The following is a 143,417-nucleotide window of genomic DNA, read 5'->3' as shown; positions in this document are numbered from 1 at the left end:
GAGCTGACGTGATGCTTGTGCCTCGTACAAAAACACAGTGATATTCAGAGCAATGTGATTTAGGTTCCAATAGTCTGTGCCCATCAGAGCTAGGAATATTTTGTTGGATCAATCCAGAATTAGATCATGAAGTGCTCAAAAACACCCCCAAAACTCTTCTAGCCCTTCCAAGGAATTGTGCTCCAAAGGTATACTTTTGGGGATTCTTTTATCAAAATTAATTATTTAGATTTTATAAAATTTGTTGATTTTTAGGTATAACTATGGAAACCTAGGCTTCTGGTTTCTCTGGTCTGTTGTTCTTCTGATTGTGGCTGCAATCCTGTTCATGTACATCACGCTCTTATTGGTAAGTAACACTCCTTGTAAACAATTCCTTATGAGCTGACAGTGACTTAYGGGCCTAAGAAGTGAATATAGGGATGATTTAATGTGTTAGACCAAAGTTCAAACTAGTCCAGTCTCCTGTCACTGACAGTGGATGTCTGGGGAAGGCTGGGAACGCAACAAGCATTTACGATACTTTCTCCTAGTGTACACCTGGGGTTTCTGAGCTAGGYGTAGATTCTGTGATTTCTCCCAGTGATTTCTCTTCGATGAATTTGTCTGGTCTCTCCTTGAACCTGAGTCAAGCCATGCTAGCAGTAGCCAGATTTAGATATAGTGGAAGCTGAAGTTTCTTGTTTTAACAGCAGGAAAATATGGAGCTCTGAGTCATRTAGCAGCAGTGATATGTCATGAAAGCTGAGTTTTTCCTCTAATCCTGAATAATAATGCTCATTAGAAGAAAGGAAACATTATCACTGAAGCAGCCTTGATTCTCTTTACTTTACTGCAGAGTTTCTCTCCAGTTAGAGGCTGCAAACAYGCTCACAAAACACTCTCCTGAAGTTTATGCCCAAAGTGGCAATGTTCACGAAATGTTCACTTCTCCAAATCACATGAAATTTTCTGTGGATTTCTGATCTGCTGTGTGCTTTGATTACTGGAAATATAAAAAAAAGCATATGTTTCCTAAAATTTCTACTCCTTCATCCTTTCTTCCATTTCCTTTCCCTCATAGGCTCTAACCACCAAATAAACACAGATGCAGAAGTTTTCACCCTCTGCATACAGAGCTGTAGACTAAGAAATCACTTTAATTCCAGGGACTGGAGTCTGCATTCAGGCTCATGCATGCTCCAGTTTTCATTTTGAAATGCCAAGGGCTGAGGCTGAGGTTATGGCTTTGACTTACCTCTGTGACCAAGACAACCAGCTTTTATCATAATTTCCTGCTGGTTTTATCCATTCCCTGCTGTGTCATCTTATAATCACTCTGTAAATTGCTCATGGCAGGRAGCCTCTTTTTGCTTTGTCCGAGCAGTGCCTAACACAATAGGGTTCTGGGTTTTTTTGTCCCTGCTGAAGTACAAATAAAAAGTAATTTTGTCCTAGTGCTAGAAATAAAAAACAAAGTGATAAATAGGACGTCTGCTTGGCCGTGCTTTCAGCACCAATAGCACCATAGATGCTGTGGACTAACTTAGCTCTGAGTAGGACAAATAACAATATTTGATTACAAGAATTTTGCTGAGCGCTGGTGGATCTACGGCTTGAGGTCTGTTACTTACTCAGCAAAGTCCACCTGGCTTTCCCAGGTGCCGTGGAGCAGTGCTGGCAGTTCAGTGGTTACAATGCTACTTTGGGCAACCCTGACTTGTCTTAGCTTTACCAAGGATGCCTGTGTGACATGGATACCTCTGAGACTGTACCTTGGCAAAGTGCGAGTCTGGACCCAGCCTCAGGATCACACTGACCCATCACAGTGTGGATAGAAATGGGATTTACATGATTTCCTGGGCATGAAGACTCCTGGATCTGGTGTGTCAGCTCCAAGTTTGTTCATGCTCTCTCTGTATCCAAAGAAAGGCCTGGTCCGTCAGCAGGTGTCCCAGAAAGTCCAGTGGCCTTTCTTAGAGGAGTTACACATCCTTAGCCACAAGGGATTGTGTGACAGATTAGGACTAAATTCAAATCGTTCTAACCAGCACTGATGTGGTAGCTGGAAGCTACAGGCAGGTAAGGGCCCACTAAAGGCAGAAAGAAAATATGAAGGGAAGCTGGTGTCCTACATGTTTCAGTCCAGTCTTGGTTCCTGTCTTCATCACGTAGACATGTCCTTCCCATCCCAGTACCTCGGTTCTCTCAAACAAAGCAAGCAGGATTTGCCTTCCTCAGAAGGATAAAGCCAAAAGACTATGAGGAGGTTGGATACTATCGGACAAGGCTGGTGACAGGAACACTTCAGAGGTGCCTCTGCTCTGGGAACAGCCCCTGCAGTGAGGGACCATTTGCTCCTTGCTCTAATGTGGCTGTTTAGCCGCTGAACCAAAGCCACAGGGTATTTCTAAGGGCACTTGCCCCTCTTGTTTGCACCATCATGTCATCATGCTTAATTTGACAAGATTGCTGCATGTATCTATTTTGAGGAGCAGTGGGCATTGCAAGGCACAAAGTCCCACGCTGTCAGAGCTATTACCTAAATCCTGTGGTTAGACTAAGAAAGAAAGAGGAGTGAGGAAAGTATTCAGCAGCAACACTACCATCCATACTCCTACTATCTCGAAGAGTTCTTCATGTGTTTTTTTCATGGAAGTGAAAGAAGAAGTACATGACTATAGCAAGTCTGGCACCTGCCACCTTAGACTGTATCAGTCTAGCACTATTTCAGCAAAAAACCATTAATCTCCACAGGTTCAGCTCTAGCTTGAGAAACCTCAGACAGGATCCACACTTCCCTGAACTCTTCGGTCTCCTTTCCAAGTGGTGTTCAGAGGGTGTAATGAAGCAGAAATACTGGCTGTGTTGATTTGCTGGCACATCTTAGGATGTGTGACATTTCTATTAGGTGAGGGATTATTGGTATCAACTAGATCAGAAGTACGAAGGGCTTGGCCATGATCTGTTCCACACCAGATCTTTGGCACACACTGAACATCCTTTCTGAAGCCTGGTCAGCAGTGACCACATTGGCTCAGTGTTGAAGATTGTTTTAGCCTTGTTTCCCAAGATTCTGGTTGTGCTGGAGATTATATGAACGAGACAYGTATCTGTAGGCAGGTTCCTGGGATGGGAGCATCCTTCCTTGTTGGGGTGGAGGGGACCCGGCAAGGGGAACACACATGCAGGGGTGGTCATCTAATTGGCGTGCACCTATACGTGCAGGGTCATGCGATGGGAACATGCCTGCCTGCAGGTTCTTGTGGTGACAATTCTGCCATATGGGAGTCATGTGAAGGAGGCATGTCTGCATGCAGGTCCACGTGCTGCCCATCTGCTGGCCTGCAGGGACACGTGATAGGGGGAGAAGGGAGAAGGATGCCTGCTGTAACTGGGAAGTGCTTGTCCCAGATGGGCTCTTTTCAGTGAATAATGCTGCGAGGAGACATTCCTTCATCGCTGAGTGCAGAGCTTCCCTGTCACAGCATCTTCTCAGCCTGGACCCCACATGGCAGGCAGGCATTTCTGCATTATAAATGCTTAAAGAGGCCTCAAACGGCAGAATCATCCAGTGTTTCTGTGCAGAATAGCTCCACGTGTATAACTGCATCTGTACCACAGGGTTCAAATTAGAGAGCTGTTATTGACAGGGAATAATATTTTAGTGTGCCAAGACCACTGAGAGAGAGCAGAGGCAGCTCCTGGCCTTTCACTGTAGCGTGCGATGAATTCCCCTCCAAAACACTGGTAGCCTCACAAGCTAATAAAGGCAATTCAGCCCTTCCATGTCTGGATGAACTTCTCAGTGTGGACACTGGCCAGCAGCTGCCTTGCTCCTATACATTTCAGACGATGGATGGCCAGAGGACTTGCCCCCATGATGAGTTATAGGATATGTTCAAGTTGAACAGTGCAGTCACGAGAGGGACTGGAGATCTTTACCCAGGTGTAATTTCCACAGCGGTTCTGAATACAGTTTCCAAACTGCATATTTGCTGTCTGTCAAGAGGAGAGGCAAAGTTTGTTTGTGATGTTTTGCATCAGTAGCCTGTCACATCAGAAAACTAAGCACACTGATGCCCTTGCTGGAGCAGGGAGATTTTATAGCAACCGGTGGCTGGCCTGGTTTTGTTTGTGAGTGCCTTCCCCTCTTCCTTAATGATAACATCCAACCAGAGCCCTGCAGGCCTGCTTCCATGTCATTATTGTGAACCAGTGAAGCAAACACTCTTCTGCCACCAACCAYCACTGGCTGAACAAAACGCTGCACAACAAAGCACTTGCTGTCTGCGCAAAGATGCTCTCCATCTGCATGCATCAGTGTAATTTTTTCAGACAATCAGTTACAATTAATTCAACTGTCATTGCTCCCCAAGACAATTTTCCCATCCCCATTATAGCTAAAAGGTTAAACTGAGGGGTCTAATTGCAGGACACTTCAGGCTCAGTGGAGAAGAAAAAAGTTTCCTTATTCAGTATTTCAAATACCAGCAGATAATATTTTCCTCTCTGCAGTTCAACCATGTTTTTTCCAAGGGTTTTGGGGACCTGATTTGTGACTGTATAAAGAGGTTCAGATGCATTGTGGCCTTTGCTAAGAGAGGACTCAGAATAGTACATTGTCACTGAAGGCCAAAGAGTGATCTCAAACCACCATGCCTAAGAGGTTGGGACACCAAAGAAGCTCTGAGTACCTGCATTTTTGCCAGAAAATGAATGTAGATACCTAATTCTGCTATTGTGAGTGTCTAAGTGAGCAGATGTTTTAGGTGAGTTGAGTGGCTAACTGCCTGCTTCTATGTCCATGCGGCAGCAAGCTCAGAGCCTGCCTAAACCTTACCAGCAGTATTGAATTCAACAAGTGGCCATTTCCATGCTGAAAGAGAATGGGGAAAGAGTCCGTTATCCATCTTTTTGCAGCATAAACTTGTGGTCAGTGCAYCCACTCAGAAAGAGGGAGACAGAGRTGCAATCTCCTCTGCAGTGAATCCTCTCTCTCGCCACTGGGAAGTGTCCCTTAATTACTACTCAGCAGGTGGATAGTGGAGGGAGAGACTTCCATACCTCTTACTGTGACTGAAGAAGAGAAGAGTGCAAGTGTTGGAGGCTGTAAGAGTCAGGGGGATGGCAGGGCTGGAAAGAGGGACCCTGGCTCTAGCCTCAGCAGGAATAGGCTGACCTGTTCTATCCGTCACCAAAGTCCACGTGTCTCTGTGCTTGTGTTAGACAATCCCTGGATATGGGTGGAGGACCCAGACCTGTTGGTGCTGATTGTCCCTGTCCCTGAAGTGCTCTCTGGGTGCAAGCATGTGAGACATTGCTAAAGCCAGTAGCTCTCAATGGAAGAGCATGTTGGACAGGTCTTGAGGAGGTTTTTGAGGAGTGGAGTGAAGCTATCTGACTGTGGCGTGAGATGTTGTTCTGAGTTTCAGGGGTGCATGGAAAGCAAAATAAACTCAAGTTGACTGTGCCAGAACCCATACAGGATAGGCCTTATCCACATTGCACCAGCTCACTGGTCCATCAAGATGTGTTCCCCTACAGTGACCAACTGTGCAACWGGAAGAGTTCCTTCTTCACCCTCTGAGGATAAAACCTGATGCTCATTCTTCTTGTACACAGATAGTGAGCTGTTGTTATCAGCCATAGAAATGAGCTTTCCCTCAGACAGCATTCCCAGATGTGCTACATGGTTCACATAGAAGTTATCCCGCAAGTCAGAGATAAGGTGGGAAAGTCTGGCTGAGCATGTCCTGTGAAATAACTGTTTGGATGTACCTTAGGCAAGGACCAGGTGCTTGTAATATTGCTTGCAGAAAAGAGGAGATTTTGAAGGTGTTTCCTTCCTTCCTTCCTTCCTTCCTCTTTCTTTCCTTCTTTCCTTCCTTCTTTCTTTCTTTCTCCTTCCTTCCTTCTTAACAGTTTATTTTAATGGGGCTGGATTAAGTTCTTTCTTTCTTTCTTTCTTTCTTTCTTTCTTTCTAACAGCTTATTTTAATGTGGCTGGATTAAGATCTTCAGCAGTAATTCAATTCTCTGTGAACTGCTCCCATGGTTAGTCATTATATACTGAGTGTAGGATTCAATTGAAGGAGGCTAACATGTCGAGAAGCACTTTAAAAGCTGATCTGTATTCTCTGCTGAGCTTATCTCTCTTCAAATCAGCACCATCCTGGAAAGAGAGTGTRTTTGTAGCTGCGTCAGAAACAGCTTACGTTCCTTTGTAGCTGGATTTTGGGAGAGCAGAGCCCCTTCCCATTATATTATTGCTCTAAATCTATATATCCTGCTTTCGTATAAACCCACTGTRTGACAGTCTGGAGGGACCTGGATCATAAATTGTCCTTGTCAGTGGAGCACTGATGTCTGCTAAGAGATGTTTTTCTCTACCCCTGTGCTTGTGAAAGTCGTCACCAGGTTCATTGATTGCTTAGGTCTGTGACAACTTGGAGAGTCTCCAGCGGAGCCCTGGATCGCTTTTCCTTATGCTTTACTTGTGGGAGTGTCACTCCGGTGTTCGAGGCCTCTTGGTTGTCCCCTGCCGTGGGATGAGGGTTTGTGCTCTGCCTCACAGGATCACTCCCCGCAGACTGCAACTTGACATAAGGAGAAGGGAACAGGCCTGCCACAGGGCCACAGCTGAGGACTAAAAAAAACCCCAACAAAACTAGGGTTTTTGAATCTCCAGCACCATTTGCCATGYTCCGAGAYGTGCCTGTCTCTTGCATTTCTTGCAGTTACTGTGGAAGCRACGTTTCCTTTGCTCTCTGCTTTGTATTTCYGTGGTTCTTTGGAGACATTTTTTAWTCTCTGAGCTCTCTCCCRTGACTGATATGCCTCTAATCACAATGARTGAACAGAAAATAGACAAAGTTAGTGCTATATTGGTTTGCATTATGGCAGTTGGCCCTGGCCAGCCTCTCTCTTTCAGAGTTCATCTTCTCAGAGAAAGAAGAGCCATCAGAAGTGACCAAGGKGCCCAATTATCTGTTAGTTGTGGGAGGCTGTGGTCCTGCAGAGTGATCTTGATATGTGCTTGACCRTTTCAGGAGCATATTTTTGATAACAAAACATCCATCAGTTCTCTCCATACACCGGTCTTACTAACAGCGATGCCATTGTGCAGAAAGGCCTGGTGTAACATGATTTTCCAATGTAAAAATAATTCCAGACATATACCTCACTGAATGCATTTCATCATTCTATACCAGGMTACAAACCATGTCTTCTTGGTTTCCCAGGTCCTAGCGATGTGTTTGCTTGCAGAAGGGCAGCAACTGTACCTGCACTGGAGTCACAAGGTAGGGAGAGTCAGAACTTCGTGGTAACCCTAATCTATACTTTAAACCAATTGAGTCTGTGGTGTTTCTCTACATGAAAAAGCAGCTTAGGTCATGGGAGGGAGGGAATAGAGGGAATGGGTTAGTCTTAGGGGACTTTAGATACCCATGAGAATGATGTCTCCACCTGAGTTAATCACCCCAGCCTCCCTGTACAGTTGGTGGAGGGAAATAGAGCCTCTGAGGATGCAGTTCATCCAGCTGGTTGTAGACATCTAAATTAAGAGGAGATGAATCACATCTGAAGTACCCTTTCTCCCCACTGATTCTAAAAGGAGCCTGCGGTGGTGACTCATTCAGATGAGGATAGCTATATTTGACATGTCTAGTTGTGGTAACACGTAGGTAACTTGTGCTAACATATAGGTAACACGTTGTAAAAGAAAAGTTTCCTTGAGAGGCACAGTATAAGTCTCTGCTCTGTAGCAGGCTCCARCAGCTGTAAACAAAGTGTCTGATATCTCTGCAGAACAGAAATCTGGCTTTTCCAAGGCATCCTGGTGTCATATGCCTTTTGGCTGGTGTGGGAAATGCCACCTGGGGTTTTGAAGGTTGAGAAGCAAATCYTCAGGGAGCCATTGCTGCAAAGTAATGCCTTAGAATCACCTTCTGTAAGAAATTCTTCGAAGTTATGCGAGGTATTTAAAAAATCAGCCTCTAGCYATGCAGTTTAGGTGAGAACGTAGTGTGACTGCAAATCTTACGGTGGTAAGAGAATAGCTGAATGTGCAGATACTTGATCATCTATTTCTTCATTTAAATAATGGCAACAGTCATCTTTACTACTTCAAACTGGCTCCTGGAAGAGCCAGAAAGGTGAGTTTTATGTAGAGCTATTTGTGGAAAAAATTGAGACTGCATCCTTAGGTGGAAGAGATTAGAGACTGATTTTTAAGGTGTTGATCTGTAGGATCCCCCTGAAAAATGGTTAGGATATCATTGCAATTTCTACTTGAATTTGGTTCTCAGAAGATAGATGATGCATGAAGATGAGCCTGCCACCATAACCTGCACTGTTCTCAAAGTAGGCAAGAAGCCAAAGACCAGACTGAGCTACCTCCTCACTTTTGCGGTTAAAAAGTGAGCTCTCATCCCTGAATTATWGGAGTGTTTGCAGCTGAAGAAGTCTGTTGCATAGCAGAGACATATATGAACTTACAGCATAAGGAAGTTGTGTTGTTGTCTCTTGGGTGGAATTTGTCACTTCTGAATTTAGCCATCTACGAGTTAGGGATCTGATGTAAGCTGATCATCTAGGCTTCATCTACATTAACATGGGGGGGAGGTTGGGGAGAGAGGCATCTCTCATCAAAAAGCAGGCTGGAATGAATCACCCCTGGAAATTCCTCTCTGTCTCCACTGATTGTGGAGGGAGCCTTGAAGGGTGATTTAACCTAGGCACCCAACTCTTAAAATCCATCTTACCACAGAGAAAATCAGATCAATAGCACTGCTGGTTTGTTTTTACTCCCTGTAGCTCTGTCTCTGAGCTGGCATAGCTCATGCATCCCAATCCTATCTGCCAGGCAAATGCATTGCATTCCCTGTGCAGAAATGCTGAAGCTGATTTATTTCCTGTTTGCCTCCCCAGATTGGGACTTTTCTTGTCCTGGGTTTCTCTATCACAGCCCTCTTTATATTATCTGTGCTGTGGGGAGATCAATGGAAAACTGTCCTCCTGTCATTCCAGGTAAGAAGGGCTGGGACATATGTTTGAAAAAAAGCAGTTTGTTTATAGAATTATTTTGTGGAAATAGATAGAAAACTTTCAATGAGATGATGTTTTTCATGTGTTTTTTACTGGCAGACTGTGCAGTTCTGCGTAAACTTTTCTTATCATTTTACATTTACTATTGGGAGAACGAAAGCCAAGACCTGAGGTTTGGTTTCAAGCTCCCTGTTTGATGTAACAGGTCTCATTTTGGGAAGTCATATCCTTTGTTTTTGGCAGAAACATCGTATGTGTGCTGTTTGTCTGCAGGTGCCCAGGATAGGTAAATCAGACCCCTTGGGCTGGCAGGGTTGCTGGAACAAGGACTTGCTCCCTACTCAGTTCCTGACAGTTCAGCGGCCTTAACATTAGCAAAATTTCAGTCTTTCTTTTCTCCACCTGTGATGCGGAGAGCTTACCTTCCTGAGGACAGGACAGCATTGACCTGTTCCTAGGCAGCAGGTGAGGAACATCAGCGTGAGATGGGAGAACCTGTGAGGTGCAGGACATCCAAGTGTGTGATCTGCTAGCCTCCTCGACTTTAAGCAAATCTGAAGTGGAGGGGAGAGCTACCCAGTGCTGTTCAGTGCCTGAGCATCTGGGTCCGCATGTGTACTGGGAAGGAAGTATGCAGCCTGTGAGCACAGAGCTGCCTTGCAGATGTTATGTGGGCACATCGTCTCTCCCCACCTTCACTTACCGCTCGTGAATATCGGGAGAACAATGTGTATGGACTCGAAGAGGAATCAATGGTAACCCAAGAGTCACTGCAGCCTCTTTGGGATGTGGTGTTTGTAGGRTACAGTTAATCACACACTTCTTCCTGTTCTACAAAGTTCAGTAACCTTGGGGCGTRCGCTGGCAAAGATACACAGAAGATATAAGCTTCTCCTCCTGTTTAAGGACTCCAGGGAGGAGGTTTGGGAGAAGGCAATACAAAAGCCATTGGTTCTCTTTAGTGCAGGTGTTCGTGTCCTTTGAGATGCTTCACCTGGCCACCTGCTGCTGTTCCCAAAGGGCATGAGTCTGTTGTAGATCTTGTGTCATGTCCATTAGTCTTGTGCAGTTATCTCAGATATCCTGGACATCTCGAATGGCACCTTTGTTTACATAACTGAATCCTCTTTCTGGTTGGAAGATGTTGGTATCAAGTATCTGGGRTTGACGGTATCATGCACAATAATATCTCTCAACAACTGCTGTAAGCCAGCTGGCTGCTCAGGCACTGTGCAAAATGTTTGGTATCTGCCTTTTCTTGTTCCAGTTTGGAAGGGAAAATAACTGGGAAATATTGGTGTATCCCATGAGATGAACATTGCATTTTCCAGCCTCCTCTTGAAATGAACTTCTGTCAAATGTTCTAGATTTCAAGCAACAGGCTGGACAAACAGATTTAGAAAAAAATAATAGCCAGCATCATTGTTCAATCATCTGGGTTAAAATTAAACTAAAACTTTAAAAACAAATCTGGAAATGGTTGTGCACTGACACCTTCCATAGACTGCCTTGGAGAGCAGCCGCATATTATAACAGGGACTTCTGACATACCTCCTGTCTCTGCCAGCTTTCTTCAGCAGTCAGCTGTTATTTTGAATATGGACTAAAAAATAGAAAAGACATCTGGATAGCTCTTTTCCCTAGCATGTATTTAATAACTTCAAGTTTTAGCTATAGCTGGATCCACAGGTCTCTGAAGAGCACAGGAAAAATAGTGGATTGGTTTCTTTGTAAGATTTCCGAAGTTTTATGAAGTTTGTCATACCAACATTACTTGAATGAAGATCTAAGCTCTCAATAATGGCAAACTATCTGTTAGGTTTCCTATTCTGGTTATGCATTTATGAAAATTGCAGAAGTGGTTCTCAATTGATCTTGTTTAATCTTTAGGACCAAAGAAATCAAGTGCAACTACTGTATCTGTCCAGCAATAGCTATTATGTAATGTATTGAAAGCATTAAGAAATCATTGTTTTCTGTTAGTAAAACAAGAAAAGTATCTACAATGCCACCAACTTGAAGTTGGAAGTTAAAAAAAAAAAGAGAGAGAGAGAAAGAACACAATTAGCTCTAATGCAAGTGAACTAAATATTTTGGTCTAAGACSAAGTGTTTCACTGAAATAAATTAGAATGAATTATTTGTCTGGAATACATTGTTCATTTGTAAGGTTAGGTGCTGCAGGATGTATATGAGGCTAATAAAGTCCATGATTAGACATGTGCCAGGTTAACTGGATCTTTTATCTTACGTGAGTTGGTTCCATACTGGTGTAAAATACCAAATTTTATCACTCAGGTTTGTTGACATCAGTTTAAAGATCTAGTTGCAGTGTAGTGTTGAGATTACTATTACCTGGACTGGATTGGATTGGATTGGATTGGTTTGGATTGGTTTGGACTGGGTTAGGTTAGATTAAATTGACATTTTCTGGAAGATGCTCACATATTATGACGTAGCGGTAATGGAGAGAAAGAGTCTCACTCTGAGACTGTGTGCTGAGCCTTTGTGGAAGAGGACAGCCTTGCCCACTTTGGCTGACTTCAGAGAAAGGAGAGTTGCATGCTGAAATGTGGGCTACTCCTTAGCCTGGGCTCGGGAGAAAGGTGAGCTGCTKGTATCTGCAGTAGCTACCCTTCTCTGTGGAAAGTTGTAGCCRTGTTGGGGTTTATTTCTACCTGTCTCCACACTTCATCCTTTGACTGAAATCCTTTTCTCTCCCTGCCAGATCACAGCTCCCTATCTCCACATAGGGGCAATAACCATCATGGTCCTCCTGTCCTGGCCCGTGGCTCTGCATGCCATCAGAACAGATAAGAAAGGTACAGTAGCTCTGCTCCCTGCTCCCGATATAACATAAGACTCATGTCAGTGTGAGAAACCAAGTATGCAGAAGCCCTTTCACCTTATATCTGCACTCCAGCTGCAGGTGGCTTTTATCCTGTGGGAAATTAGCAGGGATAGGACTTGGGACCATGCACTGTCGGTGGCTTTCTAGACCCATTACTGGTTTACATGCTCCCTTGCACARTTTTGGTCTGTATCAAGGCATGGTTTGGGACTGTCACAGGCTAGATATCATTCTCAGGAAGGAGTTTGAACTCAGYGATCCTGCTTTGAGGGGAAAAACAATCTAGCTTCATGGCTGTGAACTGTGCTCTACACATTTACATCTGGGCTGGAGAATGGACCCTGACATTTTATATACTATATAGACCCTGCTTTAGACACTGAGAGGTGATGGTTCTGTAACCAGACTCAACATATTTTGCCATTTGGTTTGGCAGAAATGGAGGGCTTACAGCAAATACTACCCTAGCTATTGAAGCAAAACTGGCAGTTCCCACTTCTGATGCCCAGAGTAGGTGTTGTGACTGCTTGTCCCCACTGACTGCACAGGCAGCCCAGCAAGCAGGCTTAATCAAAGCAGAGAGACAGGGGCTTCCAGAAGGCAGCTCATCCTAGTCTATGGGAGACATAAAGGCTGTTGCCTTCTGACAGTGCCTGTCTCTCTCCTGTGCTACAGAAAACCTAGGCAATGAGCTTAGATCTAAGCTGGACTTTATGCAACTTTCCATCCATGCACACCTTATTGCAAAGAGGACTAAGTGGATTTCTRCAAACTGGGTCCCTTTTGCTCTTCAGTACTGTCCTCAGTGTGTCAGACAAATAGAATTTAGATCTTAACTGGGAGACAAAGTACAATTTTCCATGCCTGAGGAGATCAGCAGAAGTCCCTGTGTTCTGAGACCTGCATAGAAATCCTGCAGGAGAAAGCAATCAGTGGCAGCTCTTTCGGCTGACCCTTTCTTGCAATACTCAACTTCACTCTCTCACAAGGGTTCTCCAGTCCAGTCACTCCACTTCAGACATAGGGATCTCAGGAGAAGCCAGCTGAGACAGGGGAAAGTGCTTTTTGATCAGTTGGTAAGGACATTAGTTTTCCTTTTCTAGTGTAATCCACTGGCGAGCTCCTTTCTAGCTCTGAGAAATGTGATACAGTAGAGTAAGTGCAAGGCCAGGTGCCAGGAACACTTGCTGAAGAGCCTGACTCCAGCACTGCCTCTTTTCTCTGACTCAGTTTTTCCATATATTCAAAATTATACCCTCATACAGAATGGGCTGGTGTGAGCACTTTGTTTCCTGTCTAGGATTTCCCTGCATTGTACTGCAGCTGGGGGTGGAGGTGGTGGTGTCATGCTGGGATCCTAGACATTACCCACAGTGCCTAATGGACACTCAGATCAATACATCAGCTTGATGTAAACCCCAGTTCCTGCAGAGCTGCTGGTGTAGTGCACAGTGGGTGGTGGTACYCATCCAAGAAAGAAATGTTGGTCAAAGGTACTCACTTCTCAGAGGAACTATTTTGTCCTCTGAGGTGAAGGTTGCTCACTGGGGCTCTTGGGTAATGTGTCGAGAGGCTCCCGAGAATGCCCTAGATAATAGGYTGGTAGGTTTCTGAGATGCAATACCCATGCGATCAGGGTCTGTAGCAGGAGAACCCACTTACATCACATACAGAAGGTCACTGAGCAATTTGAATGAACTGAGGAAACTTCACCCTGAGGGAACAGAGGACTGCTGAAGGAGAAAGGGTCTTCCCCTTCTTCACTGTGATTGAAACTCCAAAATGTTGCTTGTCCTTATCCGAGTAAGAATAAATTAGCATCTCTTTGTTGAGGATTGTTCCTCCACATGGGAAATTTCACAGTACCTCCTCTAAAGAAAAAGAACTTAAATCTCTGTCTTGCTCTAAGTCACACTGAGATGTAACTGCAGCACCAAACCTACAATCCTAGCCTAGGCATCCCAGGTCCTTGCTCTGACCAGTATATTTTCCTGGATTGCGTTGTTGGAGTGAATGTGAAGGTTAGGGGAAGGAAGGATGGACAAGGGATGGGACAAAGCCCAACAGCTATTTAATTGGAGGGCTGTATTAAAAGTCAAGCTGCAAGGCAAACCCATTTACTACCACAAGGATTAACTCTAGCCTTCCTCCTTCAAATTCTTGCAGTTGTTCAGGTGATAATTGTTGGTCCATACCTGGCTATCCTTCTCTTTCTTTTCTTGATACCTCTGGGGATGTACTCCCCTTGCATCAGAGAGGTGGGGACACTTGGACCAAAGCCAGCCCTCATTGGACACCGCGGAGCACCAATGGTAGGTTTGGAGAAGATATTTTACACCATTCCTTCATCTTGTATATTTTTACCTTCATCACCATCTTCTTTTTTTCAAACGCTGTGGAAGAAATCTGTGGGGGTGAAGGGGATGCATTTCACTTTGGAATTGCTTGCCAAAGGCATCACTGCATGGGTTTGCTAGCAAAGATGCCACTGCTCTGGAGGGACAAGATAGGTATAGTGGCTAAGGTGGAAAAAAACAAAGACTTTCCACTGCAGAACACAGTACACTTTAACAAGATAATGGTCCCTTAATGGAAACCAGAGGTRGTAAAAAGAGATAGAAAGTATTTACAGAGTTCTTCAGTGTGTATGGAAACAACCTTCTTATGGGCCATTTTCTTCCCAGCTGGCCCCAGAAAACACTGAGATGTCRTTTCAGAAGACCATTGAACATGGTGGAGATGGTCTTGAAACAGATGTCACCATTAGGTAAGAAGAAAACATTGTGTCTCACAGAGTATAAGCTGCTTCTTCTAAGACTTCCTTTTGGAGTTGTGCAATTCTGGGCAGCTGGGTTTTATTAACGGCTGGGACAAGATCCCTCAGTTGGCGCCTGGTGATACAGGCTGTGGGGCATGATTGTTCTCAGGAAAATCAATAAGTTTGGAGCTATGAACTTAACAATCATTATTTCTACAGTGCATTTTAAACACTTTGCAGAGTATAAAGACAAGCCCCAACCCCAGTCTTCTTCCAGACCTCAGAGAGGGTTGAATCAGGCCTAGAAGATGCCAGGAAATTGTGTATAGACCTGTGACAGCTTTGCCCTAATTATTAGACTTCTAATTGCCCTTGTGAATGGGACCCATTGCCATGAACTGTTAACATACTGGGTAGGGTGAACAGTTTTTTAATTGGTATTTCAGTAGCAGTGTGATAGTGTGAAGTTAGGCCTTAAGTGAGGGAAATACTTATGTTTAGATGCTCTACTGACATAGAGTTAATAGCCATCTTTTTTGGGGGTGGCAGGCATAAATGYCTCCATCTCCATTTTGCCCATGAGGAAACTGAGGCATAGAGAAGCTTGACTTCTCCAAGGTCACTCAGTAGTATATAAGCTAGAAATAACTTAGTGTCTTGAGTCTCAGCCACCTTCCTTAACCCATCCTCTGCTCTGAGGGAGCGTGTAGTGCTACACTCACAGCAGTTCACAGGTTGTTCTAACCTGGCTTGAATCTGCTCATGCTGTGAACAGAGCCGTGCCCCAGGTGACCTGGCCTCTTGCTCTCCAACAGCTATGATGGGGTCCCCTTCCTCATGCATGACAGCACCTTGAGGAGAACAACCAACATTGAGGAGGTCTACCCCAATGAGACTGCTCAAAACGCAGCGTTGTTCTCCTGGGACACCCTGAAGGAGCTGAATGCTGGAACGTGGTTTCTTAAGGTGAGTGCCATCAAGGACTATCAACTGGCTATTGAAGAGATACCACCTGGCTACTGCTTATTAGAGTTAATATTAAGACAGGAATTACCAGTTGAGCCAAAACTCGAAGAAGTCAATAGAAATACTTCAGCTGAGGTCTCTTTGCTTTGTTCAGTTGGCCTTTAGGTCTAGGAGACCTATCATATTTGGTTGTTGGATGTCCTTGTGGCTCCTTATCATAGCAGCAGAAGAACTGATGGGCTGGAGAAAGAAGGCAACAGCTACTTGTGCAAGTTGCTGTGTATAATAGCCACAGCCAAGACAGTGGGAGAGTGAGGCACAGTAGAGCTAGCTGTGAACTACACAGTTTAGGTCCCAAAAGCAGTGTCAGGTTGATGCCAGACTTTTTCCTTCTTACAGATATGAGTTGTTTGCATGCAGCTGACTCCCCTGGACATGACTGACTGATATCCTTTTGTATTTATGTATTTCTAGGACAAACCATTTTCATGCATGGGCTCACTGTCAAGGGCAGATCAAAACCAGGCAATGAATCAGTCAATTTACAAGCTAAGTAATTTCTTGCGCCTCGCAGACAGTCAAAATAAACTTGTGATATTTGATCTCTACCGCCCTCCAGAGAAACATCCTTATAGGGATTCGTGGATCAACAGAACCCTGGAAGTCATCCTCAACGAATCGAGAATTAAACCCCATCTGGTAGGATGTTCTCGCTCCTCCATGTCCCTTTTTGTTTTCTGAACTGAGACTTTGGGGTCATACCCTGTGTGACTTCACCAGCACAGAATACAGCCCATTGCATTTCACTTGTTCATCGGGAAGGCTTATCTACAGGCACAGTCCATTTTAAAGATAGTTTCTTTACAGGGCCAAATTCAAATATCTTTCTTCTTGTTTTGTGGTTCCTCTTTGAACAGCCTCTTTTAAAAGGCGTCATTTGGAATATACTCCTAGTATCAGTTCCTTAGCAGGTGCAAAATGGTATAGCCCTACAGCAGTCCAGGGAAATCGGCCAGTGCATACTAGCTGATGCCTTAGCCCCCAAACTGCATCCTTTCATCACTGTAGTATGCGGCAGCCTACTCTCTGATACCCATCCTTATTTTATGTATTACAGTGGAAGCCCCTGTCTTAAATCAGAATACCTGAAGCTGGAGGCCTCCCATTACCTTCCTCCTTCCCCAGGCAACTCTCTGCTTGCGATGGATGCTAAATTGATGTGGATGAGTGTATATACCCACTGATGTCAGGGGAATTATACTGATCTGTGTCCACTAAGGATCTCTTCTCCCATCCTGGGAACCACAGTCTTTAACTATTCTCTGCTGCCTTTCCCATTAACCAAAGATGCCTTTTCTCACAGAAATCCGTCCTCTTCTGTGTGGCTGTGTAAAACACGTGCTCACTGATTTCAAGCTGATAAGCAAGGAACAGTGAATACTTATTTCTTGATGAAAGTGACTTGCAAGTTTTAACCCTGGGTCCAAATATATTTTGATCATCATAAGACACATGACATTTGACAGACTGCGCTAAGCCCTGCAAGACCTTATCCTTATTGGAGTTGTAAAGGGCAGGGTGTATTAGTAACTCTGTTGTGAATTCACTGGGTGTTCTTGTTGCCTGCAGGTCCTATGGCTGGAGAATGATATGAGGCCCTTTGTTCAGTCCGTTGCTCCTGGGTTTCAGCAGACAATGGGCAATAAGGCCCCAGTTGAAGACCTACTGATGGACAATATTGTCAAACTGAATCTGGCCTACACTGAAATGTCCAGTGAAGATATCCGGTAGGTTGCAATTTCGGCCTCAGTGTCGATGGACTGTATCTGGGGAATACTTGTTGTATGTGTGTGGCAATGTCTCCCTCCAGTGCCCGGCTCCAGGATCTGTAACATTTTGGGAAGAATATTCCTATAGCTTTTTGGAGGTGAAGGACTCTAGTTCACTCCTACTATTGAGCCTGTGTGTGGCCAAGAGGTGACAGATGTAATTGCAGCCCTCCCCTTGTGCCTCCCCCCCCAAGGGCACATTGTGTTAATTACTCTGCCAGGATATAAGGATCTTCTGGGTTAAAGAATCCAAGTGTTCCAATTCCTTGTATTGCACTGAAGCCAAGGATGGCCAAATCATCCCCAGTACCAGCAAGTGCTTAACCATGGAGAACAAAGAACTCTCTAACCTCCTGTGGCTCCTCCACAAACATCAGTGTGAGTGTTTAATGCTTTGGTGAGAGACCATCACCTTCTTGTAGCTACTGTTTTGGAGTTCTTGTCTCTGTTGCTACAACTGCTCTGTTGCTTGTGACACACTGAAAATGTCAGCTCTCCAATGGATTGATTCACAATTATTAGAGTAATTTCCAAAATGTTTCTCTTTCATGAAAAAAATATCTTGCCTGACTAGCTCTCCTTTTGAAAATTGTGTTTTTTTCTCTTTCCCATGCGCAAGAGCATTTAAGTCTAATAAAAAAAAGAAAGAAAGAATGCAAAAGTTTATAACTTTGGATGAGTATAAAGTTGATGTTTTCTTAATGATAATTYTTCCAGAATGTAACATTCTAGGTAGATCCATCTAGGGTAGATCCTAGGTAGCTTTACAAAAGCTAATACTGATGACATTTCTTTAGCAATAGGCAGAGAATGGTCTCACTTCATATTAAGGTTCAATAGCGTATAAGGGTTTGACAAATGATCAGTTCATGTTGCAAATGTAATATTGGTGAGTAGTCAGCTTTGAGGTGAGTTTAAACACACTGTTAGGAAATTACAAACACATCATTACAGTGGTTTACATGGCAGAGGGATAAGCAACTTTTTGACCTTTTAGCTGTATTAATTGCAGTTGTGTCCAGATGAYTAGGTATTCTGTATTGGCTAGTCATTAATGATTAGTTATTTGGTTTGCCTTCTTGTCTCTTTCTTATCTGATTCCTAAGACAAGTCTTCCCTACAGAGAGTTGTCATTTCCCTTGATTCAACCCAAAGGGAGTACTTACCTCCTTTCTTTTCTTAACAAAGGTAAATGCCTCTTGTTCTTTTAAAGGAAATATGCTGAGGCGAATATCACCACCAACCTCTATGTGGTCAACGAGCCATGGCTGTTCTCCCTGGCATGGTGCTCTGGGGCTCACTCTGTGACCACCAATGCTGTCCATATGCTAAAGAACCTCAGCCAGCCACTCTTCCTCATGGTAAGCAAAAGTTCTCCCTTTTTCCCAGGGGTACGAAGTAGGCGTGGGGTGTTCATAGTTACATTTGGAGACTATGGGTCAGGTGCATGCATGGATAAAGGAGATGCCCCTCTGGATGGAGAAGGATTTAAGCTGAACCCTAGCTTACCTGGCTCCTGTGAGCCACTCCAGGTATTACCACCCCATCTCCTTTTTCATCTTGGCCCAGGGAGAAGCATTCTGTTTGGTAGGACTTAGAGACTTAGGCCTTGAGATGAGGGCAAAAGAGTCATATTGAGACTTTTGTGGGGAGAGGGAAGGGGCCTCTGAGGCCACATGTGGCTACTGTGCAAGGATTTCCATTTCCAGTCTTTTGAAGCTTGTTGATCTCAGAAGTTCCTCAGTTTCTGGGGCCTCCTGTGCCCCTTCTCGAGCTTGGTCTGGTGCCTCAAGCCCAAGGAAAACAACCATAGAAATAACCCTGCCTTGGTGGAATAATTTTTTCACCCTATTTGTCTGTTCCCTACTCTTCCCTGGACAACTTGAAGGGCTAAGGGGTGCCTGGGGCATTGGTCGCATCAGGGTCCCTGCAAGGGTAACTGCTTTGTGTAACTGGTTTCACACTCATGAAGAGGATTTTACAATGCTTCCTTCTTCCCATCTGAGAGAGTGAAAAACTACAGATCTTAAGTTCATTCTGAGAATGGATGGACGTCCAGTCTCAGGTTGAATCTTCAGATGCTTTTAGGCTTTATGTAGGAGCTACCCCAGCTTTCTGTGGTGTTCAGTGAAGTACAGTTTTGCAAGGAGAAGCCAAGCGCCACTAGTTGATTTTAACCTTGGAAGGAAGAAGAGATAGCTATAGGGTCTGCCTATACAAACAAGAGGTCCCTGTTTTATTCATTATGATGTGGTTCAATCATCTTCTTTGCCACCTGCCACCCAGCAGCCCTATTCTGCCCTATTCCAGCACATGCAGGCTGGTGGCCACTTTGAAATGCTACCAAATGCTGTTTAAAGACCCGAGGGATGTTGCTGGACATACACGCCAGGCAGCTGAATTGCTGTAGTCAAGCAGCAAGAGGGAGCTTTGGCAGCTTTTTTGAGTCTCAGACTCCATGATAGGTCCTTGGTATTGGACACCTCCTCTGTTGTTCTCTTGCAGACTCCACAGCAGTACAACATCATGTGGATCCTGACAGACGTGACCTCCGTGCTCCTCATCTCACTCATCTTTGCTCTGCACTGGTAAATGCTGAGTTGCTAATGGCTGTTCTAGCCTGCTCTGTTGCCCCAAGCAGAGGGATGGAGGGATGCTTTCAGGTGGTCTGAGGGGTTAAAAGTGCTGTTGAGGACATCTCCTTTCCTTTCAGGAATTAGAAGAAAGCCCTGAAAGGCTCCAAAGATCCCTCCACTTCTTCTGTTTGTTCTTATTTTTCCTTTTCCTTTGGCAACTCAGGCATCATCCACCCCAAAGATTCAGTGGAGACTTGGTGGGTTCAGGGTAGCAGCCAAAACCAGTTATCAAAGCTGATGGACTGAGGGAAGAACTGATTTTTCTATTCTTACTATATAGACACTGTTGCACTGGATTTACTTTGGAGGAAAGCTCTCATTGTTAACGTTTGAGCACCACATGTCTCTATGTCTGCCTATGTCAGAGCTGCTGAGGAAATCCATCCTCCCAGATGCAAATCAAAAGTCTGAGCATCTCACAGACACTGCAATTTTATTTTCTCCCATTGTGTCAAAGACATTGCCTCCATTTTATACGTTGGAAAACAGGTTCCCAAGACAAGCTCTGTGTCAAGACAGACTGTGCTTTGCTTTGGCATGGAAAAGGGCAGCAGCTCTATTTTTGCTCTGGGAGGATGGAGAGATGAACAGGTTACAGTACAAGCAGGTGATGAACTGGTAGCTGTACAGGCAAGTTTGCTGGGCACCTAGGCTTTTCCCTTCACAAGGCTGAGTCGCTCTTTCCCTCCCTTGCTCTCTCACCGTGCTCTGAGCAGTCCTTCCCCAGGTTCTGCTTCAGCAGCTTTGATCTTGCTTTCAAGGCAAGTTGCAGTGTGGTTGTAGCCACCTTCCCTCCCCGCTATGAATCACCACCACTGCTAGACCTTCCCATGCCCGTCTTCTCCTGACTCCTGTTCATGTGCTGCCCTGTCCTGCTCACCATGTTGTGCTGCGCTGTCATGAGAAGCTCTTTGGGGAAAGCAGAGCAGTGTGCACATTTCCCAGGACTCTGCAGATGTTTTTGATCCAGCCACATAACCTTTTCTTGTCTGATGCTGCAACAAGGGCACTCCTAGCCTGTATAAGGAGTGAGGTGCCATCAGCAATGCCTAAGACCCATGGGTGGTCTTGTTTTTCAGATTTACAAATGCTCCAAAATCACAGTTCTAAAATTTCCCTGGCTGCTTAGGAACCAGTGGCTGTGAACAAGTCTGGGGCTTCTGAACACCTAAATCTCTCATAAAAAACAGGGCTTAGTCACAAAGTTGCCTTCAGAATGCTGTCATACATGTGTGGTGTGGACACCTAGACATCACAGTCATGGACCAGAGTCCTTTCACAGTAGGGATTTGAACAAATCCCAAAAATATGAAAGCAGTTCCTGCTCTGACAAAGTAGAAGATGAATGACCAGGGTGCCAAGGAGCTGTGAGGGGAACCCACATCAAGCAATGGCCTGACACAGATGTTTTGCCCTGCGCAGGTGGCGAGAGCGGAGTTTCTCCTGCTGCACCCACGACGGCAGCACGATGCTGGAGAGTGGCACCTACAACAAGTTCAGGACAGGTGAGTTGGGCAAGGGGAGCTGGAAGTCTCATCCTCTGTGGGGCTGTCTYTGTGGGGGAGCAGCTCTGCAGGAAAGGATGACAAGGTCCTGGAGGATGAGATGGCCATGAGTCAGCAGCATGCCCTTGCAGTGGTGAAGGCCAGCCACGTCCTGGGCTGTCTAAGTAAAAAGTGCAGCCGTCAGAGCCAGGAAAGCAATTCCTCCCCTTTGTTCAGCACTGGTGAGGCCACATCTGGGCACTGCATCCAGTTTGGGCTTCCCAATACCAGGCAGATGGTGACAGATGAGAGTGAACCCAGCAGAGCCACCAAGTTGGTTTCATCCTGAGCAGGGGATGTATGAGAGAGGCTGAGAGCTGGGGTTGTGCAGCAGGAGAGGCCAAGGCCAAGGGGGATCTTATTGCTATCTGCAAACACCTAATGGGAGGGGATGGAGGGGATGGAGCTAGACTCTTCTTGGAGATGCAAAAATGAACAGATAAGAGGCAATGGCACAAGTTGTAACATGGGAAATTCTGACTAGATATAAAGGGAGAAAAAAGAAATCTTACCAATCAGGGTGGTCAAGCACTGGAACAGGGACCCAGACAGGTAGGGAATATCCATCCCTGGAGATATTCAAAGCTCTTCTGGACAAAGCCCTGAGCAGTCTGATCTAATTGGCCATGCTTCAAAGAAAACTTGGACCAGAGACTTCCAGATGTCTCCTCCAACCTGCATTGCTTTGCAATTCTGTGAAAATGGAGCCCAGAGGCACCAAGCGCTCTCAGGTCTGTAAGGCAGGGTGGACCTGTCTTGGACACCTTCATGCTCCAGCTTTCCAGGCTAATGGCTCAGATTGCAGACCCCCCAAGGCAGGAGAGCTATCATCCAAAGTGACCTGGCCTGAGCTGTGTGCATTTTTGGCCTGAATCTGTTTGTTCATGACTGCTGACAGAACAGCTGCAAGTGTTTCTGTAGCTCACTGTGTGTGTGTCCCCTTTTCCAGAGCTCAGCGACATGCCTGCAGTTGTGGCCTGACGGGAGTAGGAAGGAGACAGAGACCTGCTATTTCACCGACAGCTGGAGAGCAGAGCCCCTCCCTGCAGTGGAAATGCCAACCCGCCATCAGCCACCGCACGGGGGTGGGAGCCACAGGACAGCAAAACGCAGGCAAAGGCATCAGGGGGAGAGCAGTTGGCCAGGGGATGGGTTCAGAAATGCCTGGTGAAGAGGAGCTGTTTGCCTCTGTGATCCTAGTGGAGATGAGCACTGCCCTTGCTGGTTCTATCCTGCTTGCCTACAGCTTTCCTTGTAATCCCATGCCTGACAAGGATCGACCAGGGTGTAGGGGAGCACAGATGAGGTTGTAGCTGTGAAGGAGCTGGGTACCATGACAAGGTGCTTAAATCCCCTTGGCAGCAGCCTTTTCGCTCTCAGAGTGTTGGTGTCCCACAGGGCAACAATCTTGATATCCCTCCTGTTATACGCTAAACCTCTGTTTGTGCATCTTTGTTTTGCACACACTGAAAACATCTGAGCATCCTGCTTGTCCTCGGCTGCCGGTGTTTCTCCAGCCAGACTGACTTCCTCTGCTCCACACACTCCCTCCCTACTGGCAGGTCTCCTCCAGCCCCAAGTGTGCACCAACCCCACCATGATGGTCCAGAGCTGCTGGCTGGTTTATCAGGGTCTGCACCTCTCCATAACACAGGCAGGGGAAGCCTACCATTAGCCCTGCTGGGACAGTCCCTTCCCCTTCTTGGCTGTGGGCAAGGGTTTTTCTTTCCAAAGGTGCTGAAGGATGTTTTGGTGCCTTGGCGATGTAACCACTGGGACTATAATCAGGAGCACACACATCAGGAGGTTTGTGCTACATGTGACCTGGTCCCACCAAGTGTCCTGTTTGCTTTTCCCTTGGGAAGATCTTTATACTTGCTCTGCATCCTGGCATTTATTCTGATTTTTATTACTCCTAGTGGCTGTTGGCACACATGAGGAAGGGGGTCTACGCACAGCTCTGCCCTATTCTGCAAGGGAGATGTGAGCATCATCTCTCAGGTTTAAGCCATAAACTTCTACTTGAACAGATAATAAGAAGACATTTTTGTAACCTGCAATACTATTTTAAATACATTTTAGCTCTCCTACTCTGTTTTGCTCTCATTCCATCACATGGGGAAAGGGGAAGAAGATAATAGTCTTTACTTGAATCGGGCCACAGCCATTTGCTCATACATAAGCCTCATGCAGCTGTGTGTTTCTGCCAAATAAACCTACCACAAGTGAATTTTGATAGGGAAGCATTAGGCTTCTGAGTTAACTGTGCTGAGAGGACCTGTAGAGACCTCAAGCCTTTCTGAGTTGGCAGTTTTGGAGTATTTATCACTGAGATAACACTCACATGAACATAAAGCTCTTTTTACCATCAAGGGCTAGAAATGAAAAAAAGACAGCAGTCTCCTTTGAAAAAGTGCAAAAGGGCTGGCAGATTGGTGTAGAGCAGCTCTGAGTTTATGAAGCATAGGAAGATGATGGTGTTAACCCTCTCCCCATGCCCTGTCTGCCCTGCAGGTTTGTAGATTTTATTGGTGCCACCCATGTGAAGGCACTTACTTAAGCAGCAAAAAATAGGAAATGAAGAGTGTGTGGGCTGAGCTGTAGAGTGTGCCATGGCGTCCCCAGCCCAGGGGAGGGACCTGAATGAGACAAGCTGTGCTCCTGTGACCACTGCTTTTAACACCTATTAGGAAAAGTCCACCACCATGCGCCTTCGTCCGTGTGTCTAGCTGCTACTTGGCAGTGATGTCTCTCACCATGCTCGCCTCCCCCATCCTCCGCTGCCTTCTCTGGCAAAGCTACTATTTTTGTTGCTTCTTAGGTGGCAAGATCTAGCAACTCCAAGTCTGACTCCCACACACAAATTTTTCATCCAATACTTCCTACATCCAGTGACTGAGCTCAAAACTGGTCATCACAGAGTAACCAGCCCTTACCTCACAGCATGAGCAATGGTGACTCCCCCATCTCCAGTGGTTTTTACCCAGCAAAATAAGACATCATTTCTAGTCCAAGTGCTCCAATAATTTGCTCCCCGTCACTGGCTACTCTTACCAGGAGTTCCACTCCGCAAGGAGAAATCCTCTCTACATCGAGGACCTCAGACTCCCGAGCCCGCCTCTCCTCGTGGAGTCACTAACACAAATGAGCATTGCAGAACAGCCTCCCACAAGCCACTTTATGCTTTTTAATTAGAGTATTTCACTTGGACATATGCTTTCATGTTACATCATTTGGTATGAATATAAACAGGCCAGCAGACGCTAATACACAGACGGTATGACACACAGGCACACACACAGGCAGAGTCCCAGCACCCTCTGAAACCCCGATGGTTTGGAGTGTGGTGGGGTGCATGAGAGGCCAACAGAGCTGTGAGTGGAGGGAGGAGGGCGGTGGGGAAAGCTGGCCCGAGATGATAGCGCTTGAAAACATTGCTGTGCTGCATCATCTACTGAGTATGCTGTGGGAGGCAGGAATGGCGGGAGACTAAAGGAGGCTGCGGTGGTGGTGGGTGATGTGAGCGTACGCAGTGGGGGGGAGAGCCCTGGGACAGCTGGACCACTGCAGCTGAGGGAGGGGAGAGTAGCGTCAGAGATGCGTGTTGAGGAGGCAGCTCGTCGCTCTCGTGGGGCTTGGCCAACGTAACCACACTCCCTTCATCACAGCAACTTGGGCAGGGGGAAGGTAGAGAAAGGGGACCTCCTAGGAGCCCTGCTGGCTTGGGGATGTCTCCGTGAAGCATCTCATTTCCTTTGGTGGAACGGCCAAGGTCCAGAGTTGCTGCTGTGTCCCAGCCGGATGCTGCGATCCTCGCACTCTGGCAGGCAGACACTAATGCTATCTATCTGGCATGCCACTGTGTTTGGGAACCAAGCCCCTCTGATGGCTCTCCATCAATGACAAGGTCACATAAACAGCCTGTTTGTGGCTGAGCAAACCAGGAGACCAGCAGGAAACAGGTCAGTGCCAGGGTGAGGATCACTGGAGTTCAACAGGTCAACACACAACACCTGGCAATACTGACTTTTATGAAAGTGGCTGAGCTCAGCTCAGTTCATGGGACCAAGAGAGCTCTCCCACACCTGCTGAGAGCTGCTCAGCATTAGTGAAGCCAGCACCAAACCTCGGTGGACACTTCTCATCTCTGCTGAAGCCGTGTTCCTAGGCATGTGCTCCTTTGGGGCTCTGGGTTTCAGAGAGGCACCCTGTGCTCCTTCCCCTGCTTCTCTCCAGTCACAGCATGGCTTTAGCCTCCTCTCTGCTGGTGGGCCCCATCTCTGGTCTGATGGTGGCTTGTCTGCACTGCATGGTGCCAGGTAGAGGACTAGACAACCAGCCAGCAGATTAGCACGGCCAACCAAAGATGGAGAAAAGCCCACTGAAATCAAGGGCCTGACCTCACTGTGAGTGGTTTAGGCTCCGGCTCGGACCAGTAAAGAGCTGTTTCAAAGAGCAACACACACAAAAGCACAATAAATTCATTAGCTGTTTCCAACTCCGATGACCAAGTGCCTGTTTGGATCAGAGCACTTTCCACACAACATGAGCTGGCCACAGTCTTCCAAGCGTGGGGACTTCAAAACTCCAATATCCATATTGAAGGTTGTGGTACAGATCATCCCAGGGCTAATTGGTCTGGAAAGAAGGGGCAAGAGGAGAGAATTTGTCTTCCCAGCTTCACTTCCAGCTGAGCCCATGAGTTGGGAAAGATGTGCCTTGCATATATTCAGCCTCTGGCAGTCATGGCTCTGCAGGAGTCCTTGGGCGAGAGATAGTCCTGCAGGTCGCCCTCAGCCCCGAGTCAGCATCCAGATAACGGCACAAAATGCAGGGTTTTTTTGTTTTTAATATTTTAAAAAATAAATAGAGGAAGAAAAGAAACTTTTAAAATTTGTTCTTTAAATATTTCCAGCATTGCACAGACAGCACTTTAGTATTCTAGTCTGTTCGATCAGTGTTTTTTTTATCCTGATTCCTAGTTTAAATGAACTCCTCTCAGTCAGCTTTTTCTTTCTGTTCTTCTTAAGAACACAATGTATTCTTCTGTAATGTCAAACACAAGACCTGCAGTGTTCATTGGATTTCTTTCCAGCATAGTTTGGAGCTTTGTTACTTCTCTTCAAACCTGAAATGCCCATAACCTCTCCAAAAGCTGCTAGCACCCTGATAGCTCTCTCTTTACTTAAAAAAACAAAACAAAACAAAACAAAACAAAAAAAAAATCACACGCACATCACACATACACACACGCACACACACTCCTCTTCCTCCCAGAGCCTTTGCAATGCCAGCCTTTGGTTCCAGGCAAACATCCTGCCAGAGTCTCCGCTCAGTCTCTATCTGAGAGCGGTGGTGTTACCTGGAAATCTTTGTGGTTTAAGACAGAGTCGAGGTGCAAGGTGGGGAAGGAAGATGAGAGGTCAGAGATAGTCATCTTCGCTGGAAGGGGAGGTGGTACTTGAGCCCTCAAGGTCAGAGTCCAGTGAACTCCCGGATGGTGTTCGGCTCATCTTCCACATCTGAGAGGAAAAGGTTCTCCCCCAGCTGCATGGGTATCCCACAAGCCTCAGCTGGTGAATTAGCCCCATGGCGACCTGCCAGTGGCTTCTTGCAGTTCACTTGCTACCCTTTGCACTCCTCTGTTTGCTCATGGCTGTTAGCATCTGGCTGATGTACGAGGTCAAAAGATCATCCATCTTGTAGCCCTGGTAAGGAGGGAGAAGACGTTACCTGCCTTTATAGCACAACTTATGGTCTCTAGCTTATGCTTCCTGAGTGCACAGGCTGCCAGTTGTTGACTTCCAAGTTTTCAGATCTTTTTGACCCTTTTCACTGTACTCTTTGGGTGACATGACCCTGCCACCAGGCTCAAGGGCCAAATACAATTTCTTAATGCAGTATGAGATGGAGGAACTCACTGTCCCAAGATGCTGTTGAGGCCAAGGACATAGGGAGCTTTGGAAGGGGACTGGATTTTTAAATGGCCAGCAGCGTCTTGAATGCCTCAAATTAATAATATTAAAGCCAGCAGGAATTCTTATTTTTCATGCTTTGGGCTTAAGGCAGTCTAAGCAGGAGAGGTGAGGGTGGGATGGAATGCATGGTGTTGAGGAATCTGACATCATTGGCTGGCAGTGGACTCAGCAGAGCTTCATCTGCTGTAGGACACAGGCTGATGACCAAGGTGGATTTCATTGCTCTGACTGATGCTAAGGACAAGCTGGGCAGAGGAGCTTGGTAAAAGGGCTCAAGACCCCTCCTGAGCCTGTGTCTACTTTAACGTGCTTTCCACTCCAGAACAGGGAGCAGTGCCCCATTCTCTTGGGATGGTAACACCCCAAGCACTTCAGACTCACTCCTGAGTTGGATGATGGACCCATTTGGAGCCTCATCCACTGAGCAGAGTCATGATGTGTATGTACCAGGCTAGTCCAGTGCTACTGCACTGGGGGCAGCCMCAGGGCAGTCTGCAACGAGTACTCTGCTGTGGCAAAGCACTGCAGACAGGAGAGGGAAGGAGAGGTGAGGCCACACATCCTCCCCTCTCGGGATACTATTGAACTGCCGTGCACATTGGATAGCCTGACCTGCCCCAATCCATCCTCAGATCTTTTGCCTCATAGCAATTTTAATTTCCTTTTGAAATGAGCCTGTCTAGAAGTAGGCTGCCTTCCTTTGAACTTCTTCCAGATTTGCCCCAAAGTCTGATCCACTCCCTAGGAAAAGATGTTCTAGAGATAATAACAGCACAGTGCTGAAACCCAGAAGATAAAAACCCTTCAGGCTTACTCTAAGAGACACAGTTTGCTGCAAGCAGGGAGAGTATAATGAGGAAGTGTCATTATATATTGTAATAATTATGGTCTTCCCTAGACATCTAATTTTGGTCTGCCAAAGTCGGGACTTGGTCTAACTGGGGAGAGCTGTTCTTATGTGCACAGTGCAGAAAATCTGCTCTGCGGTTCTCTGCCCATCCTCTCCAGTCTATGATGTGCCCTGTGCCCAGTAATCTTGACTGCTCCTTACCAGGGACGTCTCACAGAGCAGCTTGCTTCCCCTCACCAGGTTGCCGATGGTTATATGGAAGTACGTGTTGCCACTGCTCCAGTTGGAAATCTTTGTGAAGGGGTGAGTGATGAGAATATCCTGGAGGGAACAAAAGACTGACACTCAACACACGAGAGCTTGAACTTCCATGAGGGGCTGTGGGGCTCTCTCATGTCCATGTCCATTTTCCATCAAAGCAGACTAAGGCTGTCTGCTGAGTTGGGACTCTATCACTGCCTCATGAGATTGGCAGAGTGAGGTGTGAGACTCTGGATCCTCCAGCACTTGTGGAGAGTAGCTGTACTAGAAGGACCATGTGGCTGACAGAAGTACCTAGTAGAAACTCATCTACTCCAGCTCCAGTCCTACTGTCTATGAAAGGATTGAGGACTGCGTGTATTCTCCAGCTACAGGGCCCTAAGAGTTGGTTCTCCCAACCCTTCTGTTAAAAAGAGCTGGGATGGCTCTGTAAAATAATGAACCTCTGCCTCTAGAAACTTTTCTGGCTATCTAGTCTTTGTAGCTAGGCTTAATGAGACTGCCTGTAGCTCTGAACAACACGCTCCTTGGGATGACCTCTGCAAGAGGTTGTGGGGGTGGCTGGGGAGCATCTAGTGAAGACCTCAGTCCTGCTTACCTTGGTTTTGGGATCAATGAGGCTGACTCCGTGCTTGTTGATGGCAATTAGAAGGATCTCTGGATAATTTGGCTCTGTAGTTTGCTGCGGGAAATGAGATGAAGCAATTATGGGAAGCGGCATGCAAAATCAGACTCCTTCCTACTTCCTCACTCCCTGTTTTCTCCTGCCAACATTCAGTGGCCCATTAACTGCTATCCAGTTTATCTTTTAAAGACAAGCATAGAGCCTATTAAGATATCAGCAATATTCATGGCTGCCTAGTTAATCCCAGATCTCCTACATGCACAATAATCAAAGTGTTTGTTAGTTACTAGCAGTGTTAAGTTCCTTGCTCCCCTCGATGGTCTCCCAAATGAGAAGCCATCCTGCCATTGGCAAGGAAGAGCTGGGATGGGCTGGCAAACCCTAGATATCTCCTCTCCCTTCCAACCCCTCTGCTTGGTGTTCTGCTCCTCCTTGTGCCTCCTGCTGTGGACCTCCAGGCCAAGTGTATGCTACTCTTTGCTCTGCTGATCTTTGCATTCAGTTTTGTTAGCGCTGGTAATCCCTTCTCCCAGCCCTGTGTCAGCACAGCAGGGTCTTCAGTTTGTTTGATGAGCTAGGGCCCACGGGACAGGGCCTCAATTCCTGGTCCTGACACAGACTTCTTAGCTCCCAAGTCACTTTTGGTGAAAAAAATCACAGAATATGTTCAGATCCCATATGCCATCTAAGATGGACATGGACAGCAAACAGGGAGCATAAATTCAAGGAACTGATCAACAATTTGAGCAAGATGTTTGCAGACATTGCAATGAGGTGCCCAAGGCACCTGAATAGATTTCATAACTACTGGCTCCCACTGCCTTTGATGGGAGTCTGATGTGGTGGCTGGTGTAGGTTTGGCTCTTGGTGTATGCAGAACTGTCCCTTGGAAAAGCAAATTTTCCCCATGCCTCAGCAAAACAGAAAGTGCTGCAAGAACAGACCCAGTATAACTGAGATATGTTGATGGTCTAAAATGCCTCAGTCTGTGCAAAGAGGCAGGATGGCAGTAAACAGGTCTATCGGTCCTTTACTGAGGAATGATCTCACACTCCTTCCCTGCTTCACCATGGTGACTCCCAGACTGTCCTAGATCCCCAGGAAAACCCTGTAGGCCTGGAGCCCCTCCATGATATGGGGCTCCTGACCTTGGCTCAAAGCTGCCAGGGAAAGCCCAAGTAGGACAGGTACCTTCACTTCAAAGAACGCTGATCCAAACGTAGGCCACTTGAAGATAATCTTTAGGAAGGCAAGCTTGGCTTCTTCTCTTGTTTTGCCCGCGTGCTTATTGTAGTATGCCACGATGGACTGCAACAGAGAACACAGTTGAGCTGGAGGGTTTGTACAATGTAGGACCGGTGATGCTTGCAGGGAAAGAACATCATCCCCAAAAGATGGTTTATCCTACCAGAAACCGTAAGTGCTTCATAGTAACTTGGCTGTTTAACAAGAAACTGCCATGCCTTTCCCTGGATGTTCACTAATAACCTGCAGAAACGCATCAGGTGTCTACCTGCCCACCAGTGCTGGAGGGGCATCAACATGAGCATTTATTAATGAGAAGAAGTAAGTTTGGTGGGTAAAGCTCTGCAAGTGCTTTCTGTGTGCCTGGGAATCAGTTTTCTTCTGCTCAGCCCTGTACAGGAGTGTCTGGTATCAAGGCACTGAGCCTTGGGGACAGTCACCTTTAGCATGGCTTAGGGGACATTCAGCCTCAGGGTGGGTGTCTGGGCTCACTGGATGGCTGGGTGGTAAGCAGGGAGCTGACTAGTCTAGCCAAAATGATATATGGATGAGAGAAGGTGATATAAAAAGGTCCAGGGAGATGTATGCTTAACTAAGTACTTAGCCTCCATCATTAGCCACCAGCCACACTGCAAAAGGAGGGGGTAGCTGCTAACCCTGGGATCTCCTTCACAGTGCTTAGCACTGCCCAGGATACAGAAAACTCAGGTTCAGTTCTCCCTGCTGCACTAATTCCTAAGCTATAGAGTGTTTTCAGGCAGCAAGTTTCTTGTGACCAATGTTATTCTTAATTTAGTTTATATATTTTATTTAAAAATATTAATATAATTATTAATTAATATTAATATATTATTAATAAATATTAACTGGGCACAGTCAGGAGTTGGTGGCTGGAGTAGAAGTTGTCAAGGAAGAGAAATGCAGGTTCTAGCCTCTGATCCAAAGAATACATCACAGAAATGCTGACTGGTCACTGGAGCAGGGTTGGAACCAGGGTTCCCTCTCTTAGATGAGGTGTGCAAGCAAGCTATAAGGATTATAAGGTTCAATACTCCAATTTAAGCAGCAGAAGTGACTAACGGACTCTCAGTCCATAGAAGCCAATAGTTTGCTGGTTAGGTACACGGGAGAGCTCAAGATCCAGCAAACAGAAAGGACTTACAAGACTATTTCATGGCAGTTAGACAGCTATGTTCTTTTGCAGCTCTAGACCTGCCTGTACCTGTGCCTCAGGTCTCCCTATGTAAAGTGGGGAGAATAATCCCTCTGCTCTGCAGTCTGCAAACTAGCATGTCTCCACATGGTGCTGCATCCAGTGCTCCAGCAACAGCCACAGCAAGATGTGGCGCAAACGTAACCCACAGCAATGTAACAGCACGTGCAGGTTCCTCCTCCCACGCTGTTGGGGAGGCTGTGGCGCTGCTAAGGCTCAAGAGTCATTAGTCACTCATTCTGGCAGCCCCACTTCGAAGCTGAGCGTCAGACGAGTCATCTGAGATGCTGGGCTTCCCCCAGCCGGGCCTGGCATGTAACTACAGCTGCCGTTTACCCTTTTCCAGTCATCTGGAGAGAGCTGCCGGATGAGGTCCTGAGGCACCAGCTCCTTCAGGAGCTTCGGGATGCTGGGGAAATAGGACTTGTCATCCTCAAACTTCACCCGGTAGATGAGAGCCGCCAGCTGCAGGACCTCCTCCCGCGTACACTTGTGGTAGCCACGCAGGTACTTTGGTAACTCCTGCATGGACAAGAGAGCCATTGACAGATAGAGGCGGATAACCACAGACCCTCATCCTCAGAGACATCCCCACCTCCCCAGAGAGAAGAAGACAGTGATTGCTTGAAGGGAAGCACCAGTCTGTGCCAACACACGCATCTGCTTACTAAAGTGGTTTATTTTCCTTCTGTAGCTTGATGTGCAACATACACCTTCCCACCCACAGGGTCTCTATGACTGCCCCCATCCCTGCATCTCAGGGAAAATCTTTATGGAGGGAGAGAGGGGCTGTGGACATTAAATGGAGTTCATGGAGGTCTCCAGCCCCTAGCTATGAGGCTCAGCCCTCCTAGCAGGTGTGCTGAGTGTGGTGGACAAGCAGCCGCTCAGCTGCTTAAAGGTCCTCTCTGGTCTAAACCAGTCTCCTGTTACATGGCACAGGGTGATCCCCATGCTAGGCCGAACTATCAGGAGGGAGTGAACCTACAGTCTCGGTTACCTTCCCTTTTCCCAGAAAATCCACCCCTAGTGATGGCCCCTTGGAATCGAACAGCCTTTTCTGCATGTTTTGCAAGGTTTTAAATATATTCTCTCATTACTACATACATACTCCCATTATTCTGAAAATGTAAGCGACTAGCAAAGCATTAAGAGGTACAGACATATTGGGATAATGGTTTTATCCAGACAAGACCTCAACAGGGAGTGTGTGTGTATGCAAGTTTTGAGCCATGAAGGTGTCTCTTTCATCCCAGAAGAAACAAGGTCAGAAGCACTGCAACTTCTTGCCTGGCTGCTGGCAGTCCTGTGGGAGCGTCACAGCTCATCTCCAAGAACGGAGAAGCTGAAAACCTTCAGGATGCTTCTGAATTCAGCCTCTCTGCTGAGGCTGCCATCAGGATACACTCTCTCCTGCTTCTTGTTACTTGCCCAAGAACATCTGGCCCAAACCCCAGCTGAGCTGGTTGCCCTAAAAAGCTTGATGGTTGTTCCTTGCCACGCATGCCAATAGTACTCTTGGCAGTGCCCTATTTAAGGCAGGTCTGCAGGTGGAGGAAGTTTTTCTATCATCTCATTCCTAGTTCCTCCCAAGTCTCCACTGATATTGCAGGTCCATAGAGTACCTGGTAATAGTGGAAGATCGAATCTGCCATGGAGTCCTTTCCAGGCGTCGTGTTGGTCCACAGCTTCTTCATGAAGAACACTTGGTAGGTGAGGGAAGGCACTATACCTGTGCAAAGGAACCGGTGAGCAGCCACGTGTGAACAACGCTGGGAGCACCATGTGGCAACCGGTGTCCCATAAGCGAGGGGTGCCCTGTGCTCGTCACAGCCTGCAGGGACAGGGGAGCTGGCAAAGCTGCCAGAGGGGCTCCAAGCCTCTAGTGCACCTGGGCCTTGCAGAGAAAAGCACACCTTTCCCTTGCAAAGCTTTATTAAAGTGGGAGGAGTGTCTAGCTTCATTTGGCAGCAGAGGTCTTGGAGCTCCTGGGCAGATCATCTCCCACGTGATGTCTCCAGGGCTGGCACAGACAACACAACCACAGCAATGTGGTGCGACCAACATGGCAGGCCTTGCTGCCGACCTTGTTTGAAAGGGCTGAAGGGCTCTAGGGGGGATCAAGGCAGGGCTGTGTGTGACCCACAATGGAGAAAAAGTCACCGTTACCATCTTTTGCTGGCCTTGCTTTCTTTATCCAGTCTGTCAGGTGTCTGACAAAGTCGAAGAAGAAATCTCCCTCGGGCACGCTGATGACCTGGGGGCACAGCACATGGTTATGAAGGCTGATCATGCAGTGAGAGGCTCAGGCAGGGCTGGCCATTGCCCCATCTCTTGTAGGTGTTGCTCACTGCTTTGTCCCCGTTAGGCTGATGTGTTAAAAACGATCAATGTGAGAAAGCCACTGTCTGTCTCTAATTTCATCCATTATTCCTTATCACAGCTTCTTGTTTCACCAGGGCAATTCATTTTGCTTCATGATGACTGTTGTTTTCTTCCAGTTACCCCAGGCAGCTCTAAGTTTTTCTTACTTAGCCCATCTTTATAAACCCATCTCAGCAGCAACCTGCCTTTTCTACCTTTTTTCCTGATGGCTGTTATCTCCTTCACCCAGAATCAATGCAACATCACAGGGACAGCTACCTGATGGGGGCCAATTGACTTGGCTGCTACATCTGGTAGTTTCACTGTGCTCTCTTATGGACCTTACAGAGAATGTCCTTAATATTCAACTAATACACAATACAGTGAGTCCTTCGGAAATAAATCTGCCTCTTGCATCACCCAGGATCACCCCAGGAATGCAATGGGCTGCAATTACTGTGTGAGATCCTGCACACAGGGAGGTGCTTGTTGGATCTCTTGGTCAGCATGGACACAACGGGCTGTTACAGTGCCAGTGTCAGGTGCTAATGCCATCCCCTCTGAAACTAGGAAAGCTTTGCCTGGCTACTCTTGAAACCTCTTGTCATCACTGACCTGCTGTGGGACTACAGTCAGTAAGAGCAAGATGCATCCGGCACTCCTGCCTGAACAGATTTGCGTGGCCTGCACCAAGGTCTACCTCTGACTGACTGGGATGACCCATGCTCCTGTTTTAAGACCTTTTGGATGATTGCTACAAGCCATGGCTGTGGGACTGCAGACCCCAGCTGTAGCAGGTTGGATCTGACTTAGAAAGGCCACACTGCTTGCAGAGAAATGCACCTCACCCATGAGTGAGCAGAGAGCCCTGGCTCCTCCAGTGTGCACCCTCTGGGGGATGGGTCACCAGAAATGCCATGCAGCAGCAAGTGCCCCAGGGCCACCCCCACCCCTGTGTGGGTCACTCACCTTGTCAGAGATTTTGACAAAGAGGCTGAAACCCTCAGAGGACTTTAGGAGCAGCCTGTTGGAGATGTTCTGGCAGAAATCCTTGGCTTTTGTGCTGGACTCCACCTCAAATGCCTACAAAGAAAGGAAGAGCCTCGCCTCTGCTACTTCAAGATTAATTTCCGCTCTGCGCTCTCTTTGAGGAACACTAGTCTCAGATGTGCTAAGGGATTTAGCCACCCACCTCCAGTGCAATCAGTGACATTGCTGCTTCTGTACAGTTGTGCTTTGTGATGCTATATTCTGTGCTGGCTTATCTAGGGCTCCCTAGGCAACGCAAGAGGTTTTCCTCATCTAAAAGTTAGGTGTTAAAGCCATTTGTCTAGCAGAGAGAGAGATCCATCCAGGCTGATTTGTCCCAGTATTTCTCCACTGACTATGAGGGAGCTCAGATGCCTGGCTTAGACCAAATACCTGATTTCTGGACAGCTGAAGAGAGGGGAGATGACTCCTACCTTATATAGGGGAAGCGATACCTGAAGGACCATAGCACTTGCATGCAGGTTCCAGCCCCCATTTTGCATTCTGAGCTCTGCTCTGTGTTTAGATCACCTCAGTTTTGCTCTGGCCACTTAGAGGTTCTGGATATGACCCTGTTAACAGCAGTTTAAGGAGCTTAGGTGTCACTGAACACCCACAGTACTGAACTCTAGGCCAGTCTCTCACGGGAAGTGGAACATGGGTGCTGGTGGTTTAGGCTAACACAGTCATGCATGGGGCGGGCAGAAGCTTAGATGCAGATGCATGTCGTACCAGAGTGATGCTACTCTCTGCCAGTCCACCTGGGTGACTGTCAGTGCCAAAGGGACTGCAGCAAACCCAGCTGAGTGCAGAAGAGCCCCACTGCATCCTGCCACTGGCTCTCACACAGATGTATGTGTATAAAGCAGTGTTATGCTTACTGCTGGTCATATAGAAAAAAAATATTCAAAGTGATGAGAAATCCCAGCAGATCTCTTCACCACAGATGAACAAGGGCATGAGAAGGTGCTGGAAAGAAGATGCATTACCCTTTCTCCTCCATAGATGTGCACAGCTTTGCACATACACCCACTTTGAAATACAAGAACCTGGATGTGCCCCTAGGCGTGAGGGAAGAGAGAAATGAATGCCTCACTGTAAGGCTAAACAGCATGAGACAGTGGTATCTGCAAGGACATGCATACCTGCTCCAGCATCAATACAACCAGCTGCCTTGTTGGTGTGTAAGATGCTTAATGAGAGGTTCCTGAGTGCAGGTATCAGGATTTCTGTGTCATCTCAGGTCAGGAGAATGAGGAGTGATTCCAGCTACCTACTCACCGGTGCTGCCAGAGCTGAGTCCCTGCCCAGCTCCTGGGGAGCCCTGGTCTGGTACCCAGCTGGGCATGGGTGGGCAGACTATGCCCATCAGTCTAGGCTGAAAACGACTGATGGGCAAGGTTAGAGACCCTGCGAGGGAGTGCATGGAGCTGAACCCACCCAGTTTCCCTCCTGCTGGCATCACACTATAAATCTTCCAGTGAACGCTGACACAGCACCCACACCTTGAAAAAGTGAGTTGCAGTGAATCAAACTCTTGTCCTTAGTTCTCAGCTGGTCCAGGCAGAAAAGGATGGGCTGTCCTGACACTACTCTGGTCCAGAGCCTTCTGGGAAGGCTGACTTTTTTTCTGAATCAGAACCAACATTGGTCTGTCTTGTGATTTTAGTGAAAAAACTGACTGATCTTGACAGGAATTAAAAACTTCCTTCTCCCCCTTTTACCTCATCGGTGTCATCAGGGAAGTAAACTTTGTGGAAAATTTGGGTGGTTTTGTGTTGAATTGCTTCCACTTCTACAAGATGGGGTGGGTACTTCCTGGATCCATTCCTGCAAAAGAGGAGGTGACAAATGCCACAGCATCAGTCAGTGTCCTCCACCTCACATCCCTTTAGTTCAGCTTGGTTGAATGCAGAAGGATGTCGCAACCTTCAGTGTTCCTCCACCCCCAACTACTGAAATATCTCCTATTCATATTCTCTCATACATGTGTGCAAGCTGTGACACGGGCAGGACCAAGCAGGACTTTTGGTGCCGTACCTCAGTGCTTTCTGGAGTCTCTGGATACAGTCTGCTGCCAAGGGGTGATGCTTCCGGGACTGCAGAAACCTCTGGACATGGGGCAGGAGAATGTTACTTGGAGGGAAAAGGCCTGTACACAACCACAATAGCTCCCAGCCTTTCTCTTCACTGTACCTAAATGAGAAGAGACCCCAGGAGGAAAAATAATCATTCACTGCATGGACATAGCTCTGTGCCTTGGTGTGACATTAGTGCTGAGAAAGGAGACGCTGACTGGCAGGAGATACAAATGGTGGGCTGTAGAGGAGGTGGAAAATGGGACGCTCAGACTCTGGACCCAAGGGGCTGGAGGAGTTGCAACGCAGCCAGCCGATGCTGAATTTAAATGGGCCTCATGACACCCACCCAGGTGGGAGTGTCAGATCCGGACAGAGGTCGACTGGTTAGATTAGAGATTTGCCAGCACAGGGATGGAGGATAGTCCTGAGACCATCCTGGACACAAGGCTCATCTGATCTATGGAGAATTGGTTGGGACTTTAAAACCTAATCATGCCCAGTGAGTTAAAATGACAATCTGTTACAACAGGACAACACAAGAAAGATGGCTCCACCAGGATGAGATTATAAATACTGTCCCAGCAGCAATGTGCTGAGGAAACTATATGGAAGATGCCAGTGTTTCCCTGCTTCTCAGCACTCCATGTCCAGGACTGCTTTACTCAACAAAGGCTGCTGACTCTTACTTGATGTGGTTGTCTGTGAGCTGCTTGAGGGTCTGGCAGTAGATTTCATCCTTCAGGGGCTCAGCTTTCAAGGCACCTTCAAATATTTGGTCTGTCAGCTCATTGACTGAGCGAGTCCTTTTGGATGGGTAGTCACCCATATACTTCAGCACAGGTGGGAGGCAGGAGTCAAGGATTGGCTAACTGGGAGGTTTGGGGAAGCCATTCTGTTGACGATGTGATTAAAGAGTTCCTACACATGACTACAGAAGTGGCTGTATTTTGGTGGAGGGGGCACAGTATATGGTAAAGGCTTTAAATTCCTTCAGGAGACTTCCAGTGAGCTCTCTCCCTTTATCACGCACCATCTAACCTTCTCAGGTTGGAAAGAATTACTTTGGGGTTGGGATATATAGGCCTAGGAAAGCTCTGTCATTACTAAATTATCCAATCACACATGGAACTGCCACTGCAAAGGGCCGGATTTACACCTGGTGTCATTAGACAGAGGCCTGAGGACACCAGTGGAGCTGCAGTAACGTAAACCAAACCAAACGAGGACCTTCACCATCATGCTGTATTGTAACTATTCTACATAAGAGGCCACAGTTTTCTGAATAAAAATATTGTAACACAGGGAAAGAGGCAGGAAAAAATTGCAAATGTCCTCTTATTTTTTTGCCAGTCCTTTTAATTTCTCCTCCTATTATTATTTGCTATTAGGACGAAATCAGTAGTAGTAGCAATAGTGGTAGCATCAATAATAGGTTTATAATAGCAGAACTATTAAAACTGTAAAATTTGGATCCTAGAGTCAAGCCCCACCAAAAAATAAAGGCTACTTCTACAAGTTGGATCTATGTTTGCACTCAGCTTGTCTCTCCCATGCTGCATTTATTCTGCCATATAGGGGAAATTCAGGCATCAAACCCTGTCCCCAAGGCCATACAGAATGCAATGAAGAGGGCTGCACCCCTTTATGGCAGATGCATCTTGGAGAGAGCCAGTTGAAGCAAGCCAAAACAGAGCTGGTCAGTTAACCATTAAGTAGTGTTGACCAGCAGGACTCAATAACTTGCTCCCTGGCCCTTGTTTATCAAGCTGTACAGAACCCCTTGAAACCCAGGGATTCTTGAGTCTAGAGTTCAGGATCGGGCCCATCAACAAGTCTCTGTGGATCGATCAAAACCTGTTAGAGGGAACACAAGCTTTTGCATGGGCTTTGCTCAGGCCCCTAAACAGCCTCAGCCTTTCATCTGCCAGACCTGCTGCCCCAGAGCTCCCCCAGGCAGTGGAAGGATATCAATGAAGGCCATGCAGGCTTCTTGGGACAGCTCCTCGCTGCCCAGGATCTTCTTCAGCAACGGCTGTTTGATGGGCTCGCGGGTGTAACACCACAGCTTGTCCTTCCCACGGCTCTTGGTAATCATGACTCGGCTCAGGGTGTGCTTGGGAGGTGGCCTGGTGACAAAGGCAAAACGAAAGGAAAGGTGGTTACAGGGATAAAAGGCAATGGATGGGGCCAGAGCCTCACCTGCGAGGGCTGCTCACAGCACCTGGCTAATGAACTGTTGCACTAAACAGCAATTCACAGTTTAGCAGATATCCAGATCTGATTCTGCCCAAAGATATCCATCTGTATTTTCCTAGGGCTCAGATATGTCTTTTATGGGCGCTACCTAAGTACTGACACCAAAACAACTTTCTCTTCCCCCCAAAAGCTTCCAAACACAAGAGGAAGGATGATGGAGATGGATGGTCAGAGACATGGGCAGCAACAGTGAAAGAGTATTGTCCAGGAGAACAATCCTAGTGGGGAGAAGACATCCCACAGGATTTGGTCCGCCTCATCAGACTAGCAGCCCATCTGAACGGGAGTGGGAATTTTGGTAAGCTGTGTTCAGCAGTGGTGTACACTCAAATCTTCAGAGCTGAGTTAAGAACTTCCTCACCTAATTCACCTGCTGCGTATACAGTCTGATGCTGTGGATGGGATCATAGGAGAGGAATATCGGACCGTCAATTTCACACCACCAAATTTCACACCACTACACCTACTCTGAAGAAATCCTTCATAAAATCTTGTCTATGGAAAACTTAGAGCTAAAATGCAACGTAGCAACCTGGAAGATGCAGATGTACGAAGTCATGCAATGCGATATTTAAAGTCTTTTACAGTAACCACAAAATTATGTCCCTGATTCCAAACTATCAGGAGATGGGCCGCTACCTCCTAAACTTTTTGAAGGTGGTTAAAAAAATCACCTAAAATAATCATAGGAAAATTCTTCCAAGGTATATGGTTTCACCCTCTCTTCACTGTCTGAAATTGCCAGCTGGGAGGTTCTGATTACATCTTGTCGTTGGTCGGGGGTCATCGTGACCAGTGCCTGTGGGACAAATAGGTCTCTGTTACCAGATATATTTGAGATAAACAGATCCTGATGTATCCAGAGAGAGGAAGCAGATGCAAAATGAAAAGACTGGTGGTGAGTGAATAAGATTAATCCAAGCTCTTTGGGAGGGCTTTTGACTTCCTCAGACTTTGTATCATACTGAGTTGTGTCATCCCATAAGACAGCTTACCACAATCTCCAGGGGAGGCATGGTGACTGTAGGCAAGACGTAAACAGAATCTGTTGGGAAATCCCCTCTCTGCTTGGTCCGTTCGTTGAACCCATTAGCCCAGCCTGAGTTCATCACGTGTTCTCCTGTATCCTGGTCCAGAACTATGAGGTCTCCTTTGAGGAAGCTGAGGAAACCAGATTCTTCTCCCACTGCAGCAAAGACAATCATTAGGGTTTTTTTTCTTTTTTTTCCCCCCGAATACCTTTGGAGTAATTATTCAGTCTACCTGTTTGCCACTGGGCTGGACCATTTACTTACCAGGGTTTGGATTGTCTTGGAGAGTGACCACATACTTGGATCTTTTCCTTAGTCCTTCAAGGAAGGTCACCACGAGGTCCCGGATGTCCTCTGCATTGTTGGAGGTGAAAGTGTATTCGTCACCTTTAATGGTGGCCAAGGTGAAACTCTGCCCTTGCAGCTTTCCCCCTCTAGGATGCATTTTCACAGGAGATACAAAGAGGAAAGATAACAGCGTCAACAGGCAGAGAGGCAAAGCCTGGAAAATGACTCGTTTAAGGTGAGATCACCAGCTAAGCCTGTTCCTCCTTACCTACTGCTTGACACAGCTGTGATCTCTGGGAAAGAGAGCTCTAAGAGAACCTGCTCCTGTTCATCCACAAAGTACACCCCCGTCCAGTTGACAGCTACAATCACATCGTTTTTAGGCAGGCTTGGCCCTGGGTTGAAGACAAGACATACAGTCAGTACACGAAGGGTCCTAAGACACTGAAAATGTGTGTGTATTGAATGAGCATGCAATGGCCAAAAAAATAAGTGTTATCTTTAATAAGAAAAACTAGTGGCAGATTCATAGCTTGAGCCATTCCTAACCAGGATGCATGAAAGGAATAAGGCTTCTGAAAAAGGCCACCTATAAGGTCCATGAAATCTTCACATGTGAGGAGTCTCTAACACTCCTTCCTTTGTTGCTGCCTATGCCCCAGGGATGCGTTCCACTGACTCACCTGAGAATTTGAAGGCTTCGTAAAATCGAGAAAACAGTAAAGGCCACTTGAAACGTGCAAAATCCACCACCTCTTCCTTGACTTTTTTGGGGTCTGTCCTCTTCTGAGTATAAATTCCCTACAGACAAGGCAAACCAAACCATCGTGAAGCAAAAACCTAGTTATAGCCAGGAAGATAGCAAATGAAAAACAATTCATTGAAATGTAGTTAATTCATTTCATCTGAAGATGTTGGGACCAATATTAATTTAGGTCTCAGAATAAGGCAAAGGGCCAAGAAGTTCTACAGGAACAAGTGATAGGCTGGACAAAGTCCCAGAAAAATTCTGGCTCCCAGAAGGGAGTAATTCTACTCTGAGAAGGCTGGGCAAGCATGTGGAATGACCAGCTTGGGTGGGATTCATCTCAACTAACTTTAGATTTCCCTAGTGTAGGTGTCTACTTCTCAGCTTGATAGTCCTATCTAGCCCTCAAGCACAGGTATCTAACTTCATTTAGGACAGCTTTGGATACCTGAGACTTCTGCATGTAGTTGACAGGTCTGACAGAGGACCTGCACGATCCAAGTGTTTCTGGAGCGGGGATACCCCAAACATCTATATTTAAGCAACTGAATTGAACCTCTGAATCGAGCCCTTGAATCTCCATTGACTGTAATCGGAGGCGAGATACCTAGCACACATGGAGACATCTACATTTAGATGTCTTAACCTGGAAATGGATCCTGCCTTTAAATGAATGCCAGTGTTCATGCTGGATGACCCACCCTCATGGTAGTAACAAGTTATGGGAGTTGGGGGTCTGATTATGCTATGGGACAGTGTCACAAATAGTCTTAGGGAAGTCAGGGAGGTTTTACACAGCACCTGGCACCATAGGGACCTGCCATTAAACGGGGACATGAGCCACCACTGTAATACAACCAATAACACCACAGTCCTGTGTACCAGGAAGAAAATCCCAGAGATGGAGTTTTGCTTCTCACAATGAATCTCTGCAGGTTGTCTTCATCTGTCAGATTTCTCCTCAAAACCAGTGGTAATGCTGAACATGGCCAGTGCAGAATCTGCCCTTTCCCTTTGATTTAGCTTCAGGCAAGGCCAAGAGCTGAGCTTTGGAGGCTGACATATGTTTAAAAGGCACATGAAGCTACTAAAGCATGCCTTCGCCCTTTCCAAATGATCTATGTCCCCACCTTTTTATGTGCGGCTATAATGAGCTGAGCCCATTTCTCCACGGTTTTTGAAGCTGTGATCTCCCTGTCTGGGATGTAGGATGGAATTAGATTTAGCAGCCTTTCCAGCACCATCTCTGACCCATAGTCCACATAGTACTGCTGGGAAGCCAGTTCTGCCAGATCTTCTTCCTGTGGGAGCCAAACAAGCCAACACAATGCAGTCACCAAACCACTCAGCCCCAACCTCTGTGCCCCACGGCTCAGGGACTCCTTTGTGAAGGCAGGATGTATTGCTGCTTCAGATTGGGGTGGGGACTCTTCCTTTCAGTAGAAATTCACCAGTGTTTTAGGCAAGTCTAAAGCTCAGAAAATTGATCCTGTGCTGTCAAAAGTGATAGTTGCTATGAACAGCTCTTCAGTGGATAGTAGGAAAGATTATAAACTCTTCCTCTGCTGCAAACATTCATTAAAAGGCCTTAATACTTCCCCCGGGCTCTTACATCCTTTAGACTAACGCAGTTAAACAACAGCACATCCTGAATGCAGATAAGACCTTATATGGGCCATGACACCACGTTTGTCCACATTAGCAGAGCAATCTGTTGCTGTCGTCTGTTGGCAGTGCTGTTTGCACATGAACACTGTAAGCTAAGACTAGGCCATATGCAGCCCCATGCAAGCCTGTATAGTGCGTGAACACGTTTATCTCTGTCTTTCCTTGAAATTCAATCTGCTTCTAATGCCTGCAGTTGGCAATGGGTAATTTTGCTATGGTAAACAGAGCTTAGTGTTTGGAAACTCTGTGTATCCATCATTTCTAATACTTGAGAAGTCCAGCAATTGAAACACCTGTGCATGCTGCAGAGCTTCATTTTGTAAAATGTCCTTTAGTCCAGCAATATACCAAGCACTTTGGGGTGAAATAACAGAGCTACTGAGATGATAATAGTGTAGGGAGACCAGGAGCAAGAGAGGGGGAGAAATAAGAAGAGGCAGGACTTCAGATAGATAGGATAAAAGAACTGAAGTTAATGCAATAGAGATAGAAAAAGATGTTTTAGTTCCCAGGGTACCTGGTCTCTACTGGATCACAGGAGAACAACTAAGTGTTGGGGAAAAGGGATATCTTGGATTCCACTCCTGGATGATTTCAAACACAAGCAAGACAAAATATGGTGGACACTGACAGAGGTTTGGATGTCTCTTGAGATGTTCATTTCAGTGAGAGTGGCATAATTCTGCAAGTTCTTAAAGACTCTAGGGGCTTAAATTTCTACTGCAAATGTACCCTCATCATATGGCTGTACTACTGGGATTGCATTGCATGGTGTAAATCCCGTTATCCTGAAAAGCATTGTTCATGTCTAAACCCTAGCAGGATTCTCAAAACAGGATTCTGCGTGCTCCTGATCTGGTGATCTGATTACAGTATGCCTGTGGACCCCAACCTGAGGCTGACAGATGAGGTGATCAATGACTCTCCCATTCGAAAGCCAACAGGGGAGAGTGTTCATGCAGCACATGGGAATCTCTGATTTCTCCCCAGCCAAGAGGATCAGACCCCATAGTTCCCAGTTCCCAGGGGAATAACATAATCCCCAAGGTAGTGGGTGTTCATTGAGGAAGCTCTCTTATCTCCTTTGGTGAAACCTATTTCACCATGCAGGAGTTATACATTGGACCGGACCAGTAGAGCATTTGGCTGGGAGTGGGGAAATGTTGGCTCATTCGTCTTCAGTAGGAGGTGACTGCAAATTTCTTAGAGGCTGAGCTTTGGCTCTTAACTAGGCAAGAACATCTTTTGTTGTAAGGCCTATCTCAGCGAGGAGAATGGCACGTTCCCACTGCAGCATTTCAGTGCTGCCCAGGGAAGGGCTGTAGCTGTTGCAGACACTTACCTTGTCACACCGATACTCCCCAAACTTCACACCTCGGACGATCTGTTGGTAAATGAGATTTGTGGCCACATTGTCCTCATTTGGGTTGTGCCAAGGAGTGAAGATCTCCTTCCTGAAGAAGAGCCGCCAAGGTGCGTTGCGCTCCTGGGCTCCCTGCTCTTTGGCGTACTGCTCGCACTGAGACACAGCATCCATCACATGGTCATTGCCACTCCCCAGTGAAGACACCTAGTCAGGGCAGATAGAAAAGGGGGGATTCATCTGACAAAATCTTGACATCCCTAGATAGAGCTATCTACATCTGAGACACTCATCTAGGCTTCCTTTATAACCAAAACAAATCAAAGCATCTATTTCCCACCGACTAGCCAACGTCGTTGAGTGAGAGAAATGCCACTCCAGAGCACCTAGAGCCATTCTGTTTTGAGCCCCAATTTCCCAGACCAGAGTGAAAGGAAAAGACTAATGTGAATTATCAAAGACAAAGGTCCAATTATAAATTATTGTTTATTCATATGGTGCTTTGAAACACCCTGTTTAAAAGTCATGGGCTTGGATTCAACCRTGCTAAGCATCAAACAAACCCAGAACAAAAAGCCTGCCCTCGTTTATCATCTCTATCTTCTTCCTGTGGCCTGGCACAAGGCCCTTAAGCACTATGCCTTCTCTGAGTGAACTTCCCGGGATGAATGGCCATATACTCCTCAAAAGAAACAAAGAAGACAAGGGTATAAACCACTTCCTTCTCCATCCACAGGCAGAGGTGGCCACTTATGGAGGGGAGAACATACTCCATCCTCTTACACAGCAGTTATGGGAATAATTCTGCTTCATTGAGTTGCAAATATTGTCTCATCTGATGAAGTTTTACCCTAGGTCTGTTTTCCCTTCTCATTTGCATTCACCTTTATTTTTATGAAATTTCTGAAGAAACACATGTTTTTACTTTAAATAACTTGGGATAAATTCCAATGAAAGTATGATAACTTGGGTTTTAGCTCATTTTACCAGCTTAATTTCAACCACCAGCTTTTCTATGCACATTAAATGTAGTTGCTCCCTTGCATAAAAATCCACACTGCTTTGTTTTTACTGGAAATTCAACTCAATTAATTAATTTTCCTGGGTTAAGAGCATAGAATCATGGAATAAAGTAGGTTGGAAGGGACCTGTGGAGGTTTCTGGTCCAGCCCCCTGCTCAGAGCAGGTCCATCTCAGATCAGGTTGCTCAGTGCCTTGTCTTGTTGAGTCCTGAATATCTCCAAGGATGGAGATCTCACAGTCTCTCTGAGTCCCTGTTCCAGTGTTCAGCTACCCTCACTGTGAAAATCATACCAGCATCTGCACTGTAGAAATGTTTCTTCCTGACCATGAGGCTGCTGTTTGCTCAGAGCGCAGGGTCATTCTGCCCTCTGGAAAATATGTGGCAGCAAGAAGAATTTCCCCCCTTTTTCATAGGGATAGTTAGGAGTGTAATTCAAGACATACCTTGTCAAACAGTGCGATGTAAAGCGAAAACCCAAATCGGTCCTTCAGGCTGATTTTGTCAGCCAGAGAATTACAGAGCTCTTTAGCAGTTGTTGCAGAGTCTGTCAGCAGGGTTTTTGTTGTCCCATCCATAAACGTGACAGGCAGCATGATGGGTTTCTTGGACTTGGTTGCCTAATGGATTAAAGTCAAAACTTTATGAAAGCATTGAATTTCAACCCTTTCGAGACTATTTAGGTATGTATTCTCCCCCCGAAAAGTGGTAAACCCTGATCTCTCTGACTGGCTGCATTTCAATACTACTGTAACATACCCCTCAACAAGATAATGCATGGCTGGTCAGTGGAAGCATTTGGAAATCCCAGATTTTTTATTTAATGCATTCAGTTATCAAAATGTCTTGCTTAGCARATCCAAGCATGCCTGGGAATGCTCCCGGGCACTGAAACACAACTCTCTGTGCTAGTAAGCTAGTATAGCAAACTGTTAAATATAGCACAAACTGGGTCTGTTTCAACTACTGCTGCCCCTGAACAAGTCCTGGGCAGCTGTAATGCTTCAGGGATCATTCCCAGCAGGTGGTTTGCCTGCAGCCACCCTCACGTGGAAAGCAGCTTCCTAGCATACACATGGGCTGCTCCGTGCCAGCTGGCCTCAACGCCTGAGAGCATCCTCGAGCACATTTAATTTACAAATATCGATGTAGCCTAAGGGGATGATCTTCAACATGCTCTGGAGCAAGGCCTGGATGCATGAGGAATGCAATATTTTAGAAGTACTTGAAAGTTTTTGAGAGAAATCAGCATTTTGTCATGCAACTTTCCGTCCTGCCAGACGTGGGGTTTGTGTCATAGTGAAAAGCACAGACCCTGCACCCCACCGGGCTGGGAGTGGGGACGGAGGGGCTCATACCTGCAGTTCCAGCCAGCTGGGTGGCTGTGTCCTTGTCCCGTTGGCAAACGTCCGCCGCAGCCTCTCTTCGCAGTAGGGAGCGTAACCAGGGGGGCCTCCATTGATAAAGTTCCTTAAATACTGTTTGCAGTAAGAAATGCATTGATTAGACCATCAGCTGTAGAGACCAAACATTTTCAAGGGTTCAAGAAAAAAAAACAAACCAAAACAATGATTTATTGGAGAAAAGCCTTGCTGGGACTGTTAAAGGCAGTGATAATACTCAAAGCTCAGGACATTCTTAAACCACATTGTTGGAAGCTGGCAGAGATGACGATGGACTGTACACTTGCCTTGTTCTTATACTGTACGTTACTGGCCTTGGTGGAGATAAGATACCAGGCTAGACAGATCTTTGATCGAAGCCAGTGCAGCTGCCTTTATGTTCCTATTATTGTTGCCATTAATTTCAGTGTCTGTATTTTAAAGATAAGCCATATAAAATGTTATTGAGTGTAAGCCAAAAAGATGGGAGTGAATGAAAAAGATCTACAAGTAATGTCCAAGGGGAACTGTAAGCAAATACCACTCAGAATATTTAGCTACCAGTATAAAAGGTACTTTGCAACTGCATTAAATAGATGTTTCTTTACTTAGATTTTAACGTGCATTTTAAAAGATCCTAAGCCAGAATTTGAAGCATTTCATCATATGTTAAAAATGCAGCCACTTTATTGTAGAGAAAATAAAATCTAATAACTTCCCCAACATGACACTTGAAATATTTAATAAACATTTTGGGCAAACACCTCTAAAATGAAGCTAAGATTAATAGTTCTGTAAATCTTATCTTTTAGAGAATCTTCATAGATAGGTACATTGTTATTTGAAAGGAAAGTACAAAGAACTGGAGCGCTAATGTGCCTTGACCCCTGCTTAGCATGTGATTTGCCAAGGCTTTCTAGCATAGACAGGAGGCAAGGGGTGCCCTTCATATTGGGAAGCACCCATATGGAAAACATAACCAAGACTGCCCCACTATCAATTAAACCCTTCTCAAAATGTTTAGTTCTGTCTAACTGACATTTTCCAAGGTTGTGGAACAACTTCCAGGCACAACAGTTTCTTGAAATTCCTAGTCTCTTTTTCAGGAACATTTCTGCTATGAAAGTTAGATCCYGATACAGGTTTCATGCAGAAAGTAATCAGATATCTGACACACCATTTGCTGTACACTTTCACCAGGGGGAAGAGCACAGGACAGAAATGCTAGGAAATATTTATCCTTTGATTTTCTTATGTGTTTTTCTCTCTGTTAAAGTGGTGGTGGATAATTGTTGCTAAATGAGCAGTCAGGGCATTTGTGGGAAAAGACGTGAGATTAACAAAATGCTGGCTAACTGGCTGATAATCAATGTGTGGCTATCTTTCACTCAGCTGCAGCTATAGCATGGTGAAAGTAAAAGTCTGTAAACCCATGGTAAATTAGATGTTGGCTGACTGCAAACATCTGCAAACATGGCAATAACAGATTAAGAATAGGAAAGTGAGGTCTAGCACTGACATGGAGTTTGTGTCCCAGCCCAGAACAGACTGCAGTAGGTGGCCTAGATTAATGTAGCTTCAAAACTGAAGCGTTTGCTGAAATCCAACAAACACTGAATATTCCTCTGCATTTCACAAAACAAAAAAGTGAACCTGGATGGGAATGTAGCGGATGGAGGCAGGATTAACATTTCCCTAGGAGAATGCTTTATCTCGAAACACCCTGACTGCCATTGCAAGCTGGCAGGTGTCGATGACGTCCCCATGGGTAACTACAGTGGCTTCGGAGGAGCTCTGAGTGCCCCCAGGTCGCTGACCGCGTGTTGCTCTTTGGAGAGTAACTGCAGCGTGGTTTGCTGCAAGGGGTGTTTGCACTCAAACCTGAGCAGCCTCAGTTCAAGGACAGTCACCACAGGCTGCCCCCGGGGACAAAGAAGCTGTTTTGGAAGGAGATTTGGGGAGGACCCTGGCTTATGGTCTCAGAACTGCTCTCTGGAGGAGCCCACCTCTTTCCATGTACTATGAAGAGAAGATGGGTATCTGAAATTTGGTGGTGTGAATACCCCTTTTTCCCCACAGCCCCACAGCTGTATAAAGGCTTACCTACTGCCCAAGATTAATATGTGAAGAATTAGCATAAACCCCCACAGCGGCTTTTGGGAGTATTGTCACATATTTCAGCACGGAGCAGAACTTAGGGCAGAGGTACATGTTCAAGCCTTCAGAGTTATTCATAAATGATTTCCGAGAAGTGCTATGCTTTCCTAAAATAAGTTTCCGCTATTAAAGATTTAAATCCACACTATTTCCTGTAACATACTTTCTCATATCTCATTTCCAGACATAATTTAATTTTCTGCTACCTTGCCAGTGATTTATTTGCCTTATTATATTTCCTAGTGACAGGGCCTGGGGATGAAGGAAGAATTTCTGTTCTTGGCTTCAGCTCTTTGAGTACTAAGGACCAACTACCTGATCTGATATCTATGGAAATTAATGGAAAATCTTGATCTCCAGTGGGCTTGGGAGCAGGTCCAGGCTGCGACAGTCTTACAAAAATCTGAGAGGGACAAAGGTGGTCTTGTCATGTCATGGCAAAGCAAAGACACGGTGTTGAGACCACTGCCATAAGCCAGCTAAATGGGATTAACCTGAGCAGTCCTGTGGGTGTTAACCAGACTCTAGGTGTGTAACTCATTTGGAAGACAGGCTGTTCAAATCCAGGCAAAAAAAMCCGTGGATTTTGCCCAAGGGGAAAAAAAATCCTTGACAACAACCTGATTTTCAAGTGTCAACGCCTTAGCAAGTCCTACTGATTTTAGTCCTGCTGATCCATGGTACTTCTGAAGATAACATATATTACATGTCATTTCCCATGTGGCTATTTAAAGAGTTGAACATTGTCAATAAAACACCTGGTGGGGCAAGCTCCAGCATGCAGAAAGCAACTATGCAAGCATACTTCCAGGTAATTAAAACCCTCCTTTTCTATGTGCAATTTCTTATATTAAGTTATATTTATAACTAACTGTGTAGTACTGCTCTGTGCCAGATTTAGTAGAATAGATGCCTGAAATCATACGGGTAAATGCAGCAGGTGCTTGAATGATTGCACAGTTTTGTGTGGAAACTAGTCTTCCGAGGGACAGGGAAAGAGAGAAAAATATGGGCCATTCTGGATGTGCATAACCCACTTGTAGCTTCCTACAACTATGTTTCCCAGCAGAAATCACTTAAGCACATTTTGCTCATCTTCATATATCTAAAATACAGAAGGCCTCATCTAAATTTGTTGTCTAATCGCCCTAATCAGGACTTGTGTTACATTCACACTTCTCTTTCCGATTAGGACCTTTATGTCGTTACAATTCCTGACAAAGACAAAAAACAGGATTCCCTCCACCATGAAACCCACAAGAAAAGCTGGTCCCAGGGATGGAAAAGAAAATGTATCAGCAGATAATTCACAGGATGAATATCATTTGCAACTTACCTTCACGAACTTCTCAGAAGGAGCGAAACATCCCACACACAGGGACATCAGGATCCAGCCCCTGGCGTGGCTGCTTTTGGAAGGGTTCTGGGTCAGCTGCTTACAGATTTGACAATAGATTTCATCCCTGCAACAAGAATCAGAAAACAATTACAGTTCACAGGGTGGTGCTCTTCAGAGTGAATGGACATAAAACCAGGCCCCATCTGCATGTGATTGATAATTAAAAATCCCTTTTGGAATAGCAAGGATATTAATTTAACTGCTGTAACGATGGTTGCGCTGGTCATCACTTTGTGTCTAAAATGTCTCCTATCATCACCAGTCCTATAACTTCAAATAAGTGATGCCTTTCCCTGTGCTTCAGCTGGGATTCTACATGGCTGACCAACAGCGCTTAGAGAAAGAGGAAGAGAAAAGATGGTCTTGCATTTCGGGCAGCTGAATGTCACCTCCGGAAGATGGAGTCTATCCTGGCTTCTTACAAGRGTTTCCCAGTGATACCAAGAGAGTCTCCTAAACTAAACTTCACAGAGGGCCACCATCTGGGAGAGCTTCATTTCCCAGCTGTTCCTGTTGAGACACCTGAACTTGTTTCGCAGAAGTGTTGGGAACTAACAGCTCCAGTGGAGGTCAAAGTTTGTCCAGCTCTTAAATATAAACAAGCAAGTACTCTCATAGGTAATATTTACAGGTCTCTCAATTTGGGAATTAATGTCCACTTTTGGCTTTAACCTTAGTTCCTGCATGTAAACTGCAGGATAACAGTACCTTTTCATCTATATGGGAGACAGCAAAAACTAGTTACCCCACCTGTCTGCTCTCAGAGCAGACTTTGTGCACCCTGCCGAAAAGCAAGACTCAGGTTTTCATGGTGAACTGGGAGGATGAAATGAAAACCAGAGAAGCTGGTCCTCAGATGAGGATGCCTGTCCTCTTTGCATGAGCAGATAGGCATGAATGAAAAGTATGAGATCACATAAGTAAGACTGTATTATAATATGCACATATAAATGAGCTAACTCAAAGGTGAGCAGTCAGCCTTAATCCGGTACTTGCTAATTTTTGGATGCTTGATTTACCAACTGTAATGAGCTTGAGTGTCTCATTAGTGATCCATTAAAAATATTTACACAAGCAGAAGAGATCTAAATGGTCAAATGGAAAACAACAAGTAGCGAACAACAAAAGCAAACGTTAATAAACCAACCCAGCACACTAAGTACTCTCAGAAACCTTTGAGCCTCCCTCCAGGGGCTCTCAACCAGGCCTGAAATGGACACTAAGGAATGTGACACAGCCTGACCCATGCTAGGCAGCACAACTAGAAGAATGATATAACGGGAGCTTTGTTCAGCTGGACACACTAGCAAAATCATTTGGACAAAAATAGTTTAATGAAYAAGGAATGAAAAGAATGGCATGTTTATGCCTTTGTCCTGATTTCTAACCTTAATGCTGGCCTGAGGATGCCATTACCAATAATGAAATGGAGCTTCTCCAGGTTGGAGGTGGGCCGGTCTTCGAGCATGCTGTTACCCTGGAGYGTGGACTCACCATCATGAAGTCTCTTTGTCACCTGCCAACCAGACACATTGCTCTCTTTCAGTACAACTGGTCACGGTGTCCCCCCACCCCCATCCCACATGTGTGCTGCTCCCCCAGGAAGACTCGTCTGCCAGCCAGGAAAGGTCTTAGGAGGACTCTGGTACTTCAATCTAGCACTTTACCAGTGATGAGGGTGTTACTTTATTGGCTTTAATCACATACAGGTGAAGATGAAGATGGCTCTGTCTATTTTTACTCCCACCTGCCTGGTCTTTTCTCAGCTTTTCTGTAACAGCACCCTTTTATCCCAGCTCTGAGCAGGACTGCAGTGGGGAAAGGACCACCAAGGATCGTTGGAATAACTCTGGCTTATTGCCAAGGAGGGTCTGGTCCTTTAACTCAGTCATATTAAAAAATCTTTAAAACRCTAACAGGAAAGACCCCCTCCCCAAGCTAGTGACGCAGCCAAAAGCAGATAAGCATGGTGCTGTTTGTGACAACAGGGATGGCATTCATCCGCCTACCAGCTCTCTGTCTCAACTAGTCACATTGGCCTTAGAGCCACTGGAGAGAGACAGGCATTTCTAGTGTCTAGAGCCACTTTAGTATAGGATCAAATGGACCCTATTTCTCCCCACTGATTCTAGAGGGAATGAGGGTGACTATCTCAGAGAGAGATTTTTATACTCTTTAGCACCTACAGCCAGGTGAGATGATGCCTRCTCTGGAAGAGGACAAGGCAGTGTGTAAAAGAAGACTGAAACCATGTCTTTCCATTTCTCTCATCCCCTCCCAAAAGGCTTATTGCTCCTTATTCTTTCAGGATGGGATTTTCAAAAGCTCTCAGCCTTRGGCTAATGGCTGCCATGGGGAATTTTGCCACTGGCATTGGATGGGAGSAGAGGCAGAGGATGGGCCAGTGCTTTTGGATACCCCACCTCTGCTACCTACGCCACAGAGGAGGGCAGGAAGCTAAAAGCAGGGGTGACGTTCAGACCATCACAGAGTGGTGAGAGGTATCGGCAGCTGGATGGAGGGCTGTGAAAGAGGGGAGGGAAGGTGCTGGATGGATGGAGAACGGGAGCCGAGGGGAGGCCGGCGCGAGGTGCAGAATGACTCAAGGAGACACGGGAAGCCAACCTTTCCCCTTAAACACTCCTTAAATCTTTCAGGCAGAGAGACAGGTAGCGCCAAACCCAGAGGAGGGCTGGTTCTATGTTGTCTAGGGAAAAGCAGAAGAGAGTCAGAGAGGGCTGCAGACAATCCAACGGCACTTGTGCTGCCAGGCGGCCAAGCGTCTCCTCTCACCTCCTCYGTCAATTTGGATTTCTTCTTGAGTGTTAAGGAGACCAGTTTGTGCCGCACACTGTTCTTCTTGTGCCCGTCAATGTGAGTACTCTGCAAAGCAAGGGGCATGTAGTGAAATGCAGTGAAGCACAGAGTCCTRTTAAGTAGGTGGTCCCCCTGCCTCCCCAAGGCTTCTGGAAGAGGCAGAGGATCCTGGGTGCAGAAGGGGCTAYTGGTGGGAACAAAAAGTCTGGACCCACATTCCTGTGCCCTGTGATAGCCCAGGTCTGGCCCTGAAGTAGCATCTGGCTACTACTCAGTAAGCCTCCCGCAGATCAAAACTACACATTGGGGAAATCTGAAAAAAGGCCAAGTTTTGTCAAGTAAGTAAGTGGCTGAATCCTAGAAAAACTGTGTCCATCCTATTCTACTGTAACCCATTCAGGCTTGCTCCTACATGGCAAATAAATGAGCAGGATCACTCTACGAGGTGAGCCATTTGCACAGCAGGTTTGTGAGCTGGAAGTCATCTAGCCAGGGATTCATGGGCAGGTATAGTTCTCCTTTATGGTKTCATCACCATTAATCTCAGCTCTGTGCTCTGTCAGATCTCCCAGAAGTATAAATCTGTTGTGGGACAGACCCAGGCACTGATTACATATCATAAAGGATGCAATAAGGAGTTTCTGTTGACTTYCTGTTTTCATACCAACTTTATGATAGCTGTGGGATTATGATGGCATGGAAAATCACTTCACTTTTTAACCCAGATAACCTCTGAACATTTTAACAACTTTGAAATGACTGTGATTTTTTAACCAGATCAGCACTTTGAGTCCTGCAGCTGTGATGTTTTATGTCCAGTATAAATCCAGGTCAGTACTATAAATCTGGATTTGTRTATGATCAGACTCAGGGTCGTCAGCTAGCTCCACGTTGTGCACTCTGCAGAGCAGATGCAACCACAGACACAAATGACTGCTTAAATTTTTCTTCTCTTCTGTACTACCTGATGACTCAGCTGGCCAAAATATGCCCTTTTGTTATAATCAAAAAGAAATGATAGGTAGAATTAAAGGAAATTGAATCCTGGTGCATATTTTTACAGAATTAGAACCCAGATGAGGTTACTTTCCTTCTCAGGTAAATGAAAGTACTAAATGATCTCACTGTCTCTAGAAAACTAGAAGATTTGTCAATTTACATCTGCAAATGACACAGGGGCTTGTCCAAATGATGCAACAGAAAACTTATTGTAAAGGCAGCAGCACCATATAGAATATCCCAATAGCAGGCAATATCTTTCCCTGTTGTATAAGGCTTAAAATTAAAGGTTAAAGATGAAAGCATTTCAGTGCTACAGATAGTATTTTATCCAGAGCAATGGCTTATCCAGGAGGGGTCCTAAGACGAAGTCATCCRATAACATCCCAGAAAGCACTGAGGATATAATAGGGATTTTTTTTTCTTATTTCCACAGCTTAATCTCCTGGCAACTCTCTACTTCCTGCTCCAAGATTAAGGGCACATTTTTAATTTTGTCTCCTCTGACCCAAGGCAGATCAAAACAAAATCCCCAAATGAGAGGCTGATGACACAAGACATTGCGCTCCCGCCATGTGTTTCTACCCTATGGGGAGAAGGAGAGAGAGCAGAGCCCCATGACGGATGTCCGGGCGCTTCCCTTACTTCAGGTATCCGTGTGATGAACGAGGGACAGGACCAATACCTGACACAGAGGCAGTTCTCCCCTCATAGCATAACCACAGATAAAACTGACAAACTGATCGGCTACAGCAAACCCCATAAGTAGTTTCTTTCTAGACACATTACAGTATCCATCACCTAACGATATCGACTCTTTCACAATGGTAGCAATTACCTCTCCTTCTCCCTGCAGCGCCTGCAGTTCTTTTTTATAGGTCTTCTTCCCAAGAGTCTCATAGATCTTGGTCATCACTGGTATTTTCTCACCACCATCACTCATGGCTGTGTGATATTTAGGCTCAGGGAGGTCTCCCATGAAACGGAGGACAGTGATCCATACGGCAAGTGCTGCCTGTTGGAAAAGAAAGTTTAATTTCATTAGCTCTCAGCAGGATAGTGGGTGTGGTGGTCAAGCCATGCTGAATCCATGAGGAAGGGGGGCTTTAAAACAGCATAAAACAACCTGCCATTTGGTTATGAATGAAAAGTTATGTGAGCTGGAGCAGTATAAAATACATGATGGACTTTTCAATAGTCAGATGCAAAGCATGCAATGAGGCTAAGAGAGGAAGGGCCTTAAAAATGGTTAACAAATACAAACAGTTGCCTTTTCCCCTTGTAGAAATGGGCATCACGAAGAAGTGACTTGCCTAATTGTTGAATAGGGATATGACTGGAGAGATCAACAGCGTGATAGGGACAGAACAGGTAATAGAAAATGCAGGGCCCTGGGAGAGTCCGGGTACAATTCTGCCACCCCATTCCAAAGCCAAGAAGACGCTTGCACAGAGCCTGTTCTCAAGAGCATTGACCATCCGTGACCCTGCCCCAGCCATGTGGCTGCACCTTGGCAGCATGCCCTGATTGCTACTGTGGTCTCCCCGTACATCTTCAGGAGAGAAAACACTTCCCTGCATTGCACACAACCATTTTTCCTGCGGCCTGCACCTCATCTGAGTGAGCAGAAGCCGGCCGGGCTGACAGCCAGGRCCACCAGAATCAGGCTCTGTGTTCATGCCACCACGAGTGTGTTTGTGCACCCTGTGGTGGTGGTAGGGGTTGCTTCTTGGCTAGGAGATGCCACCCTTATAGAGAGGCAGCTACTGACAGCATGTGTGCTCCTAGCCAACTGCAAAGGAGAACCACTGTGAGGGCAAGATGATGGACAGATGTTCATTACAGCTGTGCAGGTTCAAYGTAGTTCTGCTCTTGAAGCGGCGGTTATAGGACAAGCATTTCTCCTCTGTTAACTGTCCATGCCTTGAGCCCCACAGCACTTCATTAACAGTCTTAACACAAATATCAGGGYACAGAGATGGGCTCACCACTACGTCCCTCTAAAGATGGTTGTCTTTTTATCAGTGCTGAAAGCATGCTGGTGGGASAGTGTTTGCTGACACCGCTGTGCTCTCCATTGAGCTCCGAGCACACCAGTATATCCCAGAGACAAACTGGTGACCTTTGGATGAAGAGCTTCCTAGACTTACTCCAACCCATCCCACCCTGCTCAGGGGCTGTCATCCCCTGCCTCACCAACTGGTCTCCTTCATCTTCATGGTACAAGAGAGGTTGCTTGAGAGGCCGGCGGATGTAGGTGTGTGTTGTCGTGCCCTGGAAATACGTGGCGGCAAACTTGGCAAATTTGTACTCCGAGAGATCTTCCTCCTCTTCCTCAGGGAGGGGCAAAGCTGCATCAAGGTCTTCTTCCTCCAGCTCCTTCTGTGCTCGCTCGAGATCCTGGCAGGGAAGGACATGTCAGAYGTGCTGCATGGCTTTGGATACTGAACTACCCCCTCCCCTTGGCTCTGACTTCTCTGCCTGCCTGATTTCAGTCATGAAGGAGGCAATGGTGTGAAATACAGCTCTGGAGTCCKGGCAAGGCTGGAGTCCCGAGGGTCATGCCTGTGCCCAGCAAGGTCCCCAGGGCAGAAGGAGAAGCACTGAGCATGGCCCCACTCCCAGCACAGGGGAAAGGGGAATTGAGTTAGATGTTGTGAGCCTTAATAAACCACAARGGAGCAGATCTCAAAGACTACAGGGCCTCAGTGATCGTGCAGCGATGCTGCTCCCCTCCACACCACAGCCCTAGAGAAGGCTTGCAGATTGCCTGTCTGTCCCCGTCCACAGCAAGGCGACCCTCTGGGAGTGCCCAGGGCCTTCCAACCATGCAGAAGAGCCTGGGCTGGAAGGAAAGCTTCAGAGCCCACCTTCAGATTGCCTCTCTCTACCCTGATTCATCAATGTGTTGCTAGTGCTTTTCATGTTGTCGCCAGGCCCGTGCATTTCTCCAATACCTCAAAGCCATTGGGTGCCTGTCCTTCCTGGCCAGGCAGAGAGGAGGTTGTCCCTAGGAATCCAAACATTTTGTCCACCATGTCCGAGTCGTTCACGGGCTCATTGCGAGCTTTCTCCATTTTTTCTAACAGCTCTTTCTTCCGACGGGCTTCCTCCTTTTCCTTTACTTCTCTTTCTGCATCTTCCCGGGCCAGCTGGGCCAGGCGTACCTAGAAGAGGACAGTTGCAATGACTAAACTACTCCCTCCAAAGGGCTGTCACTAAATTCTGCAAAGCCTGGCTTAAGAAAAGCAGACTGGCCTGTACTTAGGGCATTATCCCAGCAACATGACTTGGAGCAAATCTGTAACATGTTTATGTCTCAGTTTCCTAATTGCAGAAGGACATAGCAACAGCATTTTCTCCCTCTTTTTTGACTGTTTAGGGTGTCTGGTCTAAGAACAGAGACCATCTCTGACCCTTCTTTTTATATATACATATAAACCAAGCAGGTATGTAAAAACACACACACACATTGGTCTATACCGTGTCCCAGTTCCCCCTTCAGCCTTTATACAGTAGCAAAAGCAAGTGAAWAATAAACACAATCTCTGTCATTCCTGTGCAGCAGATCAGAAATTCCGGAGCAGCTTCAGCCTAGTTAGAACACAGAGGGCTTTAGTGAATTAAATACAAATAGCTCAAGCAGGGCAGAAATCCCCTAGATATTTTTGGCATTTCCCCCTCAAAGGAGTAGAATCAGGGCCTGAAAATCAGAGAGAGAGAGARAGACCCAGAAAGAGGGCAGTCACAACATACTTGGTGTTTCTTTTCTGCTTCCTCTTTGGCTTTCTTGGCACTCATCTCCTTTCGGAGTCKCTCCTCTTCCGCCAGCCGAAGTTTCTCTGCTTCCAGGCGTCTACGATACTGGGAAATAAACACGAGAGCTCTTCTRAAAAGACATCTACTGCTTTTTGTAATTCTGTTGTGCTCTTTAAATACCGACCCCATGAGCACATGATGCCAAAGCACACGGGGTTGTTTATATCCCCTCTCCCTGCCTCCGTTTCCCACGACCAACCTGTCCTCCGTGGTACTTACTTCCCCCCGAAGGCGCTTATACAGCCTCCGGGCAATCATGCCCCGGGCATACGCCTGGATGGTCAGGACGGCCCAGAGGCGGTGGCGGAAAGCCCTACGGACGAGGTAGCCCCGGCACCGGGCCTGAAACTCGATGATCCTCCTGCGGGCCATGTGGTACCGCTTGTGGAGTTTGCGGGATCGGTAGAGGGCCTGCAGTCTCAGGAAGCCGATCCGCATCTGCAAAAGGGAGCAGGATGAAACCACTCCGCCGCCCGGGAACTTGCCCCCCCTAAGCAGATTTCCCTCCTTAATCTCCTGCTTGCACGGCGGTAAATAAGAGCAGCTGAAAGCAGCCACCACCAGGACAAGCTTTTGGGAGGGAGGTTCTCTGAGAGGGTGGAGAAATGCAGGGCTCTGGCTGTTGCACTCGTTAAAAGCCCAGGGAGGATGAAGGCTGATTCTTCTCCACTGAGTCCTACAGAGCTTCTCCCCTTGAGATGCCTTGAAAGGACTGGTTCCACACATCCAGGTAGCCGCAAGTCATAAGGGCTGTAGCCATGGAGGTCCAGCATCTCCCAGCRGATCCCCTGCTAAGCACTGCTCCTGCAGATCTCCTGCCTGATTGCCAAGGCTCTGGATCATGGAAGGAGGTAGCATCCTGACCCATCTGGAAATGGCTATTCCTATCATGTTGCAGGCTCAGGGGATGATACTGGGACTCTTTGGGCTGCAGTCACTTCCGTGCCCAGCACACTTCCCTGTGCCAGATGACCGCTGTTGGGTCAGATCCAGCTAGGACAGGGAAGAGAAGAGGGCCATGGACTGGGTTGAGGCCGAGAGAAAGCTATGACTGCGGATGTGGTCAGGCCTGGAGGTGGATAGGGCCTGTGTTTAGAAGAAGCTGCCCTTCCTGCAGTCAGGCCCAATGTTGCTCCTGAGTTTTCAGTCCCCTGAGAACTGGGGAAAGACCTTTAAAACCCCGCGTGACCATTCCTTGGTTAGCWGGTGAAGGCCAACCCAAACCCCTCCTCAACACGGTGGGGCAGAAGGAACTGGAAAGAGCCAAGAAACTCTTATTTAGGTGCCTGGATGAATGACRTAGGATAGCAGAGGGTGTGAGGAAGCACCCCAGTACTTACAGCACCGTAGTTCTTCCTGCAGTTATGTCCACGCCAGTATCTCTGAATCATCAGGACTGAATTTCTCACTTTCAGGAAATTGGACCTGGAAAGGCATTTGAATCACTTGCCTCTGCGGTTTGGCCGCGAGTTATTACCTCCCGGGCCTCATTCTTTAGAGATTTGAAACAGAGCAACTGGATGGAGTAAACACTGCATCTTCTGCCTGATAATGTCTCCTCCCCCAGCTCTCCTTGCCTTTTTGAGGAGGTCTACAGGGGCTTTCCCTGGTAGGTCTCCACCAGCCCATCCTGTCAGCTTGTGGGAATGGGCAGAGCAGCCCAAAAAAGGGCAGCAGGAGATGCTGGGAACGGTCCCCTCCTTTCCCCCCTTGCTGCCTCCTCTCTGATTTGAAATCTCTTGGGGTGCCCACTCCCCGCTCTTCAGTCCCAGACACCTGAGAATGGATTCAACCTGATCCAAACCTAGGGCAAGGGACAAGACTCCCGGTGGTGGTGGGAGCTGAATGTAAGACGCTCTCTGTGGTGAGAGCTAGAGAAGATAACAACTCACTTGCTGGCAACAAGGCACCAGGTTCAGGAGCAAACTACAGCAACACCACCCCTTTAACCCAGTCTGCCCCTTTGCCCCCTTAGCCTGGTCTGAGCCTGGGCTTGGACACCTTAGGGGCATTGTGAGGATCTGGAGGTCTCTCCAGGGTTTCTGTGGGATGACAAGGAGGCTTCTCAGCACCTGATTATTTGTCGCATGCCTTTTCTGCAAAGTCCAAGGCCCGACCTGAATCACAGCTGTGGGTTGGGCAATCATAGYGCACAAAGCCCAAGAGCTGCCCCTCCTCCATAGGCAGAGCTGTCCCTCGTCCTCCACAACTGTGCCATGATGTTCCCATGGGTTACCTGTCCTCCTCCCAAATCTGTAGTGACCAGTTCACAAAGTGGACAGTCCTGGGGTCTGGGAGRGCAAAGTTACTGCACATTGTTAGTCCCAGCAGAGGCCCTTTGGCCCCACTGAGTCTTGCAGGGATCCCCACAGACTGGAAGGTTAGCGTTGCCTTCAGCAGGGTCAGAGTCCTGACTACTGCATTGGCACAACAGAAATCAGCTCTCCTGAAGGCAGCACTGAATGGGGACAGAAGGTCCTCTTCTTTTTTGTCTATGTTTGCAACTGATAATGCTCTTTTCCTTTGTGACTGCAGCAGCTCCAGTACTTGCTTTACCTGAGTGCCACCAAGCTGGGGCTTCCGCTGTCCCCGGTGAGGGAAGGGCATGAGCAGCTCCCACAACCAGCTGCAGGCATGGCAGGTTGGCCAAGCACCGAGGAAGCGATGCATCCCCAGGGAGCTGCTTGCCAGGTGAAGCAATCCCCATGGCCCACCCCCCCAGCTCACACTTACCTATCTTTAAACCCACGGACCACCTTCTGGATGAGGATGACTTTGTCCGTGATGGCTTTGTCCCTCTCGATCTCCAGCAGCATATCGTGGTGGTCCTGAGGGAGGAAATGACACAGCGCCCGTGCCTGAAGCTCCCTGCCCACTTGCGAAGGGGCAGAAGGGGTGGTATGAGGCCCTTCTCCGGGGAAGCTTCCAGGCCAAACCTCTTGGGACATTTTATATCCCAGGCATCACCCCACCTGCTCACTGGGGACACCCTAACATAAATCCTAGTGACCCGCTGTTTCCACTCCTGAATGAACCAGTGTGGTCAGAAGCTGCATACGCAGCACTTTATAGTCTGGAAGCAAACAAATTACGCTGCCTTTTCACACAGAGCTCCCTGCTAGTGCTCTCAGCCACGGGAGCAACCCCAGGGAGCACTGGCGAGATTTGGGAACGAACTCCTGGCTGCTTGGGTCCTGCCACTCCCTCCAGCCAAGACTGCAACATCTCCATACCCTAAGGACACAAAGGCTCCCTGTCATACTGAATTTCCTTGCTCTGTGGCTTTCCGATTCATCAGCCTAAACTTGCTTTTGATTCCTTCCGTGCAGTTTGTAACTCCAGTTTCTTTCCTGGCTGCTGCATGCTGAGCCCTGCCGCACTGGGTGCAACAGAGGCAACTCCACACATTTCCTGCTTTGCTTGACCTCACGCTGCCTTTCAGGGCCTCCTGATTTCTCCATTTCCTGCCCTGACAGCTGTGAGATCTTGATAACATGCTCTGGAAAGAGCGACTAGTGGGAACAGCTTCTAGGAAAGAGATGGGGGTGTTTGCACTGGCGATGGGGTGGGGGATATATTTTGAAATAAGTGGTCAGGATTTACAGCTGAGAACTTGCTGGAGAGAAGCCTCTGCTTCTGCACTGGTTCCTGACCAGTTCAGCCTTGTCGCCCAGAAGCAATACGAGAGCTGGGCTGTAAGGAAAGATGAGTGTGAACGGGCAGAGCTGCTGTCATTTCATGGGGCTGCAGGAGACCTCTGCAACATGGGCTGCTCTGTATTAGATGAACTGATGTGGAGAAGGAAGCCGTAGGCGCATCTTGGATCATGCAAGGACATACAGAATGCAAAGTGAGTCTGCTGTGATCTCGGTCCCTCTTTCTGCAGGACACCCCTCCTGTTGCCAAGCCTTTTGGGTGAAGGGAGATGAGACTGAGCAGCCACAGCCCTGCCCAGGAGGGAGAAGGCCGTGTGCCGTATGCACGCATCTGTGCTGGCAGATGGATTTCCTCCTATCTGGGTTACCATGCAGGGTGGAAAGGGAATTGTAAGAGGCCCCTTCTCAAACAAGGGTCCTAGACCACAGGCAGGACCTGGAGAGCCCCGTACCTTCAGGAATATCTTCGTCTTGCCAATCTGCCAGTCATCATCCTTCCCGAGCACAGCTTCCGCAATGCGCTGGCATGTCCCACGCAGGTCGCCCTGGCAGGAAGGGGGTGGGAGTCAGCAGGTACCAGCCTCACTCATCACTCCCCACCCCTGCCAACAGGGAGCCGTTCTGGTCTCACCTCCAGCTGTCGAGCTTCCCAGGGCTTTACTGTCACTGAGTGAGAGGGACAGGCTGAATACAACCCCTTGGTGCTCTGCTCCCTGTCCTTGCCAGCCCTGAAACCCTCCTTCCCCTATTTTCCGTGGAAACCCCACAACACTACTGTAACATCTGGGAATCAAGCGCTGCATGATTGCTTCTGGAGAGAGAATACTCCCTGTAAACACCTCTGGAGAGGCCAGCCAAGAGCAATAGTTTGCCGTGGAAGAAAACACTCACCTGCTTGTATGCTGGCTTCACCCCGGGCATGAGCACCCGGTACCTGTCCACGAACTCCACAAAAGTGTAGCGGATGGGATAGCCAGCCCGGCGGATCCGGATTGTCTCCATCATCCCTGAGTATCTCAGCTGACGGACACACAGCTCCCGGTCAAACAGCTGAGGAAGGACACGGTGGTTTATTACACACCTTGCTGACTGCTTCCCGGCCCTACCACTCAGTCTGCATTGGCCACAAGAAAGTGCAGAGTCTGAGTTTGTGTAGGGGAATGAAGTCAGGCATACACCCCAAACCTTCACTCAGTGGCCCCAAGGCTATCACGGGCCTGATCCTAGGAACTGCTGAGTGCATTCGCCTCATTCCCCTTCTTTAATTCCCACTTGAAAAGTTGGATGTGCCCTACAAATTCTGCAAAGGACTGAAAGGAGAACCAGAGAGCACCATGCAACGGTGAACAACATCACCTTGGAAAAATGGGCAGCAATGCTTCATTCATAAGGATCAAACCATAAACTCGCTCTGGTAATGATCACCGATGTTCATTAACTTCTGACTGCAGCTCTGAGCTTTGCCGGCGTGATCACAGCACTTCTGTGCAGGCAGGGCAGTAGCATTTTGCAGGCAGAGGAAGCAGAGGAGCAGATCAGTGAAGGCTCAGACACTCAGAGGTTTTAAGGTGCCTACACTTGTTGATCTCAAGGTAGGTGACAGCCTAAAGTGCCACACGGAAGTGTGCAGTCTTGGACATGCCAAGCCCCGGGCTGAGCCTGTTATCATTAGACCACCCTTTACCCAGGAAGACTTCCGAGGTACTGARAATGAACAGGTCAGACCTGAGACCAGCTGAGGGATTTAGGGAAAGGACAAGTCTCAGACCAACGTCTGTGGCTGCTCCTGACAAGCAGCAGACAGTTTTAAGGCCGTATGGCAGCCATCGCTAGTAAACCTGGCCTGTTAGCCTTTTGTTTTGGGCACACYGGGGTGGATAACGAATGGTGCTTCTGCTAGACTTGCAGATCAGCTGCAGCAGAGGGAAGCTGAGGAGGATCCCTGCTGTTAGCTCAGTGCATCAGTGCCTAGAAGAGGATCCTAGGAGCACCCTCTTGCAGCCTGATTTGCTGGGAACATCAACAATATGTTCAACCCAAGTGTAAAATAAATATGCCTGTGTGAATTAGCAGAAAAATGGGGACATCCTCCAGCTAGCCCAGGTACTGTGGGCTGGCATTGCAAACATGCCCTGCTCTCTTCCGTAATCTTAGAGAAGATTTGTTAAAGCTTTAGTCTCCTCTACTTCCAGGAGGGAGCAGTGGCCTCATGTGCAGTCTGGTTAAGGAGGCAGATGAGACATGGGGCATCCCTGTGCTCCGCTGGGCCTCTGGGCTCAGAAAAGCCCGGGCTGTCCTGGGAACAGGCACAGTGTGGTGCTGGCACAGCACAGAAAGTCTGGGCAGCAAACCCCAGCCTGGGCCGAAGAGTTACTGCCAGGGTGGTATTCRTCTACCCTCCCTTCAGCTGTCTAAAACACATCATCTGCATGCTGGTCATCTAGGACYGCTCTGAAGTGAGAGGGGAGAGATGGGTAGACCACCCCTGCCTCTTAGATGCATCTCTTGGGACAGGCGCATCCACCCTCTGGATACACTCCTATCGCCTGCTCTGGAGGGAGATTTTTTGACTAGCCTCTAGCAGCCACTTAACTTTAAAAAAAGGGTTGGAGTGAAGTGAAACAAATACTTTTCCCAGGATAAGACACAAYGGATGAGTGAGAAGAAGGCAGAAAGCAACATCGTCCAGATTTGGTCTCGACCTGTCCCTATCTAATGTGAGTTTTGGGGACTGGGGACAAGATAAGTGCAGAGGTAAGTGTTGTCTGTTCCTCTGTCTTCTCCTTCCGTGAAGCAAAAGAGCTGAATCAACCTGCAGGTGTGGTAATAGGCCTGATGTGGCTTTAGCATTACTTTATATGCGCTCTCATTCATGATGTATGGGGAGATTCGGATATACTTGAAGGGAAGCAAAACATTCCCTGATTAAACAAAATAGGAACTCTCTGTGCTACGAGAGCCCATATCGCAGACCATATACTTCTTTTGCTACCAAACGCAGCACCCTTAGTGGCATTTCTCCTCCGTATAGAGAGGGATCTGGTGGGGCAGTGAAGCCCAGGCAACTCGCAGAGTTCAGTTAGATGGACATGAAGAAGAAAGGTGCATTCCTCATCCAGAACCTGAGTCCACAGRCAGCCTGAATGCAGCAGGATCTGGATTAGGATTTGGATTAGGTGGTACGCGGGCCGGCCGCCATTTAGGGCTCCCAATAACCCTGCAGAGTTGGAAGGGCTCGTTCCTGTTCGCTGTGCATGGGCTATGACGTGCTTCCTGGTGTGAGGGCCGTACGAGGCATCCTGCTACACAGGCTACTGGCATGGGTTGACAGTCTTGTCTTTCTTTGCACGGTTTGTTACTTAATTAATCCCATCCATTTCTTTCTGATAATCAGAACAACAGAGCAATACTCAGAAAACACARTGTGGAAAGATGTACAGACCCGGAGAGCTCAGTCCAGCATCCCAAAGCAAACAATATATATATTTTTTTCCCCAAAGCAAATTTTGGAAGGAAGCAAAAGTTTTCAAATAACATAAAACAACAAACAGCCAGGACTTTCCACTGACCTTTCATTTCCCACTATCCCATTTCCTATCACTATCAGTACACTTTCCTTCACAGCCTGGGACAGAAAATGAACTCCCAGAAAATGTTCTCTTTTGCARTCACCCAGTGCAGCTCTGTGTCCTGTTATCTGGGATTTTTTTTCCTTTGTATTATTAAACCAGAGCCAAAAATAAATATTCCCTTTTTAGCAAGAAATTGTATTTCATATCTTACAGCACTACAGTCCCTGATTCAGTGTTAGTTCATCCGCTCATGCCTCTTATGCAGAGATTAATTTCTTTTTGTCTGATTCCTTCAAGCTTTTAGCCGTATTTATGTCCCACTGAAAATCTTGTAGATAAGTGGGGTGAACAGAGACCTCTGGCTTAAAGCTTGCAAGAGCTGGTCAAATATAAACTCGTTACATAGGATGCAGATTGGGATGCAGACTGGGGCCCAGACATCCAGGCACACAAGCAGCTTAAAGCTTGGGCATCAGGAATGATTTGTTAACGTTAGTTCAGGATGCACATYTATTTCTTGACATCACCCATTTTCCGAAACGAGGCTTTGGTTTGAACTTGGTTCAGATGATAATCTCAATGGTTATATATTAATCCAAAGCATTCCTTGAACGTGCCATTAAGTGCCTTTTTTGCACTCACCAGAAACAGAGCAAGGACACAGTAAACTGCTCAGAGAGAGCCACCAGTCTTTTTGCCCCTCACTGTATTATTTTCACTGAATAGCAAAAATAAGTTTCAAACAGACAAATTGCAGCAGCTCTGAAATTTGGTATTTTATGTTTTTCGCAACTCAGTTGAGTTTTGCTAATGGACGCTAACTTTAGATGAAGATAATYGGCAGATTACTCACCACCAGTCTGAGGTACAAAAGCACCAACTATGGGCAAAATGATTCATAGCTACAAATAGCTGAAATTCTTRTTGAGTAAAACTGCTCAGTAAAAGYATTATCATTAKTAGCAGYGGTGAGCAGCTAACAGTGRTCGCTAATACCAGGGTCCAGTCCTGCAAGGTGCTGACAGTGGGACTGGGGTGTTCAAAACCCATTTTATTATCCCACTTTCCTTGCAAAACTCTTGAGTTACCTCTGTGAGCACTGTGTGTGCTCAGAGGGGTCAGAGGGATTTACAGCCATCTCCTTTCCTTTCATTTACTCATTAAAGTTTGTCCCCAGGGTTTTCATTGCTTTTGAAGCAAACACAATAAAAGCACCACTTTTAATTGACCGTCAATTATTTTTAAGTTTCTGAGTAATTTTTTGTTTTCTTAAGTCTGCTAGAACATCCCGCTCAGTATAACTGTGTTTAACAGTACTCTAAAGGATGTGGAGGAACTGGCTATTGGCTGTTCATTCAGTCAAAATATTAAATGTTGTAATAGCCCTCTCTGTCACAGCCTAACTTCCCTCTCCCTGGGAATCACAGCCAAAGAATTCCTCTTACCTTTCCTCTGTGCTATTTAATCTCTCTTCTTTTTTTTTTTTTTTTTTTTTTTTTTTTTTTTTTTTTTGTCCTCAGCTTTTTTAATCATGCTGCTGCAATTTGTGCAAAAAAGTAGCTGAAAGGCTTTAATAGGAGTGAAACCAAGTGATATCCCCTGGAGTCAAAGAGCATTTTGTAGAAAACACCTGAAAGAGGGGGACTATTTCTAGAGAACATTGAACACCGCAATATGACCAAACGCAGAGTGACATCCGAGCCCTACAGCTCAATCCGAGTCRCTAGGAGGGAGGCCTCTAGCCTCTATAGAAATTCAGAGGCATTTTCTATATGAGAAAGGGCTGCAGAGTGAATTCTTTGAGGCCAACCTTGGGAAGAAAGGCGGGGGGCAGGACCTCTCTCCGTAAAATATTTTGGGGCACCACTGGGTGGCAAAGAAAGCATCCATCTCTGCCAACCCTTCTTTGATGAGCTTTGGTACCTCCGTGGCTTGCAGGAAGGGCCATGGGTTGGTTTTCCAAACACCCAGGGTCCATCCTGACTCCGCCAACATCCCAAAGAGTTTTAGCTTCAGCGCATGCAGGACATGCGAAACAGCCGAGTGACCCTGTGGCCAAGCTCGTAAAAGAACCAGCGAGAGAGAGAAGAGCAGGACTTACCATGGGCTTCTTGTACTCATTGGGCTTGATGCAGCGGACGAAGAAGGGCTGGCACACGCTAAGAGTCCTCATCAGCAGCTCCAGGGACCGCTTGAACTGGCTGCTGAGCGTCGGCGAGCGCTTCCTCGTCTCCGCTCCCTGGAAAAACCACAGCGGAGCGGGCTCAGGAAATGAAAGGATAACAGCGTCTTTCCCCTCCGGCCGCGTCGCTGGGAACCTCCCGCAGCGGCGGGCGGGCGGGCGGGCGGAGGGAGGAGCGGGGGGCTCACAGCTGCGGGCGGAGGGGGCCGGGGTGGCAGGGCAATGCGTCAGCAACGGGGCAGGGGAGCGCTGGCAAACGGCCCTGGAGGGCGCGGGGAGAGGAGAGGGCTTGGCTGCGAGGCTCCTGGATTGGTCCTCGCTGCTCCGCTTGCAACGGCCACACTCTGTCAACCTGCTCCCGACACCTCTAGTGAGGGAGAGAAAGTGCAGGAAGGCAGCAGGCCCCGATGCCGCCTTCATCTGGCGAGGAAATCTGTGTTTCTCCTTACCAGCGCAGGCAGGGGAGCATTACACCGATGCCGTGTTTTCAATTTCTCCTGCTTGAGCCTCCCCGTGTTACTGGCAATCCCTACTGCCCTGTGCAGAGCCATTAGGGAGATCTGCCCGTGAGAGCAAACTGTCCCTTCCAGGCCTTCAAAAATCTCTGTACAGCGACTCGGAGCATGCATTCACTCATGGATGCTCCCCAGATGCTCCGTCATGTTGGGCCCAGCCTCTACTGCTCCCTGGGGTATTGGATCAGCCTGGAGAAGCCCAAGTATGTCGATAGATAACCCAAGAGCACGTTCGCTGCAGTATGACCCTGGAACAGCTCCAGAAGGTGCTGATAAGGTCTACTTGCTTTCCCCAGCCTGCACGAAAAGGGTTTAAGTTGGGGAAGATTTTAGTTGTGTTTGGAGAAGAATATTTACTAGACCAAAGGGGAGGGCATTTAGGGGGAATCAGGATGATCTGGAGTATTTTGCCTTTTCTAACTGCTTTGGTTAAACTAAAAATCAGGTGTAGAGTTTTGGGCAAGTGTTTCTTGAGCAGAATGGAGAGGCTCCTCTTCAATAGCCACTTCTCCTTGCCCTGTGAGAACAACCTCGTAAACTAGCTCCAAACAAAACAAAGCCCCAAGCTTGCTTTATGAGTCAATCACTATGACCTGAGCTCAATTAATGACCTGAAATACATACTGGACACAGTGACGCTGCATGTCTTGGTAGGGTCTGGTGTCCAGGGAGCCTTTATAGAGTAGCAGGTACTGCCGGTGGGTTGAAGGAGGAGTTGGGCACCAGGCTGCAACTCTCTCCAAACCAAAAATAGGACACACTGTGACATGACCTGACAGCCAGGGATTTCCCAAAGGGAAGATTTCCAACAGGCCTTTAATGCACATTTCCTCCAAATTTCCTGTTCTTTGCAGGTGGTCAAGCCACGCATGGAGTCACAGAGTCCCCATTTTCACTGGCTGTACTGCTATGTTTTGCAGACTGGTGAGTTTTATTTCTACTTTCATTGCCAAAATCTGTATGTGCTCTTTAACGTATAGCACTAGTCACTCGTAGTTAACATCCGCACCCCCCGAAAACATAAGGATTTTGCATAGCTCAGGTTGGATATTATGATAAGACAAACCCAGTTGACACAAACAAAGTCATCATGGAATTCCAACAAGGCAAGTGAGCAGAGGAAACTCAGCTCATGCACACACCGGAAAAACCTGGCCCACTCATCCTAGAGAGCRTGGGGGGCTAGCAGTGATCTGTCCTAGCAAAAAACCTCCCCTGAAGGATAAACGATTAACATGGTTAATGTAATTAATGGATGTAGCTGTTACCAGCAGAGTGCTGTGGAGTCAGGCGCTTGTATCTTGTTCGCAGATTTAATGAGGAATAGACTGTGTCAGCAAGTATCTGAGCATGGATAGCTTTGATTAATGTTGTCTTGCCACTTTGCTAATTATATGCAAGCGGTCACCTCTACATGACATAAGAGGATGGTCACAGTGAGAGGGGATAGAAGCAGGGACAGATGCAGCAACGAGGCTGGAAGCAACTGCCTGTTTGTCAAGTTGGCCAATTTGGTCTTGGCTGGGAGAGGCCGTTGTTCGGCCATRGTGGTAGGAAGGGGCAGGTGCAAGACCTTGTACCAAGGTCTCCTCTAAGGGAATGCATGAGCTGTTTGCTCCCAGGCAGCAGATCCTGCCTCTCTAACTTGCTAATTCTTTGCAATTCTTCCTCAAGTGCATCCAACCTCTGGTAAAAGGCAGAGGTGCAATCTCCACTGAATCAGCAGAGCAGTCTGGCCTCATCCTGTCCTGGGGGAGTGCTCTAGACCACACCATCCCATTTATTCACCTGCTCCCTGGACCTGACATTGGCATACAGACCCCTCAAGGCTGGGAGGATGTTAACTGGACTTTCAATGACACAATGAAGCCTCAGGCAAGTGTTTTGCTTTGGCCTCCTCCTGCATTGAGGAGGTAATGCCCTTGAACTCACTGTTTCCTCCTGCTTCACCTCAGCACCAGTGTGAGAATCACATCTCCTCCCTTTAAGTCCAACAAAAAGGCCAAAAAAGGAGTGGAACATCCTGACAGCTCAGCCTAGTGAGGCACTGGAAAATACAGGCTGTACTGCAGAGGAGGAGCTTTTTAAGTTCAAAACGGTCACAGTCCCCACAGCCTGAAGGAGAAAGCTGAATAGACACTGCTTTTCTCCTGGACAGAYGTGTCTTAGCTTTCAGACTCTGAGACTGCAACGTCTTTGGGACAAAAACTATCTCTTTGCCTGTGTTTGTACAGAGCCTAGCACAGGAGAGGATGAGATATGTGTGCCACGTGGAAGGACTAGCAGGATTCACAGGTACCCAGTGAGCTATAGCCTGGACTGGAGCACTGAATTCTCRCTCAGCCTGTGCTCAGCTTCAAAGGGAAAAAAAGAAAATGAAAAAAAAAAATAGGAAGAAGAGAAATACATGATTTACAGAGAAGCACCCTCTCAGAAGAGAAGTTCAGAAAGAGGTGCCGACCAGCGTGACATTCAGACATGCTCCAAAGTCACTTTCCTCTGCCACCCGAAGGCAGCCTGGTTTTAGAGGCCCAGAGGTGTGTGTGGCTGTTTACAGCAACATAAGGACAAAAGTCAAGGCAGAATATCATCAGCAGGACACAAGACAGACATTTCCCCAGCCCTGGGTGTCTGAGCTCCTCAGTGGTACAACTGGAGCRTCAGGACAGCTCTTAGCATCAATGWGAGGACATAAAATCTATAGGGACCTATTCAGATCCCTTCTCTTGTTGTCCTGGACACTTCTAGGTACTTATCATGTGCCCAGAGCCAAGAAAGTGGTAATCAGGTCAGCCTGTCTGCTCCCTGTGCAGTCAGTGGATAMAGGTGGACACAAAGCTGTGTTGAAYTGGACGGTCTTAACACAGACCCAAAGCTCCAGCAAGGGCAAACACTGGATTCTTTCCTATGTAACATTCAAACCAGTCCCAAGTGAATAGCAGCTAAGAGAAAGGCAAGAAGTGTTGCTGAGCTAGAGATGGCAGGCGTGCTCCTGCTGTCCCTCTACACCTTCTCCTCCCACTTTAAGAAGGCGGCTGTATGGTGTGCCAGGAACACTGTGCTCAGCACCAGGTGTCCCAAGGAGATGGCGATCTTCCTCAGTAGGAGGAAGGCCTCGTATTTGCAAAAAGGAGAATYACTTAAGGTGAAGTAGGGAAGGAAGGAGAAGCATGCACCACTGGCAACACTTTGGGGAAAGGCTCTGGAGAAATGACCTTCCTTGTACCTCTTTAGGAGTAGAAGGTCACTAAATTGGGCATCTCTCCAGTGGCAGAATCGCAATCATTGCCATGCCAACACGACACAGTGTGTCTCAAGCCCCTCTCTGAAGGCTGGGGGCAACGATGCTCATTGTTTGTTACGTAAAAAGTCATAAAAGTGGCTTCCGTATGACCACTGAAAGTTGAGGCACTCTCACAGCAGGTTCTGTGGCAGGTGACAAAGAGACAGTCATTCTCCTAAAGGCTGTACAGTCCGGAAAAGGCCTTTGAGATGCAAAGCTGACACAGGCTACAGTGCTGAGTATTACTATTCTGAACTAAAATCCCATTTTGTACAGCTTACTGATATTGATACCTTTGGAAAACTTTTAAACCTGACTGTTCCACCCTTGCCTCAGTGACTAACAATTAAGATCAATTATTATTCATTGGAAAACCTACAAAACACAAGGCTGTATTATGAGAACCACCACCACCACCACCACAACAACAATAAAACGCATAGAAATGTAAGTGCTAATTCTTCCATTTCTCTATATCTCCTGTTGTTCTCTTCAGCAAAAAAATATGGGCCGGAGCATTCCTAATGGATTTTGTATAACAATTCTCACCATATCCTAGTCCAGAGGGGATTTTTTTGGCATGTGGTATTGTTACAACCCTAGAGAGGGGCCCAAAGAGATGTTGCTATCCCAACTTTAGTTTGCTCAGAGAGGCTGTGGAGTCTCCATCCTTGGAGATACTTAAAAGCCATCTGGACATGGTCCTGGGCAACATGCTCTAGGTGACCCTGTTTGAGCAGGGGGTTGGCCTAGATGATCTCCAGAGGTCCTTTCCAGCCTCAACCATTCTGTGATTCTGTGAACACTTTGCAATCATGATACAGAGGGGGAAGGAGTCCAGGTGTGGAACAAATGGCTTTGGGTCATTTTGGGTCAGGTCACACTCATTGGAATTCCAAGTCCAAGCACCCTGAGTCACTGCAGAGACAAGAAGGGTTAAAATTCAGCCCCATGCAAGAATCTGGATTTTGAAAATCAGGTCCATCTCTAACATAGTCCCCTGGCTATGGGAAGATTGTCATGGAAATGTGGGCAGAGTCACACAGCTAGCATTATGAAACCTTTAGCACGCAGTATGCTACCCTATGRCCAAATATCTAGCAGGAAAGGTTTGGGAAGTCATCAGAACCAGTTAGGAGACTAGACACATCTGAAAAGACATAAAAAAGTTGCCAAGAATCTGGTTGAGTGCTGCAAAATTCAGTATTTACTGCTCCTTTGAAGGCATAGATCTGAGCTCTCACTTGAACAAGACCTAAAACCACCCATAAAAATGATAGCATTTCCAAGCAACCCAGAAATGCAATCCAAGTGTCTCTCTTTGCACATGAACTGTCTAATTTCCCACCCCCAAAAGGGCAAAATAAGGCCAGATTCACAGCTGTGTGGAGCAGCAATGTCCCACTGAAGCCAATGRTGGCACAGTGAGAAGACCAGCTAAACTCCATGAATGATTCATCTGAAGTTAATTACAGTGACTCAAACATCAGGAAAAAAAATCATCTTGGCTCAGGCTGGTTCTGATTTTATCCAAACCAAATTCCCATCACTCCGAAGCTCTTCTACGTTGAATCCTACAAATACACGGCACAAATCATATTGCTGTAAGTACCGAACGAGCCCTAAAAATGCTTACAGTCACATTGGTCAATTAAAACAGATCCTCTACAGATAACACAGGAAGAGGAATAAAGCAGCAAGAGCAAAGCACAATCTTTGCCAAGGAGAGGTGAATATACAACAGAGGAACTCATGTATTTGTTTTACCTTTGGCGTGGGTGTGGGCGACTGGCCAAAAGTGCTGGATGCATAGCCACAGAGAAACTACACGAAACACAGATTAAAAAAACAAAAAAAAAAACAAAAAAAAAACAGAGACAGAGAAGAGCAAATAGTGAAAAGAAGGAATAACTGAAATGTGAGCCTGACACTGTTAGTCTTGGAGGTCCAGCTCTTATAACATCTCACAAACAAAATGTATTAATTCTTAGATTTTGTCTATACCCCTCCTGTCTTTTCCCCTTTCTCTCCACGTTCMCATGCCTGAAGCTGAGGACACCATCTACCTTCCAGCTCTTGCCACTTGAAAACAGCTCTTCTGCACCCTTTGGCCTCATTCTTTATCCATCCACTCTCAGTCCTCCCCACTTCCCTCTCCCTAGCCCATCTCTTCTGTCCTTTGACCAGTGCTCTTAATAGACAACAGTTTGGAAGACATTAAGGAAAACACRTTTTCACAAAAATTCTAAAGAAATAGAATTCCTCCCTTAGCTTTAATCCAATTAATTAGTTTCTACAGAAATGAAGCTTTGGTCGAGRGGAAAACCCCCAGATCTGATGTTTGTTTTTCCCTTCATCTATTTCCAGCCTCTTATTTCTGTCCCCCACTGCTCCTTCTACCTCTTACCCTAGCAAGTAATACTGTCAGATCATGCAGGCCGATAACCGAGAAGTATTGTGTATAGTTTCCACTGAATCTGTCATTTCGTATGTCTGTACAAAAGACACTATTCAAAGTAATGCTCCAGTTGAGCAAACACATGCAGATAGCTCTCCTCCGTGATGGGCATGCACAAACCAGGCTTAACAGCCCAGTGTGCTCCAGCAGTATCCAGTTCACCACACATAGGTTCCACTGCGCACGAAGATTAGGTCATGTTTCAGGGGCCAAACAGTTACTACAATATTCAAACATACACTGTTGGATAGTTTTCAGCCTTTTCTGATCTGTGGTTCTCTAAAATTTCTGGCATAGAAGGATCCCACTAGAAAGCCTGAGTGCTGCAAAGCAAATACGAAGTTTTCGCTGACTCTTCACGAAACTCTTAAAGAGCTAATCCATAAGCTCCCAAGGACCAAAGGTTGGAAGCCACTGAGCAAAGTGCCTCATAATTTTATTTGCCCTCAACAAAGCAGCCACTGGTCTCTTCCTAGTGGGGAAAAGTTGTTAATTTGATTGACTGGGCCTGAATGTCTCTGGGAGGTTTACCCACAGGTTGTCTCCCTGGTGCTCAAGGAAGGTGCGCACACTGCCAAGAAGAGCCTTGCCGCACACAGTCAGTGCCTATAACCCATGCTCACCCACTCCTTTTGGGGGAAGTGTTTGAAGAAAGAGGCTGCAAAGATTATCAAATTTTGGTGGAAGGCAATGGCAAAACCAATTGAACTCTGCGGCAGGTCCTGTTTGTCTCAGCAGTTTTGTTTGCATAGTGTTTTTAAAGCTTGGTAGGGGATCCCYACTCTCCTAATTTACACTAACATTGTGCATTATCAGGGGAGCTAGAACACGCAATGTTTGCTCCTCTTGCAGCTGCGTGTATGACAAGTTACAAATCTACCATTCAAATAAGAAAAGCAGAGATCATTAAAGTATCAAAGCACAAGGACCAACATTAAGGATGTATTCTTAAGGTGCTTAATGATAAGACAGTGACTAAAACTATGAAAGGAAACTATCTCAAGAAAGTGCTCTGACGCTTTAAAAGGTCTCAGTTCTTAGGTCTGAGACAATGCCCACGTGGACATTTCAGTTTTGCTGAGACATACTGCCAGCATCTTTTAAAGCTGACAGCTTGGTAGGTGTCCTAGGGAAGAAGTCTGCATGACCGTGTAAACCTGAGAGCTCCCTCTTGTTAATTCCCTAGAGTGCATCTCTGCACTACCCAAACAAGCGAGAAATCATTTCCAAGGTGAACTGCAAAGCTCGCACAAAAATAAAAAAAAAAAGGAACAAAAAACAAAAAGCAAAGGAAATGGCATCACTGATGCTAAGGGAGTTATCATCTAGTTCAGCAAAAGTCTCCACATCTGGGAATAGCTCTAAGCCTACCAGGAGTGTCATGCCAAYTGGTAGCTTAATTGGGGCTGATAAACCTCATCATGTTCCTAATGAAGTCAAATGGTATTGATCATTCATTTCAGAAAGAGCAAAGCTGAATGGCTACAGGTTAAGAACAAGGCTTACAAAAATGCCTAAAGCACATTTTATGAAGTTGCTTAGGAACTGAGGCATCTTCTTCCCTTAACAATCAAGGGATTAAACATCTAAATTTGTCTGGCATTCCTGAAAATCCCTAGGTCCCTTGGGCCATCAGTGGAATTGGCTGGCAAATCTAGAAACAGGACTCCAAAACTTAAAACACTTGATTGCTTTAGAAAAGTTTATCTCCACATCTGGCATCCTGTGGCTTTGCCTAGGGAAGGACTGGAGGATTTGGCCACAACGACCTGTGTGTGAAGACTTTCAGGTTTTGCACAGTTATTTTTAAAGCCTGTCACTTCATTCCACTCTGGTCTATAAGTATTTAGCATTATTTTTTGACATTGGATCTTTAGCTCTTTCAGAGCAGCCACTTGGTTTTCTTTTTTCACTCTATTATACATACATACATATATACATATACACATACATGTGGCCTATTCCACAGCAGCAGCTAGTTCTTCCTCTCTAGAGTTTCTATGATCACAAACTTTATTCTTCCCATCTGTATACTGCGTATTGCTCCCTAACACAACTGTGTCTTGTTCCCCACACAATTAGGAGCTGAGTGACCACAGCACGAAACAGTATTTTAGGAACTGAACGCAGTGTTAATGCAGTGTCACACTCCTAGTTCACTATCTGATTGTTCACCCACACTAACAGGTTCAAAACACACCCAGTATCGGATCAGTATGACTCTCCAAATCTTCTGTCCCTTCCAGGAAATGCCCCCCTTCTGAAAAGACCCAAATGAAGATCTCTCCAGCCTGCATTACCATTGCCACATCTGCTTGGAAGATCTGCTTGATGAATTTGTTCTTTGAGGAATGCACCAGCTGAATGATGTCTCCATGCAGCGTGTCCCTGTTTTTCTCCAAGAAACCTAGAGGAATAATGGGACAACACATAGTTGGGTGACACAGCCAGTATGTGTCCTGCAAACAGCCTCTAGTCACTGGGCTACTAGCTTTTTTGGGGGAGGTCTCCTATATGCAGGAAACCCTAATGCAAACGTGCCCTTCAGCTTTACAGGGTTGCTTAGGAGCCAGCTAAGGACACGCTGCACCGTGCTAGGACACAGAACAGCAGCCAGTYCCCTCCTGAGGAGTTCACGCATGAGAAGGCCAACACAGGTGTTCAGACGTGTCATGAACCCCATGACAGAATTAAATGCTCGTGTTAGAGCCACGACTTGGGAGGGAACTGGCTGGATTTCATCAGGGAAGACTGAACAGAAATGGGGGAGTGGGCAGAGAAAGGGGGGGACCAAGGGAGGAAGACAGAGGCACATCTTGAGGCTGGGTCAAAAAATGCATGTGGGGCTTTTGCCTGCAGTTCTGACATGGGCACACACAAGTGAAAGAGCACAAAATTTTGCAGCTCCTGAGCGCTCCCAAAGGGCCAAGCCATTGCAGCCGGCGAAGGGCCACAGCGGCAGGACCAGAGGCTACTGCCCAGCAGTAGGATTATAGTGTGTGTGTGTATATATGTATCAGCAGTATAACTACTCCAACACAGCAGCAGTTGACCTTCCCCCAAGCATCCCCTCACACCGGCAGTGCCCCAGGAGCCGTGCCATACCTTTTGTTTCGTAGTAAACGATCCCAGCAAAGTGGTTAATACCAAACTGGGTTTCATAGTTGTTCTTCGGCGGAATATAGTTGGTGTTCAGCTTGTGCTGGGAGTTCAGCTTGTGTAACATTGTGGCATCTGTACCCTGTGCACATAGGAAAAGATCTGACATTTAATCAGGCTTTTTTTTCCTATTAAAATCATTTTCCAATCAATCATGTTGCATTTCTTTTTTGCCTCGGGGGACCACGTGCATTTCTTTTGATGAGAGATGTGTTGGAGTGCAGAAATTAAAGAAGAGAATTAAATACCTATGGTATGTCATGTTATATTCAAAATAGTGCTCCAAAGGGAATATATTTAACATTACTTTCTCTTAAACTTTGTCAAAGTCTGCTCTAGAGCCCCTTACAGGTGCACTCTTCCATTAGAAATGCTAACTTGCTCGTAACCATGACTGTAGTACAGGTGGAAGAAAATATGACAACAGTAAAAACTATGAATAGGTAACCCACTGGTGAATGTGTATTACATCTTTCTTGGTGCCAGATATGTGCCTGGTTAGACCTCCCATAGGATGCCACTGTGCAAATGCATAGTAGGTGAAAACAAGAGAGTCACTGGAAGCAGGACTGAGCCCTGAACGCACCTTGGGGAATTTGCTCTCCTCGTCAATGAGGGAGATGATGTTCATGGGCTTGATGGCAATCATGTCCAAGGCATCCTGGTTGTCAGTGAACTCAATGTGCTGCCAGTTGATGTTCTCCAGGTTGTACTCCTCCTGCTCTAGTTTGAAGACGTGGCGCACGAAGAACTGCTGCAGGTTCTCGTTAGCAAAATTAATGCAAAGCTGCTCAAAACTGTAGAGGTAAGGTCAAGAAATGATTAGTTTAGATCCACCAAACTTGATCCTTCTCCATTGCTTTCCCTGCCTGAAATGATACTCTCAGACCTTATCAACCACTCAGTAAGGTTGCTATTAACTGAGAACTGCTATATTGGTCCAGATTATCATTTTTTCTCCTCAAAAAAAAAAAAAAAAAAAACACAAAAATCTTACGTGTGTCCAGTCTGAACCCATCAGTTCAAGGTTATGTCCAATGGCTACTATGTGGCCAATACTTGAACAAATAAAGGAAATACCTTGTCTACTGCAACATAAAGGTGACTATTTCTGATCGTCTCTCAYCCAGATATAAGCCTCGTGTAGCCCAGTCCTGCTTATCTTGGGAGGGGTGATAGGACTGCATGACCCTGTGCTTGGGTGGTGAAGGAGGGTTAAGACCTGGGTCTCCTTTTGCAGGCTCCATACCTGTTCACAGTGAAGTTCTCAAAGCCAAAGATGTCAAGGAGGCCGATGGATCTCCTGACACTTTTGAGTTCCTGGGAAGGAGGTCTGTAAATTGCAGCATTGATCTTCTCCACGATCCACACAAAAAGCCGCCCATAAATTCCCTGCAATATCCCAAAGATGGAGCTCACTGAGACAGGTTTGCAGCGCACCCTGCTAGCCTGCAGCACCACTTCACCTGTGAAGGCACAGACACCCGCAGAGCATACCCAGCTACAGGACAATCCCCAAGGGACACATTCACCAACAGGCCAGTTATGGCAGACTCTCAGCATGGTAATAAACTGCAAGAACCACTATGTAGATCAGGGATAAGTGACCTGAAAGCCTAGAATGAAGACAACCCAAAACAAAATCCCAAATTTGGACACTCCTAAATTTTGGACCTATGTGCTTGCTCTAAATCTCCTYTGCCAGAAGTTATGGTTATAGGACAACCTAGAGTCCTTCCCCTGGTTTCTAATCATCTCTCTCTGGAGATCAGCAGAGCTATGTTACATTGTTAGGCAAGTCAAGGACTTACCTCCTGGACAAGGTAATGACTTTCTTAAATGTTCCAGCACTGTCCAAACAGTTGAGCTTGTGCTGTTTCAGTACTCCAAGAACTGTGTGTTTTACAGTGTTATTGGTTGCTTTTGTATAAACTACAGCAATGCTATCTGAAAGAGAGTCTGATGCAAAGGCCCATCACCACTGTAGAAGTCACCATCTGGATTTTCAGACCAGTTATGCATTAAAGCAGCTAGCCTGATCTACCAGTCCCTCACAGAGTGAGGGCTCAAGTTGGGCAGAGTAGGCCACCAAAGACCAGAGCAGCATTTGCAGCAGGCCACTGATGCTTGCATTGCAACCTTACACGGGGATGCAGACAGCACAGCAGTGATGCATGACCATCCCACGAACCTTCACTGACCCAAAGCTTTGTGTGATGCTCTCTGTAAGTGCTCTGGTGACTGCCAAACAACTCTATCCTTATTCCCAGGAAGTTTGGCTTTACTTACTGCTACGGACATGYCCAAATCCTGAAATTCAGGTGGGAGTGTTGCTTGTGTTAGTAGAATTGCTCTGAATTATGGCAGCTGAGGATCTAACCTTGGGGCTCAAGTKGGGACATTTCCCTGAAGCTGAGACAAGCTCAGTTTAGGATGCTGGCTCCTTCCATAGGTCACTCTTGAGTCTGGACAGGCTCAAGTCCAGATTGCAAAGCCCCTGAAGACCARGCTATCTAGACTACTTCCATCTCATCTTTCCATGCATCCCACTACGAACAAAGTTTCAAGGCRAGCAGGACTCATTCTGGTGATCTGAACTCACACATGCAAGACCAAGCAAGACAGTTTTCCTCAGGGATGGACGCTCTGGTCTCAAAACTGGCAGATTTCTTCAGCTTATCTACAGGAGCRGCAGGAAACATCCTAAGATTTACCTTTACAAAAGCATCCCTCACATCCAGCGCTTGTTCCATGCTGAGGGGGGTGGAGACGGTCTCGCCTCTTGTGATTATAGTACGGCTGGTAAGGCAGTTCATCACGTCCTGAGGGTCAACCTGGCAAAGGCACCACCAGACACTGTTGCTGACTTTATAACACAAGGGGCTTTATAAAGACTTGGGCTAGTGGCCTGATCATGTACAGCCAGAGAGGAAATGTGTGGCCCCCCCACAGCTGGAAGCAAGTGACTTCTTTTCTGTAACAGGGCAAACATCCCAGTGATGTCACAGGCATTTTCGGAAAGACTAATTAATATGTTTGTCTTTTACTATGGAAAGCGTTCCTGTGAGTTAGTGTCAGATATTACTAAGGGATGAGGAGAGGAACTGAAAAAGCAAAGCTTGCCCTAGGCCTGCAGAGCCATATCCTGCTAGCACCAAAGTAGCTTTGCACCCCTTTGACCCCTTTTATACTGCTGAGTTCAAGCCAGGGAAAGCCCCAGTCCTGGAAGCACATGAAAACAGCCTCTGGATGTCTGTGGGTCATATTCTGGGACCAACTGGAGCCCACAGAGAAAAGCTGCTGTCCGTGAGGAAGCCCTGTCGTATCCTGGGGAGGACACCAAGGAGTGCTCCAGCTTGTGGAGCTGTTCAGACAGTTTGCATGGGGATCATCTCACCTCATTTCAGACACACACAGTGTAGGTGACATCTCCTTCTCAACTACTGTAATGAACTCCCTTTACATTCAATGAGAGAAACAGGCTCTTTTAGGGAGTGACCTTCTTTGGACGTCATTTTTTAGGATGACGTGAACTGTGCCCCAGAAGTGTCTGTTTCTCTCCAGTGTTGCAAAGGCGAGTTCAGAAACCAAGCTCAGATGGAGATACCTACCTTCATGATGCTAGTGCAGGGTAAAGTATGGCTTACCCAGGCCTCTTTCAGTCTCCTAGAGCTGGCAGTGCAAAGAGAGCCTGGTTCAGATGAGGCTTTCCAAGCCTTGCCAGAATATTAAGAATCCACAAGCATGGAAACAAGCTGAGAAGGGGACAATAACACCACAGAGCCACTCACCTCCAGCAACGATGCTGCAGTGATTAATGATGCCGACTGAACAACCTCACAGGCATCCAGGTTGTCATAGGTCCGAGCTAGAAGGGGAATGGCACAGGGAAAGCCGTCAGCAAGCAATGCAGCTGTGCAGAAGGTAGATGGGGTGGGGAAAAGGCCCTTTGCCACTGCCTCCACGTGATGCCATTGCCTGCAAGGGACCTGTATTCTGTTCTGCTAGACACCCTAAATGACTTACACCAACCTTGGGTAAAAGTATTTCTAGCATGTAAGTGCTTTAAGCTACGTTCTGTTTTCCAAAGAGGCTTTTAAATCACCATGTCATTTCCTTTGCAAAGGCATATCCAATCATACAAGCACTTCCGAAATACTCCATTAGTCTTTCCTTGAAAAACCTGAGTCTAATGAATAGCCTGCGGCCGTATTCAACCTCCCTAAATTCAAGAAAGGTGGATGTCACTGAGACTGTCGCAGTGAAGGGCTGCCAGCCCCGGGTTGCCTGGACAGGTACCAGAGAGGTAGGATGACATATTGATGGTCCTACTGCAGATGGCTTAACATGACCTCCTTCTCCACTGAGCGTACCGGAGTCTGACAGCCCTGGAGAGTGGAGACTCCTTCCTCATTTCTTGTCCTTACATGCCACAATAAGCACCTGAGTCCCTGGCACAGCACTGTAACAGGTGGCTGGATACAACCTTCTGTCCTGAAACCTGGCTCCCTCTCACCACATAGAACACGGACTAAAAGTGCACTGGAAGATGTCCCCGTGCTTTGTCCTTTTACCTTCATACTGCAAGTTCCCCATGTGCAGTATGGCAGCCAGCAGCTTGGAGATCTCCCAGTTCTCGGTGTCGGTGAACATAAGGACCTTCATTGCAGAGCGAATATTCGCGTACTCTTTGCTATCATCTCTGCCATCGCAGGTTGTGCAGTTACCCTGGGAAGGCAAAGAGGTCACACAGTGCGCAGCGTAAAGCTGAGTGTGTCTAGCACAGATAGGTGTAACCCTAAGGCATCCAAGGCTTAACCAAGTTTTCCCCCAAAGCAGCAGATGTTTTGCGTAAGAAATAAATAAGCAACAGATGATGCTGAACCTGGAGATCTGGCTCTACCCTTTGGTGCATGCTATGCCCTTTGGTGCACTCTGTGTGGATGCAGAGACTGCTCAGCTCCATACACTGCTGAGATCGCATCACCCATCCTCGCACATGTCCCCTTCCATCAGCTACTGCAAGAGCATTGGGTCTATGTAACACCCTGGTTATTTCCGAACAAGTGACCTGGGCACAAAACATCTAAACCATCCAAGCCTGGGTCCTGCTTCACAGGAATAGTGGAAATGGCCTGTCTTTTATGCAGGGTTTGGGGCTGCTCTAAGACTGTAAAGCTTGTGGAGGGACAAAGATGGCCCACAGACCCTATGGCTAAGACTCCAGAAGGTCATAAGCAGCAAAGCAGCCTCTTGGGCTGCATAGGAAACATCTCTCACAGCTTCACTTCGGTGAACACGTCACATTCAAGCCTCTGCTTTCCTGTGCTCTCACCATCGCAAGATAGTTGTAGTCAGTGGCTTTCCCTAGACCCAGTTTCTTTTTCTGCTCCATCGTCATTCCTCTCAGCATGCAGTAAAATACGTGGTAATTCCTCTCATCCTGGGCCTGGAATAGAAGAGAAGTGTCAGCTCCGCGAGAAGGGCACTGCAAAGGTGGCCTGACCGAGTGCCCGCTTCTGTGCTTTCGGGAGAGCCTTACCTGTCGGCAGACCCGGGACTTCTCCAGCAGGTACTGTTCAATCTTTGCCCCCTCGATGGCTCCCCTCTTGTTGAAGTGGATGTCAATGTACTTCCCGAATCGGCTGGAGTTGTCATTACGGATTGTCTTTGCGTTCCCAAAAGCTGCAGGGAGGAATCGCAGCATGTCAGAGAGGACCTGGCACAGGGAGGGTCATGGATCTGGTCTCAAGGGAAAAAACAGAACAAGGCTGAGGGGCTATGAGGGTTAAAAGCAGCCCCATGGCTTTTCCCTTATGTGCGATTGGTTCAGGATCATCTCAGCATGGAGAGACAGGATATGATGTAGATGGCTCTGTGCTGGGAAATATGGAGAAGAGAAGGAGGCATGGGGTGACCTTATCCAGGAAAAAGGTCTAGAGCAGAGGGGTTTTGGCAGCAGCTGATAAAATGCAGGAGGGTTTAGCAAGGCCAGCAGGAGGATGTTATAGTGTGTGAGGTGATGCTCTGCAGGAAATAACGGAGCTGCTGGCGAGTGATTTGTTGACCATGATGGAAAGGAAAGAGCTCATCCTTTAGGGAAATGCAGAGGAATTAAGTCAACCTCCAGAGGGAGACTTTGCCCTGAAAACGGACTGTATGCAGTTCCACCCTTCATGTGGCTGCAGATCACTTACGGGAACACCCTGGCATCTATGCTCCGGGATTGCCGGGTGGGGAGCGCTGCAGGCACTGGAAACAAGTTTGAATACAGGGCCTCTCTTCCCCTGGGCCCTGGATGTGATTAAATGCACTACTGCGATACTTAAGTGCACGTGGTCAAGGGCTAGGACTCCCTTGGGTCGGATGCTGTACCTGCTCCAGTAACAGGCGCATCAGCTCTCCGGTGGGATCGGCTCTCTTGGGAAAGCAGAACAGGATCATAGTGGTCCAGCACCTTCAAACCCCAACTCAAAGCACCAGAGAGCCAGCACAGCTAGTTCAGCCCACAAATTTGAGCCCAAAGCTGAATTTGCACCCCAGACACACTCCCCCTCTAAGTCCCATTACTTACCAACACCGAGTCTGTTCTGCCTGCTGTAAGCTCTTGATGCCGTTACATGCGTGTCCCCCAGGGTGCTGCAAACACCCCATGCACATGCCACACACCACAGTGCCTCCTAATGCCAGCACTGCTGGGGCCATCAGGTAGCCCTGCAGTGCACCGAGAGCCCTTCGGGCATCTTAATGCCACAACCGCCTACAGCTGAGGAAGGCTGTAGTTGAATGCAGAGAGGGAAAGCCCAGCTAATGGTTTTCTTGCCAGCTCTGCTAACATTGTTAATGTGAAGCAGTTAGGGTATTTGCATTTCCATTCGCTTCAAGGGGGCTATTTATTGAGAAAAATGCTGCTCACTGCAAGTGGCAGGGGAATAAAAATAATGTTATTCTTTAAGGAAGAGAGGAAGGAAATGCTACTTTTTGTGAATAAAAGGTCCATCTGGCACTGCTTTGAGGGCCAAAGAGTCAAATCACCTGTTTAAATCACAGAGATCCAATTAAATCAGTGGGGCTGGCCTTTAGAGACCAACAATCTGATTCTCATTATCTGGATCTTTCTTGAACTGTATTTATTTCTTTTTCTATATTCTACTGACATTCATTCTAACCTTGGTCAGGGAAAGGTTTGTTTTGCTATTGCCTATTGCCTTTACAGGTGTTTAGTCTCTGAAGCTTTGGTCAAATTAATTGCATGTTCAGCTGAACCAGCAAAGAATATGAATATGGGTCTTTTCTCTGCAATTATGATGAAGCAAAACACTTGAAGTAGTTTGCTGAGTACAGCATTTACATGATATTGGTGCTCTGTATACACGTACAATTCCAACACTGGAAGAGGTTGTGAGGTTTTTCAAAAGAGCTTTATGTACCTGGTGATCAGCATTTTTGAAATCCAAAACCACAAAGAGAATTAGGTAAAATTCCAATTTCTATTTTGAAATCACAGTGTGTGTGTGKGGGGGAAATGTTCTGTTTAAAAGTGGAAAAAAAACACTTTTCAATTTTTAAGAAATTTTGAAAATATTTGAGGTCAGCTTAAATATTTCATTTTCAACAATAGTTGTCAAAAATATTAATGGAAAAATTGACAGCCCAAATCAGAGGATATTTTCATTGTGAAAAATAAATTCAAACTGAAAGAAACCAGATAGGCTGTTTAACAAATGTTTTCATTGGAGCATTTGAAATTTTTGTAATTTGTCACTTTTTGAAACTCAAAATAAAACAACAGGAATCCACATCTGACAATATTTTGTGGTCCCTGAATCTGATCTTTCTGGCCAGAAAAAGAGGAATGATTCAGTGCAATGTTTGTTTTTCACTTCCAGTGCTGAGCACTTGAAACTCAGGCCATCGCTATCACACAGTCATGCATGTGCAGTTGCATATTCACCACTTCAGGATTGCTATTGGCAGACACAATTCCCTCTGTCACCCGAGGCCTCACCTTCCAAGATGGGATTTGCCTCCAGGACCTGCTGCTCAATCCAGGAGTGCTGACCGCTGATAGCGGCCAGGAATTGCAGAATCAGTTTGGTGCTTTCTGTCTTCCCTGCTCCTGATTCACCACTGCAAAGACAGCAGGAGTCGAGGTCAGTGAAAGCCCTGCCGCATCCCTGCCGGTGTCCCCATATCCCTTGGTATGACTCTATGACCTGTCCTGTATATAGGGTAGCCAATATAAGTGATTGAAATGGACCCTTCTGGTATTAAATAAAAGAGCACTGGGGCTGACCCCTGGTCCCATGGCCAAGTTGCCTTGCATCCTCACTTCTCTGAGCTTCCTGGCCACTGGAACATTGCATCATGCTTGGCCTTGATTCTCCTCTAGGTCCCATGTGATGCTCTTTTGGCCCTCCAAGGTAATCATGACTGCATAGCCTGTTCACTCCCAGATATCTGAAATAAAGTGTGTGGAGTGCAGCAACCCAGCAGAGTAATGTTTTTATGCACTGAAACTTGCGTCTGGGTATTTCTTGCCCTGGAGGGAGGAGGTGGCAGCCTGAAAGCATGTAAGGTTGTTCCAAGATGCAGAACTCAACGGGATAATGTTGGAGGGCTGAGGAAACCAAACCTAGTCCACACTGCCATTTGGGGCAGTCATTGGGGTGAGCTATCCCCATAACCGTGACTGGACATTTCTTGGAGACCAAGATTGAGCACTGTGAAAATCAAGGATCCAGCACTCGTGCCTGTCCCTGGCCCTTCCTTGTGCAGAATGTACAGAACTCTGCAGATCTCTGCAGGAATACTGGGACAAATGAAAAGCGGGGGTTTAAGATGAATAAGAGATTTATTGGGTTGTAAGATAATTACCAAAGGAATGACAAAGCATATTTACTAGGAACATTAACTGCAAACAGTAGAAAAAACAACCCTGCACTGGGAATAAGTGGATGGAGGATCTCATGGTTCTTTTTAATTTCTGATTCTATTTGATAAGCTCTTCTCTAACAACTGAGCTGCAGGTGCTCAGCATCCTTTTGCAGAATAAGACCCAATTTGGAAATTCACCAACCCACCTTATGATGCAACACTGATCCTTGTTGGTGCGCTGCATGTTGAAATAGCAGTTGTCCGCAATTGCGAAGATGTGTGGTGGCATCTCCCCAATCTTTTTGTTGGTGTACAGGCGTATCTGCTCCGGTGAGTAGATGGGTAAGAGCTGGTAGGGGTTTACTGCCACCAGTATTGAACCGGTGTATGTCTGGAGGAGAAGCACATGAAGGTTTATGGGGACAGTGAAAGCTGGCTGAGAGCTGTGGCAGCTTGGATGGAGAGTGGAGGCCAGATAAATTAAGGTTTTTCACAAGCCGGATGAAAGATGCTTGCAGGGTGAAGCCTGGAGCAAAAGTGGAGCAGAAGTCTCAAACTATCTAAATTAGTTTGTACTCAGCCACACTCACACACAACATAGGTTCAAGCCTTAATCCGTATTTCAGGTGCTCCTCAGCTCAGATTCAGAGTTTGAAGTCGAGCCCATCTTTGCAGAAATATCTCCAGAGCCAGCACATATGCACCAGAGATGAAAGGGACCTGGAGATCATTGCTCTCTCTAAAAGCAGGACCAGCTGGATCTATACCATTCCTGACAGATGTCTACCTAACATGTTTTTAAAAACCCACACCAGCCCACGTTTTAAAAACCCTCCTGCAATCCATTCTTCTTCACTACCATCTCTATCTAACTTAATCTTTCCTAGCTGCAATTTAAACCCTGTCTTGTGGACATAGACATGGCCCATGCAATCCTGACATATCACTTCTTGGCTATTTCTGAGTCATTTTTGAAATGGCATTTTGTCCATCCAACTGTGTAGGTGTCTGGAGCTGTGCAGAGGTGTTAGACATCTGCTCCTTTACTCCCCAGGCATAACGTCTTTTATGTAGCTAAACCCAGTGGCCATAGGGGTGTGGAGGAGGACACAAGGAGCCTATGGTCCATCATATGCATGCAAAGGTCAGCTTATCAAATTAAAAAAGTGTCATGAAAGAGTGCTTTAGCTAGAGGAAGGACTCTCATTCCCCAGGAGAGCTGGCAGGCAGCATTGTAGGCAGGTGCCTGCTCTGTACTCTCCTTGCTGTCCTTGGAAGGTATAAATATAGGTACATGAAGCCTCTGGACAACCCTGTGAACAGTACTTCTTCCTCACCCATGGCAACCAGAGACCCTCTTGTGAAACTAGTCACAGCAATTGGCTGCAACCCAGTTGCACATCTGAAGGCAAAGGTGAAGGTGAGTAACAGCAGATAAAACATACACAGGGAGAAGAGGATGTGAAAAGCCCTTTCAGCCACCGTGGGCAGGCAGAGAACAACCTTCATATGGTAGCAAGTACCAAGGTAAATTACTGGCCAATTGGTACATTTCTGTTAACAAACACATTTCCTGACAATGGAAAACTCTGTGGCCCTCAGAGGAACAGAGCCTGTCCTTGGCCTTGGACAGCAAAAAACGTCGGGGTGCCTTGCTCTTTCGTTTCTGCACTTCCAGGAAGCATTTCTCTTAAAACCCTCAGCAAAGAAGTTTGACAAGAAATAAAAACCTTGTCATCCCACTTAGAGGTAGCTCTGAGGGCTAGGAGGCTTGGCTACTCCCAATCTCAAGATGAAAGTAAGGACTTCCTTCCCCAACTTCTGCTGTCTGAAAGCTAGTGTCTTGAGTAAGTGAGTCAACTGGGCTAAGCGAGTGGCGCGAGACAGAAGCTGCTACTTCACTCCATGACTACAAAGGGATCCAGGTTTAGTTTTTTAAAGCTTGTTTAGGTTAACTTTTGGCAACTTTTGGCAAGTTATGCGAAATGAATCCCACTTTTATTTCCTGGTGGAACCAGCTATGAAACTGTTTCCATTCCTGCAAATATTCTTTCCAGGAAAAAAAAAGGTCAACATAAAAATAAATCTTACAGCTTTATAACTGCATGGCTTAAAACCAAAAGCAGGCCTTCAGCACAAGGGAGCAAAGTGGCACAGGCAAGGATGCTTGTGAACCATGGAGAAAAATCTCTCCATGCTCTGCTGGCTGCAGATTGCAAACTGGCTGACGAATAAAGCAAATCTGAGTGGTTTTGCTGCCTTTCTGAAGGCAGCAAAATAACTATCTGTGGTACTGGGAGGAGGAGAACGGGACATGTGGAGACATGAGCTGGCAGCCCCAGGTCAAGTTTCTCCTGTCCAAGGCTCGTATCCCTTGGTTGTGAGAGAAAAGGCCTTAGTGGGGTGAGATGATAGTTCAGTCTCCACTGCCCATGCAAAATTTCCCACCTGCTCAGGCTTCCTGAAAGGCAGCCAGTAGGTGGCAATTGTGTCCTGTGGTGGGGATGCTGAAAACCCTCTGGGACCTGACTCTGGCCAACACCAGAGAACAACTTTCTGCTCAATTCTAGGTGGGGTTTAAATTTACAGTGACGACTGAGAGAGGATACTGCAGTTCTCCCTGTAATTGTGCAAGTTACGTACCAGGAAAGCCAAAAGGGTCTTTAAGCTCAAGGACAAGGTTGTCACAAATCCCAGAAGGCAGAAATTGGCTGCGAAATAACATAGGCTGGATGTTAGAAGAAAGTATTGAAGTAGGGGAGCAGTGAAGTCCTAGTGCAGCCTTCCACAGGGACGGAGCAGGCAAGTTCAGTGCTCAGAGAAGGAGTGAGCTCAATTTCTGAACGGGATTATGTCACCAACATCCCCAGTAACCCCTGAGTCCCCTTCCCGTCCAGGGTAAGACACTAGGAAGATTTCTTGCTGCTTCAGAAGTTATTGCCAGACTAATTTTAGGGACATTTCTAATAGTCTTCCTTGAACCTCCTCTCTCTTTTGACTTCCTCTTTGCAGAGATCTCCGAGAACCCTGTGTTTCAGCCACATTTCTCTGCCCTGCCCTGAATATAGCCAGCGAGCCTTTTAAAGGAGTTAACCATTAGTTGCAGGAATGCTTTCTGGATGCTCTCACTGACCCTTCCCTTGTGATCTCTGATGGACTTTGTCAGCAGAAACTCTTGTGCTATTGCTTGTTTTTGTAGGTCATTCCTAGTTGATAAATACCCACCGTTTGCCCAACTTTAGCTGCTGATGGCATGAAAAACTTTGGCCACTTTGCTGATGAGGGGCCAAAGAGCACCTCCAAGGAAGTATTCTCTGATTTCTATTGCTGGGTGAGAGCAAAGTCCTTCTGCTTTGGGAAAATAAAGCTTTATGGATAGGCAGGGGTTCTGCCATAGCTGACCACTTACATCAGAAATACATCTCATTCATTACTGCCTGCATGATGTATATACTAATTAGCCCTGAACAAATCCTTTCTGAACCTGCTTCCCTCACTACACAGAACTCCGTGGCTGACTTCATCTGGATTTTTATGGGGTTAGAGCTCTACCAAACTCCCCTGCATTTTGTCAGCCCTTAGTGAGCAGCAGGCACTACATTCATCTCCAGATAAACACATTTAACCCTGCTCAGGAGTCCAGACTCCCTACCAAATGCCCATGCTGTTCAGCCTGGTTTTCTCTCAGTGCATGCAAGCCAAACCATGGGAAATGAGCCTCTGCTGAAGTTTTTCTCATTTTGTTGCAGAAATTTCTTTCCTCCAAGCAGAGGTCATTACTGAAAAGTGCTTATAGCTTTAGCCATCCAACATCACATTCACAAGCTGGGGACTTTCCAACTCTGGGAAGATGCCATGGCTTTATTATAAGGGCCAAGCTCTGCAGTGAAGGAGATGATGCTCTCAATGCATTTGTGAAGCAGCAGCAATGGTGGTGCAAATTAAATGAGAATGTCACAATGATTAACAGAAATAAGTGATCCAGTAGAAGGCATGACAGTGATTGTAAATGACAGCTCAAAGAGTCATACTTACCCTCCCGCCACAATTTGTCTTAGGTGTAAAATGTAAGGGAGGAGAAAAAGGAAAATTATATTTTATTAGAGCAGAATTACACCCTCCACAAAGCTAAGGAGATGAAGAAATGAGGGACTGAAGTCCCATTGGAAGAGTCATCCCTCAGCAGACTCAGAAATCCTTCCAAACAGTGAAGGTAAAGTCACAATGAGCATCACCATGTCTAAGAGAAAGCAAATTAAACCCTAGGAAAAAAAGAAACACCTCAGGGGACTGGTTAATCCTGCCCACAAGACATCAACCTGGTACCTTGGCTTTGCAAAACGGACATCAATATTTACTCCCCTGGGCACAAATCTACTCCCTCTAGTTCCACCACTCTTAAAAGATGAGATCTAAGATTGGGTTCTTGAGCCTCCAGTAACACATGCAGGGGTTTGTGTCAAGCTATGCATTCTGCTTTGGGAACATCATTTTGATTTTGAGATTGCACTAAGTACTCTGTGGTGCCCAGGATCATGGGGTGGCACTCCAAAGCTGCTAGTGGTGTGGAAAAACCAAGGCACAGTAATCTGGAACTTCTGTGATGCAAATGCAAGCAGCTTGCAATAAAGAGTCGGATGTGCCCAAAGAGTGGATTTTAACAAGGGAATCTGGTAAGGAACCATCTGCTACGTTAGGTGAAAAAAAGAGGTCCTTGGAAGTGCCTCTCTTTCTCTATTGTCTACACAAGGTGTCTAAGGCAATTGTGAATCTAGCTTGGGCCAAATCTGTGCAGAAGTAGGGCCAAGAGAGGGGCTTGAGGGCTGTCACACAATCACCTGCACTGCTGAATTGTTAGTGCGCTCTTTGCCACTAGCATGCTCCCAGCCAATGCCTTGGCATAGCAGCGGGGATCACACAGAAGGGATGGGCATGTTGGATGCACGTGGGTGATGGGCTGCAAAGATAACAGATAAATATTCTGCAGGCCCAGGAAACCAAAGGGGTGTGAATCCTAAGGTCTGGATCTGGTCTAACACCAGATGAACAAACTCCAGGCAGTGCTCATCTGGTGGTGTGAAAGCTGGTGGAGTGACCAGTCACTCCCAATTGGATCAGGGTGAGTGGCCATCCCTTACGCAACAGCTACACAGGACACCTGGCTATGTCACCATCAAACCCAAAGAATCATCAAAGAAACCACATGGTTACTGAGTCACTCCAACCCAAATCACTGCCCACGCTCACCTCCAGGTTAGCAGCTGCCCTTTGCATTAGCCTTTATTAGTATGACGCTGCCAAACAACTTTCTGTCCAGTAGCCATTCATGCTCCTAATCTCCCAGGATGCCTGTGAATAGCTTAGTGAGGGAGCTCAGAGACATGAGCTTTTGTAAAGGAGGTGCTTTTATTCATGGGAAATTTGATATTGCACACCTGAAATCTTATCTGAAGACCTCTGTACACTCAGTGAGGCAACAGGTACATGCCTGATGACATAGGGACCCCCAGGAGAGACACATGAACGCCACTGGCTAAATACCCAACCTGCTCTCAACCTTTCTGCAGAGCAAGAGGGAGCTGTGGGAATCCCCTTGGTACCACTGCAGGGTGCCCACAAACRAGAGAAAAAGGGGAAATAAATATGTTCCCTGAATGAGTCAATCAATCAGCTGCAAATCATTGGCTCTCTGCACTTCTTGGATGGCATTAGGGTTGCCTGAATTTAGTTAGCCCCATGAGTATCTAACTTTGAAGCTGGACATGATCTGAGCCAGGGGTTGAACCTCCAGAGGTCCCTTCCAAACTAGATTCTTCTATGATATCTGAGCCCTAGCCAGCTCTAAAGCAATTCACCTTGTCCTACACGCACCAAGGTCTGGACAGCTGAAAAGCAGTTTTGGCTCTGTTGGCTGTATTGGGATCTCTGGTGACCACCATGGGTACTCTGTACACATGGTGACACCACCTCAAGTGTGAATTTGACCCTTCTAACTTTTGCTAGTTTATCATTGTAAATGGCTGATGCTCCCTAAAGAGTGCTCCAGGGAGTGATTAATTCCACCTAAGATTTGAATTATTTTCTGGACGTGCCTTTTTCTCTACATGGACAATACAGGGGATCTAGGCATCATGCACGCCAAATAAAGGGCCTCAGTGAGATTAAGAGAGATGAATTTGAGGATCTCTATTCTTTGGTGGGCTTAGAGGAAGTCTTTTTTAGCAGCCATGTCCTCTTCTAGAATAATAACCCACCTCTGAAATAAGGAATATCTCCTATTGAGTCAGGGGGTTCAACCATTTGAACAGCCTCTGTAACAGAGTGGTGCATTCTTTACCATTGCCCATCTCTAATCTGAGATTGTCCTTTCAAAATTCACTGGACATCAAGCAGAACAAGCAGACTTAGTATATGAAAACCTGGATATGGTCTGCTAGCTTATGCTATCTGGGAGGTCAGACTGTACTGCAATCCCTTCTGGCTTGAATATCTAGTAATATTTGAAGCCCTTTTAAGATTAGATCTCCAGGTTGCACCGAAAAGGTCTTCAAGTGCCCAGCAGGCTCTCATCTGAGTACCAGAAAGACGTATGGTTTGAGAGCTTCCCAGCAATATGAAAATCTTCCATATTTGCACAGGCTGTTTGAGCCTATTAGCTAGTGGCAAACATACGCACATTCCTCACTTCTGCCCCAAGGATGTGTATCTGACATCCCTGTATGTAGAAAGCATGCTAATAAAACCAGTCCAGATGCCTTGAATGCTAACTCTTGTACCACTGGGGCTGTAGCCCTGCAGTACTATCACAGAATAGAGCTACAGTTCTGGCTGACTCCCATTGACACACTTGATTTCTGGATTTCTGGTTGGGATGGCAAAGCTGGTCTACTGGGTGCACTGGACATCATAACATTCCTGAGCTGACCTAGAAGGATACTGTCCTCAAGTATCAGCTGTCAGGATCCCAGGCAACCCAGAGCCAACAGGTTATGAACACACATGGCAGATACTTCAGAACTGTTCTGGGAGTTACTGACTTAATTGTACCAGGTTATTTCATACATGTGCCTCCTTATCCTTCCTCCACAGGGGTGAAGGTGGAAAGACCACATACAGCTTCTAGTCTCCAAAGGCTTTTGCTTTAGTACTACTACAGCATGTGCATGGCCTGGGTTGACCTTCTTCCTGGGTGCACAAAAACTTACTGCGTATCCAGAAAACTTCCAGAAGGACTACACAGGCAGGTGGCAGGGACTTTATTTAAGTCATGGGGTCTTCAGCTTTCACTGGGGTAGCCATAAACTCTGCAGTGTTCTCTAAAGGAGGACAACATAACAGTGCAAAAGCCCTTCTCTGCATGGGTCCAGCTGAAGGTAGAAACCCAGGTGCTCAGCTGAATCTAGGGATTCCCCACATGGTCCCTGACATGTGCTCCTCGGAGCTAAGGGGAGTGTGGGGTGTAGTAAGAGGCAAGGGGGTGGACACTCACATAGATGAGGTGCTCCCGGTAGCGTATCAGCAGGTTCCTGAGGATTCCTGCCTCGTTCAGGTCCCCCAGGCGGATCATATCCTCCACTCCATGGATGGAGGTCGGATGCATGGGTTTGATGTGGGTGGCATTCTGCGGGGAAATCCAGTGCTCCTGGGAAGAGAGGTGGAGGTAGAGAAAGACAAGTCAAACTTGATACCACTGAGACAAGCGACAGGAACAGTCCACCCCAGCCAGAAGGATCAGATGAAAGAAAAGCCTGAGAGAGCATTAGCTACAGCTTGTATTCCTGGGGCATGACAGTGGCTAATTTGGAAGAGTCATGGTGGAAGAAAGAAAACATCTTTTGGATCATGGGAGCAGCAAGAGACATGAGACACGAGCCATCCTGGCAGGGACGTAATCCAGAATGGAGATCCAGCATGCCAGGAGAGCTTTTTAACAAATAGCAGGTTTGTTTTTCATTTCACACAACTACATTTCCACATCACTGGTTAACTCTCTGCCACATAGTACTTTTGAGTAGAAAAAAACATGATTTAAAAAAGGAGGGAGGGATGCACAGGGGCAACAACATTACACATATACAGGCAGAGTGTCATTTATACTGATCGCTTCTGAAGGGTTTCAAAAGCCATTGCAAACTGGACATGAGGACACTGCTGTACCAAAGTCTCTTTCTACCATCCCAGAAGGGAATGAGAGCATTCAGTTATCTGCCTGTGAGATAGATGTTCCTCTAAAATAGCCATTGCCGTACAGAAGTAGAGACAGGAAAATGAAAGAGAACCAGTGTTTAGACACGCCATGTGAAGGTAAGGGCTCAGAAGGGGCTGGATACAGCAGAGGAACAGCTGCTGAAAGTTAGTTTACTCAAAGCACTTTCTAAAGCACTTTGGAGACCTGTGTCCTCATTATATTGAAGAAGCTTCTTACCATTTCACTCCCAGCACAATCAAGAAAGTAGGGACACATTATTACCTTATCTTTTACAGATGGGAAACTGAGGCACATTTGATACAAGGGCATACAAAAAGTCAGTGATAAAGTCAGAGCATCATGACCCTCTCACATGAGCACCTTTCCTTACTCAGAGTTTGGGGAACATTGGAAAAGGGCAAAATTAGATCCATTAACTGGGCTTGAGTTGGATCGTTATGATCTCTCTACTTGGTGTTGTAGATTGTTCCGTCCTGGCCTTTGTGACCTGTTCCTTTTTGTTTGCTTACCCTGCATCTTGTCTGGCAGGAATTTTGTTCGGAGCTGGGACTTCTCTGAAGCTCTGGCTCAGTTCCAACACTCACTGGTATTAATGGAGAGAATCCCATTGACTTTAAAGAGATTTGAGTCCGGTTTTGCTTTTGAATAGCACCTGAGGTCATGCTTTTAATCCTACCTGGGGCCTGTGCATGCAACAGTCACAGAGCTGATAAGCAATCACAACCCTTTGTACGTACGTTGCCTTCATCGTCGACAACCTGGATCTGTCCAGAGTCACACAGTTTAACCACTGCTCCAATGGGGACATCGAATTCCCGACCGGTTTTGAGGTCCATCCACACATAATCCCCCTGGACCAAAAAGAGAACAGTTACATCACGGCTGCAGAAGAAGGCTTAGCACCTCTTGGGATATTAGATGCTGAATTTTGTACCCATGAATTTTTGCATGTGGCAGAGCCTTGCCTCTCCATTTCCTGACCTCATGAGTGGTTGCTGGTCACAGACTGCATCTGGCAAGGAGGTTACAGAGCAGTGATACAGGCAGAAAAACCCATACGGCTAGAGGTTTTCCTCCATGGAGTGGGCAAGACTAGAAAATGATGCTTAGGAAACGGTTGGAACTCTGGAAATCTTTGTATGGAGGCCTGCACCCTTTTCCTTGCAGATAATCACTATGGAATATACATTCCAAGCTCTCTGGGATGGCAAAATGGGGATGTCTAGAGAAGGGTTAAGAACGTACCAGATAGGTAGAGATACCCTCACAGGATGGTCTCCCAACTACAGCAATTTGTATATGGGCTTTTTACATTTAATACTTCTCAGTAGAATTTTTCTACTGTGCGTCCGGTCTCCTTCTGAAGCTGTGCAAACTTCTGGCATTCATAATCCTGAAGGCAGAGTTAAACTATAGATAGCATGAAAAACTGTGTCCTTTAGTGTATTTTGAACTTGTCACCTCTTTGATTTGAGCCCTCTTTGTTTTTGTTTTGGAAGACGCAGTGAGCAGTTGACCCCTATCCTCTCACTCCATGTCACTGGCAATCCTGTAGGCCTCTATCAATCCTGCTGTGTAGGAACAATCTACTGATGAGTTTTGTGGATATTAAATTACTCCAATGCACACAGGCTTTTTAAGAAATTGCTTTCCTCAAAACAAACCAAAAACAAAAATCACCCAAAACCAAACTCCTGAGCAGGACCTGTGCTCTTTGAAATAAGATGGAATTATTTCCTGCAGCTAATTGTAATGTGAAGAGGTGCTGACTGGGAGTCACTCAATTAAATTACTGTCAGGCAAGTTTGCAACAAACAAAATAACGTGTTTTTTCACGCATCTCAGTTTAATGTTGTGGAACTCGGAGCCACACCTAATGCACACATTCCTGGAGGCTCCACTCGTACCTATTAAGCATGATCCAAATGCAATATCTGCTTTTGGAAATCCTGAAAAACTGCTGGGAGAAGGGAAAGCAAGCAATAGGAAGGATGACTCTGTACATGCTCTGATAGACCATCTTCCCTAAGCATCTACCGTTGACCAATTCTGTGGACAAAGTACTTAGAGATTTGGTTGGATCCAATACAGTAGACGTTATGGGCTGATGAACAACCTTCAACTCCGCTCTGGGTAATGGGAATTGAAGATATCCAGGAGCCATTTCTTTAGTATCCAAGCAATATAAAACATGGTCAAACCTGTATCTTCCCAGTCAGCAGGACTAGAAAGAGGAACTAACCTGTGAATGACACAGGTATGTAAAGCTATACCCAGGGACCGATTCATGGAGAAACACTACACAGGAGGAGTCCCCAGCCATTTTGTGGTAGACTCCATCATCGGCAGCTGATTGCTATGTTTCACCTAGGATATCAACAAAATCATGCGGCTTACATGGAGCTGACGATCCAGTTTTAGTATGAGTTTTCTTTTCCTCAGATGGTCATGTTCTAAATGTCTTCACCCAGTTCATGAACAAAAATAACATTTGGACCTTTGGCTCACTAACTGCCTTAGCCTCACTTCCAATAACTTGGTAAAAAGTGAATGTAGTATTGCACAGATACATTATAAATCCACTTATATTAATATTTATTCCTTAGCTCCTTTGATCCAAGACTCTGAAAGCATTTTAGCGTATTCAGCACTACTATCCTCACCGCATAGCTGAACAAATTTATGCACAGAGTGGGTAGGTAACTTGATCAAGGTCTCAAAGAAAGAAGAGATGGGGATCTCAGTCCTTGCTCAGCAGAGCCCTTCTGACACTTCAGCAATTGTGTAAAAATTGTTCTAGAACAAAAAATCCTATGATTGTAAAGCTGTGGCTTTATATCTGTTTTTGAATAGTTGCGAAAGCCACCTGCTTCATAGCCTGTTCTGTTTACCACACAACTGAGAGAAAAAGGTAGTTGACTATCAGCAAATTAAATTGATACTGCATTACCACTAAGACAACTTCTGTGCTTTGCCTACCTAATGTACAGGGTGCTAGTCTCCTCAAAATGCTCTTTCTAAACACATCACAATGCAGTTCTTAATACTGGTGAAAAAAGCAAGTCTGATGGGATGGACTAAGCTGGTAAGCTCAGAAAGGCCCGGAGGGTTAAAAAAATGACTTCACTCGTTCAGACTGTCGACCTGTTTCCTTCCCCATCTTTAACAGGTTTGATACAAAATCCATGGAAGTCAGTTACACTCCTTCTGCTGGTGCAATGACCTTTGGAAAGTCCCAAGAAGTAGCAAACATATCACAAATTTCAGGGCATATCGGTGTGATTCATGCATTTACCTGCTCCAGTGAACAGCCTGATAAGTTGCATGAACTACCTCATGCCTGGACTGATGCTGTTTATTTTCCCAGACACATGACAGAGCACCAGAGAAATAGAAATACTGCTGATCTCTTTACAGTATCTAAATGGTCCAATTCTTCCTCCTCAAAGCAGGCACTAGGTGCTAGAGTCCTTCCAAATGCTCTGGGGCAGACCCTGTCCTCAGGACCTCACAGCCTAAGGGCACTGACAACTCAGCAGAGATGCAGGAAGAGGGAACAACATGATATACATATACAGATCAACACAATTCATGAAGAGGAGCTTTAGGAGGAACTTCCAAGTGCAAAGAACAAGAACATTGCACCACAGGGAAGGTACAGCACTCGGGGAGTTGCAAAGGCCCAAAAGGAAGGTGAGAGAAGCTGGCACAAGCAGTACAGGGATCCCATCAAACAGTGAGACAGATTTCAAATTAGTTTGAAAGCCACCAGCCACACTTGGAGCTTGGGACCCCCTATCTTACCGCTAAAAGAGTCGTGGGCTTCAGGGCTTGACTGACATTGCGGAGTAGTGTCCATTTGCCCTGGTCTCTCTCCTGATCTTCCACCACCTCAGGGCATGGCTGCATGATGACGACTTTTTTCCTCTTCAGCATTTCCAAAATCTTACAGTAGTATTTGGCCCTCTCTCTGCTTGCTATATGTATTCCACATGAATGCCAGAGAGCTGTGGCCAGTTTGCTTTAGACCACCAGTGTAACCATGCCTGTTGATTGCAAGACACCCTCTGACTTAATCCACAGTATGGCTTTTGGCAAAGATCTTCTAGCAGAAAAATTTCTGCCCACCAGCCATGGTCCTCTGCTGACCAGCTAGCATGAGTGCCTCATATGACTGGGTGCTGCTGAAGTCTCAAAATCAACTGAATGACTTTGCTTCTCTTCACTTAAATTCTTCCGGTCTCTCCAGTAAGGGGTGATACTCGGTCGGAGGTCTGAAGGACACTGCAACCACTGGTTCTGGAAAAATGACTGCAGGATTAACAGGAAACCTCTTCATTTCCCTATGACTTCTCTCCTTTATCTTCCTTTCTTAGTGAAACAACTGGCTGCCAGCTTGAGGACTTTCAGCACGGAACACACTCGGGTACTTATTAATCCACAAATGCAGTCAGTCCCTATGCAACACATGGCATTTAATTAACCTAATACCTTCACATACCAAATTAACCAAAGAACAACGGGAACTCAAAACCAGAGGCCATCTGCATTTTCTTTAAACTGATCGCCTTGAGCAGTTCCATAGCAACTGAATTTTAAATAATTGAGTGGAAAGTGTTCGGAGTAGCACAGCCTCTGTGCCTATATGGGAAAGGAGTGCCTGGGCTAGGGACCAAAACGGGCTGAACGTGAGGACCACAGAGATAAGAGGACTGTAGGCCCAACCAGAAGAGCACCTGTCATGAGGGGAGCAATGCACTTTACAGTGACCTCAGATGTGCTTTTTCCTGTCCTTAGACACACTCAAGCTTTCTCATTTTCTTCTAGGAAAAGCTACTCTGTTCATTTAGAGAGTTAAGGCCACTAAATAATTCTAGCTGGGCCTGGATTCTGGGGCCCAGTCTCTTCCATGGAAATTTTGAATCTAACTAAGCCTCATTAGTACAGACCAGAGCAGCACTGGACTATGTAATGATATAGCAGCAAGTGCCAGCCTTTCCATGCTAGTCTCATTTATCACTGTTCTTATGCAAAATTACACTGATGCCTTGATTCCACATGGTTTTGATGCAGAAGACATATTTCTGGTGGAAAGCTTTGCAGAGGAAATAAGGTTTTATAGATCCCCTTGATTTGACAGAGTCGCCAAGGACAACTGTAGATGACAGGTACATCAAACTCAGACTGAGATGCTTCTGCTCCTCAGTGAAGAGCAGAGACAACAGTGAGCAGATCCTTGCACAATGACCAGTTTATAAATTAATAACTTTGTAGGATAAAGCCATGTTATGAAGGCCTGAAAAATAAGGTATCTAATTCCTGTAGCTGTACAGGTGAAGTGACGAAGAGCTTGAGTCTCACAGATAAGAAGCTGGGTAAGAAATTAATGAGCAGGATGCCTACAGTCCATCAAAGGAGCAAACAAAAGGCTACAGGAGATGCAATAGTGATGTCTGAAGAAGGAGATGCAGACAAAATATAACACTGTCAAGGAAGATGTCTAGCTCCAGCATGACCTGAGCACACAGTGCCATAAATGATGTCATATCCACTTATCTAGAAAGTACAAGATAGATGCCCAACCACAGCTAATAATTAATGAGAGGATGTATGTGGAAAGAGGGACCGACTAAATGTATATAAAAGGTACCCATTGGATGGGTTCTTTAGATTTAAGTTTTCAAACAGCTGGGCCGTACTGATGCTGTTTGCTTGGGGACACACACTGCCTCCCTACCGTGCTGCTGTAACTGGAGCAGCCTAGGAGCGGCAGAACCATGAAGGAGCAGCCCGTGTATCTGTCCCACTTTGCACTGGAGCACGCAGTATGACCACTGCTCAGCTATGCCCTGTAACGTATTTCTGAGGTCGTGTATCTCTGTGTGCTGCTGAAGGCTAAACCGAGGAGCAGAGGAGTGAAACGATTTGCCCAAGGTTATGCTTGGAGCAAAGTACAGAAGGGAGCCCAGGAGGCTGAATCCAGTCTCTCTGTAGTCCTATTACATGAGTGTAATAGGACTTATCTTTTCCCTGAAGCTTGGGCTGCTGAAGGTCTGTAATTCCACACATTTCCACTGTGTATTCTTTGTGTCGCTTCTCTGGCAGCAGGAGGTTTACCGGGGACTTGTCAGACCGTGTCACGTGTCTCAGCCGGAGGCACTTGCATTTGCACAGCGCTGTCTGTCTGAACGGCCTGTGCATGCTGCCTCCTGGAAACAGGAAATCCCATCCCACCGAAGGGATGACCCAGCTGGAAACCAGCCTCCCTGCTGAGTGCACCAAGGGGCAGACCAACAGCATTAAACCTCCTGTCCGCCCTGCATGCTTTCTCTAAGAGAACGCGCTACACCTAAAGCGGGAAATAACAAAATACACTTTGGACAATAAGGGAAGGAACACAATGAAGGAAAACAAACCTTTAGCTGGCTGGCAGCCAGGCAGCAATGCCATCCGGTTTAGATTACAGCTCCCTGGGGTAACATTAGACTCTTCACTGCAGAGATAGAAGCATGAGACCGAAGAGCCATGCTGGACCCTGATCTGCTGATTTATTGCATCCCTGCAGCAGCAGACACAGCTGAGATCCGTGCTGGGCCTTGCTGTGACACATGTTGTGCACACACATGATAAGATGTAAGTGCTTATCCTAAGGAACCGCAGCGACACATGCTATAGGTTTGTCTACACTGCTGAGACCTGACCTCCCATCAAGTCCCAGTCCGCTAAGTGTGGAACTCACTGCTGGAAAAATAAGGGAAATACCACATGCAGGTACCACCCCCACAGCAGCTGAGCCACCTAGTTTAATGAATGCTTCCGTTTCTTTGCCTCAACCTGTTTTTCAGTCCCAAAGGTGGCTGCATCAGGGACTGTCCTAGTTGATGAAGTGTTCTTGAGACTGTTTTCCCAGGCATATTCTTATTTTGCAACTCCAGCTGAAGAGCTGAGCTATTCAGTGAAACAGGTCAGGTGGGACTCACGTAACCAAGTGCAGGTGTCCACCTCTGAGCAAGCTACCCAGACCTCTGCTGCAGCCTAGGGAGAGAAAGAGACACTTCTAAGGTGCAGGTCACCTCAACCTAAAGTAGGTATTTAAATGGGGTCAGATGATACTGGCCTATGTTCAAACCCTAAGGATTGTGTGAAGGGGGTAGTTTGGAAGTACAAGTCTACCCAGCACAGGTGTCTAAAACTAGGTAAAGTGGCTCTTACCCCTAATGTGGATGCTGAAATACCATAAGGACTGATATTCTGGTAAATTGCTAAAGGAGAGGGAAAATCTGGTTGTCTGAAGCTGTCTGCAGACTCAGGGTAGCAATGCTGCACAGATTACTCTCTGCAGCTCTAAGAAACTTATTTTTCTGAAAGAGGAAAGATGATATCCTGCAGAATCGAAGTTGGCTGCGAAGGCTGTCTATACACCGGATGGTCCAAATGTGATCTGTGGACCATACATCTGATAATCGAAGTAAAACAACTGATTTATGCAGCTTTTTGGGAAATGGGCACAATCACATACTCAAGTCTCTGGAGAGCTCAATCCAAACCAAGTCCTTTACTTTTTTAACACTTGTCTTGAAGTACAACCTTCTTAGTACACACACAAGTGCAAACATACACATCCCCCCTACTTCCAAACTGCGATGTCATCTGGAGAGCAGACTGAAATCCAAACATACTGGTGCATCACAGCATATTACATCAGGGCAGAATTCCAGTAATTACCTAAATCCTTTGGATGGTGTAAAGTCTATGCTGTGTGAAAAACACATATCATCACCTCTAGATATCACCTGTCTGACCCGGTTCAGCTCTTGATTACATGGCTGTCCTCTGAGGATGGGGCTACTCTGTGCAACCCAGGGGAAAACTAGGACCGCTCATTTCTATTCTTTGCACTCCTCTTTAGCTGTGCAGCTGCCATCAGCATCAACAGAGGGTGGGGAAGGGAGAAGAAGCTTGAATTTCTATTCAACAACAAACCTTGTGCAAGAAACCTTCACACTGATAATCAGTAAATCTAATAGAAGCTGAGTCCCAAATAATTTTGTTGCTACAGCTTCATAAGTAAATAAGAGTCTCTTCCCAATTTCTGGCAGCACGTCAGACACCAGCTGTCAGCCAAGGTAACATGCTACACACAACGGCTTTCTGAAGCAAAGGCAGAGATGCAAGAGGGATCGTTAAATAATTCAGTAATCAATGCACTGCTCGCTCAGCCTGTAACTTTGATACTGACAGGAGGGAAAAACAACCCACAAACATGGCATCAGTCCCAGCATTTTCCCATTCAGTGCTGCAGGACAGTCACAGAGGCCAAGAGCAAAAACGATGGGTTCAATCAGGTTTGAGGGGATGCAATTCAGCTCGGTGTAACGAAGCTCACCCAACCCAAACACTGCGCCAGAGCACTGCGTATCAAGTCTCAAAAAAAAAAAAAAAAAAAAAGCTGATGGCCACTCCTTGGGACTTGATTGAGAAATCTGATAAGACTCCAAAGTGGAACAGGAAATGAAGACTGATCTTTTTAGCCCCACAGCTGGGACCTGTCCTAAATGAAAACCAAAGACAGAACCAAAGGAAGATGACAGAGCAATCATAAGACACGYGGATCCAGAAAACCAGAGAGGAGAAAAATAAAAACAGGAGGAATCAACAGGAGATATTCCTTGACGGTCTGAGAGGGAACTCTTTATGCTGGTAGTATGTAATTTAGTACTGTTAAGCCAAGGTAATTTCCTTCAGGTTCTAGGACTAGAGAAGTTGCCCTGGTATTACGCTGGGACCTGTCTCATCCACTCTAAATTTACCAGTGATGCTCACCCTCCTCCACCCAGCTAACTGAGGGTGCACCTAGGATCTCCCTAGTTTGCAATAGTCTGCGTGGAAACCCCTTGCCCTTAGCCACATAGAAGAACAGATTTGGGACACTTTTTTAAATGCATGTTGCTCTGTGTTTAGCTTTAGGAAGACAGGACTAAGGGAATGCCATCTCCTTCTCTGAGCACAATTTGGGAAGGATCCTGGTAAGCTGTGTGCTCTCATCCCTTTCTTTGCTCTTGGGTTGAGCTCATGGTGAACTGGTTCAGGGAATTAACCTTGGCAGCAACCTTTTCACCTGCTTTTGCAGGATGTTTTGCTGGTTTAACTCCTGAACTGGCTCACCAGGCAATCAGCCTGGGGGAATGGGGACAGCAGCAGAAGGAAAGGCTGGCGAGGGGGGAGCAGAAGTGCCGTCGGTGAGAGGTAGCTCCTGGGGTATCACCAAGCGCAGCTGCAGGGTGGCCCTGCCTCTCTCACAGATGAGCTTTATTCTTCTGGTGAAGTCAGGGAGCYGTTTGATTTGATTCATAAAAAAAAGAGTTGCAGTTGATGAGCATGATATACAGAACTATATAATACATGGAGGTAATCAAGTCTTTCCAAACAACATGCCTATGAGGCATGCAACCTTTTCAAGATCACCATGATTCACAAAACAGGCTCAATTTGAACTCCAGTATATGACATTGAGGGGGAAAAAAGGATCAGAAAGAGAAATGTAAATTTGAAGAGATGCTTTTCATCCTGCCTCAGAAACATTGTTCAAAGCAGCCAGAAAGCAACCACACACATTCGTTTTACYTGATATTATTCCTGGGGAAACAAAACAGGATTTTTCTACCACCTGCAATAAAAATCTCTTTTTCTTTCCATATGCAACCTGTCAAATTCTCTTTCAAGAGTTTCAGCTGATGGAGGCAGTTGATTAGCTTCATCTTTCATGCTCTGGGAAGAKCCTTTCTCCTTTATTTCTTTGCTTCAGGCTCTTCCTTCTCTCCCCCCTGTCTTTTTACAACCTCACTGAAGTCTAGTTTGCAATTAGTTCCTGTGTATTGAATAGAGGTGGGACTACTGYAGCCTGTACAGCTATTCCTGTATAACACAAATGTAGATATAGTGTAAAGAAGTGCCTTATCCTAGTACACTGCATTCTTTTCCCATATAGGAATAATCTATACTCGTGTAAATGAAGTTTTCCCTACAAAAAGGCACCTGTATTAAGGGTCTGCATCAGCCAAAGTGGCACTGTTCTGCCTAGACAAGCCCTTCCATTTAAAATAKTGTGTCTTATCTTTGGAAATATTGAATGCAAGGAGAGTAATGCTGCTTTTCCTTCAGTGCCACACTGGATCTGAACAGCACTGCCCTTTTTACACATCCCTTTGCTTACCCACTGAGGGTTGCCTTGGTTACTAAAGAGAGTGAGGGGTTATAGGGGAAGCTCAGTCAATAGCATCTTGAGGGAGCTTGTGATATGACTGCTTAAGAGAGAAGTGGACTGCTCGAAGGGTTGTGTCTGAACAGCCAGTTCCTGAGAGAATGAAAGGCAGGAGAAAGCGTTATGGGGGAGAAAAAAAAAAAAGAAATCATGTTGGCAACGCTTGCATTGTAATCTTAAAATTTCATTGAAATTACAAAAAACTCTTGATATTGKTTTTTGTCCTGTAGGCACCGGTCACAAGGATGCAGAGATGTCGTGAAGTGCATAGTGTTCTTCCAAAGGGAGAAAAGACACTCCCGGCCTTCAAGAAAATCTTGAGGATATGAAGCACATGGACTTTTTTGTCATTGGGAATCAGGTGACAAAAAGAATCCTACTGGCATTTTTTAAAATCCAACAAGACCATACGTATTTTATTGCCCGCTTCATGGATTTGTAGACTCTGCTGTTGGCTCCGTGCAAGGTCTGGAGAACACTCCTGCAGGCCACCTTTGAAATGGAAAAACAGAGCAGGGGTCGTAACTGCTGCCACTTGCCTGGACTATTCAAGAGCTTCTGCCTATCTTGTTTGGAAAACTTTCCCAGCTACTGGTGGTGTGTTCCTCCTAGGGAAGAGATGGACAAGCGTGTAGAGCTGCTCCATGGTCTCCCTGCAGTACTATACCAGCCCCATCTGCTGTAAGCATTTGGAATTACCAAATGCAGCAGGAGGCTGGTTTCTGAAGATTTCTCCATGGACTTTAATCAAACTTTCACACTAATAGTACCCCAAAGGAAACAGAATGAGGAATGGCAGGGTGTACATTTTACTCCCAAATTTCACACTATCACAGCTGGACAAAAAGGCTCTGATGGGAAGTAGGGAACTCAGAGAACAACTGGGTTAATTAAGGGTCTGAAGGAACTGGTTTATAAAGGAACTAGTCAGCGAGTCTGGCTGAGTGAAACCTAACCTAGAGGTTGAGAACAGAGAAAGAGTGGAGTTTTGAGGCTGGCGCAAGATGACAGAGATAGGAATGATTGTCACTATTCAAATCACAGTTGCAGCTGGCAGACCCTACCAAGGTGGTTGCCATGTTGGACCAGGCCATGTACAGYGGTGCAATGTGGATGCCTTGGACCTCTGAGCTTGGGACTGGTTTACAACTAATGGTTTATATCTGACTGGGGACACATTGAAAAGACTTGTTTTTCAGAGAGCGATGAGAAGCCAGTCCCTGAACATGAGTCCTTTTTGCATGCACAAACCCAGAAATCTAGTTCAAAATTCAAATCCTACCAAATAATCACAAGCCATTAAAAACAAAACAATAGCTACAGCTTGAAAAAGCACATCGAGCTTATTTTTTTGACATGAGATTATCAAGAAATGGAAGCCAAAGTGATTAGATGTACATATGGGCATGGTCCCAAACTCCACTAGCTAGAAGAATAAAATCATAAAAGAAACAAGCCCCACATGGTTTTGGGTAGCAATCAATTCCTATATTCTTGGCATGGAGACCTTATTTTCCTCATAGGTGTTTCATTGCATGGACAGTCCGTTCTGGGTATGCTGCATAGTCTGCATTAGGTAAAAAGGGATTCTGTCTCACATTTTATCTACTTCATAGTGACAAAGTTACATTACTAATGAATTTTGTTAAATGTCACTCCAGGAACAAAACTTTCAGTTTTATTTTGGATTTGCATGGTACCTAGCATGGGAGAGGTCTTGGTCCAACAATGGGGCAGCTGATTGGTGCTAATGTAAAAATCTACAGCATGTAGAGGGACATGAATTCCTGTGAAAAAATATTCATCATTGTAGACTTGTTTTGAGAAACACAGGAATTGCCAGACAGCCTTAATTTTGAGGCTACACGACCTTTATCACATCAAGATATTCATTATGCCTACATTTCCGTAAGGAACATGCAGACAGACAATCAGTATAGAAATATGGTTAATGCCTCCATTGCACCTTACCGGACACAAATGCTGCAGTATCTACTTAATACGAAAGGGCTGCCTGTCTGCCGAACTTTGAATCTAGCAGTTTTATGGGTCGAGGGACAGTAAAATGCCTTTACAAAGTGATTTGCAGATCATGAAAATGCAGCATGTGACCTTAAGAGTCATTTGCCAGCAATGGTGCTGGCAATAAAATGGCTGGCTGGGTGTTAGGAGAGGCACATAAATTGCTCACATCGCATCCGCGCTGGCTGCACAAAAGGCTTCTGAGTTGTGGTGTGCAAGTCCCTGGCAAGGCTCTGCCCCAGATAGGCATTTTTCCCAGGCTTAAAGACAAGCAGCATTTGGTTCTTTCTTCTCCAGCATGCAGAACAAGCCAGTGTCTTTTTCCCCTGGTTTCCACTCAAGTGACTCTGGGCACAAGACTGAAGGAAGCTGCTCCTTGGTGAAAGTGGGGAGGGAGCAACACTCTTGGGACATAAGTGAAATTGCCTCAGACACATACACAAGGGTGTAAAAATGGGTGTGTAAGGTTAAGTCACATGAAATGTCCATCCAGTGTTGCATTCTGTTTTCACCCGTGCCCAGTTGTGGACAGCTAGGGCCGAGTATAAGAACTGGACAAGACCTGTAGAGATATGACTTCAAAATACTCTTCCAGTACAAGAGCAAGGGGTCATCAAAAAAGCTAGTAGGAAACAGGTTCAGAACAAAGAAATGAAGGCGGTTCTTCACACAGTGGATAGTAGACCTGGGTATGTAAGAAGTTTTTATAGGTTCAAGGGGAAGCTGGACAGTACTTGGAAGGGAGATCCATTAGGGACTACCAAACAAAGAAATCTCATCGGGCTTGGGAAATCTGAAATTTGATAGCTAGAGGCTAGGAAATTAGCTGAAGGATAGGAAGATATTGGGAGGAATTATATGTTTACTCATCCCTTAGTGTTCACCAGTGGTCAGTTTTGGAGACAAAATACCAGGCAGGGTAGACCCTGGATCTGAACAAATACAGCCATTTTGTGTCCAGCACACTATAGCTCAAGAAATTCCTGTTTGGAAGTGGAGTCCTCATAATTTATAGCTCATGAAGCTTTTTACTTCCATGAAGTTGTCTGATGGAGGATGAAATTCACGTAAACTTTTAAGACTGACCTTTCCTCAGCGCAAGAGAGCGACAGCATTCCCCCGCCAATGCCACCTCCCTTGCGTGGAGAGTASCGAGGGTGATTTGGGAAAGAGAGGAGAGGAGAGGCTGATCCATCATATCACCTTGTCATGTTTGCAAAATTCAAATAGATATATATGTGATCAACAGGGAAAAGGCAATTGCCTTCCACCGCAACAGTCTAAYGCACAACCCCATTTTACTGGCTGTGCCTGGGGATGTCACGAGCTRTTCAGTACTACTGAACTCTAGAACACTGTCTTCAAATGAACCTAGGACTGGCAAAATGGAAATGCAAAAATATCAGCATACAAATTCCCAAGTCCCAGTCCACATTTATACATCTCATTTCCCTGCTGTTGAAAGTCCCAGTAGAGGCATTTAAAGAGCCAGACGGCTTGCCAGAATATCTTGGGCTTTTTCACTCATGGTATCAAATTTTCTCTGCTCTTACACAGATTTTTTCAGAACAGTCTCCTTATGTGTCTTCAAGCAAGCAATGAAATCCTCTCTCTGTTTTGGTTACATTTATAAAAAAACCCTGAAAAATAGATCCACTCCTCCAAAAGTCTTACTGGAAATGTTCCTTCAGAAAATGTCATTTCACCAAAACCTAAAATGCCTCAGGAAAYCATATAGACTAAAGAGAACTTTTCACAAAAACACTTGAGATTAGCAAAAGACTGAAATGCAATGTTTTGTTTTGAGTTTCTCATTAAAATTTTGACTTCAAAGTCAACCTTTAACTCCAATAAAATTATTTTACTTATTTGAAGTCGGAGCACATATTTTCCACACTCACTTTGATGTTTTGACTTAAAATGTAGCTCATTCATATGGATTGTTCAGAACTTCCATTTCACAGAAAATGTAAAGGTAGGATACTAATTCAGTATGTGAATGATTTAAACATAGAATGAAAACACACTTATTGTGCTCAACTTTCTGGTGAGAGAGAAATTCCATTTTTCTGCTTGTGCTATTGAAAAGGTCTTTTATTGCTTTCTTTCCCTTGGGCCCCAGGAGCTGTGCACAGCTTCTTGGACCTGACTGCAAGAAAGCCAAAACTAAGGTTTTTTTAGGAAAACAGCTGTCAAATCTACGCTGTGCTARCAAACGATGATGCTATTTGAAAAGAAATGAATTTTACGCTGTAAGGACCAAATCTTTCACTAGTATACATCAGGATCATTCCACAGACATGTCTCTGACCCCAAACCCAYGAAACTTTGAGGGTTTATTTATTTTCTAATGCCCTGCTGTTGAATGCTTCCAAATTTTGTGATAGGAATTGGATGAAGAGGAAGCTTGCCTCAAATAAGGAGGGCTGCCTGCCTGCCAAGCAGCCGTTCATGAAAGCACGATCCCACACTGCTTCTAAAGCTGTTGTGTGGCAAACATTTCATATGGCTGCTGTGTCAGCTTAAACATCTACCCTCTCCYCAGAGCCCTCCAATTGCCAGTTCCTACATCCCAGGTGAGATCTGATCTGAGTTAAAAATAACGGCAGTAAGTATATATAAAAAAAAAAAGTTCAGGGTTTTAAAAATTACTTTTAAGCCAAATTATTCTGGTGATCTTATGCACAGCTTAGTCCGGCCCACAGCTGTATCAACATCTGGGAGGGGGGCGYTGGGCAGAAGGAGGAAGGTGGGTGTGCGGAGATGGGACGAACACGGGACCCCCTTCGCTTCAGCTGTTTGYACAGCTGGGATAAAGATGCTTATTCCCAGTATGAACAGGTATCAGATCCTTATGGGCTGGAGYGAGAAAAAAGAGAAATAAACCCTCACGTTGATCCCTGGCAGTGGGATAAGGTGTGGGAGGTGAACATAGCTCAGATCTTCTGACCTGCCTCCTTTCCCTGTACTCCACCTCCATGAAGGACTAACCAAATTGGCCAGCAGCCCCAGGCTCTGTGCCAGCCCATCCCACGGCACCTGCGGGTGCACCGAGGYCACCGGATAGTCAAGATTCAACACAGGCTTTTCCATTACAGAAAGCTTACACAAAGAGCGAGATTTCTTCAGAGTCAGGTCATGATGACTGGATGGTTTAGGAAAAGAAAGAGGCAGGTTAGGGGTCTCAGTTTCTCTCTTCTTGCTCCAGACTTCAGGTCTGAGCAAGTTCAGTGATGTCCCTGAGGGGTCTGACAGACACAGAGAAGATACCGTAAAGCAAGACAAGACGAAACAYGAGCTGCTTTGCAARAGCTGTCCCTAGGGATGTGGATTTTCCCTRGGGAAAGCTAAGGTCCCAAGATTAATTCAAGAYAAATTTTGTTATTGGGTGCTCTGAAGTTTCATATACCCTCAAACATAAGGTYCCGTTGGCTGGGTATTCTGCTACTGTCCCTTAAAAAAGCAAAACTAAACCCACCCACTGATATAAGAGCTCAAACTCCAAGCTCTCACTCTCTTGAGATCAAGTAGAATAAGGTTTATAGTAAATATTCTTCTGGGAAGATTGATTCTGCGGGCTTCTCTAAGATATCAAAATGCAGGAATAAGCGTGTTACAGCCAGGCTCTCGAAGAGGCAGGATATCTCCACACCAGGGCTGAGATTGCTCGCTGTACCTTTATTTGAGATAGTGCAATTTATATTCCACAGCCATAGCACTGCAAGAACATCTCCCTAGCCTGCAGCTTCATTTTCTGCGCACAGCTACCCCAGCACTTTAGTTGTCCCATAAATTTGATGGAAAGGATTGGATGCAGAGAGCTGTTCAAATGCCAAATGTCTGGAGCACTGCAGCTAATGAATGGCTCCCAACGATTCATGTTTCAATCTATATGCAAATGTGCCCTTTGGTTGGCTTGTGCTGGACTTTTCATTGCTGCATTATAGCTACCCAGGGAAGCCTCAGGCTCATAGATCACACAGATACAAGGCATAAATGGGAAAAGACTTAAATTATTCAGTATTTACAAGAAAGAGAATCCAAACAGTGGACTTACATTTTGTTTTTTATAATACCATGATTACAGATGAGCCCTGAGAAGACCTACAATAACATTTGTTTTCTCTCCCGCCCCTTTTTCCTTGCTATCAAAATATATAGCACAATTAATCACTTAGAAATGCAAAGCTAAATGCATATTACTCAGTATCACCCCGGGAGAGAATAATGTATGTCAGCTCCAGGTAAAAATGGCTCTTGCAGAGCTCAGCTGGGCAATGTTTGTGAATGGATTGCAAGATTTCAAAATCACAGCTCTACTATTCTTACTCCCAGGAAAGGAAAACATCTCTTGGAGCATCAACCTCAGTCTCTGCAAATGCAGGTGAAAATCCACCCCTGCTCATTAATGAACCACACAAATCCCTCTCATCTGTAGTGGTATGTGCAGTTCTGGTTTTAGGAAACATAAATGAAACTGGAGCAGGTGCAGAGAGGGCTGCCAGGGCCTTCAGAGGACCGGAAAGCTTGTTTTATGAGGAAAGGAAAATTTGTAGGATTTTGGTCAAACCAAAGGCTGAGAGGGAAAGCATTTGCTCTCTATATGTATACTGCAAAAATGGCAAGAAGGAAAAAGGATGATTTTAGCTAAAAGCCAGTTTTGGCACAAGAACAGCTAGCTATAAAGAAGCCACAAATAAATTAAGAAAGAACAGACATAAACAGATCAAGGACAGTTCCTGTCCATGCAGCACTAGTTCTGTGGGATTTAAAGCTGAAACAGTACTGGGTATGGATACAAGGTCTGGATCGCTGGCTTACCAGACTGCAGCACACCTTTGTTCTCTGCTGCTTTTGCCTCACTTTCTCTCCCACCCCCAGCTGTTTTATACTCTTTATGTCACTCTGCAAACCTAGAAAGGGGACTCTAATGCCATTTGCATGCGTCAGGAGAGGCCCCTCTCCTCATCAAGGGACCTGTGCATCATGAGAAATGATCAAAGGAATGCAACCTCCCCCTTCAGAGGAAACCCTTAGGAGATCAGCGACTGGGAAGGTTGAAGAATAGATTCCAAAGAAAACATTACCTATTTTGCGTATTTCTTAAAGGCGTTTTTCAACCATACCTAAATCATTACCACAAACTACACTCTTAGTCAAAAGGGGACTCCAGATATGTTCAAACACTTAAATATCAATATAGACGAAGGAATCCTTGCAGAGGCCTTTGTGGTGTTGACATTTCTCTGTTTTGCATGTTTAAGGCTCATTCCTAGGTCTTATGCTCAAAGCAATAGCAGAGGGTGATGCAGACTTTACAGAAAGGACTTCTCCAGGGAAGCACAAGGTCTTGCGTCGCCTCCAAGAGTCAACTGCCAGGAGCACTGCTGAGCCAGAAGAGCAGAGCTGTGGTTTCTGACCAAGGCTTTGGTCCTAAAGAGCTTAAGTCTAGTTGAAGATGACTTCCTCTATGTGTCTTTCGCCCTAGTGCCAAAGTAAATAACAGTTTTGTAGCAGGAGGCATTTCCAGAGTGCCTGATCCCTCCAGGCCTTTATTTCTGGCTAGGTTTCGGTTTTGTTTATCTGGATAGCTTAGGTCTCTGCTGTTTCTTTTCATTCCTAATTCTACTCCTTTTCCTTGTTCAGGAGCAGGTTGGGAGGCCACTAGGACTTGGAGAAACACTTTACAACAAGGGCTGTCCTCACGTGGTCTGGACATGGTCCGGAGACCAGAGCCATACAGGTGCAATCTTCTGCCATGTCTAGGCGAGTGGCTGAATTTCAGAGAATGCCTGATTTTGGTCTTATATGGAAGTCGCTCATTTCTGTGAGCTTGTTTTATTCTTCAGCAGATAAGTGTTTTGGGTTTCCTTTTGGTATGGCCCAGCAGCAGGAAATTTGCAGCACTGGGACACCCTAGCTTTAAGGGCAGGTTATACTGGGGTTGCCTACATGAATGAGAAGATGGAACTGGCAAAAACAGCCATGAGGCAAGCAGCGAACATTTGCTATTTGCCACCAGTACAGCTGTGGCCTCGGCAAACCCTCTCCCCAGAGCAGCGATGCACCGCTCACGAGGCCGTGTGTTTATCTGCGGTACGGGCCACCACACCCTCCTGGCCTCGATTCCAGCTCTAAAAATGCCTCTGCATTAAATGAAACACAGAACGTGCGGGAAAGAGCTGCTGCTGTGCTGTGGAGCCAGAGGAACTTGTCGGGCTGCCAAGACAGGAATTTAGGAAGCCCTCCTTTCTCTTCTTCCCTTTCTTTGTGTGTTGCAATGAACTTGCCAYGAGTAATTTGCTAGTCACTAAAGCTGATAAGTTTGGCTCCCTGCAGGCCCCTGCTGGGGAACAATATTGGCTTTTCTTCTAACTTACTGAGTGGAAGGTGCAGAAAAAAAACAGGCAGGAGCCCAGTGCAGCTTCTCCTCCTTGCTCAGAGCCATGCACTCAGACCACGCTTAGCTGCCCCAGAGCCAAGCCTCTGAGGAAGATTTCTTTGGGAAACATTTCGATGGGAGAGTGGTGCAATGCCACAAGTTTGTCGGCAAGTCCTCAGTTCATTTAAACAACAGGAAAAGCAAACTGTAGGAGCCAAAAGCTCCTCACTATCCCAGGTGATGATTTGCTCTTCTGATAGAACTTGTTGGAGAAAGGTTCCAGGGGAACAGGAGTGGGAGGGAAGGACAGTAAACATGTTTTGCACATTCAAGAATGAAAAAAAAGAAAAGACAGAGGGAAAGATCTTTGGAAAGTCATACGAATCACTATAGCTAGTTAGGTAGTCTCAGGAGTAGCACAGATGTATGTCCAAAATCTTTCAGCAAAAGGCAAAGGGAAAAGAGAGATATATCGCTGCTAGTTGCAATTAAGCACCGCCATAAACAGCAATTCTCTGGGCCACAGAGAGTCAAGTGGATCAAGTGTGACTCAGACACTTAGATAGAGTAAATTGGGATAAAGTGATGTCAAAAAAGTAAAGAAATGACCTAAAAAAGAGCCTGTATCTGCTAACAATGAGGCAGCCTCCTGCCTTTCAGTATGGAGGGTTCCTTGCTCACATTATCCATGCTGCAGAGAGAAGTTTGCAGTAATCACTCAATTCTACACAAACCTATTTCCCTGTTATTTGACAGCAAAAAGCTGTAGGGAGCTTTCAGTCTCAGAAATACCAAGAATAGTAAAAAATGGAAGCGCTTTTTGAAAATTGCAAGTTTTGTTGGAGGACTAGAGTTTTTCCTGTTTAATAAGAGGAAGATTTAATCCCAAATTAATGCTGGGATCCCAACTGAATGTTGTTGATTAAATTCTGAGGAGCTGACTCGGGGATTCCTTATACACTTTTGACACCCAGTCCTTCCAAACTGAGACTTCTGCATGGAAAGTATCAGCTCTAAAAAATACTGCAAGAGTCTGAACATGCACAATGAATAATCACTGAAACTTCTGGGTAAATAATCAGGATTCTTGTAATACCTGCCCAGAGGTGATGGGCTCTGAACACTCAGATGATACCAATCAGTCAATTACAAATGGTTCCGGGTTTATTCCCCAGCATCCAACTTGCAGTATAAAAATATCACCATGTTTTTCCTTCCATTGCAACATCCTAGAAATACCATCCCACCTGCCAACACAGGGCCAACATCACTACTGCTCTGCTCCAGCTTTACATTGCTGTAACCCTATGGACGTGAGAGGTAAAAGCCCATGAATTCAGCCCCAGTTTCACACCAGCCAAACCACATCCTGAGGTTTTAATAAGGAGCCAAATCCCAGACTAGATGCTTGGGACTAGCTAATTAATGCCTAATGCAGAAGAACTGGATGGCATAAAGTGCCTTGATGACCTACTGGAGCTATTACTGCCTTCAGCCATCTGCTTGTCCCCTCTGCTGTAAGCTACTGCCGTAATAGCAGAGGTGGCAGAAGAAAGTAATTGTGTGCCTGTACCTCAGGTCTCAGTTCATGGTTGGGTCTGCCTAAATGCCAAGCATCTAATTTAGTCTTCCACACTTCTCTGTAGACAAGGCAAAGAGACATCTCCATAAAGGAGATTCATCCTATCCTAAGACAGGTGGGAAGGAAACGACTTCAGAAACACCCTGCCTGTGTGCCTGGACAAGACACCTGGTTTTAGGACAACTAGGAAGACAGTCTATTTGCTTAAAGCTCTGAGGGCAAATTTGGACCAATACAGCAGACTATGAACTAGCGTCTGAACCACTGAGGGGTAACCTGCAGCAGGGAGACATTACAGGCAGCCTAGAGCGACAACATCCTAAACTACTGTAGCCAGAATTATTAAAGGGTATTTCTTAGAGCCCCAGCTGCTATTCTTAACTTTCAAATCAGCATCTGAACTTACTTTGTTTTAAATTCCGCATCCATTTTCCCTTGCATCACAAACTCCATCTCTCAGAGTCTGTGACACGGTGCCAGTGCCTCTCAGTTTTGGAAGGATTTCCTTATCTAGCCTAGCGAAGGGCAGTCTGTTTTTGTTGGGCCACAGATTCCTGATAGGTCAGTGCAGTGCTGTAAAAAGCATTTCAGTTGCTCCATGAGCTTGTGGGCACTCCTTCCTTGCCCAGAGCTATGCTCAGCTCTTCTTTACACTGGGATAAAGTTCCTCCATGTGGCTTCAGAGGTCCAACGCGTTCTGCCCGGTTGCAGCCAAAAGCAGATTTGCCAAGTCAGACTCAGAGCTGAATCAAAACTGTTGGATAGATTCCTTTCACCACCTCCATGCCTGACAGTCCAGACGTATTTGAGTCCCAGCCTGCACCCCCAGCCCAGGACGTGCGGAAGCACTATCAGCCCTCCCCAAGTTAGATGTGGCAATGAGGTGACTCAGAGGCAGAGAGGGAAAGAGCAATGTTATGCCCCAAACCAGGGAAAACACTGCAAGATCAAGCCCTAAATGAATACTCCAAACCCTCCATATGACTTAACTTCTCTATTTTTTTTAAATAGTCAAAATAGCTCGATTTTAAACAGCCAAAGCAGCACTGCTACTGGAAATCAAAAATCAGTTCTAGACTAGGTCATCCTTCAGGCAGGAAAAAAGCTGTTTTATTCTTCTGCATATCCAGGACTCATGTACAGCTCCTGGGCCATCCCAGAAGAGAAAATGAACGTTGCACATGGTTAATCTGGACTGCACACACAGAGCAATGATTTCCTCTAAGCCAGTCAAGGATTAAGGCTAATGAGTATCTCTGTACCCTTTAACAGTCCTTTTAGAGAAACAGAATAGGATAAAAATAGCCTGTCTTGACCCTTCCCCCAAAAGAAGACTTTTATTAGTCATTGAGGTGACATGGTAAAATTAGAAACACAAAAGAGAAGAGTGCTTAACTTGCCTGTCGTAGAATGACCATGGTTCCTATATAAACACATCAGCAATCACCAGGAATAGACCTAAAACAAAAAAGAAGTTGGCAATTAATGGACCCATGTCATGACTCACAGACCCCAGCTCAAGGACTGTCCTGACCCTAAAGGGACAGATCCAATCCCTAGGTGTGGAGGAAAGCTAGGCGCACTTAAGTAACAGATGTAACTCCCAACGCTTTCATAATATTAATTCCAGACAGTGAGAGATAATCCTCTAGTACATCCAGATTAATAACTGCACAGTGATGAATTAGACAGGAACTGGAAGTTGCTTTTCCAAGTAATATTTTGTAAACTGAGCCTTATAAAATTATCCAAAGATTAATCTATCAAAGAGACTGGTGCTGATTTATTACCTGTGTCACCAGATCCCATGGTGCAAGCTAATGCACATGAAGAAGGGCAGCCCTGTCCTTACTGTTCACAAGATTGCATGGATTGATAATCTTTCTATCAAAACTGCTTTCAGGAGGGGAAGGAAAAGACCAACCCTTTCACATTTTGAAATGGAAAATACTTTCTTCCTCTCAAAGTATCTGTCTTCCTTATAAAAATAATATTTGATAATAAAAAAAAAATAATTTGTGTTTGTATCTAGAAATATACATTGAAATGGTATAAAAAAGACTCTTGCATATGATTATAGGCCTGATCAGGCATTTCTTAAAGCTGATGGAAGGTCCCATTGGAATCAGTGGTGCAAACAAGTGCCTATATGTTTTACTGCAAAATTCAAAGCAATTCAGAATGAGTGATGCTCAGACATAGGGTATATCTATGTTGCATGCTGCAGTCATGAGAAAATATCCTTGGGGCTGACAGGGCCAAAGCACAACTAATGCCAGGGTTAGACTGAGTATCTCTCCACTCTGATCCTGCCCATTGTGTTAATGTACCTTTGTGAGATTTACAGCCGTATTTTACATGGGAAAGTCCCATGCTGCTCATGGGTTTGTGCTTGCTGGTGCGTGGTGTCACTTCATGGTGCTTCCAACATTAAGTGGGATTGGTTTGTAAGAGAAAAAATACTTTCAAAAAGAACTGAATTTCTGTAGCTCTTAATCTCGAAGTCATCCTTACATGTGTGACCGCTTGGCCATCAGCAATTGTTAAATTTATGATGCAGAACATTTTACATTATATTAAATGTAAAGCCACTCTCATGGCTTAAAAAAAAAAAAAAAAGCATGGCTTAAAAGAAAAAGACCCGCACTCTGAGAACTACATCTCCCATCAGACCCTGGAGATGCGAAGGATAAAGAAAGATGATCTTGCAGGATGCAAGACATTTCTCTTCCTGATGACAAACCAGTCCAGGCCAGTCATGCACAAAATAATTAAATATTTTGCTTCAGGTTTCAGCCAGAATTTTTTTTCTTTTTGTGCTTTCACCCCTCACAAGGCAACATTTCTTGGGGGGATGGGGAAGATGGTAACGTCTTTCCACCTCCCTCAGCCACCTCTAGGTGAGACATCCCAAGGAGACACAACAGAGGACAGACAGTCTTACAAAAAGGGCAGTGTTTATCTATCTCCTGTGTCAGCATCCCAACACACTTTCCTCAGGGCATGGAAAGTGATCCCCTGCTCCGCAGGCACTGCTCTCACCCCAGTGAGTAATCTAGGATTTAGCTACATCTTTGGCACTGAGACCACTGGTTGAATTTTCTATAGCTTCCCAGCTGCTGTGGGAAACACAGATGTTCCCATATGAGCTACCAGAGCTCAGATCTGGGGAAGGAGCAATAGCCAGGTCCAGCTCCATGCTACCTCCAAGCAAGGTTGTGTAGGGCAGAAAAGCTGTCTCTCTGGGTGCGAGCCCAGGGTACCTAAAACCGCACCGCGTTAGTGATGTTGATATGTCTGTCAGGTGAAAGCCATCTGAAACCCTTTCCCCTCCTAGTCAGAGTCGAGACACTTATTTGGGGAAACTAAGTCATGAAATCAGTTTGGTTTCTCACCAAAGCCAAGCTCAAGGCACCTCAGAGGTGAGCAGGGTGCTGAGCTTTGCTGCCCTAGGCGTGGGGCCTGGCCACAGCAGGGCTATGCTTGCCTTGGAAAGAGCTGCGGCATGGTAGGGAGGGGAGGAGGCAAGACAGAACCATAAGACGCCCTTTGGAGCTGGGTTTCTTCCCCTCTTCTGCCTGCCATGCACCAGTGCTGCCCGTTCCAATTTCCTTCCAAAAAGGCAAGGCACGGGTTCTCCATACTTGAGCTTACAGTTTGTCCTGACAGCTGAAGCTCCAAGGGCAAAGGAGCCCCTGTGGATCAGCTGCCCTTGCAGAGCATCTTTCAGTCCAACAGCTTTCACCCGTTCTGCAGGCTGGCATACAAGCAAAGCCTTCCTCATCCAAAGAGAGATTTTAGTGTGGCCACCAGACTTACAATATGCAACCCTACAAACCCTCATGCATTCCTGAACCTGGGAGCAAGCAAGGAAGGATTCATCCCTACACATGGCATGAAAATAGATTGCAAAGACACAGCAGCATTTCAGGTCATTCTGCTTTTCCTTGCCATGCTGCCTGCACCACCTCTACTTCTTACTAGGCACATATTTGAAGGCATAAACCTATGCCACTGAAAGTGGTAGTAGTTTGCCATCTAAGTGCCTTGAAGACCTATCCTGTAATGCCTTCATCACATTACAGAAACCATCCAGCTGATGAAACCAGTTACATGATCCCTTTGCATTGCCCATCTTTTCTTTTCCTGGAAAAGGTACTGGTGTCCTAAGAGCAGAGAAGGCATCACTGTTCTTCAGGAAAGACACACTAAGCAGATTAGACAACTTTTGGCCACCAACCACATTTAAGGAATTAAGTTTGTTTTCTCTGAAAGACAGATGACTGGTGGAAAATCATTCTGCCTCTAATATCTGAAAGGATGTTAGGCGGTTCCTAACTGTCAGTACAAATCTTCTCTGTAGCATATTAAATTATTCCCATTCCCCATTTTCACATGGGTTGAAAATAACCTCCTAACGCTACCAGTAGCGGACCCTGAGACAGACTGCCTAGGGATGCTGAGGAGTCATGTCCACTGGGAATAGTTAGTGAAATCCTGTCTTGGCTCAGGGCAGATGCTAGGTGGAGTGTTGTCTGGAGGTCTGTCCCAGATCTGTTATGTGATGATTGCAGGGGTAGTGTTGAACATGGGGTAGCGTAGCAGATTAGATGTCCGAGTTCCTTGGCTGAGGGACATCTGCTATGGACAAATCATCTTGTAGCTCCTTGCCTCAGTTTCCCTCTCCATAAAACAGAAATCTTACCTAGCAGTTGGGCTCCTAAGTATTCCACTCATTATTGCTTTCCATGTTAATCAGCCAAATGGCCTGTCTTGCCCCACTGGGGCTCTGTGTTGCAAAAGCCATGTGTAGGGAACCTCTTTGCACAGGCTGGGCTAGAGCCAGAGGTTCAGGTCTCAGAACCACTCCTTTGGCCTTTCATCCTTCTGCTGCTGGAACAAAGCTCTGCCCCTGCAGCTCCCCTGGCATTCAGGTTACACCGTGCACAGGGGTCCTGCTTAGCATGACTGGTGGTGATGCTGACTAGGTGATGTGCCGGGTTTCAAGCAGTATTTAGACACCAAATGCAGTTTGCTTTAAACAGGACTTTGGTACCGAGAGCCTGTTTCTTTTTTCCTACCCCTTGATCTAGCCTTCAGCCGAAGCCCTCGGGCTTGCTCTTGTTCAGTGCTCTATCAGTCCCCTTGCGATGCTGTTGCAAGGGATGCCATATACAACCAGCAGCCTGCTTTCCCCACAGCTTGCTCGGCAGGGAAATCCCAAATGGGAAAGGGCAGGTAATGCAGCTGACTGTCCTCCTTGTTCTTCCCACAGGGATCAGTAAGAAGGATTGGGATTGTCTGAGCACCAGGGAGATCAGCTGCCCACTGATTCACGGGAGCCCGGATGAAACAAACCGGCCATCTGGACCCTACAGTCCTCGATCCTCAGTCCCACAGCCGGCAGAGAAGTGGGAGATTTGTTATGGACCACCCAGCCCTGAACACGCAAGACCCAGCAGATGTGCATCTGCTTTGGGATGTAACTGGGCAGTCAAGTGTAATACTGGTGTGCAAGTGGCCTGGTGCACTGCAATGTGGCAGGAAGGCAGAGGAGATGGCAAGCAGATGTTCACTGAGAAGTGACAGAAGCTACACAAAACATTTGCTAGCAATGTTAGCAATTCCAGTTGCAAAGTGTGCAAACATTAGATTTGGAAGTATCTCAGCATCCCTCTACACCTGGGAGTGAGGGACTGCAACAGGTGAGCAGGGCAGGACTGGGGCACACCGGCAGGATGGTGCTGGGTGGTTCGTTCTGGCCCTAACGAGACTCAGGTCCTGCTCTGCCTCCCCAGGCTGGGTGATGGATATCCTTCCCCAGCACATGGGCAGTGTTTCATGCTTCTTGGGTGACAGAGCTGGTTTCTGAAGTCCCTACGCTCACCCACCAACCATTCACTCCCACCCTTGTCTCCTACGTGAGGCTGTGCAGCAGCTTGTGACATGTGAAATGATCTAGGCTAAACAAAAAGCATCAAGCACCTCTCCCAAATCACTCACACATAAAACAAGAGCACCAAGACATCCTTCTGGGAAGCCTATTTCTTGCAAACCTGGTTCATTTTGCAGACTTCTGAGCATCACAAGCTGAGCATCATCTGAACTGAGATGGCACAGCTGAAGGGAAGCAATGGGGTGAGACTGAATGGGCTAAAAGCCCTTTTAAACTAGATCTAGAGACACAGATGTGTGACTTGGAACGGCATGCTAACTGCTCACTGATCTGTGACTGCAAACAGTGGCCTCCAGAGGCCAAGGAGTGCTTCAATAGGTGGTCTCCACCATAGTGATCTCCCCCATGGCTTTCTTGCTCGTTCTGAAGAGGTCCCAGATACAAGAGCAAGGGGAACCCAGCAGAGAACAGGAGAAACCCTGAGGCACCTGGACAAAGCTATTGCCATGCAGTTGCAAAGAAGGGGGTTGTTATTCTAATCTGTTTAACTGTCATTTCTGTGCGCCCTGTTAGCATGTCAGGACTGGTTTCCAACCACATGACCAGCCATACTGCTTGGGGGATCGGTTTGCTGCACTAATCTTCCAGAGCACATGCTAATTAAGCACTGGTTAGAAGAAATTCAGATATTTCATCCTAAGCACAAATTCTGTTCCTTTCTCCTGAAGCTCTATGTCCCACATGATTTACCTGTCTGCAAATGCAGTGAAAAAGCAAATAACTAATTTAAGGGGGATGTGCATTGACATTCAGTGGCAGCCTGTCCCCTGCTCACCCACCTTGGTGTAAAGCCTGTCTTTTGGAAAACACCCTAGGCGCTTAGTAGCACGCAATGACAAAGAGAAATGACTGTTCATTCACTGCCTTAGATCTACTTCACTTTACTGGCAGAAATATAATGTACCACATTAGCTCAACAAAGAGATTTAACACATCGATGCTCTCTGCACATTACTACTTTCACCTTTTGCCCTCCAGCAAGGGATTTGAGAAGGATTAAAGATTTTGCAGTGTATCTTGCTGTTCATTTAAGAAATGGTGAATAAAAAGGTCAGACCTACATCCTCGGAGACAAATGCCTTTGACCTTACTGAAAGATTTTCAATGAACTAAACGCTCAGACTCTCACAGGAAAAGCTTCAGACCACCTGTCACGGTTTTTGAGCCCATCTTGGATGAACCTTAGGTGCTTCTAATCTCCTGTCATCCAGTACTGTCGGGGACATCCCTTTCTCCTTGGGCTTTAGCCTCCCATCTTGCTTTCTGCAGAGAAGGTCAGTCCTCCCATCCACTCAAGCGCACACTCAAAGCTATGTGAAGGCCGCCTGTCCAGGTCCAGCTGAAGAGTGTGTAATATGGGTTCAAACCCACCCCAGCTGAGGAAAGCCTAGGGTCTGGGTCTTCCTAGAGGAGTCTTTAGGTACTGGGGTGTTGCTTAAAACACAAGCATCGCCCCTGCCTGGGCTTTGGACTGAAATGTTCATGATAATGGTAATTCACATATGCCTTCCTCTCCCATGGCACAGATATCTTCATCCTCAGAGGGACTCACAGGAAGAAGAGATAACCAGTTTTAACTCCTCCAGTGCAGATTCCATAGATAGGAAAATTCAGACTTTTGTTTTTTTCTCTCTCATCTTGTTTAATGGGTGAAAAGACTCATTTCTGTTAAAGGCAACAGTTTTGCCCTTAACTGCAGTGGCAACAGGAATTGGCCCAGCGTATTTGCTGATCTTTCCACACATAGGATGGAATTCCCTGCATTTTTGCAAGTGAGTAAACAGCATGAGTTAAAACTTGTCTCGTGATGGAGGTATGGGTACAAGGCTAACACCACCTGGCCAGCAAGCTACCTATCACCTTTCTGAGAAAGTCCTCTTGTTTATGTCTTAATTGCCACCTCTGCATGAACAGATCAGCTTGAGGTCATGCTGACAGGTTGCATGAGGAATGTGAGGAAACTGTCACCTAGGCAAAAGAGGTCACAACACCAATAAGCTGCAGAAAACATTAGAATTAACCATGTCACGTGATCAGTGCATCCATGACACAGACTATTTGCAGACTCTGCATGCCCTGGGAGGTGGCACAGAGTATGTTTTACTGGAAAGATGCTGATCCAAGTTCACTGAAAGTCAAGAAAGGCCTTTTCTGTAGCTTTTTGATCAGGCCTTGAGTGGCCATCAGATTTACAGTGAACACAATAACGCTGATTTCAGGAGAGAGGGGAATAGCTGTTTTGAACACTGTTAAGAGATGCATTTTAGTGTAGAGAATTATTTCCCCTTCCGTTTTTGGCTGACCTGCATGAATAACTGAGGGGAAAAGAGAGAGGAGAGATTCAAGTGGGGTTGCAAGCTGACATGTGAAAGTAGATGCAATAGTGAGGGGGTAAAGATCCCTCGTGCAGCCCTGGATACTCAGAAAGGCTCCTCATATCTCTTTAGTCATGGATGCAATACCACGCAACTAAACAAGAGTCTGCCTGTGAGCACTGTTTTAGGGAACCTACAGCTTTTTCTCTAGCCGCTTACACAGAGTTCAATGTTACAGTGATGAGAGCCACGTGATTAGCTACTAATAAGATTTGAGGGAACTCCTGCTGTGCTTCTCTTTCCGGTGGGAGGATGCTGTTCCCAGGGAAGATCTGGCAGGTTTTTTTATAAAAAGAGATGTTCCAGTCATCCTGCAGAAATCAAGTCTGGGATCTCCAGACCCAGAAACTTCCAGCTACCAGAAGTAAAAAAGAAAGATCTTTACATGGGAGAACACAGCCAACCTGCTAATCAGCTAGCCAAATGACTAAAGGGAGAAAAGGCTACAGGTGCCAAGCTGGCCTATTACACTAAAACAGACAGGGGCAGGAGTCTTGACACATTAACTACATGGCTGCTTTGCATTTCTGCACAGTAGCTTTTTCCATACAAGTAGCTCAAGGAAGAAAAAAGTGCAAGGCTCATGCAAACTGCAGACTGTAATTCTGCAAGTGCAACTGAAACCCAGAGAAATGATTCTCGCACCTGAAACCATCAATAAATAGGGTGTAATCTGCTCAACATGAAGTGACAGAGAGGTGTTAGGGGTTGTGCAGTGGGTAGAGTTTCCAGACAAAGACTTTAGCGTCCAGACTGAGGGCCTGATTTTCAGCAGACAAGGAAGAACTGAAAGCTGCTAAAAATCTGTCCTCAGCTGGAAAACTGAGCACTTAACCTGTGTGCTGAGCTCTTCTCATCAGTAAGCTTGAATATGGATCAGCTAAAAAGGTAAATACAGTTGCTTTTTCTGACCCAACCAAAGGAAGTCACTGGCCAGACCCCCAGTAGTGTGAAATGCCTGAGAGAAAACTGACTACAGTGCAACTATGCTGATTTCCACCAGCCGACAATCCAGGCTCCATGAAATGCCGAGGTAGTGATATCTCCGGAGGCTGAGTGTCGAGGATTTTAAAAGGCAGCAAGTGAAAGGAATGTGATCATCTGTGCCTTCCTCCACCAGGAGTTGCAGCATTAATCACAGCCTGCGATGACACCTCCAGGCTGTACCATCCTGTTCATCCTCGCAAAGCATGCACTGTTTTCAGTCTTACCCGAACGCCTGCTCCGGGTGGAAAGGTGGGCAATGTGACTGTGGAGGCTCAAATCCAGCTGCAGGATCTCAGAGCTTGTTTGGTGGTCTGCATGCCAGCACCATTCTCCTAACAGAGCTACCCAAACTCTTTGGTATTTGAGACTAGGACTAGTCAGACAACTTCCAAGTGAGGCTTACATCATAGGAATCTTTAGCCATGTTTAGGGTGTAAGAGTGCAACACTGTGAGTTAACATCGCATCTTCATAGTATGTGTCTCAGTATTAAAGGAAACAAAACTAATCCAAAAACGCTGCTGGTATTAGGATGTGATTTTAAACAGAGCTCAAGACAAAAGAAAGAGCTTCCCCAAAGCCAGGAGTCCCGTTCTGTGATGCACTTACTACCTAGGAACGGTGCAAAGCAATGCCTGACCATTTGTTTGTCTCCTCCTGACCACGTTCACAGATCACAACAGGGCTGATGATACCAGTGTCACCAGGGTTTATCCAGCTGACTACTCTGGGGATCATGGATGTAAGACAAAAGCGTGCAACTCCTAGTTCATCAGTACGCAGCTCTGCTGTGGCTTTCTGCTCCAAATCAGTACACACCTTCCCCTCTCCAATGACACTGTTGTCACTTAGTTGATTTTGTTGTTCTCAGTCTTATTTTATGCTCCAAGTCCCATCTGACACCCAAAATGGTATTCATCTGTTCAGATGCAGACACTGCATTTAGTCAAGTCACACAAGATAACCTCTATGCCTATGGAGACAAACAGGTACTTCCAAGGCCCAATTCACTTAATCTGTTGAAGAAGTCTGTTTAGGGCAGTTATTTCTCTCAACTGACTCCAGAGAAAACCCGAGGGGACTGGTTTCATTTGGACGTCCCCTCCTCTCTCCCATCCCTGTGCCCCCTGTGCAGTGGAGAATATGTCAAAGGACCACTTAGTGGGCGCTGTAGGATGAATTTGCACAAGCAACTGCTTGAAGGGTCTTTGTAGCAGTACCAGTGAGAGAGACACCTCACCTGTATGACTACAGGCTACATTAGGGCAAGAAACCACAGCAATCAACCTCCTTTAGAAAGTCAAAGAATGCATAGGTAGCCTCTGTTCATCTGAGAGTAGTCAGGAAACGGGCGTCAATTTTTCAAGCCTCCAGCAGGAAGTTCAATAGATTTGCCCTGAATTCAATCCTTCCAAAAAGCCTGGCAGGTAGAGAAGTTGAACAAAAGACCTGACTTTTTCGCCCTCCCCACGCTTTCATGTAGCTGGAGCAGAACAATGCATCATAGCGGCATCTGATCCCAGCTCGCCACAGAGCACTTTGCACAGCCTCCCAAAGAGAGCAATTTTCTTTTGTGCACCAACCTCCACCAGCAACCGAGTATTTTACAACAGCCACAATAATTAATCAAATAAAGTATCCCTTTGCAAGGCAGTCAGGTGTAATTTCAGCATAACCTAGACCTGCAGACTGAACTGGTCTCAGCAAAATGCTGCACTTGTGGACAGGCTAAACGATGTTTGCAGTCTGTTTTCACCTCTTCTTTTGCTGTGGCACAGCTAAGACCCTAAGTGAATTACCAGTCCTACTAGGGTTTACACATGGGGCCTGGCACACGATGAAAACAAATTGAGAATGGAGGCTATATTTGAAATTGAGGGAGATTCAGCACATGAACCTACCCTCAGGATTATTTTCCTTGGAGCAGGGCTGTCTTGCACAGTGCAGGGCTGTACTGGAAATTCCCTTGCTGGTCTTGAGCACACTGGAATGTCTATACAGCACTGTGCTAGGGCCAGAGCTTGGCTCCTGCCCACGCATGCTCAGGGGACCCCAACTTTAGCCTGGGCTGAGTAGATGCACATGTGGAAGCAGCACAGCCTGGACCCCTATCTGCCCTGTCCTCGATGGGGTCACCACGAACCTGCTCCTTACTGGGCTGCTCGGACCCCTGCCATCAACAGAGCAAGGCGTACACGCAGACATGGTGGTGGCTGACTTCAGACTGATGTGTTTTACAATAAAGGTGTGGATTCAGGACAAGTTTCATGTGTGGCATGTCCTGTTGTCGGCCAGGTTCAGGAGGCAATAACCTTCTCAGCTGTCAAGGCCTGCAGCTGAGCCAGAACCTTTACCCCTTGGTTCAGATGCAGGTTTAATCCTTTGGTTATGTTGCTCAGGCAGCTACAAAGAGTGTGTCTATACTCAGAGAACATCACCATGGATATCCAAGGGAAGGTATATGCACATAGGTATATATACACACCCTATATTGAAAGGTAAAAACATCTCCTAGATATAAAGATATACTCTGGCCAACCCTATGTTGTAGACTCCAACTAGGAATAACTGGGCCATCAACAGAGATTGGACTGGATTATCTCCTGTGGTCTCCTAGCCTTATAGCCCTTATATCTACAGGACCACAGTGAGAGTCAGGTCTTGTTCCAAGACTGCACCCATTGTGGATTTGGCTTGAGGTCACCCCAAAAAATTTAGGAGGATGTTGGGTGGCTTGTCCAGTGTCACACTGGGAACTTGTTCCTGAAGTGATTTCCATAGGAGTTAGGTACCTGGGCTCTTTCTAAGCCCTGTGAAGTGCCTCTTTTTAAAACAGTCTCTAGATGATGTGCCACCACCAAGGAAACATACGGCAGAGTTAGAAGCTGAATCCTGATCTAATCTCAGTTTGATAACTTAATTGCTAATGCACCTCTGCTCTTTTGCTATGTTGGCTAAAGAGAGACCTTACTGCGGCCACTGTTTTAATAACACTCCAGTGAACTCTTATGCTGCATTATTCACCCATGAATCTCAATCAATTTACAGAGGAGGGGATGACACTCTCCTTATTTCACACTGAAGGAAACTGAGGCACGGGGTGAAGATGTGACTCTCCCCAAGGTCACCCAGGAGGTCAAGGGCAGAACCAGGAAGGTGCGCTGTGTCTTTTGTAGACACCCAAGTCTATGTCTAAGTCTCCAGTTCAAAATGCCTTTAATAAAGGCAGCTTCCCTGAGCAGAGCTCTTCTCTATCCTTAACAAGGTCTAATAAGCAGCGGTCTTGCACTCTACTTTTTCCGCTTGCTAGTGGTCTGGCCTCTGCTGTATGGTGTCTCTCGTTTCAGTGCTCTCAGGACTGGCTGGAGCAAGGCCTCTGCAAGTTGTTATAATCCTGCATGGTTTTCCCTAAGCAGGAAACCCTTTGTCAGGCTTTTAAGTGAAATCCCCTTCCTCCACCCCACCTGCCCCTACACGGTCCTCTTAACTCTCGTCAGCCTGGGGAAATTCAGGGCAGCCCTTCAGAGAGGCTGGGGTCAGTCTCCAAAAGAAAAGACTAGCAGGACTAAGAGGGTTCAGATCAGAAGATACCAGCCCTGTTTCATCCTGCTGAGAGTCCTGATGACTCCAGAGGGTGTTTTGGTTGAACAGGGACTGTACAAACTAAGTACAGACTCTGCTCTGCCCTTCCAAGGATGCCTTTCGTGCAAGCCACTTCATTAGCAGGAATCGCTGTCACACCCCCCTGGGGATATGGGGGTCAGCCCTGTAATAGCCTGAGCTAGGGGACACAGACACTCCCTGACTCATAGGCTGCACGTTCAAAATATTATACTAATTTTGCAGCTGAGGAAGCTGAGTCACAGGGGTTGTTCGCCACTTCGTCTACCGCACTTCACGTTTGGTGGCATAGTCGCTGGATGTGCTGAAGCACATGGGATGCTTTGTGCTCTCCAGGATGTCATCTGGCTGAGCTGAAGCCACACTTGTAGTTCGTTGTCAAAGCAGAGGCTAGACTAAAGGGCATATCTGTTAGGTGCTGCACAGGCATAACACAAAAGTCAGTCCATCCCTGACCAGCCTAGATATACAAAGAACTGGAGGCTCCAAGAGGTGAAGTGACTTTGCTCCATGCCAGACTCCCACTTGGTGAGGAGCAGAGCCAGAAATAATGATAGAAGTCCCTCTGTGAGCAGTAGAGCTAACAAAGCCACATTTACAACCATGAAACTCCGTAAGATTTCTTGATGGTAAGTAGGACACAATCCCCAAATGAAGTCTTTCCTGCAGGTGGGACATTCAGAAAGGCTTTCTCCCACCTGGGCTCCCTGGTGTCCAACAGGAGCCTGCTCACACTGCAGGGTGCTAGTTTTTTTCCCACACCTGTCTGCAGATCTTCATGGGGTGCATTTCATTTCCTTGCGTTTCCTACAGATCTGTCAAATTTGGAGAGAAATTGGCCAACAAACTCTACGGTGATTAGGTGACACACCTAAAGAGACAGGTAGTGTGACCATACAAGCCTTGTTTCCTCAGGAAACCAGACTAGATGAACAAGTCAGCTCTAATCAGGCACGTAATTTATTCCAGTTTTAACAAGCTGCTCCATTCCTACACTTGTTTGCAGTGTTTTGAGGTATCCCTCCAAGGAAAGGGGTGGCTCTACTACTTGTAATTTGCGCTCAGCTACACATAAGAAGTGGGTGTTGCTGTAGAGATGTCACAATCTCACTCTGTGGCCTGAGTTTAACATCAGCTGMACCTAAAAAGCTTGACATTTCTTCCAGCCCTCTTTACTTAATATCTTCACTGACTGCTGAGTTCAGTGCTGGGAGGACAGGGCCTGGTCTGCTACTTTGAACGGTAGTCTCCTCTGTGCAAAGAAGGGGTATAACAGGGCAKTGGGGGAGATCTTGATGGATATTTCTAAGAGCAATAAGGTTGCCCGACCAGCTCTGTCCCTCTGTCACTGTCACCCCAGAATGATTAACCTGAACGAACAGCAATTGTATTTCATCCCATCATCGTATCCCGAGCTGACGGGGCTCTCATGGCCAAGATCACTTGGTGCTCTCACGTCTTCCCCCTGCCCCTTTGGGTGCAGGCACAGCAGATTTAGTAGTGGGGACAGCAGCATTGCAGTGTCTTGCTGGAGAAACACATCTGCACTGCCAGAAACTCTCCTTCCCTGGGGACAAGGACCTCCTCCACCATCCACAAACACAAGCAGCATCCCCATACAGAGCTTCCTGCCCTGCATCCTGTTGTGCTGGAGAGGAGCAATTTCTTAAATTGTCTCACTGTCACAGCTCAGCAAAGGCGCTAGTGTGAAGAAGGAACAGCATCCTTGCAGTATACCTGCTCCAACAGACCTCCGCAGTGTGACAGCATATTGGGCTGATCTGCTCATTAATTGTTTATAAGTCTCCATGTATTGCATTACTGAACTACACAAAAGGTCAAATAGTTCCTGCTATGGATCCCAGGCCTCAAGCAGGCTGTGTCTCAGCACCCCTGGACCTTTGAGATATGCTGTAGCCCCAGTAGCTTGCAGAAACCAAAGGGAACCCTAAAGGACTGATGGGGAGTTTTGTCCATCCTTGTTTTGGCTCAAGGATGCTATAAGCACCACCAATGTGGCAGGGGGACACAATGGGGAGGTGTATAGATGACACCATTGACAGCTCACAGGGGTGGTCACTAGTTCCAGAAACATGATATTTGCTGATATCTATGCCAAAGACTGCTCTGGCAAAGGAAAGCATAAAACCAGCTCTGCCTCATCTTTTCCTGGGCTTTACCTCCAGGCCTGCAGCACAGAGACAGGTCATGAAGTCCTGGTTATCCTGGCTCCGTTATTCTGCCAGGATTAAAGGCAGCCAAGAGCTGAGCAGAGGAGTTTGAGAGTAGACTATCAAATGATGGTTGTCTCGCTTACTCGCACAGGCCCTAAGTGTGCAAGTTGTCAACGGGCTTGAGAAAAGCTCCTGCAAGGGGGTTATAGGTGAAATAACCATCCTCTTTATTTCTTCAGATCAAAACATTCTCCAGGCTGCAGGAGAGACAAATCCAGTGTTTGTGGATTCTGGAGCTTGTCTCAGCACAGAGTAAATCTACTGACCTTGATGGCGCTGATCCAGCAAAGCTGAGGATGAGAGGAAGCAGGACAGAAATAGCAGGGACAGCACAAAGTAATGTCAAACAACACTGATGCCGGAAAATACCCTGACTTGGACGTGGAAGGCAGAGGTTTGGTACACTTTAGCTAGGCTTGCACTGCTCCTTGCTGCTTACTATAGCATGCATGAGGTGGCCTTAGTCCTGACAATCTCAGCCAGGTAAGGGGAGCCTACCTATGTGATGGGAGGGTGGATCAACCCCTGATCACTTGATCAAGAAGCCAAACAGATTATAATGGAAACAGAAAGTATCAAAAAACTGGCAATACCTAATGGTAAGGGGGTCTTGTGAGCTCATTCCCTTCTTACAGCCTGTGTTCCCTCACCTGAGTGTCCCAGTGATGCTCCATGAGCAAGGAAGCAAGAGCAAAAAAGCATAATACATCCTGGGATATGTGATTTAGCAAGAGGACACTTCCTGCAAGGCAGTACACTTCTCTGTGTGATTTTTGTTAGAAAGTGTTATGGTTTGTAGATCCCTCCATCCCCCCTCCCTTTCTGCCCCACTCTACTGTGAGCGTCTTTGAACTCACTTAGGGTCTCTCAGGTTGGTTATAGGGACCTCTGGAGATCATCTAGTCCAACCCCCCTAATGTCTGATTTGGCCTTTTTTTGACCACTAGAAGTGAGATAAGTCACCAGAGGAGTGAAATGTGCTCTCTTGGACAATGAAAGATACCTTGGGCAACATACAATGGCTTGGTCCCAAGAGGTGGAAGAACTGGGTTCTGGTCCCAAGTCTAACACAGGTATGGTCCAGACCATGTCTTCCTTGTGCCTCAGGGTTTCGAGCAGATGAGCCCCACTTGGCATTTTCAAAGCTGTCTCTGGTGAAAGGTAGCACGGTTACAACCCATCCCACACCTGCTCACAGGTGGGTCTCCCTTCAGGAATCCCCTCCTGCACTGTTGTCTCAATGCCCTCCAGCTGTACCAAAAAGTCCCTTCGGTAGCTCCTCCCTCCAAGTTTTCCTCTATTAGTCTGTCCCTCTTCAGGGGGGAAGAAAGAGGATGACTAGTGGTATGGCAAGACAGAGGCTCACAGAGGCTCAGTTTGTTATTCTGCCAACACTTTGTATAACCTCGGGCATGTCCTCTCGCAAGTCTTCCTTCCTCCCACAGATCTTAAAGTTTGAGGTGCATGTGAAAATTGTATTCAGGTCTTCTGCACCCTGGGCAAACACTAGGTTATTACACCAGGTTAGACACAGGAAAGGGGATGGCAGCTGCAGAAGCAACACATTGCAACAGCAGCTTCCTAGGACTGAGGTCTGGGAAGAGCTGGCCACTTTGCAAATTCTCTGAGAGTGTGAGTGGGATCAAGCATTCAGTTTTTGGGTCCCAGTTAAGTTTAGGTGGGAGTTAGTACTTRGCTGTTCAGACTGGGCAGGTCTGGGAAGAACTCAGAGACCAGTGTCAGGAAATGAGGTGTCCTCAGAGATTTTTGGCTTTGGATTTTGGATTTTTGCACATACATCTGACATTCAATCTATGTTAAATGCCTATTTTTCATTGGATTTAGCTGCTTTTTACTCCACTTCCCATTCTGCAAAGCAGCAACAACTGCACTCCACTCTCTCCCTRTATCCAGACTGTAAGAGCTTTCCGGAGCAGGGGTCGCTCATATGTGTGTGCAGCACCAGGCACAGTGAGGTTCAGGGATGCTACCTGGGAATGGATGGCAGCCTAAGCACCGAGAGGCTTTCTTGTTTAGCACTATGCAAGAGCTTGGCTAGGGGACCAGACAGTCACAAACACATCAGCTCATCCTGTACTGAGTTCTCCTTGCACGTTACCTAGCAGAGAACAGTGTTTCACAGCGCAAAGCTCTCGTACACGTCGCCTCCGCATCCTGCCAGCCCCTTGTTACAGTGACACTCGCTCCACTGCGCTTTGGGAGCAAGAAACTTCTGGCTCTGCCCCAAACAAACAATAAAAGTCATTGCTACCCCCGTCACCATCAAAAGGAACCAGCAGAGCTGATCTGGCACCAGGTGGAGTCAGCAACAGTAACRCGCAGCAATTACTCCCTGACAGCGTGGTACCAGGGCAGACAACCGCAAATGAGCCTGGAACCGAGAGCGCCTGAAGTTGTTTCTCCCCTCCGCCCCTTTCCGCCAGGCTTGGAAGCTGTTCCCTGCAGCTCCAGGAAAGGCTTTGAAAAAACTACGAGCTGACAATGCCTTCATTAATCACGGAATAATCCTTTCCATGGCAACCCAAGGATTGCGAAGTCACAAGTTAGCAAGCATAAGACAGAAACACTGTACAGCAGCTCCTGGTCCATGGAAACTTAATAGAGAGCAAGATGAATTGACCGCTCTGAAGGGGAAAAATGAATTAGAAATAATACTCCACTGGGAAAGGGTTTCATCCTTGGGCTTGCTTCAGATCTCACAAATAGTGTTGCTAGTGTGGAGACACTGTAACTTGGTGAAGTTACTCCAGTCATACCCTGGAAAGCCYGAGAACAGACTCTGGCACTACATGTTGGTTCTGCAGAAGAAGCACAAAGCTTTCAACGAAAAGGTCAGGCAGAAAAGAAAGACAGTTTGTCACCAGCCTATGACCATGACTTAAATGTTAAGTGCAATTTAGACAAGTGTATTTGGAAATTAGCAGAGCTCAGAAATTGCAATGCAACAGACGAAAACAACTTGAGTGCCACTCAACAGGAGGGAAGCGCTGTCCTGGCTTTGTCCTTGTTTGTCCCTGTTTTGTGTCCTTGGGGGAAAGAATGTAGACACTGGGTAGGGAGGTGACTTCCCCAGGCTCCCACAGGAAAGCAGGTTTTGGCTGGAGCTTTGGCAAAGCTCAGTCTAAAGCTGCAAGGGCATCCCATACCTTCATACCACCATCACTGAGACAACCGGCAACAGAGATAAGACCAACAGCATCATAAAGTGAAAAGGAAGGGATATGAGTCAGTTTGTAATGCAGGCTCTTGGTATGCTGTGTCCTTGATATCTTGAAGCAAGGCACAGATTAACCCCATACAGTTGGCTCTTGGACATCCTTTTGCCTGGGCTATGAAGAAAGGCATTCCCATGCCAGCCCAACAGCCTTGGACTGCAAGAAGACTAGTTCTGGCTCCTACCAGCTCCTTCTGTGGGGGTATTTAGTCAGGGACAGCCACGCAATCTTAGACCTGCTGACCTGTGGCCCTTCAGACTCTCCTTCCATGTTACCTACAGGAGAGGTTCTCCACAGTGCACCCCAGTCTTCCTAGAGATGCTGTGAGATGCCAGTTCCACCTTCCTTAGGATATTATGGCTGTATCTATCCTAGGAGAGCCTGGGAACCTTCTTTGTTACCCATGTCAGCTGGTCCAGAACAGCCCATATCCATATAATACTCCATATAAAATACTACATCCATCTAATACATTATATACATATAATACATATCCATAACACTCCCAAACAGGGCAACAACATGAAAACTGCTTGGTGGGAATTGCCTATCCCGTGCTGGCTCCCAATCCATGCTCAGGGATTGTCTGAAGAGTGCCAGGGATGGTCTTAACAATTTGAACAGCCTGGGAAGGTCCCAGGCACCACTTAGCAACACTGATGTGACCCAGTGGGACATGCAGACAAAATACAGCTTGGATCTGAACTGTGTTACTTTGCAGTCATGGGAAATTCTTGCTCTCAGACATCAGCACCAACTGCCTGAGAGCGGATTTTTCTTTAACTGCCCAGGTGAAGCATTTGGAGCTGGGCAAGAGCAGGGAGAAGGTGAGAGAGCCCCAGGAGCACTGCGGTTGGGGGGGTGCCTGGGATCCCCTGCCACCACCAGCTGGTCTGTGCAGCAGGCACACCCCCAACAACCTGTCCCTGTCCCTAGGCACTTCCAGATATAACCCAGCATAATACGAAAGGGCTGGGGGTGGGGTAGGAGGGTCCTGCATTCCGCAGCACGGGAGGCAAATGATGCCCCTGCCCCAGCTCGCTGCCAGGTGACTCAAGCTAAATTAAGCAGCAGCTGGAAATTAGCGAGGCACTAATCCGTGCTGCAGGACCCGCGCTGGCTCGATGCTGCTGGGCATTTCTGGCAGGTTTGGGGTCCCCCCTCCACACCCCTTCTCCGGGTTTGATGCGGGCGCTGGGGCAGGCTCGCTGCTCTGCGGAGCCCCGGGGGATGTCCCCTGCCCATTGCACCCCACCGCAAGCCTTGCACCCCCACCGCAAGCMTTGCACCCCCACCGTGCAGCATTGCAACCCCGGCACCCCAGGGCACCCCATCGCGCCCCATCCGGAGCATCCCCAGCTCTCAGCCGGACGCCGCTCCGGTCCCTCCCCGGTGCAGCCTGCCACCCGCCCTCCGCCTTACCTTAGCGGGGCATGGCCCGGCGGACCGGGACCGGGACCGGGACCGGGACCGGGGCCGGGAGCCGGGGCCGGTGGCCGGGGCCGGGGAAGGGGCGCTGGTGCCCGGCGCGGCGCCGCGCTGCCTCCGGCACCGAGCGAAGGCAGCGCCTGCCCTGTCCGCCGCTGAGCCTCTTAGCGGGGGAGGAGTCGGGATACGGCCAGCCCCTGGTGTGTGTGTGTGKGGGTGTGTGTGTGTGCAACATCTCCAGCCCGGGCACACAGCAAGAGCCGCGCTCCCCAAGCATCCCGGCTCCCCACAGATGCGCCCTCCTGCATCCCTGGGGTCTGCCCCAGACCGTGGTACCACCCTGCCGACAGCCAGCTGGAAGCCCTGCTAGGAGTTAAGCTGCATTTTCAAGTCCTCTTTTGTGCAGAGCTGGATGCCTTCTTGGGATAACAAACAGTCAGTCAGCAGCGCCCCTCTGCCCCATGCAGACAGGGCAGCGAGGGCTCAGGTCTGTGCAAACTGAGTGGGGAATCGTACCGAGGTCCCTTGGCATGGGGTCAAGAGCCGGCAGGCATTCTGGTTTGAATGCACCAGCCTGTGCTTGTAATGCAGAAACTGGGAGAGAGAAAGGCCAGAGAACCAGGAAACTCAGCTGAGRTTCTGCATATAAGCTTAACTCTGACCTGGTTACTCTCTGTTTTTATCTGGGCTAGTGTCTTGTCTCCTTCCTGCTGATAAAAAACATGAGRTTGGGGTTTAGTTGTACTATGAAATGTTATSMAGGTTTCTCACTTCAGTACAACTCAGCATGGCATTTTAGCCTGTAAATGTTGTAAATGCCATTATCCAAATACACCTTGGTTTTGCAATGTTAATGYGCAAGGTGTTTCTAAGCCTTGGTTAGGAATGAGTGGGCCGGTAGCCCGTTCTTGGCCATGCTTACAACCAGTGGGAGAGGATTGTTTGGGCTTCATCACAGGAAGGGTTATATGAGCTTGGAAACTAATTGGGAAGGTCCCCCCTCTGTGGTCTTTCTTCCTTCCACAAACACCCCTTCTTCTGGCCCTGAGTGTGTGAGACACTGTCCCCTCCTAAGGACCAAGATGCCTGATTTTTTGGTGGCAACACTTCAGGTTTGGAAGGGATCAAAAACACTGGCATGTTAGCATGACTCTTGCAAGCTCAGGTGAAGGTCTCTGCAGAAGTCCCACTGGAGCAGGCAGGAGCCCCCGTCTCTGGTGATTTTCATAGTTTCAAGCCCGGAAATGCCCTCCATGCTCTAGCTGAAACCTGCTGCTCGTCAAGGTGATTTCCAGTATTTGCCCTACATTGTAAATCCTGCTGGTGGAAGAAGGAAGAGGGAGCTGAGTTCCTCTCTGACCCCCAAATGGGAGTGTATGGTGAAGCTGCTAGTCCTACACCTGCACCTGCCTTGGAGGGGAAGGGAGGAAGGTGAATCTATGGGAATGTCCCATGGACCAGGGGCACAGAGTGCAGGAAGGCAATGGGGATAAAACAGCACCATGACACATCTCGAGGGGATTACTTCTCTTCATCTAGAAGGGTTGTTATAGAAGTAAGAAGGGGTAAGAGGGAGTCTCCTTCCTCCAAAGCCGAAAAATGAGCTCTGCTCAGATCATGGGAAAAGACATATCACAGCTGCCCTGCTCCTTTCTGAGGCCTTAGAGATGCTCCACTGCTGCCCAGCCCTGCCACAGGATTCAGGCTGAGGTTCAGCTATTAATAGACTTTTATCTGATTTTAAGCTCAAGAGAGATGATTTATGATCACCTGGGGCAATCACTTGAGTCCTGCTCAATGTGTGAAAGTTGTTTGTGTAGATGTGAGAGCAGATATTGGCTGGGACTGTAAACTGCTTCGCTCCCAGCCACATCCGATATGCCGCTAATACCCTTGGTAACGGTCCAAAGGAGCAGCTCAGCCTTGGGCAGCCTATTACTTGTGCCTGGCCTGCTGGCTGCGGGCATGTGGGAAGCCAGTGAGAGAGGTTCTGCCAGGGTCACGGTGCTAAACCTGCCCGTCTGCATGTGCCATTTGATTTAGAGGTGGAATTTGACCAGCGCAAGGAGCCTTGGACAACTGCTCAGCACAGACTGTCCCAGCTGTGGGTCACCAGCTAATCCCAGGGTACTTAATACCTGGGACATTAGCCAAAAATTTGGTGGCTGGGTGTCTGAGGAACACTGAGAGAGAGGCAACAAGCCCATCCCCTTGCTAAAAGCCCTGCTGCCTCTGCAGCCCTGCTCACTGACAATCCTTGATCCTCTGGAGTGGCAGGAGCAGATATCCATATGGGGGGAAATCTGTATGGGCCTTGGAGTGGGATAGCTGCAGGCTGTATGGGACCCAGGGCCAAGGAGAAGTATTCCAGCTCCATCTTGTGGCCAAGGCAGGATGCTCCTCCCTGAAGATGATCTTGGAGGTGGTAAGGAGTCTCTGAAGTGTTAGYTAGTTTAGTTACTTAAACATTAGTGAGCAGAAATACTTGGCAGATGCCATTGCTGGAGGGAAGAGGAGATACTGTAGGACGCTTCGGGACCCTGTGGTTCACTCCTCTTCCTTCTGCTGGGCTGTCAGTGTGTGCAAGATGTCCATGTCTCCGTGCTGATGTGCTTGGGGCCCCTCACTAACTCCAGCATCCCTGCACGAGTTGCCAGCCCCAYGTATCGTTGTACACCATCCAAGCCTCAGTGCCAGCACAGGCGCAGATGGGGTTGCAGAGCGCCCCGCTTCTGAAACACCTCCRCTTTCAAGCCTGGCAGAAAAAGCCCAGCAGGCACCACTGCCCCAGTATCAGCAAAACTTAGATGTGGATCCTGGTGGGGAAGCATGGACCCCACACTTGCAGGATGATTTGAGGCCCATCCAAGTTTGTGTAGACCTTTCTTTGAATGTGCACAAAGCAGGACTTGGGGAAATCCCCAGAGACCTGACCCAAACCACAGCTCTTGTGCCATACCCAGCAACTACAGTCTCACGGAGAGATCCACAGGTGCTCAGCCATRTCTCCTGCTGAAGGGGTCTTTCAGAAGAGAAATAGGAAGCTCAGGAGGCTGAGATGTCTCCTGCTGGCAAGCAAGGGCTTTCTTTTGAGGAATAGTCCTGGCAAGCTATTTGAGTGATGGAGGCAGAGAAGGAGAATACACCTTCGTCTACCTCCTTCTCCTAAAGGTTTGGGCATGAACTTTGTTCCAGGGTATGATCCCAAGTGCAGGAGGAGCTGGAAGGGTGCCCCTGCCCCACAATTAAAAAGGCTCTTTCTGGATGCCTTTTGCCTGCTCTGGGAATCCCGAGGACAGGCTGTAGATGAGCGCCGCTTCTCTGTACTAGAAACACCTTGTGTACAGGCAGATCGTGGAGCTCAGGGCTGGAAGAAGAAGAGGGGAATACAGTGCTGGAGCCAGCAGGGCTGGAGACTCCTGGGGGCAGAGGCATACTTACTGCAGAGCTCTTTCCAAGCATGGTGAGACTGGAAGAACCAAGTTCCCTCAGTGATGACTACTCTAGCAGATGGGGTCGCCAGAGACAGACCAGAACATCCCTTCTTTTGCAGCAGCTATTGCTGGACATGCCTTGCTCAGACATCCTTCCCACCATGGTTTGTGAGACAAATACGTCCGTTACCGCCCCTTCCATCCTGGCCAGCTCCCCTGCACCTATTCCCAGTGCCTGCTGCTGGTGTCCCCATCCTTGCCAGTTCCCCTTCCCCAGGAGAGAGGACTTGGTAGCTGGAGAGCAGCATGCAGCTGTGGTGTGGCTACTTTGAGGTATGGGATGCACAGGGTTTAYGCCCAGAGGAGGCTACCCTTTTCCTCCCGTGGCTTTGCCCCATGGTGAGTGAACACACGTGAGTGTAACCTTGCATGAAGCCTTCCTGCACTTTGCCTTGCCACAGCCTCAAAGTCTGCAGGGAAAATCATTCGAATGGAGTTTACTGAATCAAGTAATAAAAGGGCTCTGCAGAGCTGTCTTGTGTCTATCAAAAGCTTTCTGGAAGAACACAGTAGTTTAAAAGGATGGAGTCTGAATAAAATATACACAATTTATTTATTATACAGGTTTACAGCTGTACAGTGTTGGCTTTCTGTTTGGAACACTCTCTGATCTTGTGCAGCGTGACACTTAAGTGCCTTTGGAGATGAAGACATGTTGATAGCCTGTTTTAACATGCACGTGTCACAAAACAGATTTAACAGAGTGTAATGACAGGTTTCTTGTGACTAATGAAATGATTAACGAAAGAAACAGGCAATAAATCAGAGGCATGTCCTACACCATCTAGGGGGGACCGGAGAGTGATAATTGGACCCTCGCTTCCTTCAGATAAAAAGACTTGAATATTTCTGTTTGCTTAATTGAAATAGAAAAGACATCAACATTAGCAATGGCATTTCAAGAACTGCCTTCCCCAACCTGCTTTAAAAACAAGACATATAAAAAAATGCAACAGAAGCAATTTTTGTTATTCTCTTGGAAATGAAGGGGGAAAGAAGGCTACTGCTCTAACTTAAAGTTTCCCTTTTAAAAAGAAAAAAATGGGGAGAAAAAAAGAACAAAACTATTATTACTATTAAGACATTTTGGTCCTGATATAATACGATATTTTTTATAAAAAAGGGCTACTAAAAAGCTGCCTTTCCTCTCATTATGGCTTGATTCTCTGTAAGAAGGAAGGAGACTGGCCATGGTTATTGGGGAATCCCACTCCTCACTGAGCTTCAGCACTGTTCCTCGGGGATTAAGGTGCTGTTTGACAAGAGTAAGGGCACTCCTTGGCCAAATGGCTCTAGCTTGCTGAAGCTATCGATAGCCTGATTTCCTGAGGAAACAAGGCTAATGCAGGCACACTGGCTACACCCATCTGCCTGTGATGGTGCATCATTGATCCCTGTCACAGTAGCTTTTTAGGTTGATTTCAGCTCAAATTGCTAGGGAGCAAAGCTCTCAGAGGTTCAGATTTCTCAAAGATTCATAAATTGGGCAGCTGGGTTGGCACCAGAGATTGTGCATTAACTGAGGAAAAGGCTGCAGTGGGAGCCTGCTATCAGATGCAAAGAAATCATAGGAGAAAGAGACTTATAAATGTCCTCAAAGCAGGAAAAGCTTCAGCTGGAATTAGCAATCGCCCCTGAGGTCAACCCACAGCCTGCTGGACCAGGGATGCTCATGGTACGACTTCTCATGAGATCCCTTCTGTTGAGGGTGCCCTGGGTCCCTGTCCCCTGTCATCACAGCATCTCCCCACGTTGCCCCTCGCCCAGACAGCTCCTCTGTAAAGGCAGCTGGAAGAGCTGGGAGGGAGCTGCAAAACCTTCCTGCACTGGGGATGAGAACACGTCTACTTTCATCTTAAAAGTATTCGTGGCTGGTGTGTTCCCATTCCTTCCTGTGCTGTTCTGCCTTACCTAAATAGCTCTTCTCCCTCCCAGGTGAGGTATTTCAGGCACCACATTCCCGCGCACCTCTCACTGTGAACACGCACCTGTGAGGTCTTCTCCTGAGACAGGGTCCCCAATCCATAAATCAGAGACATTGGTTTTGGCCCCTCAGTGCTGCTTCCAGTTATTTTCCGTGATAGGCCCCCCACACAACAATGGGATCAAATCAAAATAATTCTGAATTAGAGGGCTGCCCAAATTCAAGGATTTGATTTGACCTTGGGAGGGGTCAAGACATTGGTTTACCAAACCAAGTGCATCTGAGCCAATTCTGAAAGCTGCCAAACTGATCCAGGTCCCAGTGTTGGCAACAGGAGTTGGAAGGTGCTCAACACAAGCCAGGAAAAATTGATATGTGGAAAGGGCATCCTGTGGGCCATTGCCTGCCTCTAAGTCCTGTAAAACAAGACCTAAGAAAATGAGCAATTTGGTCAACAACCTAATTCATACCCACAAGAGATGAACACCTAAACTCCAAAGATGAGGAAAGGGGGACCTGCAAAAATCGATTAAGTTGTACTGTGCACTTCTTGATGCACCAGGAATTGAACTGGCAGCTAACCTGATTTTGTAGAACAACTGATCATGTTACAGACCTAGCAGATCTTTATGGAATTAAAAAACAAACAAACAAACAAAAACCCCAGCCTTATACAGCACAAACATTGACATTCAGTAGGACAGACGGAAACCCTGCTCTCTATGATAAAAGAAGGCATGCATGTTCACCTGTCCTTGCAGACAAATTCTGCATAGGTAAGAATTTACTGAGATTGCCTTGTACCGATTTTAAAAAGCCGTTTACAGGAAGCATTATGTCATGTGTATTCCCTTCTCCTTGTACACAGGAGACTGCAGAAGATTCGGTTCATATAAAATCATTTACATCTGACAGAAAATCCCTTAACTTGCACCATTTTTAAAGGCACATTTTAAAAAAAAAACATAACCCTAAACAACAAAATAAAAATGCCTTGAAATCTGCCTTGACCAGCTATTGAAAGGACAGCAAAAGGTCTGCGGTTTTGCTTCTCTGGGATGGTTTTATAAGAAGCCAGATTCTGCCACCCAGTGGAATAAGCAGGATAAACCCAGTATTCATTGCAAGCAAGGCACAGAGCATGGCCCTAGATAGAGGAGGACTGTGCTCAGGCCTTGAAGATGCACTGGGGTTGTGCTTGTGAGACTGGATCTAGTCCAGTGCAGCTAATCCTCCAGGACAACAGGCCAGAAATTAAAAGTGAGAGATGGACACTGGTATTAATTAAATATGCCCAGCGTTTTTAGGCTGCACTGGGAGCAGTGCTCCTCTTCTCTCCTTTAGCACAAACTAACACCCCACTGTTTTTTAAAAGAATTTGTGAAAGCGAGGCACAGAGAAATGATGCACTGGAAATACGTATGCAGCGGTAAAGATTAAGCCCAGTCAGACCAAGCTCCCCACTCCCTGGACCTGCTGCTCTGGCCTTCAGAGGAACCGATATCCTCCTCTTCTCTGAACGCTGAATGTTCCTAGCAGACTTGTGCCTGTGACAATCCACCCCGGCCATGGAGCTTCGGCATCTCTCTCCCGCTCGGCAAAAGGCCGGGTTCGATCTGTAGGTATGGGGACTGCACGGAGCAATGGAGACAGCAGGCACCAAGGCAGTTTGAGAGGCACATGCAGGAGACCAGAGCAACTCAAAACCCGACCCTGGAGAACAGTTTGTCCAGCTATGTCTGTTGGTGGCTTTGTATCTTCAAAAAGGCGTGGGACTGAACAGGACTCGCGTGAGACGGCTGGTCCAAAAAATGATGGAGCCTTTAGTCTTGTTTAATAGCAGGATAGCTTTGTCCCTGTTGATTGGGATTTGGGACTGTGGGAATGTCCTGGTGCTTTTTCTTTCCAGTTGCTGCGTGTAAACCCGTACCCAGAAAACATCCAAAAGCCTCAATCCATTTTTACACTTGGCCATCTCTTTTCCTGAGATGCCTCCGCAGATAAGCAATTGAACGGCAGTTCACTGGAAATGACTCTCCGCACACTAGTCTAAAATTAAGCAGACACACTGAGGGTGCACAGAAGTGCCTGGTGGGACCGCGGTGGCCACGCGTGTGCGTGGTGGCACGTGTGTGCCAGCCCCGTGTAAACAAACAGCACCACGGCATCCTGCTCCGGCTGTCAGAACACACAGCATGCCCACAGYGATCCCACGGGACACATGTTGGCGGTGTGGGCTGCGGAAGATGCAAGTCAAAGTATTGTTTTGGTTCCCCCAAAAGGCACCATTTTTTGAACATCGAAAACACAAGATTGACTCTGTTGAGTGGAATGCATGCMCAGTTCATATACACTTGCAGATGGTATATATGCTGTGTGTGTATATATGTGTGTGTGTGTGAGTATGTATATATATGTATAAACATACATATGTGGCACCAGAAGAAGAGTCCTTGAGTATTTAGACATTGGTAAGGATGTTACTACTGAGCAGCCTCACAGCGATGGTTCCGGGAAGATCATTTGATCTCCTGTTCCCCTTGTCCTGGAGATGCAGCGTGTGCACTGACTGCTGGTCACCAGGATCCCCCGTGAGTGCCACTTGGCCCAAGAACTCATCACTTATTAAGTTGTGGTTCCAGATCTGGGGAAACAAAATAGACGTGAGGGCAGTGCCTTGCAGCCAACCTTCCTGTACCGGGGAAGAGATGAGGTTACTGGGGACATGTTCTGAGCTGGAGCTGTGGAGGTGGTCGAAGCGTGTGGGTTTCACCCTGCAACTGAGGGGCTAAGGACATGCACTCGCCAGCTGTTGGGGCTCAGCTGCAGTGGTAGCTGGCTAAGCTACGGGAATTGACCRTGCTCAGCCAAAGGAAATGGACCTGCTGTGGAGGGGGGTGAGCGTAAAGAAAGGGTGGATAGGGAGGTCTGAGTGAGGCAGGCTCGACTCCTCGGGTGACTGCTCGCCTGTGGAGTACCTGAACAATGATAGGTTGTCCTGGCTTCTTGCGGTAGAAGAGACCTTTCACATCAAATTCTGGAGCCACTGTGTTTTTCTTCACTGGCGAGCGAACCTTTTCCCCTTCACACTTTATGATCACATAAGGGTCTGCTCCTGGGGAGAGAAAAGTGAATTTATGCTTTGTTATAACTGTGGCAATTCCTCAGACCTTTTCCAGAGGTCCCATGCAGCAGTTTTCCTCTGTACCTCACCAGAGAAGATGGGTATCTATCAAAAAGTTCATGAYAGTTCAGAGACTATCAGATCATGGCTGGAAGTTACCTGAGCTTCCAAGAAAGAGAAAAGGAGTCCCTCATTAGTCAGCACTTCCCCCTTATAAAGCAAGTGCAGGTTCTGTGAATTTTAGTAGCGAATGAGTTATTGCTATGGAAATTTAATTGCCAGACTGCATTTTCTCGTTGTGGGCTTTAGYGGACATGATGAAAACACAGACCAGGTGGATGTGTTTTCTTGTCCAAGGGCAGCGTGGGAATAAGGAGGAACAAATAACCCCCTTCTGGAGGCCAGGGACTTAATAACCTCCTYTCTGATTGCCAGACCACCTCCTCACTTTCTGCTTTCAATGTCCATGGCTCCCTTGGTGAGACACAGCTGCCGGATTTCACAGCTGTTTTTCCAAACCAGTCTTGTCTTTTGGGATGTCCAATGAAATCCTCATATTCCACCATCTGGAGCCAAATTCCAGTCTATAAATCACTATTTCCAAAGTAGTCTGAAAGGACTGGGCTGGGAGATGGGAGAGATGCAATTGCAYTGGAAACCACCAAACCAGCAGG

General features: G+C 46.6%; 3 protein-coding genes across 3 annotated transcripts in view; 1 reads left to right on the top strand and 2 right to left on the bottom strand.

Annotated features, from left to right (window-relative positions):
• The window catches only part of GDPD4 (glycerophosphodiester phosphodiesterase domain containing 4), a 44,825-nt gene extending 22,231 nt beyond the window's left edge, over positions 1-22,594 (top strand). The window contains exons 4-16 of the mRNA XM_026078162.1: positions 256-349; positions 7,224-7,283; positions 8,914-9,012; positions 11,758-11,851; positions 14,047-14,192; positions 14,565-14,647; positions 15,454-15,604; positions 16,079-16,303; positions 17,234-17,391; positions 18,647-18,794; positions 19,939-20,021; positions 21,492-21,574; positions 22,563-22,594. Of these exons, the coding sequence (XP_025933947.1) occupies positions 256-349; positions 7,224-7,283; positions 8,914-9,012; positions 11,758-11,851; positions 14,047-14,192; positions 14,565-14,647; positions 15,454-15,604; positions 16,079-16,303; positions 17,234-17,391; positions 18,647-18,794; positions 19,939-20,021; positions 21,492-21,574; positions 22,563-22,594 (1,456 nt within the window). The remainder of the gene's footprint in view (positions 1-255; positions 350-7,223; positions 7,284-8,913; positions 9,013-11,757; positions 11,852-14,046; positions 14,193-14,564; positions 14,648-15,453; positions 15,605-16,078; positions 16,304-17,233; positions 17,392-18,646; positions 18,795-19,938; positions 20,022-21,491; positions 21,575-22,562) is intronic.
• Positions 22,595-27,231: 4,637 nt separating this feature from the next.
• Positions 27,232-98,054, bottom strand: MYO7A (myosin VIIA). Its single transcript, XM_026078159.1, has 50 exons — positions 97,923-98,054; positions 94,856-94,969; positions 93,399-93,551; positions 89,945-89,962; positions 86,116-86,300; positions 85,041-85,162; positions 82,575-82,717; positions 82,368-82,481; positions 81,607-81,760; positions 80,824-80,900; positions 79,747-79,866; positions 78,282-78,424; positions 77,619-77,829; positions 76,979-77,114; positions 76,174-76,280; positions 73,183-73,239; positions 67,537-67,674; positions 62,755-62,913; positions 62,316-62,408; positions 60,941-61,035; positions 59,548-59,632; positions 58,427-58,645; positions 58,145-58,252; positions 57,346-57,555; positions 56,585-56,788; positions 55,227-55,403; positions 53,366-53,455; positions 51,961-52,088; positions 50,510-50,636; positions 46,993-47,112; positions 46,081-46,254; positions 44,593-44,820; positions 42,713-42,883; positions 41,518-41,635; positions 41,103-41,229; positions 40,811-40,980; positions 40,511-40,701; positions 40,190-40,314; positions 39,228-39,385; positions 37,946-38,099; positions 37,219-37,374; positions 36,903-37,008; positions 35,119-35,232; positions 33,955-34,042; positions 33,411-33,517; positions 32,122-32,307; positions 30,519-30,635; positions 29,301-29,384; positions 28,643-28,762; positions 27,232-27,321 (listed from the first exon to the last, which is right to left on the bottom strand). The coding sequence occupies exons 1-50, from the start codon at positions 98,052-98,054 to the stop codon at positions 27,232-27,234; spliced, it is 6,723 nt and encodes a 2,240-aa protein (XP_025933944.1).
• Positions 98,055-142,080: 44,026 nt separating this feature from the next.
• Positions 142,081-143,417, bottom strand: part of CAPN5 (calpain 5) — a 60,985-nt gene continuing 59,648 nt past the window's right edge. Inside the window, exons 12-13 of the mRNA XM_026078160.1 lie at positions 142,598-142,734; positions 142,081-142,263 (exon numbers count right to left, since the gene is read on the bottom strand). Of these exons, the coding sequence (XP_025933945.1) occupies positions 142,081-142,263; positions 142,598-142,734 (320 nt within the window). The remainder of the gene's footprint in view (positions 142,264-142,597; positions 142,735-143,417) is intronic.

The sequence above is a fragment of the Apteryx rowi genome, unplaced genomic scaffold (genome assembly GCF_003343035.1).
Source record: "Apteryx rowi isolate R43461 unplaced genomic scaffold, aptRow1 scaffold_471, whole genome shotgun sequence".
NCBI lineage: Eukaryota > Metazoa > Chordata > Aves > Apterygiformes > Apterygidae > Apteryx > Apteryx rowi.
The sequence above is the reverse complement of the archived record's forward strand: the minus strand, read 5'-3'. Positions and strand labels throughout refer to the sequence as shown.